The sequence below is a fragment of the Chenopodium quinoa genome, unplaced genomic scaffold, assembly GCF_001683475.1.
Source record: "Chenopodium quinoa cultivar QQ74 unplaced genomic scaffold, ASM168347v1, whole genome shotgun sequence".
NCBI lineage: Eukaryota > Viridiplantae > Streptophyta > Magnoliopsida > Caryophyllales > Amaranthaceae > Chenopodium > Chenopodium quinoa.
The window spans coordinates 3,001,357-3,145,535 of NW_018745413.1; the positions used below are offsets into that span (position 1 = coordinate 3,001,357).

General features: G+C 36.4%; 4 protein-coding genes across 4 annotated transcripts; 2 read left to right on the forward strand and 2 right to left on the reverse strand.

Annotated features, from left to right (window-relative positions):
- Positions 1-12,673: 12,673 nt before the first annotated feature.
- Positions 12,674-15,321, reverse strand: LOC110713419. Its single transcript, XM_021891871.1, has 7 exons — positions 15,285-15,321; positions 14,645-14,901; positions 14,351-14,545; positions 14,204-14,263; positions 13,911-14,117; positions 13,628-13,774; positions 12,674-13,411 (listed from the first exon to the last, which is right to left on the reverse strand). The coding sequence occupies exons 1-7, from the start codon at positions 15,319-15,321 to the stop codon at positions 12,674-12,676; spliced, it is 1,641 nt and encodes a 546-aa protein (XP_021747563.1).
- A 382-nt stretch (positions 15,322-15,703) lies between these two features.
- On the forward strand, positions 15,704-16,423 carry LOC110713420. The gene has a single exon (XM_021891872.1). The coding sequence runs from the start codon at positions 15,704-15,706 to the stop codon at positions 16,421-16,423; it is 720 nt and encodes a 239-aa protein (XP_021747564.1).
- Positions 16,424-24,679: 8,256 nt separating this feature from the next.
- LOC110713344 (DExH-box ATP-dependent RNA helicase DExH16, mitochondrial-like) lies at positions 24,680-67,394 on the reverse strand. Its single transcript, XM_021891801.1, has 16 exons — positions 67,210-67,394; positions 66,231-66,348; positions 58,908-59,029; positions 58,618-58,808; positions 55,330-55,470; positions 48,402-48,524; positions 43,230-43,307; positions 35,154-35,322; positions 32,958-33,070; positions 32,721-32,801; positions 31,879-31,944; positions 31,042-31,106; positions 27,359-27,404; positions 27,147-27,263; positions 25,387-25,478; positions 24,680-25,289 (listed from the first exon to the last, which is right to left on the reverse strand). The coding sequence occupies exons 1-16, from the start codon at positions 67,268-67,270 to the stop codon at positions 25,178-25,180; spliced, it is 1,695 nt and encodes a 564-aa protein (XP_021747493.1). The 5' UTR covers positions 67,271-67,394; the 3' UTR covers positions 24,680-25,177.
- A 53,131-nt stretch (positions 67,395-120,525) lies between these two features.
- LOC110713422 (basic-leucine zipper transcription factor A-like) lies at positions 120,526-121,599 on the forward strand. The gene is made up of 3 exons (XM_021891874.1): positions 120,526-120,911; positions 121,041-121,257; positions 121,321-121,599. The coding sequence occupies exons 1-3, from the start codon at positions 120,526-120,528 to the stop codon at positions 121,597-121,599; spliced, it is 882 nt and encodes a 293-aa protein (XP_021747566.1).
- The last annotated feature ends 22,580 nt before the right edge of the window (positions 121,600-144,179 follow it).

Sequence of the window (144,179 nt, forward strand, 5' to 3'; positions counted from 1 at the left end):
GTGAAGTATATTTTATATCTTCATTGATGAGCTCTTTGCTTAGGGACAAGCAAAGGTTTGGCTTGAAGGAGTTTGATATGTCCATTTTATATAGTGTTTTATCCCCGTCCCTTGGTCGTTATTAGTAGTGTTTTTGGCTCTTTCGGGCCACTTTTATTACTAATTTGTGTGTTCTAGTGTTTTCGTAGTTTTAGTTGTATTTTACAGGAAATTGCACTCTTGGAGCATTTTTCCGAGCTTTATGGATCGACTACGGAAGCTAGAAGGATACGACAACTCTTGAAGCCCAGGATCGGTGAGAGCCGGTGATTAAGGGCTCTGTATGTGATACCGGGATTATTGGATCGATTAATCAAGACCCGATGAGGAAACTTATATTGGGCCGAGGAATTGAGCCCAATCGAAATCCAAGCCTCAAAGAAGAAGATCGGGCCCGATCGGGCAAGCATACGCCCGATCGGGCGGCTGCGTGCATAAGGACCCTCAAGGAAGAGGCGCGCCCGATCAGGTGAGCGTAAGCTCGATCCGGCGCGGCACATCAGTAAAGGGTGTTATAAAAAGGCGGGCCCGATCGGGCGGCCCTTCGCCCGATCGGGCGCGTGTTTTCTTAGGACCTGATTAAGTTTAGTTTTAATTCTTGTTTTAGGGAGGGTTTAAATACGATTTGTACGGAATTCTTAGTTACCTTCTTTCTTAGACTTTCTCTCTCTACTTAGTATTTTTCTCTCTCTTAAATTCTCTCTAAACTTTTGTTGTTAATACTTCCTTTGATTCCAGATTTATTTTTGGTACAATTTCTTCCCTTTTTAATTTCAGCTATTTTAATTGTTTTCTTGATTATGCTTTTAATTATTTACTTGATTGGCTTAGTTATGATGATTAGTGAGTAGTTCCATTCTAGGGTTTATGGGGATCCATAATTAATATGAAGGGATAGTTTGTTATTATTGATTATTGATATTGCATGATAATTTCCTATTGAATTGTTTTAATTCTTTGCAATTAGATTATGAATCGAGCAGATGTAATTTGATTGTGAATGCTTAGCAATATTGAATTGATGAATCGAGCAGATGTTGATTTAATACTAAAGGCTAATTTTAATAGGAACTTAGGTCTAGTAAATTGCGAGAGCCTGTTAGATCTATGTTGATTAATAAATTGCGAGAGCCTGTTAATCATGATATATGTGCATTGTTAATTATTAATTACTTCGTTCTATCCCGAAATATTAATTATTGGTGAACCTGTGACCCTAGGTTTCCTTATTATTGATTCTTTTGTCCGTAAACTTATTCTTCGTAGTATAGAATTCATATCTAAATATATTGGTTACTTAGATAATTTAAATTATAATAATTAATTAGAATTAAAAAGACCTGTTTCCCTGTGGAGTTCGACCTTACTTCCCTATCTACTTTAGTTAGTGATTTAGGTAATTATTTTTGATTAGGGGATACGACTTTACCCTGTCAATTATCATAGGTCACTATGTTAAAATAAAGTCACTATATTATTTATAAGGTCTTTGTTTGGTGAAAAAAGGTCACTTCGTTTTCAATATTTTATAATGTCAAAATTAAGGACTATGTTTTAAATTAATGGTAATTATCGTAGCTCACTATATGTTAAAATAAAGCCACTATTTTATTAATAAGGTCACTATTCTAAATATAAAGGTAACTATGTCAAAATTGATTATAACTATGTTAATTAATGGTAAAAAACTGACAATACAAGGTATTAAAAATAAAGATCACTATATTATAAAAAAAGGTTACTATCAAGAAATGTATATCTCAAAATTAAAGTTTACTATGTCAATCATAAAAGATACTATATCATAATTGTAGGGAATATTTCAAGCGTAATCCCAAACTTGAACCCCACTGTGATCATACACTAAAGTACGGTGGCGTCCAAAGGGAGAAGATAGAGCAAAAGAGTCACCAACAAGTTTTAGGAACTTGTAAAACGTTCAGGAGGTGAAGGTTACAACCCTTAACGATCCAAGAGATTGTCAACTCCAATAGGTCTTGAACAATGACTTGTAGTTCGGGGATGAAGGTACAAATCAAACCTAAAAGAGATTGAACCTACCCTAATAATAGGCCTCTACTTTATTCTGATCGTATACATGTGCGCTTTCTGACTAACATGCAATTAATAGGATTAACCCTAAACCTGTTTATCTATGTTGGTTGAATATTAATGCACAAATAAATCTATTATTGGCGATCACTTGAATTATAATCATATTAACCATAAACAAGATTATTAATTATCTTATTAAGCGTGATTACAAGTACCAATTCCCTTTAAACATGCATAAAAGGCGTGATCAAGCAATAACAAAAAAATCAAGCAACAAGATAATAATAATATATAATCATGTTAAAGCATAATAATAATAGCAAGATCCTAGGCATGATACTAACAAGATTAATAACAAACCCTAGCATGTCACTAAACAATAAAAATCAAAGCTTTAACTCTAACATGATACTAACAATCATAAATATTAGGAAGAACATAAAAGGTATCATACTTTTAATCATACTTGGTATAAAAGTTACCCTAGACATGATACTAGCTGGGAATTATAAATAAAACCTAAGCATGATTTCTATATAATAACATCAATAAAAACCATTAAAGTACTTACTTGGATGCCTCGTATCTCTTTCTAATAATAAAATACACACGTTAGTAACTTCAAGGAAAATAATAAAATAAACAATTAAATTAAATAATAATTGAAAGAAAGATTTGGGACTAAACCCTCAGAAATTAAAACCTTTCACGTCTAGGGCGAAGGCAACTTCGAATTATGCTAGGTGTATCTAAGTCTTGCGAATACGGAATTTTGTATTTGAGAAAAGGCTAGTTTAGAAAAGAGAGAGAGAGAGAGAGTAAGAGTAATCAAGAAAATCTTGATGAGAGTTGGTGAATGAAATTGGAGTTTTTAGCACGTTATTTATAGAGAAAATCAGCCAAAAAGATAAAACATCAAAAACAGAGTTCTGACGCAAAAAACCAAGTTAGCGCCAAAAGCTGACCTCAGCGCCAGGAACTAAGGCTAGCGCCAGGCGCCACAGCTGGCGTTTGGCGCTGACTCAGACACTTTTTCTTGAAACCAGATAGAAATTGTCGTATAGGAGGATAAAGTCGTATTTTCCTCAAAAAAACGTTCTTTGATTCTGATTAAAACTCTAAAAAGTCAACAAAAGTCAATTTATCAATGCTAATCAAATTAGGAATGAAAAGAACCTTTTAGAAGAATTTAGAAGACTAAAACCATTCCTAATTGCATTAGGAATGATAAATCCATATTAGGCCCTCCTCTAGATCATTGGGCCGTATATAAGGCTCAAACCGGGCCCAGTTCAGTAATTTGGCCCTAACTTCCTCAATATTCATCAGAATTGGGCTTATAATATATTGTTGGAAAGCTCTTTTCAAGCCTATTTCAACTACACTATTACTGGACCCATATCTTGGACCAACCAAACTGGATTGGCTGTTTTCTTAAAACAGGTTTTCAAAAACAGAGAGAAGAGAAAAGAAATTAAAACTTTCCGCAACACTAAACTTTCCACACTTTCACTTCATTCGATTATGATTCGATGCAAAAGGTACTCATCACTGGGTTTGGTTTTGGGGAGACACAAATGGGTGTCTACATAAGCCCCCACTTTGACTGAGTTTGGAGAAATGCAAGTTTCGAAAACAAAAGTCAAAGTATCGATAGGGACGGAGAATGATTCAGAACTTTCTGCGATTCTAAATCAATATTGTAACGCCGATGCCTGCAAACTAGCATTAGTTAAACAGATACAAGAGTTAATAAACGCGTATCTTGCACCGTCGAGCACACGTCTCTTGAGGTAACCGATTTGTTGCTGCTTTACTGTTTTGATGACCTCCTTCCAAGAGAATGCCATCCCGCTTGAAAACCGCTACGCTTGTAACTACTTTCAATATTGAAGATTGCTTCACTTAAAACTATCCTCTTCCGCCTTGATAATATTTCACAAACCAGGGAACACTATCGAAGATTGCTTCGCTTGAAACAATCCTCTCCCGCTTTGTGACCATCTTCCACGTCTAAGGGAACATGATCGAAGACAACTTTGCTTGAAATCACCTTCAGTTGTTTGTGACAATTCTCCGCAATCAAGGGAACGTTATCTTGTTGTTTTGATGTTCACTCGTCTCTGAACAAAGAGCTTCTTTGAAATGTCCACGCACCTCTGAACAAAGAGCTTCTTTTTAATATGTCCACGTGTCTCTGAACAAAGAGATTCTGAATGATATTCCCATGCGTCTCTGAGCAAAAGAGCTTGAAAGGATTGTCCACGCGTCTCTGAATAAAAGAGCTTGAAAGGATTGTCCACGCGTCTCTGAATAAAAGAGCTTGAAAGGATTGTCCACGCGCCTCTGAACAAAAGAGCTTGAATGTTTATTGTGATAATATTCCAAAGAAAAATTTCCGAAGACCAACGCTTTTCGATCTCTAAAGCTCGCTTGAACTTTGCTTCTGCTATGCCCGTACGTCGACGGTTTGCTGCTTGTGAACCATTATGTCGGTGTCTCCGTGATGAGCCAATGCTTAGGAGCTCTAAGCTAAGTGAGACGATCTTTCGTCAGGTCGATCACTTATTGCGATTGTAATCAAACCGACTACTTAATCATGTCAAATTGCTTATAGGGGCTAACTGGCGTACCAAGGAACCCAAAATTGTTGTATGAGGTCAAAATCACCTTTCAGAGAGGCTTTGAGCTCTGTCGCTACTGAAATATCTCTGGTGCCAAGAATTGGCTCTGTCGCCAAACGCTGAGATCTAGTGCCAGGCGCTGAAATCTATTTCTAGATGCTAGATGTTGTCGTCTGGCGCTGGAGTGGGGTCTTCCCTATTCTGCTACACCTGTATTTATTTTTGACTATAGGACTTTGCTAATCTTTCTTTAGGGTTGACCTAAGGTATAATGTCGCTTGACTCATTGACTTGACATGATTCAAGGTATAAACTTGACTCGTTGTGATTGACTCGAGGTTGACTCGACTCAAAGTGTTTGACATATGTGTTAGACTAAAATCAAGGTGATATGACACGACATGACTTAATGTGTACATGACTCGTGTGTGCATTGTAATGTGATCGTGCGACTTGAAAATGCAAAAAAGCAAAAAATTTCCGTCATTTTCCGTCATTTTTGTGGAGGGTACCGACTTCCTCCCGAAAAAAAAAGACGCGAAAAAAGAATCGAAGTTTTTTTTAGGGTGCATGTTGAATGAGCTTAGTCAAATGTTGTTTCTCAGATTGTAACATCTTAGAATATCCTAGTTGACTTGATAATGAAAGTATTTAGGTAACTTAGGCGCGGAGGCTAAGCACTTCATACTTTGATGCAATGATGATTATGATTTGATATGAGTGATTTTGATATGACAATACATGCTTCAACGTTGTGTTAAGATTTCATGACAAAGGGTTCCTAAGGGAAAGTATATTTGGTCATGTATCTATGCAGTGTATGAAAGTGACACTAAAGTTAGGCCACAAGGGCTAAGTGTGTGGAAATATATTATTTTTTAAAAGAGTCGAATGGTGGTGACTCTTAGGTTAGGTAAGCTAATGATGTAAGGATCAAGCCCCCAAGTCTAGCTCTAAGTGAATAGGAATGAGCATAGGAGATCCCTTGATATGATCATGGTGTAAGTGTGTGAATTTGAATATGAATGCATTTTTATTACGATCGCACCTCGATGTGAGGTTGCCTACGTATCCGTTAAGAATCAGGCCAAACGTAGCTCTAGCCGAACCTCACACAAGTGTGTGTATACCTCAAAAAGGTCTTTTTAAGGGTTGTAACGTGATTAGGATAAAGGTTATAGAAGAAGGGGATAAAGGCTCAAGATCCTCGATAAGCCCCCAAGGTATGCAACCTTGCTTTTTAATCTTTATAATTTTATGCTTGAGGCTTTTAATTCTTTTTTTAGCTCTTTTTTTTGCTTTAGCATTTATTTTATTTTCATAAGTGTGGGCAATCCCGATCATGCGGTCTATCACTCACTTGCATTCATGTTTCTCAGGCACGGTACCGAGCACTCGATAAGAGACCCAATCTGAGACATGTTCATATCAAAGACATTGGAACACTTGCCCTGTTGTACACTTTTATTTATTATTTTTTTTGTTTTTTGCTATTTTAATATTTTGATGTCACTCAAGCTTTTTTTGAAAATTACATAAGTTGCACACAATCCCATTCCAAGGTTAGGTAGATGTAGGTTGAAGAAAGAAAGGTCTATCGTTAGACGAGGCTCAAAGTGGTTTATCAAGAAGAGATTGTATATTTGAAGGGTGAAAGGTGATATGATGTGGCTACAAGGGGTGCCTCAAATAATTGGTATACGTTGTGCTTAGTTTGAAAATGATTTTTTTATGCAATGTAATGTGATGATCATATGTAAGAGAATAAAATGCTCATTTTATTTAAGGAAAAGAAATAATCTACAAAATTAATCTAAAGAAAGGTGCCTATGCTAGACTTATTGAGGAGAGGAAAAAATGAAAAAAAATAGAAAAAATAGGTCATGAAATCTTGTCGTTGCAACTCGCCTCTTGCCTTGTGTTCATCATCACTTGGTGTTCTTACCGACTGGAGGTATTGGAAGCCTGTTATTGTCGATCAAATATTGGATTGCCTCCTTTAGCTTCCAACAGCTCTCGGTAGTATGACCCCTACCTTGATGGTACTTGCAGCGCACATTTGGATTCCAACTAGGCAATCTCTTCTCGAGTGGGGGATCTTGAAGAGGTCCAATAGGAGTAATGAGTCCCTTGGTATGGAGTCGATCGAAAGCATAATCGTAGCTAATTCCAATAGGGGTAAAATCCTTTTTTTGTTGCTTTCTAAATCCTCGATTATCCATGGCTAAGATCTCATTAAGGTCGAAAGTACCAACACCGTTACTAGAGTAGGTGTTTTCGGAAGAAGAAGGATAGTCGTTCTTCTTCCGTTTACAGCCACTATTACTATCGCTACTAATCTTGGCCTTCTTGTCGCGTGGGGGAACATGAAGGAGATTTGAATCAATGAAGTCTTGAACACGATCCTTGAGGGCGAGGCATTTTTCAGTAGTGTGACCGCAACCTCTATGGTATCGACAATAGGAATTTGGATCCCAATTGGGAAAACGTTTTTCAGTTGGAGGGTCTTGACTGGGACGAATGGAGTGAATATGACCTTGATCGTGAAGACAGTCAAAAGCTTCATTGTAAGTCGTTCCTATTGGTGTGTATTCTTCAATGGTCCGTTTTTCCCGTGGCTTAGGAGCATTGAGTTCTTCATTAAATCCTTGGCGAGAATTTTGTTCGATAGCCATCACCCGATTTGCTAGTCCTTCTACCACATTCAAGAGCATGGCAACGACATCTTGCAGCTTTCGAACATCCTCTGTTAGACTTGACGAGTCTTCCCTGGTATTATCTAAGAAAATACTTTCATCCTCCTCAATTATGGCCACTTCATCGAGAGAGGTTATATAAGCTGTCTCGATCATGGTCTCACCTACAGGTGTGATAAGAAGTGATGGATCGAAGGATGTTTGATCTTCTTCAATGGCTAGAACCTCGGAAGTTTTATTGTCATCGATCAGATCTTGAATAGCTTCTTTGAGTTTCCAACACTCCTCAGTGTCGTGACCCTTTCCTTGGTGATATTTGCAGTGCTTATTAGGGTCCCACTTGGGTGGCTTGGCTTCTGGAACTGGATCTTTGATGGGCCCTATGGGCATGACTAGTCCTTTGTGATGTAGCTTCTCGAAAGCTGTTTCATAACTCATACTAAGTGGAGTGAACACTCTTTTTGACCTTCGGATTCGCGATTTAGAGGCGTTCGTGGCATGTACCTCGTTAATGGGAGAGGAAGAAGAAGGATGGTCGTTCTTCTTTCCTCTCGCACTATTATCTTTCATAATGTCATCTTCAATATCAATGCCTATATTATAGACAGCCTTGAAAGTATTCAAATTGTGTTGGTATTTTAAGTGCTTTGAATACTTCCCTTAGAGATTCTTGATAAACATCCTCACAGATTCTTTTTCGGTAGGAACTTTAACCATGTTAGCGGAAGTTTCCCTCCATTTGTTGAAGAAAGAAGTGAACCCTTCATTTCCTTTTTGTTTTAACATCTCAAGTTGTCTGTGGTCTGTTTCGTCTTGGATGTTGCACTTATATCTATCTATGAAAGTGTTTGCTATGGACTCCCAGGTGGAGGTTTTTTCTTTCTCGAGAGAAAAGAACCATTGCTGGCAAACGGTCTCAAGAGATAGTGAGAACAGAGAGGGGAAAACCTTCTTATCGATACCCTTAATGCTCATTATAGTTTCAAAAGATCTTAGATGAAAGTAAAGGTTATATGTTGCCTTGAATTTAGGGATGTCAGTGGCGTTGAACTTATGCGGAAGAAGGTCCTTGTCCAGCGAGACCCCTTGTGAACTAATGCCCTGAAATTTATAGTCACTAGATAGCTTGCTCAAACTTTCTTGCATAAGGTTCATTTGTTGTTGTTTCACAAGGTCATCAATTTTGAGGGTTAAAGCCTTTAACACCTCAGTCACGTCATTCAATTGATTCCTAAGTTAATTGACCTCTTCTTGACTTGCCATTATCTTTTTAACTTTCCTCTTTGGGCGAATTGGTTTATGAAAAAGTGAGACCTGAACAAAGGTGTTGTCCTTGATTAATCGCCCTTCTCTACTCTACCAAGTACTGTGGAAAAGGAATTTGGGGAATTCCATTGTTAATTATTTGACTCGAACTTTATTCAACATGCAATGGATGGAGGAAGTGAAGAAAGATGGAATAGAATGTGAATAAAAATGATATAGATGGAGAGATATGAAGAATTAGGAATAGAATGTGCCCCCAACTCAAATGCGGAAAAAACCGAGTCATGCATGAACCTAAGACATGGTCATGGTGATATGTACTCAAGGTGTGTGCTAAGATCAGTGAGTGTAGGTGACATGTTAAGACTCGTGTCATGACCATGTGGCTAGACTATGTGACTAGACTCAATTAATGACTTAACAAGGTATTATTGACAGTAATATTTAACCGAATTAATTAGTAAACTGGTTAATTAGACACAAGGTGATGACTCGATCAATAATCCGATCTGTCGCCAAAACGACAGGACTGACGCCTCTCTTTGCAGTGTAGTGCCAGACGACAGAACTGTCGCCAGGCGCCATACTCCACAGGGTGGCACTACAGTTCAGGCTTTGGCGCCATTGCTGGAGCTTTAATTTGGAACTGTTTTCGGTGTTATTAATCAACAAGGGTATGCCTAAAGTCGTACTAAGTCGATTCTGATTAAAATATTAGACTTTATTTACTCAAATTAATTAATTAATTAATTAGGCAAAGTTCTTTAAGTCATTAACTTATTTAATCTCAACACAAGTCAAACAAACAGTTAAGAAAACATAGTATATAAACAACAAATAATGCACAATTAGTCAAGTACGCACAATATGATGCAATGAGTTTGCAACCTAACCATGGCTCTAGTTCTCTAAAGTTCGGGATATGGTTTAGTCAATAGAGGGTCCATGGTTAATTTTCCAGATGCACCGCGCGGAAGCCTAACTGTGAAGGGTTGGCGCGAGTGGATGGGACACCGCGAGTTTTAGAAAAAACTCGCTTCCATGGTTTGGTGAATTCAACAATATGTACCCTTTGTTGCTCAGAGCGTTCAATCAGGTATATGGAGCATGAATTCAATAGGATTATGTCCATATGTAGAACAAATATGGGTTTCAGAATAGTGAGAAAAACTCAATCAGGAAGTAGGATCGAGCAAACAATGCGAAAAACCGGTCAAAATTAGAACGCATATTTCTGGCTTGGTATTGGAAGAACTTGGCGCCAGCGAACAGAGGCCGGCGCCGCGATTTGGCTCTGGCGCCTGGCGACAAGAGTTGTCGCCTGACGCCAGAGTTAAATCTTCGGCGCTAGACTCTGTTTTCTGACGCTAGTTCCTACATGCCTCAGCAGCTTTCTGTGCTCGATAAAATTTTCCAGTTTCACGCAGCATTATTTCGATCCTAATTGTGAAAGATATTTTTCAAATTTCCTACGTGTAAAAATCCTATGTTTTTAACTCATTACGGATGGTCTTTCCAATGAGATCTTTTTTATGCATATGACAATAATGTTAATCAAAATTACGCACATGAAATACTTAGAACGTTTTGAGTCTCATTCACTCATTCTAAATCATTGACGAAACAAATTCAGGAATTAAAATAGAAATCCTCCCCAGTGGAGTCGCCAAAAACTGTAGGGAATATTTCAAGCGTTATCCCAAACTTGAACCCTACTGTGATCATACACTAAAGTACAGTGGCATCCGAAGGGAAAGAAGATAGAGCAAAAGAGTCACCAACAAGTTTTAGGAACTTGTAAACCGTTCACGAGGTGAAGGTTACAACCCTTAACGATCCAAGAGATCATCAACTCCAATAGGTCTTGAACCATGACTGGTAGTTTGGGGATGAAGGTACAAATCCAACCTAAAAGAGATTGAACCTGCCCTAATAATAGGCCTCTACTTTATTCTGATCGTATTCATGTGCGCTTTCTGACTAACATGCAATTAATAGGATTAACCCTAAACCTGTTTATCTATGTTGGTTGAATATTAATGCACAAATAAATCTATTATTGGCGATCACTTGAATTATAATCATATTAACCATAAACAAGATTATTAATTATCTTATTAAGCGTGATTACAAGTATCAATTCCCTTTAAACATGCATAAAAGGCGTGATCAAGCAATAATAAAAAAATCAAGCAACAAGATAATAATAATATATAATCATGTTAAAGCATAATAATAATAGCAAGATCCTAGGCATGATACTAACAAGATTAATAACAAACCCTAGCATGTCACTAAACAATAAAAATCAAAGCTTTAACCCTAACATGATACTAACAATCATAAATATTAGGAAGAACATAAAAGGCATCATACTTTTAATCATACTTGGTATTAAAGTTACCCTAAACATGATACTAGGAATCATAATAACAACCTAAGCATGACTTCTATATAATAACATCAATAAAAACCATTAAAGTACTTACTTGGATGTCTCGTATCTCTTTCTAATAATAAAATACACACGTTAGTAACTTCAAGGAAAATAATAAAATAAACAATTAAATTAAATAATAATTGAAAGAGAGATTTAAGACCAAACCCTCAAAAATTAAAACCTTTCACGTCTAGGGCGAAGGCAATTTCGAATTATGCTAGGTGTATCTAAGTCTTGCGAATGCGGAATTTCGTATTTGAGAAAAGGCTAGTTTAGAAAAGAGAGAGAGAGAGTAAGAGTTATCAAGAAAATCTTGATGAGAGTTGGTGAATGAAATCGGAGTTTTTAGCACGTTATTTATAGAGAAAATCAGCCAAAAAGATAAAACATCAAAAACAGAGTTCTAACGCAAAAAACCAAGTTAGCGCCAAACGCTGACCTTAGCGCCAGGCGCTACAGCTGGCGTTTGGCGCTGACTCAGAAATTCACGCGTTTTCTTAAAACCAGATAGAAATTGCCTTACAGGAGGATAAAATCGTATTTTCCTTAAAAAAACGTTCTTTGATTCTGATTAAAACTCTAAAAAGTCAACAAAAGTCAATTTATCAATGCTAATCGAATTAGGAATGAAAAGAACCTTCTAGAAGAATCTAGAAGACTAAAACCATTCCTAATTGCTTTAGGAATGATAAATCCATATTAGGCTCTCCTCTAGATCATTGGGCCGTATATAAGGCTCAAACCGGGCCCAGTTTAGTAATTTGGTCCTAACTTCCTCAATATTCATCGGAATTGGGCTTATAATATATCGTTGGAAAGCTCTTTTCAACCCCTTCCAACTAAACTATTATTGGACCCATATCATGGACCAACCAAACTATATTGGCTGTTTTCTTAAAATAGGTTTTCAAAAACAGAGAGAAGAGAAAAGAAATTAAAACTTTCCGCAACACTAAACTTTCCACACTTTCACTTCATTCGATTATGATTCGACGCGAAAGGTACTCATCACGGGTTTGGTTTTGGGGAGACACAAATGGGTGTCTAAAATAATAATTAGTAGTTAGTTATAAGATTTCAGCATTTCATTTTCTTGATTTCTTATCTGTTGATCATTGGAAACATTGAAACTAGAAAGCTTTAATAACTAAAAGAAGCCTTCGTTTAACATCTAAAAGGAGCCTTCTGTGCAGTAGAGCAAACTACCAATTCACAACAAGTTTAGAGAAGTAGGCTTTGGGTATAAGGTATTACAGTACTCATCTGCTTTATTCCTTGTTTGTTTGAAAAGGATTTAGTACACTTAAGATCAAATTAAAGGTTACTATGTCAATCATAATTAACACTATATCATAATAATCAGTATTTAAAAGATATAAAGTTTCCAAGAATGTAATTACAAATAAAAGGTAACCATGTAACAATGCAGGTTACTATGATAAAATATAGTGTTCTTAAGACTATCAGAGCATATACTTATTATTAAAATTTGGTGTTTTGGCACCAAATTCTCTATGCTTCCTTCTCTTCCCCTTTTTTATGTAGTCATAGCTTCATGGAATCCTTTTATTTGATTGGCTTCCTTTAGTTTTGGCACGAGCTGGGTTCAGTACTTGAACCACACTAGATGAAGTTTCTTCTGAATTCTCTTCTACACCTGTAGTGTTCTGAGTTAAGTTCATAGCAGAAATAATCTCATCAATTGCACTTAAATCTTTTGCAAAGCTTTCTTCTAAGAATTTCCTTGCTTGTTCAAACTTGTGGCTCTTAAGGATTAGACTATAATACTTCCTCACCATGTGTAGCCGCCAAGGTGTGAAGTTGTTTAATGTCCCCTTCATCCTTTGCTCTGCCTCCATACTTTCCCTAACTTTATCCTTAGCCATTTTAGTCCACCTGAAAGATATGTATTGCTCTGAGATTATTTTCACAACAGAATGCATGTGTAAGATTCTAATGCTATGGAAGCATAACCAACCCGATTCTTCAAAATTCTTGCATGGACATTGAATTGTTTGGTTAACTGGATCATAAGTTACTGCTTGAGTTGTGCCATCTTTGCCTTCAAGGTACACTTGGTAAACCATTTTTCCTCCATTAATGAATATCAGTTTAGTTTGAGATCCAATGGCTAGGTTGAATTCTTCTTCAAAGTCCCATAATAATGTATGTGTGTAAATCTCAGCAGCATGTTTTAGTAAGGTAGACATTGGATAGCTTGAAGTAGGAATTAATTTTGTGCTATTGAACTCATAAAAATCCTCATTCTTTCTCCAAGTCCTCACTGTCTTCTGAAATATGTTGTAGAATTCTATTAAACTTGTTTTCTTGTTTGCTTTGAATCCCACTGCATGATTTGTGCTCTAACTTCTCTGTGATGACAAGATTCCCGCGGAGAAAAAGTCCTTACCTAGAGTTGTTGACCACTTATGCTTTAGTGAGTATAACCTTTTGAACCAACTGTCATTTTTCAGCTTGTACTTTGTCGTCATTGAATCCCAACATACTTCAAACTGAGCTTCGGTAATACAACCACTCAAGCATTTCATGAAAGCAGCCTTGAATGTGTCATTACTCTTCAAAACTCCAAATCTTGTTACAACATTTTGAATCAAGTGCCATTGACATAGTCTATGTCTAGTATTTGGAAATAACTACATATTTTTATACAGTTACTATAGTTTCAAAAATGGTTGCTGCATTTAAAATAGAGGTAACTAAATATAATTTCAGTACAAACATATTTATATATAGTGGTATTCAAAAAGTTCCTTCAAAATTAGAAATTACCTTTGGTATTGCTGCTACCATGGCTGCATCTTGGTCTGTAAACAGTGAGACAGAACATTTACCACCCATTGCCTTTTTGAAGGTCTCAAATAGCCACATAAATGAATATGTGGTCTCATCACCAATAAAAGAACAAGCAACATAGTGTTCTTGCAGTGGTTGTTTATTCCTACAAAGGGTGCGCAAATGAGGTTGTAACGATTCGTCCTATATGTGGTGTCAAATACACTGACATCCCCATATATTTTATAATCTTCAAGCATCATGGAATCCCTCCAAAACAAGTTACAAACCCTTCCATATGCATCCAACCTTACTTTGAAAAAGAAGTTAGGGTCCTCAGAATAAGCTTCCTGTAATTTGTCACAAACTACTTAAGAATCTCCTCCTTCAATGGCCTTTATTTTCAGTTTATAACAATAATTCATGTGGTCTTTCACTATATGACCAATAGCATCTTCTCCTCCAGCTTTATTTGACATGTAATTAAAGGATTCCATAGGTTTTAGTCCAGATTCTTGCATGGCCTCAATCGCTTGCCCTTTAATTCCAGTCATTGCACTCTCTGAACGGTGGAAATGGTTCCATTGTGGTCTAGTGAGTGGATGATTGTGCACCAACACATGCTGAACTATCTAAAATTTCCCCTCCTTATTCAATTTAGCTATTATCAAAGCATTACAGTTTGTCCTTGTTATTGGAACTCTCCTACTTTGTCTTGTTTTTTTTTTTACCGAAGAACTTTCCTCTGTCAAGAGTTCTTCTGGAATTTTTTCCTTCTTTTTACCGGAATTTCTTAGTCCATCTGCAAAGCATACAAAGAACTTTTTGGTGATGATATCTTTAGTTTCGATTTTGCTTGTTTGTTTTGCTTTTCTAACACTAAAACCAACTGCAGCAACATGTTGACAATACAATTCATGTATTTCCGCAAGTGCTGCTCGAGTTTCTCCTACTAACCAACCATTAATATCATCAATATTATTTGCACCTGTTATTTATTTGCACCATCCATAATAATCATTTATACAAGTCAAATTGGAGATATCAGAATAGTTTTAACAAAAATAGATCACTATACTATCATTAAATATGTTACGTAAAATGTTTTGAGAGTATTCCAGTGATAAAAAAAATGTTTTCTCTCTCTAGATTTTTTACTCTCTCGCATGATCCATAAAGGAACTACCATCTTGTCTAGGCAAGGTGGACTTGGGAGTTCTTGTTAGGGATTAAGATAGCTTTCTTTCTCAAATTGTTTTCTTTTTACAGGTTTCAGCCTTCGAGGATTCCCCAAGCTCTATCCTGTTCTAGTTTCCTTTCCTTTCTTAAGCCTAGCTCTCTTTTTATATGTCTCAATGACATTACAATCACCTTCTATAACAACTGAAATTGACATGGTTGATTCCATTTGTAACAATCATGACAATAATGTTGAGAACAATCATGATAGTATTGTTACTCCTACTGACAAGTCATCAATCACGCAGCAAAAGGAAGTGCAAAATACTTCTTTGATATCAAATCGAGAAGTGGATATGACTATGTTAGATAGCAATGAGGTTGTTATTAGCCATAATAAAGTTAATAACCCGCCTATCTCCTACGATTCAAAAACAATCATTTAGAGAAGCAGTTCAACCATCCTCTCAATGGTTTGATGAAGCTCGTAAGATAGTTGTAACTTCTACTGAGTGGGAGGATGAAGCTTATACCCCCCTGGTCCTGCTAAGGCAGTCTCCTTCCCGAAAGATACTCTACAAAAGCTAAGACAACCACAGAAATGAACCTTGATGGGGAAATGTTTGGGTATTTCTGTAAGACCGTCTTTAATAACCCAAAGAGTGAGGGAAATGTGGAGGCCCCAAGGAACTCTAGAGGTCATTGATTTAGGTAAAGATGTCTATCTTTTTCGTTTCTCTATCCAAGATGATTATAAAAAGGCCTTACTAGGAGGACCATGGTTTATAATGGATCATTACTTAATGATCACCAAATGGAGGCCAAACTTTAGACCTTCAATGAATCCTTTTGATAGGATGACCGTTTGGATTCGATTCCCAGAATTACCCGTCGAGTATTATGATAAAGAGGCTCTTTTCGACATCGCCAAGCTAGCAGGGATTCCAATTCGAGTTAATTATGCAACTGATCATATCACTAGAGCAAGGTATGCAAGGGTATGCCTTGACATTGACCTTACTAGTCCTTTGATCTCTAAAGTTTGGGTGGGAAATAGTTGGCAAATAATTGAATATGAAAATATTCAATGCCTATGTTTCCTTTGTGGAAAAATTGGACACTCTAAGGAGCGTTGTTCTCTAAAAATTGTGGAAAATATTGTCCAACCTACTACTTCTACCTCAAAAGATGAGTTGAATTCCACTTCCAAACCATCTTCTTCAACTTCTACCCCTAATATGGGGGTCTTGGTTTCCCACCAAAATTCTGACTATGGACTATGGACTATGGTTTCCAATAAGAAAAAAAAATTACACCTCAAAGACTATTAAAAAAACCAACCAACCCACTTTCTCTAAAGCTTGTCAAGGCCCAAACCCGAACCCAAAAGTTCAACTAAATCCCAATCCAATTCCTAGCCTACCCACCACAAAACAGAATAACTTCCCCAAAAATACTTCTAAAATTTCACCTTCTAATCCTTCAGCTTCCAATTCCTTTGCTTTACTAGACACCACCAATGAAATCACTACCAATAATTTAATTAATAAAATAATAAATAACAATGATAGCCTCCACATTGAAAATACCAAATCAAATCCCCCAAATCTCTCTTCCCTACCCTCACACGCTTCCCCTCCATCCCCAATTTGCTTAAGCTCAGACATAGTTAGCCACTTGGCAACCATGGAATCAGCATCAACAATTGGCGATTCAAACCCCTACTACCACCAATTCTTGCCTTTTAAACTCCCCTATTCTCACTTCTATTTCACAGAACAAAAACATCCCAGAAAACAAAACCTTGCCTCTTACCAACAATGGAGAAAAACATATCGAAATTACCTCCGGTACGACCACCACGCCGATTGGCGAGGATAAACACGAGGAGCAGCACCCCACCTCCATGGATGCGACCTTTGTCAAGTCAATTAATCCCTCACTCTCGCCCTCTATAGGGCTCTCCAATCATCCAAGCTCAACCTCTGTTAATGAGACAACCTTTCAATCCATTTCCCTATCCATCACCACCACCACCTCATTTTTCTTTCAACCCTGCACTAACTCCGACCATGACCCCCTCCTAAATCCGAAATTTAGTGCAAAATCCACCAACACTCTCAATTCAGACTCCACCCATCTCGAATCCTCTATTTTGGTCCTTGATAGAAACCCCTCCGACTCCAGAGAAAATAGCTTTGATGTACAACACCGTCTTCCAAATTACCAAGTTCTTCTATTACTGACTTTGTAGGTGAGTGTTTTAATAAGGGAGCTATTCCTAGCAACATAAATGATTCTTATATTTCTCTTATACCCAAATGTGATAACCCCACCTCTATGAAGGATTTCCGTCCTATTGGGCTATGCAATATTATTTATAAGATTATTACCAAATGTATCTCTAATAGATTAAAGCCCTACATGAATGATCTTATTAGCCCTTTCTAATCTAGTTTTATTCCGTCTAGATCCATTGATGAAAACATTATTATTATTAAAGAGGTGGCTCATCACTTCAATAAAGTTTATAAAACGGCTAACTTAATGGCCCTAAAAATTGACCTTTCCAAAGCTTTCGATAGTTTAGAACGGTCCTTTATAAAAGATACTCTAATACATTTTAGCATCCCTCTTAAAATGATTAATCTAATTATGAGTTGTATTTGCACTCCTAATATTTCCCTTTTGTGGAATGGTGAAATTACTAACCATTTTCTTCCGGAAAAAGGCATTCGCCAAGGTGATCCTCTTTCTCCTTATATCTTTGTCCTTTGTTTAGATTGTCTTTCTTGCATGATCTAAGCCAAAGTTAATGAAGATATATGGAAACCTATGAAAATTGCTAAAGATATTAATATATCTCATTTATTTTACGCTGATGATGTGTTTTTGTTTGGCAAAGCTTCCTCCTCTAATATTCATGTTATGATGGAAGTTTTTAACCATTTTAAACAAATCTCTGATCTTTCTATTAATATTCAAAAATCTTCAGTCATTTTTCCTAGGAAAATGGATTATAATATCAGGAAATCTATCTGTGATATATGTAGCATAACCAATACTACTAATTTTGGAAAATATCTAGGTATTATTATTAGTCACAAATGTTTAAATCATCTAGACTATTTCCCTTTACTTGATAAAACTTGTGCTAAAATCTAAGGGTGGCAAGCTAAGCTTTTAAACATGGTTGGCAGGTGTACTCTCATTAAATCGGTTCTTAATTCTTACCCCGTTTATGCCATGCAAACTAATATTTTGCCTTCTAATGTCCTCCTTGAGCTTCAAAAGAAATGTAAGCAATTTCTTTGGAATAGGGTTAATAGATAGATACATTCCTAGAACCAATTGGAAAGTCATTTGTGATCCCATGTCTTAAGGGGGTCTAGGTATTAGAGATTTGAAAAGATGGAATCTTTCTTTTATGGTCAAGCTTGGTTGGAAAATTTTAACTCAACTTGATAAATTATGGGTAAAAATTCTAATCAATAAATACCTAAGATATAGTAATTTCATAGATTATAATCCCAAAAAAAACTGATTCTATAATTTGGAAAGATATCCTTGCTGGGAGAGAAATCCTAAAATATGGAAGTATAATTAATATTGGTGATGGGGAAGACACTTCCCTTTGGTTCCATCATTGGATTGGTGATTTTCCTTGTATCTTATTCCCAATATTAGAATTCCTAATTCTAGAGGTCATTGGAGGGTTACTAACATTATTAGAGACAACTGTTGGTATTTAGATAATATTAAGCATTTCATCCCTGATTCTATTTTTTCCCTTATTCTAGCACATCCTCTCCCTACCCTTGTCCATGTTAAAGATATACTAAGATGGACTCTAGACAAGAGTGGCTCTTTTACCATAAAATCAGCATACAACTCTACTCTCCCTCCTTGTAACCTAAATTCTTCTTCTCTTCCTAATCTTTATTGGAAAAACTTATGGAAAATAAAGGCTCCCTATAAATACAAAATGTTGCTTTGGAATTTAGAAAGGGATATCTTACCAACAGGAACTACTCTCAAGAAAAAAATTGTCTCTTTTGACCCTTTTTTGTATAAGATGTGAAGCTCCTTTAGAGGACTCCATCCATATCTTTAAGGACTGTCCAAATTCTACCTCCTTTTGGTTTCTCATTTTCAAGAATTATTACTCTCCTACTTTTGATTTAAACACTTTTTATAACTCAAACCTTGCTGAGTGGTTAGCTTTTAATTTAAAAGGTGATTCTTCTTGGAAAATTATTTTTGTGGTTTCTATTTGGCATTTATGGAAAACTAGAAATATGGCCATCTTTGATCAAAAAATGCTTTTCATCCAATCCACTTTTAAAAAGTTTCAAGTTGATTATCTTGGTTACTTAAAATTAAAGCGGGGAAATATGGACTCAGCTGCTTCTTCAAGCTCTTCTGCCAGCAGAATTTGGGCTCCTCCTCACAGGGGCTATTTTAAGCTCAACACGGATGGATCTTGGATGAACCTTGAGAATGCAGGAGGGGGAGGTGTAATTAGATGTCAAAAAGGTCTATGGCAGGATGGTTTTGCAGTCAATTTCAATGTTGCTAGTGCAACTTCTGCTAAACTCCTTGCTATTAGAGAAGGACTGCTCATTGCTTGGAAGAGAAAGATTGAAATTCTTGAACTAGAAACAGATGCAGATGCTTTGTCTAAGATGCTTAAAAACCCAGAAGCTTTCTTGGATAATGACCTTGGGAACATCATCAGGGATGTTGCTGCTCTTCTCAACAGGAATTGGAAAGTTACCATTTTTTTCATGCAAGAAGAACTTGCAACTTTGTTGCTGACAAATTAGCTACTATTGGAAGAACAAGAGTCAAGAAGGGTGAGAAAGAAAACTACTTCTTTCCTCCTCCAGAAGTTTTTGATTTGTATGCTTCTGAAATCCCAGAATATCAAGCCACTGATCAAGGAATTGCCTTGCCTGCTACTAGCTACTGCCCATGAATTTTCAACTGTTGTTTTAGTGCTGCCTAATAGGCCTTTTGCTAAGTACTTACCTAGTACTACAAACTATATTTACTGCTTTCTGCTCTTTATTTTCTGTTATCTTTTAAGCTTTACTCTACTATCCTGGTTGCAAAACATGCACCAGTCTCTGCTGCTTTTGATCAAGTGAAAGTTACCACTTTGATGTAATATATGGTTCCTCTTTTGCGTAAAAAAAAAAAAAAAAAAAAAAAAAAAAAAAGGTTTTTCTAAGCTATGCCCTCAACGTTGTTGAGTTTCTAAGAAGTGTCTATGCTTTTTCAAAATTACAAGTTGTGCCCTCCAACTTAAGTTGTTTGATCAACCGTACCCTCTAACGTAAACTCGACGTTGGAATTGTAAATAAATAGGAAGTAATAAGAAGCGGATGAGAAAAAAGAATAAGAAATACACCGAGATCTTGACATATCCATGGTTGCTTTTAGAAGAAAGAAGAAAAGGCAGATAAGAAAATTTGGAAAAAAATGTTAAATTTTAACCTACTTATATAACTCTCTCCAAAGTGTGGTAATGAACCGTTAACACAACTACTAACATTGGATTAATGTTATAGGGTACGGTTGAATAAACACCTTAAGTTGGAGGGTATATATTGTAATTTTAAGAAAGCATGAGCACACCTTAGAAACTCAATAACCTTGGGAGCATAGCTATAACTACTGTAAACCTATTTAATTTTCAATCCACATAAATTACGCACAACTAGTTTCAATAATACGAATTAATACCTAAATGCCTAATTTAATTTTCCAAACAAACAATTGCAATTGCATAATCGCTTAAATTCACATTATCAAATTCTAAAATCAAATTGCATAATCGTATAATACCTTGATCTTGCATTAGAGGTTGATTATTCTCATGAACTTCATTCTCATCCTCAGCTTCAATAATAGTTTGTTCTCCATCTTCAACAACTTCGTTCAGATTGAAATTGATGACATTAATATCAAAGTTTTCTGTAGTGTCCTGTATATTTTGATTTAGATCCAATTCAATTGATTGTATAGAAGAATTCTCCATGAATTTTGAAGAAATGGATTGATTAGGGATGAATTATAAACCTTAGAATTGATTTGAGAAAATTCGAGCTCTGGGAAATTTGAGAAAGAAAAAAATTCAAGCTCTGGAAATTTGTTAATGGCGTCGAAATAAAGCTTGGGAAAGAAGTTAGTATGTTGGGCTGGGAAAAAATAGATTCCAGTGGGCTTTCCTTTTTGCAGCTTGGTTAGTTTCGCACGTGAGACTTATAGTCCACACAAGAATTTTTGCCAAGCAAGCCCTTACTTCTGCACAAAAAGCTGATTCTGCAATCCCATAGTTTCCCCCTCCATCATACACTCTATCTCTGTTGTTTCCAGCAAAAATCCAACCAATCCCTATTTGCTTTGTATTCCTATCCCATGAGCCATCAATTTGGATCAGATAATCATACCCCCCTTACTTCTCTTTTCCCAGGTTAGGTTAGCTGCTGGGAAACCAGGAGGGAAAAGGGGGTCGCGGCTTCTAATACAATCTTAATCTGTTGTCTCAAACCATTGCAGTTGTTTCCTGCATTGCTGTTGGTTTCTTCTAACCGTAGCCACATTTCCTTTATCCTGTCTAAAGACTCTGTCATTCCTAAGCTAGTCACCCATAGACTCCACAAGGTTATAACTAGAGTCTTGATATGCTCACTAAACATGTTATCCTTGCTATATATTTGAATCCATTTCTTTAAAGTAGTATCATGATTAAAATTCACATTGGTTACCATATTACTACTACAAATCTCCGTGGCAATTCCACAAAATCTGAAAATATGTTGTGTCGTTTCGTCCTCCCCACAATAATCACAAGAGGTGTTTAAGTCCACTCCTCTAAGAGAAATTAACTTTTGCAGCTATTCCATCATGATAGACTTTCCATAAGAAATTTTTCTATTTTTGAGGGAGATTCAGGCGCCACAAAATTGAAGAAAAACGAGCCTGTTCTTCAGAAGTTATACTGTTTCCCTGCTCTTTATCTCCCAGGCATTTATAACCTGATTTAATCGTGAATTTACCTGTCAAGTTGTGCTTCCAATACAACTATCTTGTTCTTCTGAGTTTGGCAGCTCCATGGCTAAAATCTCTCTTGCATCTGATGCCTCAAACCACATTCAACATCTTCCCTCTTCCAAGTCATACTGTTGTGATCAATAAGTTATGACACTTTTAAGTTCCTTGCACTTACTAAAGTATGCTATGATCAATAAGAAAGTCTTAAGTTACGATTTAAATTTATAGTTTGAAGCTCTTAAATCGTTTGTTTACCTTTTCCAATCACTTTCTCAAAATATGTGTCAAAACTTGGCACTTCCTCCGTTCTAATTTAGTTGACGCGTTTAATTCAGACACATATATTAAGGAGATGAGAGGAAATGATAAAACATGTGGGGTACACTAGCAAATGCAAGGTACAAACGTGTCAACTAAAAATAAACTTCCTAAAAAGGAATACGTATCAACTAAAAAAACGGAGGTAAGTTTATAAATAGCCTAAAAGTCAAACGTGTTATTTATGAACGATGTAAATAATCTAGTTCATTTCAAAAACAAGTTTAAACCTTTTTTTTAAGGAAAACGTTAGACAATAATATTATTAAATAGAATCCGCTAACAGTTCAAGACTTTGCGGGAATCGACCCATACAAACGAATTCCAAACAACCATGAGTATCCCATCTTGCTATATGGTGGGCTACCATGTTACCTTCCCTTCTACCATGAGAGGAAATAAAAAGCATTAAAAACTTTGAAACATGCTAATATTATCATAAATTAACCATATTGGAGAGCAACCTCTGAAACCGTTGTTGATTGCCACACACAGAAGAAGAGTCACCTTCCAACCATACTTGCATCATGCCCAAGCGCTTAGCAGTCCCAAAATGCACTAAAATGCACTGTTGATGCCTTTGCACACTCCTCCCACACACCCACAACTTGTCTAACCGCTGGTCGGATGAGCTCCCCCTCCCCCAAATGGTTTCTTGCCACTAGGAAGTAGTTACATGAGCATCCACATTTACTTTAAATTAATAAACCTTCTGAAGGACATTGCCACATTGTGAATGAGAATTGCACCCCACACAAATCATCCCCTACTACATGCATACAAAAGAGTTTTTGCTTGACCGCAGCACTAGGGGTGTTCAAATTCGGGTACCCAGAGTTCCGGGTAATTGGTATTTCGTCCCATGTCCCGACCCGAATATCTCGGGTACCCGAATTATTCGAGTCGGGACATCGGGTACCCGGATATTCTCATTCTCTCATTCTCTAATTGGCATTCCCTCATTCTCAAAAAGCTCAAACACTCAAATACCAAGAAAAGCACGCATAATATAATCATAAACATCACCAATTCAAAAGCTAAGAATGAATTAATTAACCACAATCAAACAAATACTCAGTAAATTAATAATCTTTTAATAAAATTCAATTACAAGAATAAGAGAACAATAATGGAATCTTTCTCTTGAAAACTTCGTGGAGTTCGGCCCGTTGCTTCATCTTCTTCTACAAGACTGCCGCTGCTTCATCTTCATCTTCTTCGTGGCGATTCGGCTTCAAAACTTAGGGGTTAGCAGAAGTAGGGATAATTAATTAATTAGGCGTTGAAATTGGCGGATGAAAATGAAGGAAGGTTCAACAAAGGCGGAAGGAGAGAGAAGATGGAGGTAATGAGAGTGAAGTGAGACCAAATTCACCATTGTAAGGAAGCAGATCTATGAGGAGAGATAGAGAGAGAGAGAGAGGAAGAGAGAGAGCGACAGAGGGGGGTTTTTTCTTAAGGAATGAGAACCCTAATGGGCTGGGCTAAAGTTTGAGTTTTTTTTTTAAAAATTAATTTATTTTCGGGAATTCGGGTACCCGGGTAGTAAAAATTGCGACCCATGTCCCGAAAAAATAGTTTTTTTCCCCAAATTTCTCATCGGATATTTACCGGGTCATTGGGAAATCGGATCGGGTTTTTTTGAACACCCCTAAGCAGCACACCCCTTGCACATTCGCCACAAGAAGTGGCTAAGTTTTGGGAGGCCGCAAAACTTCCATATAATGCACCAAGCTTCCTACTCTTCATCCTCTGCCCCAACATCAACACCATTAATTTGACCTATTCTTCCAAGCCGGTACCTAGATTTTACATTATAAACACCATTTTTAGATGGCCTCCAAATCTACGAATCATTAGGCATAGATATAGATAGCGGTATCTGAGGAATGGAAGTACACTCATCCGACAAAAATAATTCTTGCAGACTCGCAGTGCCTTAGTGGTCCAACAAGCAGAAGGTGTATCAATCAACTGCGACACCTGCAAATCCGGATCATAAAGCGGACCATGTGTAGAAGGTTTTGCTGGTGTCTCAGGTAGCCATGCATCAAACCAAACGCGAGCACGAAGCATCTATTCCATTTTCAATTCTCTACCAGTAAGCTTATGAAACCCATTTGGGATCTGAGGATAAAAAATAATAATAATTCTAGTCTTTACAGTAATTTTTACTAAATATGTTTTAAAATTCCATTGGATTCCAGAAGTGTCCAAACAATTGAGCAAGACTGCAATAAGTTGAATAAAAAATCTGTACAATATGTGATTGTGATTACCCTATGTATTTAGCTCTCAACTGTTTATAATTTTTTTCATTGAATCAACAAAAACGTACACTAAAAACAAGGTATTAAATTAAGAGATTAACAAAGTATAATGTAAAGCTATTTACACTTAATTTTGTCCATTTAGAAGACAATTGTATTATTATAATGAGGTATACATGAGGAAAGCAACTTAAGTCCTGTTGATCATGTAATTTCTTCCAACAACTTCGAGTAATACTTTGCCTGTCGACTGAGTATATGATGAACTGTCATTGCCATGTCCATTGTAAATTCTATGAGACCAAACACTTCGGAAAAGCATGGAATCGCAATCACTTGAGGAGTACTGCACGCTTCACTTCCCACAGTACAGTTCTTGAAAAGACTGATAGGCTTGACGGAAATTGCAATAGTATCAGTATTACACCAAAGGGGAGACTACAGTTGTGGCCTTTTATACAGGGATAAAAGAGATGATTTTGAAAGGGTTAATTTTTTCTTGAACTGTGGCTGCTGCCAACCATATTGCTCTAGGAACTCCTCGATCAACCTGATAGATCACCGGGAAAAAAAATTAAAAAAATAAAATTAGAATAACACCAAAGGGATAGGCATACTAAAAACATCAATTGATCTCCAGTTATTACATGCTACAAATAGACTTCTGGGAAGCTGCCATTTCACGGTCAGGAAATGAATCGTCCAAGCGATAACTCAACCACACATAAAGCTCCAAGACCTTCATCAAAGAGATACTTATGTTAAATATGTTTAAGGAGCTGTAAGTTACAGTAAATTGAAAATAGATCTGTCAAAATAGGAATAATTCCATTTCTTCAAGGCCAAAATATTATATTTGAGATCTATCATGCATAATTTGCATCCTTGAGTTTCAATGACACTAAAGAGAAACGGAGAATAAAAGTTGACAAAATTTGTATGACAAAGATTAACAACATAATCCCTTAATTCTAACTTTATACACCCTCCGTATTTTAATACTTGCTACAATTTTCTTTTTGCGGCCATAATTTGTTACTTGCTCCATTTCCACTTTTGGAAACTTAAAACAATATTTACAATTTTTCTTCCCACTAATGGTCCCCTCATATCAAATTATAATATTTTTCATATTCTCTCTCTTCCCCACTTATACTCACTAGTAGATTTTATTTATTCTTCAACCAACCCCACTTCTATCACAAAACAATACTTTCTACTCCTTCCGTGTTTTAATAAGTGTTACAGTTTGACGGGCACATAGTTTTAGGCGATTTAACTAACTTAAATAAAATAAGAGGTAAGTGGGGTAGTTGGAGTATTAAAGAATTGTAAAAGAAAGATAGTTGAGTTAAAAGTTTATTAAAAAGTAATGAATGTGATAGGAAAGATATACTTAAAAAAAAAATAGTAGTGGATTTAGGTGGGGACCATGAGAGGAGAGAGATATAATATTTAAATGTAGTTTTTTGCCAAAAAAAGAAAGTATAACAGTTATTAAAGCATGGCCGCATTTGATAAGTGTAGCACTTATTAAAACACGGAGAGAGTATATAGATAACATAAAATTGAGAGAATCCAACAATGACAAGAACACCACCACCACCACCACTACCACCAGCAACTACTTTTTCAGCATCATGATGGTAATAAAATAGCCAACAATCCTCAAAAACAGCAACTCAACTAATTTCCAGTTAAAAAGAAAACACAAACTTCTTCAACTGTTTTAACACCTTCCTACATTTTCAAATTCAATTAAACAATACGGAGTAACAAAGCAACAGGCTTCCAAAGCATCAAATCAACTAAAACACAAGCTCCCTCAACTTTTTATGCACCTTTCTACATTTTCACATTCCGATTAGACTATAAATTAATACAGAGCAACAAAGCCAAACAAGCGCTTGTATCAAGCATTCCTAGGGATCTAATTTAAATCAATATTCTACTGTATAAGATAACTTCCATCTCTTCTTATTTGTAGAAAAATAAAAAATTCATTATTGATCCCATATTATTTTTCACCTAAATTGCCAATGCACTATAGTCATTTTGGGAAACAATACAATATACAATAAAGTGGACATTTAATTAATGCAAACCTCAGATACAGTGATAGCAAAAGGACTGGGCACAGACAGCACTTTTACACTATATCATAGGTCATCAATGTCATTCTTATTGCAACCAGAACGTGTGATATCTGAAACCAGGCAGAAATTGGATATATAATTGTTAAAGCAAATGCACCGAAGGTTCTTGCTTCGTAGGGGAATGGCCCATTTTCCTTATAAGGGTATCATGTTACATACCTTGCAGTTTATTTATTTGGGAGAGAAAAGAGGGAGGGGGGGGGGGGGTGAGGAGGTAATACATAAATTATAACTTCTATTAGGAGTCAAACCTTATGAATAGATTCCAGTTCTTGCATAGCAGCTGGTGTTTTAGGCACCTTAAGTGTCCCAGGTGTGAAAATCTCCCGTAAATTAACAATGCCTTTCTTGGCATATGTTTGTGCAAACTGTCCATATATATTTACAGAGTAAAATCAACTGTGAAAAAAAAATTACAGTAATACAAATTTATACATATAGCATGTGGATAAGATTTATTTACCTGCACAAGTCCTTGCGATGATATATCATCATCCACATCAACTGGACTGCACATAGAGACAGAATAAATGTTAAGACAATAGTGGTTTATGTACGACTCAACACAACATGGTTATTGCATTGCAAACTAATAGCATAAAATCAGTTACATACAAAAATAAAATAAGATAAAAAAAAATAAGATAATGATAAAATATTAAAGAAATGGAAAGTAAATTGTGCCATACCAGAGGTAGAATACACACACACACACACACACACAAAAAAAAAAAAAAAAAAAAAAATCATCCATACCATCATGTTTTGATACAATAAGGGCCAAAATTCAGCGATCATAATAAGAATACATAAAAGAGAAATGAAAGTAGATCTAAATAACGAATATCTGGTTTCAATAAAAGAAAAAAAAAAGCCAATATCTAAAAACGAATGCTTAGATTCTGTAGCCCAAGATGCCAAAGCTTAAAAATCTAGGAAGATCTGGGCAGTGCATATTTATCAGGCAGAGAGGAGGCACGAGGGAGCGCTACAGACATGTGAACCCAGCTTGAGTGTCTGAATTCATTTTTTCAAATATGGAAGTTTTTCATTGTTGTTTTGCAAGGACTGCCTACACAATATGCTCTCCTTGATACCAGAAATATCTATGAGCAAAGAGGCCAGAAAAAGAAACAAGATTAAAAAGGGACATTGCAGGAATAGAACAAATAGACTGCCGACCCTTCCCACATTGTATGGATATCTAGAAGTAAACATTGTTACCTCCAAAATTAATAAAACAATTATATGGCATAGACCACATAGTGGGTTTTCATTTGTGCATCTCTATCTTGGTGATAGGTGAGGAGACTCGTGAGAGCAACTTGTGTACGAATCTTAAGCCTTGCAATACCAACAACAATCAGTTCTAACAAATGATATAAAAGTAATTTCAACTTCTCAAATCAATATCATATCATATCAAATCCAACCATGCTGAGAAGAAATACAAATTCCCATCACCAATTGTTATTCTTTGCGACAGCAGGATACAAAATGTTCAAAAATTTCCAGTAGACTTTTTGGAAAGGCGATTCAAGACAGAAAGCTGGTAAGAATTATAAGAGGACTACCCCAAAGAGTGAATGATACTACAGAAATTTATCCATAGACAATGGCAATAATACATTCTAGAACAATATGGATTATGGATAAAGGATTACGCTTATGTCCAAACTCTCTCTATTATTTCTCTCTATACCTTTTCCTAACAATACTTTTTTCCAATCAATGGATAATGCCAAAAACATGCAGAGGCACAGAATTAACAATGTATTTGGGAGCCAAGTTGATTTGGAAAAAAATTGATTAAGACTAAATATTTGTAGAAAGTAAAACTACAAAAGTATGTGGAAATCTTTTATTTTCACTATTTCCATGTGTTATTATGGAAATACAAGAAAACAGGGTATTATCCTTTAAATTTATCATATTGATTTGCATAATTTTACACAGATATCCCCATCACTTCTAAGGGGAAAAAAGTATGAAAACAGCAAAATATAATTAAGGGATTTACCCATCATATTTACTCACTTTTTCTATTTTGTTATTTTCTGTTCAACAACCAAACATTGAAGAGCTATGAAATCTTATGTTACTTGGACATGGCTAAAATCGCGCAGTGTTTGTGTCAACACAACATGACACGGGATCCGTGTCCGACCCTTCACTATGCACTCGGACACTTCCATTAAAAGTGGAGAGGAAAAAAGAGGAGAAGCATGAAAGTAAACCATATCTTGTTTGAAGACCACCCATTGATATCAATCAATCAATCAAATCCTTAATCCCATAACGATGGGGTGGGCTAACATGAACCAAATTTGATTATTTCGTGTAATCATTGACATAAATCTTCTTCCTCCATCCCTTACAATCCAATACTTTATCATCATGCAAATCCATATATTTTATATTCTTCCTAACTTTTTCCAACCTGATCATTTTCGGTCTCTCTCCCTCGTTTAACCCCTCCATGGTCCCACTCTTCCACTCTTCGAACCGATGCACCCCGGGTCTCCGTCTTACATGCCCGAACCAACGCAGACGATTTTCCCTTAAATTATCTGCAATGCCTGCCACACCTAATTTCTTGCGAATAACCTCATTTTTGTATTTATCTCTTCAAGTGTTCCCACACATCCACCTCAACATGCGCATTTTCATAACCTCCATCTTTATAAAGTGCTCCTTAGAAGCCCAACATTCTATACCATAGAGCAACTGGTAATAGAGGGCAGTCCTGTAGAATTTGCCCTACAACTGTAAAGGAAACCACCATTGATATAGAGAAGATTTTTTTATTTTTTTTTATTTTTTTATAGGGATATAGAGAAGATGAAGAGAAGAAGATTGCCATTTATTAGAAGAATTTGTCGAGGAAAGAATTAAAATTACAAAAAAAATAGGGGTGGACTTAATGAAAAATTTAAAGCTTTTGTAATATATAATTTATATAAGTTTAAGTGACGTATTGACGTGTCCCCAAACCCATGTCCATATTTCGGTCAGAGTCCCCGTGTCCTAAAATTTTGGAACTTGTCGGATCGGACACTTGGACATGTGTCGTGTTCGACACCTATTCTCGAGTCCATGTAACATAGATGAAATCCTATTTATGCAATTTTACCCAATTTTTGTCACTGAAGCTTGATTCCGAAATCTCTACAAAATCAAGCTTTCAGTTTAAATCATGTGTTAAACAAAGTTGCCAGCATATATTATAATGAAAATTGGCTTGTTAGACATCAAACAATTTCCTCTTCATTCAATTTTTTCAAAATACTTCATTTGTCTTCTGCACCTGTTACAAACACTCAACATTCTAACAAGGGTATGGAAAACTTACACAAAAGGCTCAACCAAACTCTTCAACGATTCAATTATTTCAATCCACATAATTGTAGAAGAACATAAGAAAGAGAAGAATATGTGTGGATATGAGCTACAAATAAGCACGTCAATGATAACTAATAAGTAAGCCAAAAATATGTGTATGTATCTGTACATTTAGAACATGTTAAACAATCTTCTCATAATTTAGATATGTTCCATAGCCATGTTCCCACATCCAAGTACAATTTTTGGACATAGTCCACCTGTCTAACAATTGAAGTAAATCCCAAAGTGATTTGGGATCGGCTAACATGAACCTTGATAAAGAATCGTCCAAAACAGAACAGGAGTATAACAATATACATAGTAATTGATTGAATAAAAGTGTTTAAAAAAAATGTGTTAAGTGAGAAATAGAAAAATTATACAATTAAAAGTTAAGAGAGTTTGAAACAGTGGTAAGGTGATAAAAAGGGAGGAGAAACATGGGAGTAAAAACACAAAATTTTGAGAAAACTTTAGCGCAAGAAATAATTAAAATACGCAAAACACAGGTTGATGGTAAATAATAAAATACATTCTCAACATATCTGCTGTGATTCTCTTTCTATTTCAGAGAGGACAATTTGTCACAATTCTGTTTAGAGATCTATAATTTTAATCATCTTTCTTCATCTGATGAAATTCATTCTTTGACTAAAACTTAAAGATGGCAACACAGTGATTAATAATGAAAATCAGATAAAAGAAACAAGCAAGTGCACACAGAAAGGGCCAATCAAAGAAAACCTGCTAAAAGTCTAATACCTGATACAGAAGATATATTTCTCACGCAAACCAAGTGGAAGCTCATCGATAATGGCAGCTACTTTCTGTGTCAACTTCGGCTTGTTAGCATTTAAAATAACACCAAAAATATGTTTATGTGCTGCATAAGTGTTACAAGAAAGGAACAAAAATGCAAAGAAAAAACAATAAGAGAGGGGGTGGGGGTAAGTTTATCGACAACCACCTTGATGCCTTAAGTTTCTCTGACACAACCATATTTTATCCTACTAAAATAGCTTTATTAATATTTGTGTAACTGTCTATGGTAACCAATGACAAATCTGTTCTAACAAGATAGGTTTAAATTGACAATATCTTAAAAGAAGACCCAATGTACACTGAATTTTTTTTTTTTTTTGCACCTAAACTGTTAGATTTACACTAATATTATTGTACACCCAATGTACACTGAATTTTTTATTTTGCACCTAAGAGTGCAAACACATCCCCAAATTCCATTGACAGAACTCAAGGCAATGTGTCAACTAAATCTCCTGACTGTGAGTACAGTGGCATAATTTCAAGCCCTCTATTTATTAGGGATTTTTGCTACTTATGTGGGTTGTGTGACATCATAAAAATGGTACAATGAACATGCGGCATTTGAAGCGAGGGAAATACAGATGACCCTTTCTGGTGGTAAGCTTCTATGTTGGAGTTTGTTCAAAAAAAAAAAGTGAGCCGGTTGGGGGAAGGATTGGATAACTCTTTTTACATTTTTTTTAAATATATTACATTAGTTGGAATAAATAATTTTTCAGCATTATACCAAAGAATGTGATTGCAATGAGAATGATACATTTTGTTTTTACATACCAGCAATTCTTCACAATTGGACATGAAGTAATTTGATGCTAATTTAGAATTGATTGAAAAGTGTTCCTGCAAAATAAGAAACCAAATTAACGGCAACAGAGTTGACTAATGATCTAAATATATATGCTACCAAAATCAGCAAAGCCCTCTGATTCATTTATGTTAATTGCACCCACTGTAGCCTCAAAGACCAAAGTGCATTGATGAGAAAGTGTTGCATGACAAGATTGGAGAGAGGGAGTTGCATGTGGGGTTTCTAAGAAAAGTGTTGCATGTGGGTTTCCTGTAAGAAAAAGTAAGAGAGTGTTGCAAACGAGGTTTGTGTTAGAGAAAGTAGAAAAATATCCTCTCAACCCAGCAATAGCCTACAGAGATTGAGTTCATGTCTGCAATCATATTGCCAGATATAATCCGTATTTTATGTCCGCACCGGAGTTGGGTAGTATCGACATAGGTGCGGTAACCGGTAAGGCAATATGACAAGTCTGAGCATCACAACCTTCAGGTCACTGATAACCCCATCCCCCACCTTCCACAAGACAATGCTACCAGAATACATGCTAACAATTATTAAAATGGACTGGAGAGAATCCCTTAGCAACTTGAGAAAAGATGTTGAAGACCTCATGATTTAGAAGGGAGCCGAACAGAAATAGTGATTGAAACCCTCTCCCTCTCTTCCTCAATACAAACAGAGATGCCCTTATAATTTCAGAAAATATTGGTGTACACGATTTCTGTCAATACAAACAGAAGTCGAGACCCATAATACAGAAAATAAATGATACAGTAATAGCTATGTGATTTGTTGTTTCATGGGGGAGGATAGTGAGATAATTTACCAATATCTGGTACAATCCATTTTGTGGATTCGCTCTTGAATACATGAGCATAAGATCATAGCTCGGAAACAATCCCGCACACTGCAAAGAATATACATGATCAAAAATACAAAAAGGCAATAGACTTGTGACGTAAAAACCTATTTGCTTCATCTATAGAATGTTTCATAGGAAGCTATACAATAGAAACAATTCAAATGAAGTCCAATTACAGCTCCAGTAGTTTAACTTTTTCACCTCTAGGTCTGGAGATGGAGAGTTGAGTGATGAATGTAGTAGTGGTAGATCTTCCCCGTTTAGACATGTCACTTCACCAACTGGATACTTGGACCCAAATCTACCAGCTCTTCCTACAAGAACCATGGATCATCTCATAAAACAGTGATTAACGACAATTAAAGTCACATAACATGATATTTTACATATTCATCTTATTTCAAGAAACATGAATGTATTAGGGCTTGATTACTGTTACATCAAATAATCAAATTACCCATGTTTGCATTAATATTGCATCAACATATACCTATCACTGAAATTCAAAGATCACAGAAAGCAGAAATCTGCTGTAGGAGAAAAAAGAAAATGCAGGATGGAAGCACAAAACTCTATCTCCATAACACAGGAAAACTGAGCAGAAAAATTGCCTATGTATGGTACATGATATGTCCATTTTATATAGTGTTTTACCCCCGTCCCTTGGTTGTTATTAGTAGTGTTTTTGGCTCTTTCGGGCCACTTTTATTACTAATTTGTGTGTTCTAGTGTTTTCGTAGTTTTAATTGTTATTTTACAGGAAATTGCACTCTTGGAGCATTTTCCCGGGCTTTATGGATCAACTACGGAAGCTAGAAGGACACGACCACTTTCGGAGCCCAGGATCGGTGAGAGCCGGTGATTAAGGGCTCGGTAATTGGGATCCCGAGGCATTAGGACCAAGTAATCAAGACCCGAGGAGGAAATCCGGATTAGGCCGAGAAATCAAGCCCAATCGAAGTCCAAGCTCAAGGAGAATCAAGCGCCCGATCGGGCTACCTCTAGCACGATCGGGCGCGGCATGACCATTGTGCTAAGCGTGCTATAGCGCGCCCGGTCGTGCGAGCCTCTAGCACGATCGGGCGATGCTGCTTGGGAAGAACGCGAAGAAAAAGGCGCGCCCGATCAGGCGGCCCTTCGCCCGATCGGGCGCGCGTTTTTAGAAGACCTGATGATGTTTAGTTTTAATTCTTGTTTTAGAAAACGTTTAAATACGATTTTGTACGGAATTATTAGATTACGCTTTTCTTAGACTTTCTCTCTCTACTTAGTATTTTTCTCTCTCTTAAATTCTCTCTCAACTTTTGTTCTTAATTCTTCCTTTCATTCCACATTTATTTTTGGTAACAATTTCTTCCCTTTTAATTTCAGTTATTTTATTTGTTTTCTGGATTATGCTTTTATTTATTTACTTGATTGGCTTAGTTATGATGATGCGTGAGTAGTTTCATTCTAGGGTTTATGGGGATCCATAATTAATATGAAGGGATAGTTTGTTAATATTGATTATCGATATTGCATGATAATTTCTATTTGAATTGTTTTAATTCTTTGCAATTCAATTAGATTGTGAATGTTTAGCTATATCGAATTGATGAATCGAGCAGATGTTAATTTAATATTAAAGGCTATTTTCAATAAGAACTTAGATCTAGTAAATTGCGAGAGCCTGTTAGATCTATGTTGATTAATAAATTGCGAGAGCCTGTTAATCATGTTATCTGTGCATTGTTAATTATTAATTACTTTGTTCTATCCCGGAATATTAATTGTTGGTGAACCTGTGACCCTAGGCTTCCTTATTATTGTTTCTTTTCTCCATAAACTTATTCTTCGTAGTATAGAATTTATTCCCAAAAATATTGGTTACTTAGATAATTTATATTATAATAATTAATTAGAAGTAAAAAGACCTGTTTCCCTGTGGAGTTCGACCCTACTTCCCTATCTACTTTAGCTAGAGGACTTAGGTAATTATTTTTGATTAGGGGATACGACTTTACCAACTTATTACGAAACATCCTTCAAACATAAGGCCTAGGAAAAACTAAAAGCATACGATGTTTTACAGACGTCTGAACTCTGAAAACACTTGATCCAGAAAGATTTATCAATGCTATCATACAATTGGAAAAAAAAAAAAAAAAAAAAAGGAAATGAGGGAGGGAAGAAGAGAGAAAAAGAAAAAAATTGGTTTACATGTAACCTGTTGGTGAATATTCCAATGCAAAAATCCTAACCCCACCCCCCCCCCCCAGCGACCTCATGTTGTTAACATCATTCACTGTGTTGACAAGCGATGGAATTTTCATCATTTCATCGATGCATTTGCAGTTTTAAGAAAATCACGTCTCTTCTGTACAGTGGAGTTAATAAAAGTCACAGAATACAACAGACCTGCTATTTGCTTGATCTCTGGCACGGTCAGATCACGCATCTCTTGACCATCAAACTTTTGCAGCGTTGAAAATATGATTCTAGAAATATTTAAATTGAGACCCATTCCAATAGCATCACTAGCCACAAGAACATCAAACTCACTGGTAGCATCATTAAACATAGTTGCCTGCATTACTAAGCAAAAGATGATCTTAGTGAGTCTGATCAAACAGGTATCAGGGGCACAGAGAACAAAATATTAACCAAAAAGACTTGGAGTTATCACCAGGAGCAAGGAATGGAATAAGCATCAATTCAGTAAATATACTGTGCATAGACTGATTTAACACAAATTTTCAGCAACTTAGTATTATCTCTAATATTTAAGATGTGTAAAGATCTTATGAAAGCCCAAAGCATGTAGAAATGGAACGGTGGAAAATGTAAAGGTCAAATGCATCCGAAGGGAAGCATATATACATTGGAAAGGAAAAAATTCAATGTGACAAGAATATAAGCATGTTCAAAATATATTTCATAGAAGGGAGGCAAAAGAAAAGAAAAAGACAATGAAGAATAACAATAACAACAATAATTATGTCAAAAAAAAAAAAAAAAAAAAAAACAATAACAACAATAATAAAAAGAGAAATAAAGTAATAAATTTTTTGTTCCATGAAAGTTCAGGATTTAAAAAAATGAAATTAAAAAAATCTTCAACTGAATTGTAATCCCAAGGATCTTATTATGTTGCATGGAGAATAAATAAGAAATAGAGCTAGTACTTTTTTAATTGTCCAAAAAAAAAACTAAAGCTTTAGAAAGGGGCTTGTTAGGGTTCAAACTTTTTAAGTATTCTGGAATTAACTCCGCCAATAGTTATTACACCCATGTAACATCATGACTAACTAGAGATTATTTCAGTTATATGGCCAAATCTGGGATTGTTCATCTCCTAACAGTTATATGGCCCAATAACACTATTATTGACTAACTTTACAGTAGTAGGAGTTCTATCTGCCTTTCTGCTGAACTTTACACCAAAGATGTCCATTTTCTCATGGAGTTAATCCAAGACAAACCAAGAAGATAAGAAGCGTTTAGGCTGAATATTGTGAATATAATTGAAGCATTTAGGCTGAATATTGTGAAATATAATTGATGAATCTGATATCAATTTGATGTGTATTTTTACTCCTAATCAATTTAAGAAGCAAAGTCTGATTAATCCAAGTATAAGTATTCGACATTATTTGAAATTTGCTCATATTTATATTCAATTAAATTAAGGAAAGACGCAAGAACGTCCATAGAGGTTTACAGCTTGTCCAGGAAGTAAAGTCTGATTAAACCAAGTATAAGTATTATATGAAATTTGCTCAAATTTATATTCAATTAAATTAGCAAAAGACGCAAGAACGTCCACAGAGGTTTACAACTTGTTCTTCGGTATCTTTGTCTTCGTTTCTTGAGTTACTCTTTGTTCCGAATGCAAGTTAACACTTTTTTTTAGGGGAAGAAATCTTCACCGAATTCGTATAGGTGCCAATCGAATTTGAAGGGACCCATGCCATATTGAGGTTCCTTGACTTAGGGATTAAATCTGGTTCACTTGTACTTAAAGGTGTCAATTAAATTTAAAGGGACCTATGCCATATTGAGGTTCCTTGACTTATGGATTAAATCCAAAGAGGTTGCAATTTTTGTGTTATGGTGGCAAGTGGAAGACATACACCCCGTAAGTGTGAATGAGGGATTCATGGGGTTTTGATCTTCCTTGGTGCAAAGTTGAAGAAACTTTTTGTTAGTAGGGTTTTGGGATAGTAGGGATTCAAATGTGGTTGTAGGGGTCTCTATCACTTGGGGTTGAAATAGTAAGGGTTGGGTAGTAGAGGTTTTGGGTTGGGTAGTAGAGGTTTTGGGTTGGTAGTAGGGGTTCTAACAGTAGGGGTTTGGAAATAGTAGGGGTTCTTTTAGTAGGGGTTAGGGTTCTAACAGTAGGGGTTGGTTGTATGGGTTTGGAAATAGTAAGGGTTCTTTCAGTAGGGGTTGGGAAATACTAGGGATTCTATCTATCAGTACGGGATGGGGTAGTAGGGGTTGGGATAGTAAGGGTTCAAATGGGGTAGTTAGGGATGGGACCGAAATGGATCGAAACCCGGAATAAGCATTTTTTAAGGACCGGGGACCGCGCCGTATTCTGCCGGTCCGGTCACGATCTGGACCTATTTAATACGGTCCGTTCCGGTTTTGGACCGGTTGGGACCGACTTCATCCTTTTTTTTTTCCTGCATTTTAACAACATTGCTAATCTTCCCTGCTATATTTTTTAACCTGTTTGTTCTATTTTTTTAACCTGACTTCCGAGCCGGACTGACTTCCGGTGAGGGCCGTGAGGCGGCGACGACTGGAGTGATCGGAGTTGCAGGTTGCGGAAAACGAAGGAGTGTTTAAATTGATTTTAATCCCAACTACCCCTAGGAGTAGGTGCACCAAAAAGTTATTGTACGCAACACTTTTAGTAACATTTCGGATAAACGTTGCAAGACTGAATGAAAATATTGGCGGATATTTAAATTTTAAGTTGAAATTTTAACCTCAACCTTATTTCTCTCTCTTACCACATTTTCCTTCTTTTTTTTTCCGACCCTAAAATACACTCTAATCGTCTGTAAGGACTGTAACACTCTATCCAAGGAGCAACAGCGTCGAGCAGCAGCATCATCATGCCGGTTTCCGTCGCCCCTGTCAAAGGTCAGTTTTGCTCTTCAATTTTTTATCCTCAAATTTTGCATATATGCTCGAAATTGTCGAAGCTAGGGCTCGAATTGGGGCTTTTGATTTTTGCCCAAAATTTTCTCAAATTCTTGCTTGTTTGTGCTTATTTTTCTTGAGAATGATGTATTCTTGTAGTATTTTGTGTTTAAACTTGAATTCCAACTTGAATTGTTCGAAATTGTCAAAAACTTGAATTGCTCGAAATTGTCAAAGCTAGGGCTCGAATTGGGGCTTTAGATTTTCGCCAAAATTTTTCTCGAATTCTTGCTTGGTTGTGCTTAGTTTTTCTTGATAATGATGTATTCATATGTTTGAACTTCAATTCGAGTTTGAATTGCCCAAAATTGGCCTTTTTTGTCCCAACATATGCACGAATTTTTGGTTTGATTTTTAATCAAATTTGCTTGTTTAGATGCTTGATTATGCTTATGAATTAATGTGCCCAAATGTGGGATTTCTTGAATTGTTGGTTTGAGACTTGCACGATGTTAGTAGTGATGCTGGTTGAAATTCATTGTTGTGTATATGCTCTTGTTGAGTTTATGCTATACGATATTTCGGATCCATTTAAATTACTTTGTCAATTCATGTTTTTTATGTCAATTCATGTTGTGATGAATTCAAGTAAAATTGTATGTAAAATTCCCCTAATTTGATAGTGCTGTTATGGAAATGGACTCGTGCTAGTTTAATATTTTTCCTTTATTTGTAAGTTTAAATATTTTAATTAAGGTTAATTTAAGGTTTAATTAAGATTTAAGATTTGAGTTTACTGTGTTGCGTGTTATGTCTACTTGTACACTTCATGTTAGGTATAATTGTCTAATGTATTCATGTTTTTTGATAAGGTATAATTTGTCATCAACATGAGTGAACTTCCTCAGAGAGTGAAATGTGCTACTAGCCTAGGTAAAATTGTTAAACTATTTCAGGATTTGAGGGAAAAAAACAAAACAGACTTATTAAGTTCTTCCATTTTTAAGAAATTGATAAATCTAAAAAAACGACCGAAAGGCTAGTGGGCCTCTAGCACATGAGCTCTATAATGTGTTTGATGGGACACAGTTTGTCTTCAACCCATCTACGACAATGCAAATATGCAGCCATGAGGTGGCATCGGTCCTTGGTATTGCAGATACCGGGATCGTGATTGATCTCTCTAAGTTGAAACACTGTTTTATTTTTCCTTCTTACCTCTCCCTTTTAATAAGGGGGGAAATACCCCTGTTTGCCTCTGATCTTAGGGATAGTTATGTTAAAATGGAGATTGGAACAAAGGAGGATGAGGTAATCTTTCAAAAACGGTTTACCTTGTTTGTCAAGATCAAGTACCAAAAGGTTAATTCAAAATTGTTTGAATTAGCGGATGATTTAGAGAAGGTTAATTCTTTGAATTGGCCTGAAATTGAACTTGGTCATCTAAAAAAAGGTTTGATTGAGTCCGAAGCTGCTTTGGCTAAACCGGGAAAACAGCATGTTTGGCTGTTCACCCGGTTCGCCAAAGCAGCTTTGGACTCAAGCAAACCTTTTTTTAGATGACCAAGTACAATTTCAGGCCAATTCAAAGAATTAACCTTCTCTAAATCATCAGCTAATTCAAACAATTTTGAATTAACATTTTGGTACCTGGTCCCACGGCAAAGAAATTGGTCGATGACAAACACGGTAAAACGTTTTTGAAAGATCATCTCATCCAACTTTGTTCCAATCTCCATTTAAACGATACTATCCCTAAGATCAGAGGCAAATAGGGGGTTTTCCTCCCTTATTAAAGGGGAGAGGTAAGAAAGAAAAATATAACAGTGTTTCAACTTAGAGAGATCGATCACGATCCCGGTATCCGCAATACCAAGGATCGATGGCACCTCATGGCTGCATATTTGCATTGTCGTAGATGGGTTGAAGACAAACTGTGTCCCATTAAACACATTACAGAGCTCATGTGCTAGAGACCCACTAGCCTTTCGGTCGTTTTCTAGATTTATAAAGTTCTTAAAATGGAAGAACTTAATAAATCTATTGTTTTTTTCCCTCAAATCCTGAAATAGTTTAACAATTTTACCTAGGCTAGTAGCACATTTCACTCTCTGACGAAGTTCACTCATGTTGATGACGAATTATACCTAACAAAAAACATGAATACATTAGACAATTATACCTAACATGAAGTGTACAAGTAGACATAACACGTAACAGAGTAAACTCAAATCTTAAATCTTAATTAAACCTTAAATTAACCTTAATTAAAATATTTAAACTTAAAAAAAAAAAAAAAAATATTAAACTAGCACGAGTCCATTTCCATAATAGCACTATCAAATTAGGGGAATTTTACATACAATTTTACTTGAATTCATCCCAACATGAATTGACATAAAAAACATGAATTGACAAAGTAATTTAAATGGATCCGAAATATCGTATAGCATAAACTCAACAAGAGCATATACACAACAATGAATTTCAACCAGCATCACTACTAACATCGTGCAAGTCTCAAACCAACAATTCAAGAAATCCCACATTTGGGCACATTAATTCATAAGCATAATCAAGCATCTAAACAAGCAAATTTTATTAAAAATCCAACCAAAAATTCGTGTATATTTTTGGACAAAAAAGGTTGAAGTTCAAACATAAGAATACATCATTATCAAGAAAAACTAAGCACAACCAAGCAAGAATTTGAGAAAAATTTTGGCGAAAATCAAAAGCCCCAATTCGAGCCCTAGCTTTGAAAATTTCGAGCAATTCAAGTTTTCGATAATTTCGAGCAATTCAAGTTCGAATTCAAGTTTAAACACAAAATACTACAAGAATACATCATTCTAAAAAAAATTAAGCACAAACAAGCAAGAATTTGAGAAAATTTTGGGCAAATATCAAAAGCCCCAATTTGAGCCCTAGCTTCAACAATTTTGAGCATATATGCAAAATTCGAGGAAAAAATTGAAGAGCAAAACTGAACTTTGATAGGGGCGACAAAAATCAGCACGATGACGCTGCTGCTGCTCGACACTATTGCTCCTTGGATGGAGTGTTACAAACGATTGGAGTGTATTTTAGTGTCGTAAAAAAAAAGAAGAAAAATGTGGTAAAAGAGAAAATAAGGGTGAGGTTAAAATTTCAACTTAAAATTTAAATATCCGCCAATATTTTCATTCAGTCTTACAACGTTTATTCGAAATGTTGATAAAAGTGTTGCGTACAATAACTTTTTGGTGCACCTACACCTAGGGGCATTTGGTATTAAAATCAATTTAAACACTCCTCCGTTTGCCGCAACCTGCAGCTCCGATCACTCCAGCCTTGGCCGCCTCACGGCCCTCACTGGAAGTCAGTTCGGCTCGGAAGTTCGGTTCAAAAAAAAGAACAAACAGGTTAAAAAAATAGCAGGGAAGATTAGCAGTGTTGTTAAAATGCAGGAAAAAAAACGGATGAAGTCGGTCCCAACCGGTCCAAAAACGGAACGGACCGTATTAAACAGGTCCAGACCAGACTGGCAGAATACGGTCCGGTCCCCGGTCCTAAAAAAATGCTTATTTCGGGTTTCGATCCATTCCTGTCCAGCCCTAACTACCCCATTTGAACCCCTACTATCCCAACCCCTACTGAAAACCCCTACTATCCCAACCCCTACTGAAAACCCCTACTACCCCATCCCCCAACCTCCACTGATAGATAGAATCCCTACTATGTCCCAACCCCCTACTGAAAGAACCCCTACTATTTCCAAACCCCTACAACCAACCCCTACTGTTAGAACCCCTACTACCAACCCAAAACCTCTACTACCAAACCCCTACTATCTCAACCAGACCCCCTACAACCACATTTGAACCCCTACTATCCCAAAACCCAACTAACAAAAAGCTTCTTCAACTTTGCACCGAGGAAGATCAAAACCCCATGAATCCCTCATTCGCCCTTACGGGGTGTATGTCCTCTACTTGCCACCGTAACAAAAAAAACTGCAACCTCTTTGGATTTAATCCATAAGTCAAGGAACCTCAATATGGCATAGGTCCCTTTAAATTCAATTGACACCTTTAAGTCCAAGTGAACCAGATATAATCCCTAAGTCAAGGAACCTCAATATGGCATAGGTCCCTTCAAGTTCGATTGGCACCTATACGAATTCGGTGAAGATTTCTTCCCCTCAAAAAAAGTGTTAACTTGCGTTCGGAACAAAGAGTAGCTCAAGAAACGAAGACAAAGATACCGAAGAACAAGTTGTAAACCTCTGTGGACGTTCTTGCGTCTTTTGCTAATTTAATTGAATATAAATTTGAGCAAATTTCATATAATACTTATACTTGGATTAATCAGACTTCGCTTCCTGGACAAGCTGTAAACCTCTATGGACGTTCTTGCGTATTTCCTTAATTTAATTGAATATAAATATGAGCAAATTTCAAATAATGTCGAATACTTATACTTGGATTAATCAGACTTTGCTTCTTAAATTGATTAGGAGTAAAAATACACATCAAATTGATATCAGATTCATCAATTATATTTCACAATATTCAGCCTAAACGCTTCAATTATATTCACAATATTCAGCCTAAACGCTTCTTATCTTCTTGGTTTGTCTTGGATTAATTCCATGAGAAAATGGACATCTTTGGTGTAAAGTTCAGCAGAAAGGCAGATAGAACCCCTACTGTTATATCAATTTAAGTTGTGTGGCAGAAATCTGGGATATTCATCTTCATTCAATTATATGACTAACTTGGGATTACTTAAGTAACTTGGTTATATATTTAGGGATATAAATGCCCGCACACTATTCATAAAAGCTCAAAAAAAAAAAAAAAAAAAAAAAAAAAAGTAGTTAACAAACATTTTTAAGGATATAAACATTCATCAGAGTTTGCTTGAATTTTTAAAAGTTAGGGATATAGCCCAAAACACTGATATTCAACTTTCTGCCTTGGGTGTAACATCTAGAAACTTTCCAATCCCTTAAGATCTAACTCATAGTCTAACCTTATAGGATTAGAGAATATTTCATCGATTACTAAACGCAGAAAATATCCATTTTCTACATAGGTAATCAATTTTAAACAAAAGTAGGTCCTAAAAACACTACTGAACCTCCAATTCATGGCTTGGTTCTTTACATGAAAGTTTCACATCATCCATTGGGTTGCATATACCGAAATACTTTATCACATTTAAATATGAGACATGTTCAGCCATCCCAATAACCAGTTCAGTGAAATCTTCAATCTTTGCCTTGAACCCAACAGAACATAAAGGTTGCTGAAACTCATAATATGTAGAACGCATGAGAATATACAATGTCATTACCTGTCTAGTACGAGTTTCCGGGGGTAGTGAACCGTACACAACAGAGCAAAGATGATTTCCCTCATTTTCAATTTTTCTCTGAGAAATAGACGAGAAATCTGATTAGATATGACACTAACCAGCAGCATACATAAAATTACAATCTGGTTAGATGTGACACTACCAGCAGCATAAAATAAAATTACGAGTGCATTTCACAAACACTCAAACCTAACCAAGAAGCCAACAATACACAAAGACCCGCAAATAAAGTCATCATTAGACAAGAAACAAAGAAAAACATCAGTAGTGAATCTCAAAAGAGGGCCATACTCATCTATAAAACCATCATGATGGATTATATACTCATTTTTTTAGTGGATAGAGACAATTCTCTTTATAAACAAGAATCTCTTTTAGAGTGCAACAAAACCCAGCAAAAAGAACGTAACACAGTATAGAGTAGTAATACATTTTTTTATATAGTTAGGACAGATCGTGTATAAAAAATTCTGCATACCCAATAATATCAATCTAGCTAAAAAGCTAATATACAACCACCCGAACACCATGGAGATACTTAGAACAAATAAGTGAAGTATACAAAATCAAGCGAGTGACAAAAAACTATTTCAGATGAAAATACTCCCTCCATTTTCTTTAATTGCAACACTTTCTATAATCAGCCTTTTTTTAATCTCAACACTTCCTTAAATGGAAATACTCATCACTATTTTATTATATCCGTTTCCTCAAATGGTCCCCACTCCTACCCTGCTCACTCTTTTATAATGTTTCTCTTCTCTCACATCCCTTACTTTTACATAAATTATTCACCCACTATCACTTTCTTTTCATTTTTTAACTCCCAACAAACCCCAGTTACACAATATTATTACAAATTCAACTCAATCGCATAAAACTCTGTGATGGTCAAATTGTTGCAAGTAAAAATAGAGGGAGTAGAATGTAATATCTTCTTTTTACATTGACATGTCATTAAAGTAAGGAAATTTTGACAAATAACACCTTTTATAACCCTTTTGTTGTAAAAAACAACTTATAAATATTTTTTTGTTAAAACACACCTAAAACCAGAATTTTTTTTTCAAGAACACACCTTAGGGCGGTTTTAGGAGGATTGACTCGGTTTTACGACGTTGATCATCACGTGCCGACACCCTTCCTTTCTTTTTCCCCCTTTTTTCTCCAATTACTTTCTCTCTCCTCAAAACAACCGAGCCACAACCTAGACAACCCAGCCGTACACCACCACCCACCAACCTAGCCGCCATCACTAGCCACCTAAATCATTCGAAACCCACCACATACACCATACATCACCCTCCAAAACTACTAGACCCACCATGAAAACTACCCCAAAAAAAAACTTTAAGCATCTCCATAAACACCCCTAACCACCTCATAAGCAACCCCAAACATCGTGACAAAAACCCTAAACACAAACCAATAGAGAGAGAAGAGGGTTGGTAATGGGTTTTCCCCCTTTCATACCTCCAATTAAAACCCTAAACTAAGGTAAATAAAAAAATGACAAAATTAGCAATCAATTTCATTGATTTTAACAACTTACCTTCCTCAAAATTAGGTTAATTAAGGTTCTTTGTAGCAATTTGAGCAAAACAATGGAGTTAATTAATTGAGCAAAAACGAAGGTTTGTTGCTAGGAAGAACGGATGAGAAAGAAAGTCTAATTAGAGGGGAATAGGGGGAAAAAAAAGGAAGGGGTTTTTTCAAGAGGCTAATGATGGCGGCTAGGTTGGTGGGTGGTAGTGACGGCGGTTGGGTTGGCTAGGCGGTGGTGTCGGTGTCGACGGCTGGGTTGGTTAGGTTGTGGTTTGGTGGTTTTGAGGAGAGAGAAAATAATTGGAGTAAAAAGGGGGAAAAAGAAAGGAAAGGTGTCGTCACGTGACCTTCACGTGATGGTCACCGAAAACCGAGTCAATCCCTCTAAAACCGCCCTAAGGTGTGTTCTCGCAAAAAAAAAAAAAAAAAAAAAAAAAAAAAAAAAAAAAAAAAAAAACTGGTTTTAGGTGTGTTTTAACAAATAAATAAATAAAAATAAAATATAAGGTGCTTTTTCACAACTACAGGGTTATAAAAGGTGTTAAATTTTCCTTCAAGTAATTGAACTTCAAGTTGACAGTGTACAAGAACTTGTACATGATTGGCTAAATAATGGAGGAATATTTAAGAATACTTGCAAGTACTATAGAGCGCTAAGAACAGCAATTTCAGCCGTATAAATTAAACTTGAAGTAAGAAAATAATGTTTGTGTTTCCATCTTTAACGCCAGATACCGATCCAAATAAGCCTTTGTTCTGTCCTAATGAGCATCTTTGGGTGAATCCTAAAAAAATCTACTCCCTCCGTGTTTTAATAAGGGTTATATTTAATTGACTTAAATAAAATAAGAGGTAAGTGGGGTAGTTAGAGTATTGAAAAAATTGTAAAAGAAAGGTAGTGGGGTTAATAGTGTATTGAAAATTAATGGGAGGTGTCAATTTGGGTGTATTTCTAGAGAACATGCCACTTTGGGTTTAAACGTATTTTTCTCAGGTTGTGTTGGTTATTAACAGCTTAAGTAATTTTTCCATCATATTTTGCACAAATGTAGTCGAGAAATCCATAATGCATAGCTGTGCTATAACAGATACAAGAAAGAACAAATGTTGAATGCAAAATCAAACAAGAAAACACACGGAATTTACATGGTTCACCAACAATGTGTTAACACAGGCAAGAGTAATAATTTTATTAATCTTGAGGAATAACAGATTACAAATTTAGGAAACCAATAAATGGAAAAACAGAATGATCAATGGACAGAATGATCTTCTCTCGGATGCTATCTCTCGTAATCTCTTTAAGATCTCAGATGAAAGATACAACATAAAACTCTCAAATTTCTGAAGTACTTGGCTCCCTATACAGTGCTCCCTATAATAGCATATATAACCCATGTATAAGAAAATAAATCCCGCGTGAAAACCAGCCTAACAACCAGTGCCAACCCAAAATCTAACCCAGGAAAGTGAACATGAACTTAACCAAACATCCACCATTCGGCACGGACAGCGAACCCCTTGCAATTCTTCCCAAAATCCCCGACGAGGCACAGACGTGAGACATGCCTCCCTATGGCATGGCGTGTCTCCGTACTACTTCCTAGCCACAATTTAAGGCACATTTCTTTCAGTTATAAATATCTCATGTATAGCTAAACAATTTTGTGAGACAAAAGGGTTAAGGAACATAAACTTTTGATCTATTACACTGTTACACACATTTACAAGCTTCCTAAACATCAACAAAACATTGATACTTATTTTGTCAATAGGAGCTTTAGTAAGTTATGAAATTCGAGTCAAAGAAATGTGTTAAATAAGATCAAGTGAGCCATGGAAGCCGCTTTCGATGAATGAGAACTAGCAACGATTAGACACTCTTAAGAAAGGGTTTATAAATCACCAAAGAGCTCCTATAAAAGATGTATTTGTGTGGATATGTCTAGAATAGGCGTATCTAGAGAAGCCATGTATCTAGAACACTTGTTGCATGATATGAGAATAATCTAGAAATAAGGCTAAGATTCGAGGGGCATATAAATAGGCACAAAGGCATCATTTGTATATCATAAAGGGAATGCAAGCAGTCTTTTTCAAATATTTTCTCAAATTATTCTTCCTTTAACCTTCCCCCCACATCTCATAGACAAAGTAAGGGAGAGGAAAAATGGACACCAAGTGCGCATCAAAGAGTATACATACAAATAGCTAGCGAGACACACTTGTGTGCAAAACTTCCTACATCCAAGAAGTGTAACCTTGGTACCTAGACACAAGAGGTGTACTTGAATAAGGATGGTGCCAGCATTATATATCACCTCATATTATGTCATCGATATAGGAAGCCCCACTGCAACAAGTGCCAAGTGGCATACAGTATGTGATGTGCTTTGCAAACAACCAAAGTAATTAACACATGACAAAGAACCTAAATTCCTGTCTTCCTATCTTTACCAAGCCCCAGACTGCTCTCCCGCTCTCCTCTTTGCATTACCAAGCCCCCACACATTTTTCTCTTCCTCCCTAACCCCAAACCCCTATCTCCTCTTCCCAATAACCTAGCTCTGCACGTACTCTATATTCAACCACAAAAAGCTACAGCAATAGCTAGACAGGCTACGATAATTACCGGATGGCAATCCCAATAGGTAAGAGAAAGAGAGAGAAAGTTGTGAAGTAATCTTCTGAAAACAAATTATTCTGCCCTAAGTCTCCAACTTACTTAGCAACCTAACTTGCACCTTTCTAACCTTTAAGGGTGGAGTAGCAAACCATTATACACAACAAAGAACTCTACTAGGAAAAATAAAAATAAAAAAAATTCTCTCATCTTCCAACCCTTCATCGATAATAGTTGTAATAACAAAAGCAAATTGCAGTATCAAATCACCACTTACAAACAAAAAATAAACAAACAATTGACAATAAAAATAAAAATAAATAAAAATCAAAAATATAAAATATAAAAAAATCAAATTTAAGTGTCCTTTAATAATAAAATGAGTAAACAATTAACAATTTTAGTAGAGGTGTCAAAACCACACCTGACCCGATCCGATCTGAATAACCGACTCGAAAAATATCAGATTTCGACTCTCACATGGACACAATAAGTTAGCATGATTTAACTTTAAAACTTGACCCGACCGACCTCACCGAACCCGATCCGAACACCCGAAATGACACCTTTATTTTTTAGTGCAGCTCATAAAGTCTACAAAATTTGTAGAGTCGTACAATCCGATCCTAATAGCCCTCAAGTAGAATCTCAATCCTAATACTCCCTCTGTCCTTTTATTTTTGCCCCATTTGACTTTGTGTGGTCTCCTAGACACGTGTTAAGACGTTTATATCTTCATTTTCATAAGTGTAAAGTTGATATTAATTGACTTTACAATGAGACGAACCAAACAAAATCCCACATGACTATATTTCCTTTTGTAGAACGGAAATTTGTGGTCAAAGTTTGACCCACATTTTGGCAATGGAGCAAAAAATAGGGACGAAGGGGGTAACATTAAAGCTACTTGTACAGTCATAGAAATCCACACCCCATAAATAGAAATAATCAATAGAAATATGGGTAAAAAGTAGGCAGCTTACTTTAAAATTATATATTTGACGACGTGAAAAGGTAACTATGCAATCCCCCTTTTTTATATTCTTAAATGATCCAAGAGGCACCTTTGATGGTTCCAGAGGTGATAACCTATCATAATATTTTATCTGCATAACAAACAGGGATAAAGAAGTAAAAAAAAAAAAAAAACAAAGCAAGGAAAGAAACAACATATATTAGCTGATAAAGAAGCAACATTGGCTTTTGGCACAAGCTTTAAAGAAGAGATCAAGGAGAGTAAATGACAAATCACAATAATAAAGCAGCCAATACCCTTACACATCCCTCTTACTTGTGTTCAAATTATTTAAAAAATTTGTTCGTTTACCTTCTCTAATTAATTCCTCTAAAGTCTCTGCCATGAGGCAATATAGCTTGTCATAGTCTTTTGAGGCAATACATTTATAATAACTTCTTTTAGTCTTTTGAGAATCTTATCATTCTATATTATGATCTAATTCATATTAGTTAATTTTAAATTCATTTTTTTTTAGTTGACAATACCAAATTCATGAGACTCGAAGGGTTAATAAGATGTGATAGCGTTAACAAGGCTATATTCTTTCTAACAAAAAACCAGTTATCATACTTTACAATAGTTAATTCTATTACTTAGACGAGTTGATGCATTCTTTGAACTTATAATCTGAGTCCTCAAACATGAACAACGTTATTTATAATATGATAATGTACTCTTCTGGATAAATTTGATCCAGATACTAGTGATAGCACAATTACACCTGTAGAGCATTTGAATGATGCTATATAGCCATAAGGTGTGGCATTTTATAATCGTTCTAGGGTAGAATAACCTAATTTAATGCTCATCCGAATCACGGCAAGTGTATCAAATATTTAGTTCTTACAAGTGAAGTTTGCTAAGACTAGATTCAACTAATTTTCTTTTTTTTTTTTTTTTTTTTTGAAGCCACTAACTTTCTTAATTATTCATTTGCAAGAAAATGAATTGATCACAGCCATAATTTTGCATTTTAATTGCTAATATTATGCTTACCTACATGGACTTGAATGAAAGGGCTTATATTTGTCAAAATCTTTTATAATCCAACCCGTATTTTGGTGGCTTGTAAACATTAGTTGGTAATCTTGGTAATCATCATGACCTCAATTCCAAAATATTTGAGCCACAGAAGGTAGGGGTGGCAAAAACTGACCCGACCCGAAAACCCGACCCGAACCCAACCCGAAAATAGCGGGTTAGGGTTGAGAATTTCGACACGGAAACTTAAATGGGTTGACACGAACCCGACCCGAAATTAAATGGGTTAGGTTAAGGTTGAAAATTTCAACCCGAAAATAATTTTCGGGTCAAAATCAGGTCGGGTCAACCCGAACCCGACCTTATAACCCGAATAAAAAAGTCTTAAAAAAAAAAAATCATTTTAATGGCTAATGGCCCAAGCCCAATTTAAAGTTCTAAACCTAAAAAAACCCTAAATGTGACTAACCCCCACCAGCCGTTTTTGTCTCCTATTTTCTCATTTTGCCCTCTCTCTCTCTCTCTCTCTCTCTCTCTCTCTCTCTCTCTCTCTCTCTCTCTCTCTAAACTTCTCTGGTTCTCATTTTCTCAACAATCTCAAGTTCTCACAAGTTCTCAGACACTCCACACTCACTCTTTCCTTCTAGTTCTTTCTCACTCTTTCGTTCTCAAGTTCTCAACTTTTCCCTCTTCTCACTCGTTCTCACTCCTCAAACGCCTGAAGGTAATGGTTATTAATTGTTTTTTATTTCGTTTCGTTTTTGTTTTGAATTTCAAGTTCTGATTCTGAATTTTCCATTCTTGTTTTTTTTTTTTTTCAAATCTTCAAATCTTCATCTCCTTCAAGCCGTCAAACCTCAAACTCTCAAAGGTAATTCTTTTTTAATTTTTGTTGTTTTTGTTTCGATTTTTGTTGTTTTCGTTTCTGTTTTGTTGTTTTCGTTTCGGTTTTGTTCTTGATTTTTGATGTTTTTTTTTTTTGTTTCAATTTTTTTGTTTTCGTTTCGAGTTTGGTTGTTTTCGTTTTGGTTTTGTTGTTTTCGTTAGTTTTGTTCTTGATTTTTGTTGTTTTTGTTTCCGTTCCATTTTTGGTTGTTTTCGTTTCGAGTTTGGTTGTTTTCATTTCATTTTGGTTGTTTTCGTTTGGTTTGTTCTTGATTTTTGTTGTTTTTGTTTCTGTTTCAATACAGATTTGTATTTGATTATTGTTGTTGTTCTTGCATGATAATAGTATTAAGTTTATATAACGTATGATGGGTTGCTTTGTAAATTTCTAGCACAATAATCCAATTCCTGATCTAATTTACAGCAAGAATATATCTTTGACATGCATGTGATTTTTTTTTTTTAATTTTAGGTCTGATTTAGATTATATCTCTAGCTTGTTGTTGTTGACTTGTTGTTTATTTTATATTGTTGTTCTTGTCCAAATAATTTCTGATTTTTTGCGGTAATTATGGATGTTGATGTTTAGATTATATCTCTAGAAAGAATAGATCAGTTTTTGTCTCTTGTTTTAAAATAAATGTTTTATTTTGTTATAATTTTTGCAGTAATTATGGATGCCGATGTTCAGCAACTTTCTTCCGAGGAAGAGGAGATTGACTCGACAACACAAGACAAAGGAAATGGTAAAAACCAGAAAACTTCTCCTGGTAAACCTCGTGTGATTCTTACTGGTAAGAAACGTCAACGCCTGATGAAAATGGTAATCTAATTTGCAAATGTAAAAAGTGTGGTATACATTTTAATGCTGATAGTAAGAATGGAACTTGGAATCTTTATCGTCATTTGAAAAATTGCAAACAAAGGTCTTTTAGGGATGTTGGTCAAATGATATTAGAGAAAACATCCTCTGGTTTAGGAAATAGATTGCGTGAATTTGATGCTAATTATTTCCGTGAATTATTATCTCTTGCTATTGTGGAGCATGATATGCCATTTCAGTTTGTAGAGTTCAAGGGTTTTAGGAGATGTTTTAATTATTTGCATCCTGATTTCAAACCTGTCACTCGAAATACTATCAAATCTGATGTACTTAAGATGTATAAAAGAGGGAAAGAAAAATTAAAAGTTGTTTTGGGCTCAACTTGTAGTAGAATTGCATTGACTTCTGATTGTTGGACTTCTATAACCACTGATGGTTATATTTCATTGACAACTCATTATGTTGACAAGTCTTGGTGTTTGCAAAAAAAGATTTTGAACTTTTCTTACATTGGTCCTCCCCATACAGGAATTCATTTATGTGATCATGTGTATGGTTTGTTAAAAGAATGGGGTATTCAAAAAAATATTTTTTCAATTACATTAGATAATGCTTTTTCAAATGATGTTTTTGCTGAAAATCTAAAAGGGGAACTTGAGTTGATTTGTGGTGGGGAATTTTTTCATGTAAGGTGTTGTGCTCACATTCTTAATTTATTTGTTCAAGATGGTTTAAAAGAAATTGATGAGGCTGTGTATAAGATTAGAGAGAGTGCCAAATATTGTAAGAGTTCACAAGCTAGGAAACAAAGGTTTTTAAGTTGTGTATCACATGTTGAAATTCAATCTACTAGAATTTTACAACAAGATATTCCTACTAGATGGAATTCAACTTACATGATGCTTGATTGTGCTTTGTATTTTAAAAAAGCTTTAATTCACTTTCAAAAAGTTGATGCCAATTATGTACATTGTCCTTCTGTTGAAGAATGGGGTAGAATTGAAAAAATATGCAAGTTTTTGAAAGTTTTTCATGATGTCACACTTGCCTTTTCTGGGACCAAATATCCAACTTCCAATCTCTACTTTCATAGAGTCTTACAAGTTAGGTTGTTGTTACAAAATGAAATGAAAAGTTCAGATCTTTTTATGCAAAAAATGGCTTGTAAAATGTATGAGAAATTTGGAAAGTATTGGTCAGAATTTAGTACATTTATGGCTGTTGCTGTGGTGTTGGATCCACGATATAAGTTGCAATGTGTCAATTGGGGTTACATGAGGATATATGGTCAGCATAGTGTTGAATACGAGCTTGAGTTTTCTAAGGTTAAGGATGCTTTACGGAGGTTGTACGAGGCTTATGCATCCAATCATTCTTCATCAAGCAATGTTATTCCCACTGCTAATGCTTCCAATGCTAATGCTAATGAAGCTTCCAATGATTTTATGATGGTAAACAACTTTCTGAGTTTCTGTCTTTCTGATGCATTTACCTTTATTGCAAGTGAAAACATATCCTGATTTAATAATCTGATTTTTTATAATCTGATTTTATTATAATCTGATTTTATTATATCTGATTTATTATATTATAATCTGTGATTTATTGTACTATAATCTGATTTTTATTTTCTGATTTTTTGTGTCATGGCGTCATGCTACTCATATAATTTGATTTATTGTATTATAATCTGATTTATTGTATTATAATCTGATTTTCTTATAATCTGATTTATTATATTATAATCTGATTTTATTGTATGATAATCTGATTTTTATTTTTTGATTTTTTGTGACATGCTACTCATGTAATCTAATCTTGGTATATAGGATTTTGATAGTTTTTCTATGGAGCAATCAAATGTGGCAATCAAATCTGAAGTTGATATGTATTATGAGGAGCCACTTATCCCCCGAGGCACCAACCTTGATATTTTGTCTTATTGGAGAACTTGCTCGGTCCGGTATCCTATATCAGCTAAAATTGCTAGGGATGTTCTTGCTGTCCCCATATCAACTGTGGCCTCCGAATCAGCTTTTAGTACTGGAAGTCGAGTGCTTGATTGTTATAGAAGTGCTTTAAAATCAGAAACAGTGGAGGCTATAATTTGCTTAAGGGATTGGGATTGGGATTTTGGGGAAGGTAAAAAATGAGTTAGAACTATTATATTACTTGTAAATTATCTTTTATTTTTAGTACATGTGTTGATTTTAATTTGCTATCTTTTCTTGTAGATAATATGGATCCTCAAATGGCAATGCTATGTGGATCCGTTATGAAGCTTAAGGTGGGGGACAACGATGACGCACCACAAACCTCGCCGGAACTATCAGAATTTGATGAGAATGCTTCTTCGAATATTGTTTGAGTCACAAGGACTAAAGTTTATTAAAAGACATTTTTTTCTTTTTAATTATGGTTTGTAATTTGTTAAGACTATTTTGGTGTGTTAGTGACTTAGTGTGTAATAGTTAATTAGGCATTTTAGACTATTGAAAACATTGGGTAAAAAATTCAGGTTTTGTTAACTGTTTGAAAACACAAAATTTGGCTAAAAATCAGTTTATTCAGCTAAAAAAAAAATTAAAACAATTAACAAAAGTCAGGTCAAATCAGGTTGTTTTCAGGTTGACCTGAACCCGAAAATATCAGGTTCGGGTTGGGATTTTCAACCCGAAAACTTAAATGGATCAGGTTCAGGTTGGGGAGGATTCCCTGACCCGAAACACGAAAACCCGAACACGAACCCGACCTGATCTGTTTGCCACCCCTAACAGAAGGTGCCAAAAGGGCACTAAAACAGTAAAGATCTTGCTGCACTTAGGCGCACTTCGGTGCACCTTTTTTAAGTGAAGTGCACTATAAAATCATATAAAAAAAATTAAAAAAAATAAAAATTGACCAGAGTGCGCCTTAAGTGCCTCTTTGAATGCACCTTGCCTAGTTGCCTGAAAAAAAAAACTAATATAATTGCCTAATGCCATAGCGCTTAGGCGTACACTAGGGACAACATCAAATTCTAGGAGCCCATGGAATGAGGAGGGATAAAGAGTTAAAATGAAAAACTCATGTCATGAAAAGACTGATACAAAGAAGTCATAAGTCAAATAAAGTAATGTTACAATTCTTTTTAACTTTCCACAAAAAGAAAGTTTTACAACAGACTTTAAACGACAAAAGTAATTGAATTGGTACAACAGTGTCCATACTCCATAGTGACCTTATTTAGGTTTTTAGTGTCTTTAATGACATGCTAACACTTGAAAGCCACATAACTTATAAAATAGATTTTTAAAGAACAAAAGATTCAATACTAACCCAAATAATACTAAGGAGCTATTTGGTTAGACCCCCCAGTGCCCCCCCCCCCCGAACTTGAATACGCCTAAAACCCTCAAAGTCCTTCCACCACTACCACATACACCATTCTAATCCCAACATGGTAGATGACACCCAACTTTAACCCCATTGTTGGCACCGTTATCCTACAGCAAACATCACCATTCCACCCAATGCTCACCCATACACAACTACTTTACCACCACCAATAGCCACCACATCATCTTCAACCAACCCAAAATTCCTATTTGACTTCCATCTAGCCCTTAAGAACTCATAAAATAGTGATAAATGTTCCTTGACACTAAATGAGGTTCGTCCTCGTGGTTCAACTACACCATAGACATTTGACCGAGTGAAGTAAACAAACAAGCTCTATTTGCAAGGACTATGCAATCCTTGAAAAGCCCTGATCTAGCAACAAGCTTTCACTTCCTCACTAAGTTTTGTGAGCTAAAATTATGGGTAACTATGATATGAAATAAAGGGAGGGTGGGCGGTTGAGTAAACATGCTAGGAAGTTGCAGGGATTTGAATGCTTTTCCATTCCACTATCTTTCTTGTTTTCTTTCCTTTCTCCACCCACAAAAAAATATAATATAGTGCACTACCAATCAAAAACCAGAATTAGAAACATATGCACATGATTGAAGCATTCATAGGTAGCAATTTTTGAGAAGATTCAGAAGCTATGCATGATTCAATTATCAATTAGGTGACAATTAATAGCTGTGGGATATAATTAAAAATGAAAATATATTTATCCGAAAACTGCTGATAATGTAAATAAATAAAAAAATTTAAAAAAAAGAGTCTAATTTATGAAATACCTAACAATCTCTCAAACCGGGAAAAAAAAAATTACCTGTAAATTGTCACCGGTGACTTTCAAAATTTCCTTAATTAGAGGTACAGCGGCAGGGTCTCCACATAGGTGTAGTTCATCTGCAGCAAGTCCCAACAGAGCACGAGTAAAGGAAAAGCCCCTGGTCCTGCAACCCAGCATCTGATGTCGTAAAAAATACAAATTAATACAAGTGTATGAAAAACGGACAATAAATAAACACAATGGACCTCATCAATTGTGGTCCTTAATGCTAGAAAATTTTTACTAAAGTCAAGCAGCATACACCTCCTGCCTAGGAAACATATCAAGACAGCAAGAAACCAAGAAATGATGGGTTTTCCCAAGCCAAATCAAACATACAGAAAACTTTTCCTAAACTTGCATTATTTTGCAAGTGTTTGACTTGTTAATCAGCAAATGCTAAAACCCTTATGGTGAAGACTTTAAACTGTTAAATATTCTTAAAAGAGATGTAAAATCACACCTTAAAAGAGTTTTAGCACTAAAAATGGTAGTGATACCACCTCAAATTCTGCTCCATAATTAGAGATACATAGGATTTATATTTTAGTTCAAATTCAAAGAAATTGTCAAAGTACATGGTCATCTTATATTTAAACACAAGGACGCTCTAGCGATAAGCTAATTCTGTTTTGGAGTGCTTGAAAAGTTGAAATCATTGCATAATTTAAACAATAATAACGTTCTCAGCACAGTCATATGGAATGATATGGTACGTCCATAGTCTTGCCCTTCTCACTTTTCATGGTAGATTTTAACTTGCAATGAATTTCTCCCACTAGTATGTTTTGTATTCTCAATTTTATTCCTCCGTTTGATTTGAACATTATCCCATACATCAGTTTCCTTATCCAAAAAATAAGATGCAAGTAAAAATTCAAGGCAAAAGATCATTCTGAAGCTCAATCAGTTTGGTTTTGTGAAACTCTTTTACCTATAAAACAATAAAGGTAAGAGAGAAGCATAATATATAAGTTTCCAATTAATAGATTGCAGTGAACCCCTTTCCAAAGAAGCAATAGCTCAATGAGTTTTTGAGCTCAAGTTTGATGGAATAAGCTAATTAAGTACAATCACAAAGTAAGTCTTCATTACATTAAGATTGTGCCACATGTAAAATGCTTCAACTTGAAAAATGATTAAGTGTTAGCAAAGATAAGTTGAAAAGGTAATTTCAACCAAACAGAAGCCAAGAATGAATCGGTTTTCACAGAAGCCTATCCAAAAGAACAAGAACATAATAGTCCAAGTGAGCGAGGCAAAAGGTAGTCTACCACACCAATCCCTAAAAATAATGTCTAACACATTGAAAATTAATACGCATTAGAAAATCTGTTATATAAACATTTTTGGAAAACTTGAGTAATTCTCAAAGAAACCCTTGATATAAATATGTAAGCAATTCATTTAATACATGGAAATACAAATAGAGAAAATGGGAGATTGAGAATTATAACCCTTATTTATTCCTCCAATATATCTCCTTAACAAATATTTGAGTTAGCAATCTGCAACTCCTACATTTAGTATCAGAGACACGTTTTTCTATACCTCAAAAAATGTATACCAACTTTGCTCAACCACAAGTACCTCAATTATCTAAAGACCAATATGATGAATAGTGCATTAAAATGAAGGCACAATTTGGTTGTGGGAAGTTGTTAGTGACGGCTTAAAAAAAAAACATGTATGATGAGGCAAAAGTCTCATATACTAAAAAAGTCTCAAAAAAAAATAAAAAAAATAAACTAAAAAAAAAAACAAAGAGAAAAAAGATTGAAGGCCATTACTTTTGATATACGCAGGATTAATCAAGAAAAGTTTGTCAAAATTTTACAAATCCAAGCAAAGAAAGCTTGGGATGCTCTTGCAACAATATTCAAAAGAATTGAGAGAGAAAAAATATTACAAGCATTACGAGGTGAATATGACAAATAATGAGTCGAGTTCTAATTACTTTTCTAGTCTTCTTACAAATGTTAACCAACAGAAGCACAATAGAGAAAAGATCGAAGATTCTTAGACCATTGAGAAAGTACTTTGATCATGCAATAAGAAATTAAATCATTACTTGCAATAGAAAAATCTAAAGGCATTCATACATTATCAATAGAATTGCTTTTTGAATTGCTCCAAGTGAATAAACAAAGGATTTACAAGAATGATGGACCAAAAGTGATACGAGTAAGCACTTGGATTGAAGTTGTCAATAAATGAACAAAGAGGTGGAATCAATGAAGCGGTTTTTAGTGGCCGAGGTAGAGATCGTGGTAACTATCAATCTCGCAACCAAAGTAATGAGAAATTTGGACCATGGAAGAGGATCAATTAGAGGAGGGAAAGTTTAAATGAACATGGTATATCTAGCATAAGCATGCCTCCAACTAAGCATAATCAAGCATCCTCCTCTCGACTTAATCGACAATAAAGCACAGTATACATCACTACATAGTACAAAGTTATCAGAAGCACATCCTAATTCAAAAGGTTGTAGGGATCTTACACACACATGAGGTGTTTTAGCAAAAAAATTATTCAGGAAGTAGTTGATAAAAGAAACAAAACGATACCTTCACAATACAGCACTAAATATTACAAAGTTATCAGAGGCACATCCTAATTTAAAAGGTTGTAGGGACCTTACACCACACATAAGGTGTTTAACAAAAAATTATTCTGGAAGAAGTAGTAGATAAAAGAAACAAAATGGTGCCTCCACAATCCAAGAAGATGATTCTGATCATTAGTCTGGGATGCCACAGACCAAAGTCCCTCAGTCCTCTTCAAGGTAATAATGTTTGAAGTATTCTCAACTATAATCATCTCCATTTGGTTTTTAGAAATATTACACTTCAAGTAGGGTAAATAAGAAAGAAAGAAACAAAACAAGAAGTTAAAAGAACGTTTTGTACTTTTCAAAGAGGGAGTTAAAATTGAATAAATAACTTCATGGACCATATGTCTCAAGAGCAAGAAAGTCAGTATGAAAATATCAAGTCAAGGTTTTTTATTTGGCATCAGTCAATTTTGCTTGGAAAATTATTTCTACTACTTTTTCAATACTTAACACCTAAAAATCATTCTGATGGTTCGTAATGGACACTAAAAAGTTTAAGGTAAGTATTAGGTGAAGCCTAAGAAAAATGATTACGCATATGCTTTGACAGTCACATGTGTGCAGCAAATGAGTGCAAATCAAAGTACTTCAATCAAATAACAAAGAAAGCTTCTACCACCAACACAGTGAAAAATGTTCAGCAGAGTAAGCTGTAGCAAACTACATGCCTGAATTTCATCAATAATGGCACATTGGTAGTCAGATGTCACATCCGCCATCTCAACAGTTGCAGCCATGTGTTTTGCACCTTCAACTTCCTCCCGCTCTTGTCCAGTGATTAGATCACAAGGAACATTAGCTTTATTCAAACGTTTTGCAACTTCCCAAGCCAATAATCTTAAGGGTCCACAGTATACACCTGCAGAACACAACACATAAAAAGATTATGGATCTGATTACAAAATGCATATCCGCAAGAGTGCACCGCTGACTTACTGAGTAAGTACAGCTACTTTACCAGTTGAGCTACATTCCAACTGCTTCAAAGCCTGATATGTTTTACCACTGTTTGTGGGTCCCACATGAAGATAAACAGTTCTCTTCTTCTTTCGAGCAATTGGGTACCATGTATGAGGACGACTAGCAATAAAAACCCCAACAAGAAAGTAGTATTTTAGATTTCATCATTTGTGAGTTTCTAAAAGAATTGAACAGCAAATGAGACCAATAAGTCTAGAATACAGCTTCTACTAGTGTTCTAAAGAAAAACTTAAGTCTAGACAAAATTAAGGCATAAAAATTATAAAGCTCTACCCAAAATATCATAATTTTTGTGCAGATTGCAGTACTTATAAGATAACAGAAGATAGACCATGAAAATGCAAGATTTAAGTTTGGTCAGTTAAAAGTCTATAAATCTATGTTTATCAACATTTCTGAAGCTTTTGATCTTGTAGATTGTGGGTGTGCAATGCATCTCCCTTCTTCATTCGTCTCCAACACAAAGGAAAAATAAAAATATTTGAGGGGAGGGGAAATAGAAAATCATAATGAGGTCAAATCAACTTTGACTCTGGTAAGCAAATAAAATAGTGAATGAGATTAGAATTACAGATTCACACTGAGGTCTAACAAAAAAAAGATATTCATATTTTATTTTAGAATTACAAAATTCATTCGCCATGTAAACAAAATTAACGAATTAGATTTAAGATTTAAATTCAATTGTCACGTAGTTTAAAAACAACGAATACTCGAATAGTGATTAAGGATTTAAATAATTAAATAACTGATAAATATAATGTAAAAGGATTCATTTATTTTCCTTAAATTATTCAAGTGTCATCAACGAATGAAATTGCATTTTTTTTATTACATTAAAAATAACAATCATACATTTCTAATAAAAATATTATCCCAATATTATAGATATTTATATATTGGTAACGATAAAATATTACTATTCTATACTATTACTTTAATAATTAAAAAATCTTAGACTTTGAGTTTATTTACTCGAGATTTATGTAAAAAAAATTAGAATAGGAAAATAAATATTATAGAGATCAATAAATCAAAATAAATATTTATATATATATAAGAAAAATAAAAAATAAAAAAATAAAAAACGAACAAGCTTAAATCTAGTAAAAAATTATATACTACCTCCGTTAACTATTATGTGCAACAAAGGGGTATTATTTGTTAGACATAAAATATTCATTTGTTGCACATAATAATAAACGGAGGTAGTATATAATAAGGGTATATCTAAACCTCATTGAATGGAAAATATACCAGATAAATGGTCCCTTTACCTAAAATGTTTTGAGGCTCTGGGATAGGGGAATCGTTTAAGGGGAAATATTGGAAATATGAGTTAAATTGAAGAGGTTATGAATAAAGCTAAAATTTAGAGGAGGTTAATGTTTAGAGAAAAAGAAAAAGTTGGAGAAACAATAATCAACTACCCTCGTATAAGCATAATAATCACCCATCCAGCCACCCCACTACTAGAGTAATAGAATAAACCCACCCAAAGTAGGGGTGTTCATAAATCGGTCCGGACCGAAAAAATGAACCGGACCACCCCGGACCAGACCGGACCGAATTAATCGGTCCGGTCTTCGGATCTTGAAATTCATTTTCCCGGTCTTCGGTCCGGTCCGGTCCATAACCCTATAAAAACCGATTTTGGACCGGACCGATTTTTTTATTAAAAATATGTGTGAAACCTTAAATATTGGTTAAAATTATCCTTAATAAGCTTTGTAAACTTTAACTTTATAAGCTTTTTTGCACTAAACATACAAAAAAAAGACGTAAAAATGATGTTACAATATAGTTTTTTCAATATTTTTTTTGTGTTTTCCTTAACTTTATTAAAAATTTAGTATTCTTTTTCAAAAAATTCTTTATTCTTTTTAAAAAAATTCTTAAATCGGTCCAAAGCGGTCCGGTCCAGGTTTTTGACCGATTCTTTCGGTCCGGTCTTCGGTTCTTAAAATTCTAATTTTCAGTCTTCGGTCCAATCTGGGTCGGTCCGATCTTGGACCGATGAACAACCCTATAATGAAGTCAATAATTCCCCACCACTGCCTATGCATAACTACCACCTCGTTAAATTAAACTCTATCACCCCTCTAACAAATTCGCTCATTTCAAGCATGGCTAAAGAGCACTAAAAGTATAAAATACAAAAGAAAAGGAAAAAAAAAAAAAGAGCAATACTTAAATTGCACGCTCTCAAAGGGCAAAATGATTATAAGAAACTAGGGTGAATTTAACCATATGTAGAAAAGTTCGTATATGAGTGGGTATTAATTGAAAACGAAACACAAAGAGAAAAAGATAGTGAAACACTAAAACATGATAAAAATAAAATTAGAAAAAAGACACATGTAACAAAAATTCTACTTTTTAAAAAATGAAATAGGGAAATAGGGTTAAATCTTTAGAGTAGTTATATAGTTTTGTTATCAAAATTATTTGTAATAGTTAATAATGTTTGTTTTAGTGTATTTCATATACGTTTTTAAATTCTCTTTGTTATGTTAATGCTCCCCATTTACTTTATCACAGATTTCTTTCATGATGTATTTACTAATGTAATGACCTCTTTATATGTGCAAGGCTGCATTGGTAATGATATCGTATGTTTATTATAGTTTTTATGCCCATTTAATGATATTTAAATGCAGGAAATGGATATTATATACACACCATGTCGTTTTATTGCCCTTTCTATATTGAAAGTAAATGTGAGAGTGCGTTTATTACGGGTGGTGAATGAATATGCTACAGCTAGAGGTGCAAGTTACATCCATTGTTCATGGCAATATGGTATTTACTAACACAGAGGTTTATACTATAGTTTTACTAACATCTTAATTTGTTTTTCCAACATATTCATAAATATAGACACTTATGTATAATTTCTCACTTTCGAAATTCTAAGTCACATTATATAATGGTGATATTGATAAATATAAAGAAATCTTCAAACAAGAAAAAATTTATTCGATTGAAGGAGGAGCTTATGCCTCCAGATGCATCTTACAAGCCAATAACCAAATGAGGTTGAAATTTAGTAGCAAGAAAAATGATAACGGAAGTTCTCGATGATTGTGAATATATCCAAGGTACAATTTTACATTTATTGAATTTTGCTACATTCCACATTGCCTTCACATGATCAATTCTCCTCTCATCTTCACATGATCAATTCTCCTCTCATCTGGATGTGTCTTTCAGTAATTTAAACATACCTAATACAAACAGTTTTATATGGTAATTTTGATGATTTTTGGAATTTTTTTCCACGGTACCTTCACATGATCAATTTTAATGTTTCCATGATAACATTTTCATACGGTACCGGTAACGTAAAATATTAGTTGCAACTTTGGAATATTTTAAATCTCACAAATAATACCCCAAAGTTCCAACTAATATTTAACGGGGGGGTTCAAGGGGTTCATTGAACCCACAGATTTTTTGGAAAAAAATTATAAGTTTCAGTTTTTTTTTTTTTTAAAGGGTTAAAAGAAATTCTTGTGAGGAAGATAATCAAATGTGTAAGTTTGGTGCACTGAAGTGAATGATAGAGCAGCGCACCCCCCCTTAGAGTCTTAAGTTCGACTCCTACTTCCTTCTTTTTTTGTACTTTTTTTTTGTTTTTTTTTTTAACACCTTACATTCAAATTCAGAAATTAAAAACATCGACATTCTTATTTCCCCCAAATTCCAAAACTCTAACCTTTTGGCTTCAACGTTCAACCAAAAACCTAACCTTCACACCCTAGCCACGGCCGCCGCGGTGCCGCACCTATTGACTGACAGCCACCGAGACATCGATCGGCGATCGGCGACCGACGGGAGTTCTGAGTTCTTCGAGAATTGTGAGTCCTCTTAATTATACTCTTATAGTCTTATTCCTCTACTCCTCTTAATTCTTAATCTTTATTTGTTTGTTTTATTTTTTTTAATTGGTTTTGATATATTGTTGAATACAAAATACTTGAATACTTGAATTGTTGACAAATTGAATTGTAGAAACATAGAAGTTAGAATTATTTGACTAAGCTTATTGGGGGTATATTAGCTTATTTGGTAGTAAGCTTATTGGGGGTATATTAGTTTATTTATTGACTAGTCAAACAAGCTAATACAAGTGTTTGGTAGTAAGCTTATTGAAAGAGCTTATTCCACTAAATAAGCTCTGTTTGAAAAAGCTCACTTTAGGAGCTTTTTCAATTAGCTTATTCATTAATTATTGCGAAATGACACTTACAACCTCATTTAATTTAAAATCATATCTAAACTACCTACCCCACAATTAGCTTATTGGTCATTTTACATACTCAATCACCTTTAAGCTATCAGTTATTTACCAAGCACTTTTATATAATCACTTAATACAATAAGTTAGTCAAATCAATTAATAAAATCAGCTAGTCAAAATCAGCTAACTCAATCAGCTTCACCTTTCAGCTTTCTCCCAAACAGGGCCATGGTCTTTTAATTGATAATTAGAAGAAGTTTATATTGTCAAATTTGTGTTTATTGGGGACTTGGGATTTTAATTGATAATTAATTATTTATTTTGTGTATTATTGTAGATTGTAAAGCTTTTGTTACCAACTTACCATAAGTTTAGTGTCTTTTTGGAAACATGCCGAGAAGTCACAAAAGTCCACCACTTGTTTTTTTTTTATATATTTTTTTTAATTGTGTCCATCCATTTGTTATAAAAAATTTGAAATTATGTATTGAATATTTAATTTATATATGATCATCGTTTTTTTTTTAAGATTTCGAACCCCCACTTCGGAATTTCCGGAGACGCCACTCAACAGAAGTAGTATCAAGTTATTGGGTTAATTATTAATGTGCGTAAACCATATATTCTCATTACTCTCAAGTCTCGACACAAAGTAAGAGCATAATTAACAACTTACATTGTGTTTATATAACTATAAAAATTATTAAAAACTATGCAATGTTAAGTATTTTTTTTTTACCATATCACATATTTTATTATATATATACTTTTTAATGTATCTTAGTATTTTCTTTTATTATGTTACCACATTAGTGTTTTATGATCTGAATTAATTTCATTTGCTACAGTTTTCTCAAACCTCTATGTTTTTTACTCTAACATTTTAACCACCTCTTTCAAACTTTCTTGAATTTCATTTTTTGTTCTCTTTTAAAAGTCCCTTTATTTTTCTTGAATGCTCTTTCTTTCTCACTTTACTCTTTCGACTTAAGAACTTGTTATGTTCCTTTTTACATCATACGGTTCCTTATGACGATTCATTTTAGTTGACCCCAAATCATTTCGGGACTAAGGCCTGTTGCTGCTATTGTAATCAAATCCCATATTTTGATTTGTAGCATGCAAAATAATGAGGCTAACTTTATGGAAAAGGTTTGCTCATGAACTAGGTCGTTTCTTGTTCCATGAGCTTAACCAAGATCATGTGTTGGGTGCATCCATGGTATCAGTGTATACTTGGCACCTATTATGGTTTAATATTTTGTTTAAAAGTAGCTAACTATAAAAAGACTATGATGTCATTTACTTTATTATCATTGCTTTAAATACTTATAATGGCCTTCTAACAAGTGCATGGCTTCATTGATGAAACTGATGATCTACATGGATGGTAAGCCTTAAAGCATCATAATCAACGATGAAATTCTTTTGTTACATACTTGTGTATGTATATAACTCACATAGCCATATAAGTGTGTGGATGATGGATATAAGTCCAAAAACATATCAACAGATATTAGCCAATGGTATCTCTCAAATAGAAATGGTGCGTAATACCAAAAGGATTAAGTTAAATTAGTTTTCAGCATTGTATAATGTATTTGTATCAACTATTATTTAATTGATATTATCTTACACATAAGGTAATTAATATTTGGTGGAAATTCTACACTATAACCGAGTAACCCATGACCAAGTAACTCCTAATTGTTTTAACCCTCCCGATGAAGTAACCACGACCATTCTGATGAAATAACCACGACCATTCTTTAAGGAAATAAAAAATTAAAAAATAACCCTAGGCACACGCCACATATTAAACTTTGTCAATAAATTATTCAACTTTAAGTTAAAATTAAAATAAATTTTATCATTAATTCAAAACAATAATTATAGATTTTTTTATATATTAGATATTGTATCCAAATATCTACTAAATGATAAAAGAAATTTATAATTCATTATATAATAAAAAAAAAAATCAAAAGTTAATTTGACAACATATTTTATTTAATTTTAAATAACTACCAAGATGAAAATTGTTTTTTTTTTTCTACTGGGATTTTATCAAAAACTGAACAACCATTGAGGTTACGATAGTTTGACTCCGGTAACCCCATTGAGGCAGGCCACACCGTGTGGATCCAACCACATATTAAATCAGTGTTAAAAATTATGCTTAAATTAAAAAATAATAATAAATATATAAATAAAATCATGTATTGCACGGATTTTATTTAGTTATTGAAAAAGGTAAGTGGGTGTATGATAAAATAGAATAAAGTAAGTGAAAATGTAAAAAGATGAGTTTGTATAATAAGAAAATAAAAATAAAAAAGAAATAAACTTAAGTAAGAGAGTGTAAAAAGGTGTAATTACTGTGGGGTAGAACCTTAGAAGGGGTGGGTGGTAAAATTGATAGACTTAAACAGAATAAAGCAAATTGAGTAGAACAAAAAAAGACTAAAATGTGAAGTAGTAATACAAATTAAAATGGAAAGTGGGTAGAAGTAGAACACAAAAGAACGGATGGAGTACAGCACTAAAACATAATAGAAATTTTTCCCTTCAAAAGTTTCAAACACTATAAATATTACTAGTAGCAAGAAAAGGAAAAGATATTCTACTAAAAATAATATTTCCTCATACGCTTTTTTAATAACAACATTTAGACATCGCACTTGAAAATGCACAACACATACCAATAATACAATCAACTAGCTTTTAGTTAAAAAAAACATAAAAAGGAAATAAAATAAAATAAAAAATAAAAAAAAGGAAATACAAAGATCCCACATGACTTTTTTCTGGTATTTATAAATCGCAAAAAAAAAAAAAAAAATGGTCTAAGGAAAGTGTACAAATCGTGTAAAAGTCCATATGGTGCAATATAAAAGAACCAAGGAAGTATCAAAATCTACTACTCCGTATGAGGCAATGCTATATATCAACAAAGAAGGCTATACAAAGACAACAAACAAATGATATATATATATATATATATATATATACATACACATCAAATAACAATAGCAAGTGTAAAGAGATGATACTTACGTCAAGTCTGTAAAATCAAATCCAGTTGAAGAAACACAACTGCTGAACAGCCTCAAATAATTGCATTGACAAGCCAACAGTCCTAATTTAAACTCCAAAGGGAAACTCTCAAACTTATCTGAAAAATTGAAAGAACAATAATATGACAAGATGATCATGACATAAATTTAATCCACCGGGAAACCTATTCGTTTTAATTATTTTCCTCAACTTTCTGAATCAATAAACATTAAAATACGAGTTGCCGGATAACACTAAGTCACTAACTCAATGCAATCTCAAAAGTGAAATTGGTTTCTCCACACTTTTCACATCATCCAATTTGCAATTTCCTACTCTATTACATTCCCTAAATTACATTCCTCTTTCTCTCTATTATGTGAGGAATAAATGCTAGAAAGAGGAATGTAATTTAGGGATGGAGGGAGCACTCAAAATTGCTACTCGGTACATAATTGAAACCCAAACAATAGAATGCATCGAAAAAATTGAAATAGTTTTTACTTTTAAGCTTCTAATTCATTTTCCGTAGAGCAAAAATTAACAATTTTCTAGCAAATGATGCTCAAAAAACATATTTTAACATACAAAAAAAAAATGCATATTGAATTGTTAAAAACTAAAAAATAGATCCTAAATTGAATATATTTAATTAAAAATATTTAAGCTTGGATAGAAGCAATGTCCAGGTTTAATTACCAAACTCAGGTAATTGCTGAACAAATTGTTGTGCAAAATAAGCAATTTAATACAATCCCAATTCATAAATTTTAAATTAAATAAGTAATATACTGCACTTATTATTATGCTTGCCGCACAATAGAAACATCATATCAAAAGAGGAAAAGCATAAGGTTTAATTTATTGGCAAGAGAATATATGTAGGTTTCTATAATTTCTGTTAAATAAAGTCAGACACAAAAGAAAAAAAAAGATGTTATTACGACGACATTTGAAGATTAGAGCAAAAGAATCGAACCGTAAATATGACGAGAAACGCTGAAGTTTGAGAATCTCCGGCGAAGAAGCGAAGACGCCATTGTTTTTTAATTTTCCTACAATGAGGCCAATACTGAGTTTATAAATGGCCAATGCTCCCACTTTTTTTTCCACTCCCCGATACTCATCGGTGTTTTAAAAAGTGTTTTTTATTTTTTTTTTATTGTATAAATTTTTAAGTAATTTAATTGACTTATAAATCAAAATGATTAATTCTTACTTTAGGAATTCTTCAATAAGTAAAGCACTAGTTTTGTGCCCCGTGCTTTCTCAAAAAAAAAAGGTTTTGTGTCCGTGCGATGTCCGGGTTTTTTATTAAATTTTGAGATAAATTTTAATTTATATGTCAAATTTCAAAATATATCTGATCTCTAACTTTCTAATACAAAATTAGTTAGAAATTAATGTGCTTTTGTGACGATTTAAACTATATAGAAGTAGGCATGTAAATGACTAATAATAATATTGGTATTTTTTTAAAAGTTATAATCTAATATTTTTTTGAATAAAATTATAATTAAATTTATACCTATGAAATATTGGTATTTTATCGAAAATAAAACTCTCAATTAACAATTTTATCCTAAAATTCTATCCAAATTTGATTAAAAATAGAATTTTAAACTTTTTTTATCCTATGAAGTCTATATAAATATATCCAACGTGGCACGACACTTAGCGAAAATTTAGAACGTCAAGTGTCGCAATGTCGTGGTCTGTCTAAAAGTTTAGCTTTATAAATTAGTTATATGATTGTTCATTCAAAAAAAACTCCTTTGAAAGAAAGGGCATTCTCTCTCGAGAAAAAGGGCTATCTTTATCGTTCAGATAGCGATTCTACCGGAATCCGGTTGTTCTCCTCATCGGCAATCTGATGGCAGAGGACATAGTTAAGATGTATTCCCAACTCCAAATTCATGAGGAGGAAGGAGAAGTGATTGATCTTGGTGCGATTAACCCTAGCGATAATGATAACAATTTGGAATTAATGCTAGTGGGAAAAATTCTAACCGAGAGACCGTACAATGTTGAAGCTTTCCAAAAAACAATCACAACGTTTGGGCTCCCACTCATGGTTTGGCAATTAGGGTCCTTAGCCTTAATCTTTTCGCTTTCCAATTCTTCCATTACAAGGATTTGGGGAACGTTTTGAAGGGTCGACCATGGTGTTTCGATAATATGTTGGTGATTCTCAAGGAAATCGATGGCGATGAGCAGCTTGAGAAGGTTACTCTGACCCATTCTCCATTATGGGTTCGTATAAAGAATCTCCCTTTCAATTGCAGATCAGACACACACGTTAGAGAAGTAGTGCAATGGATGGGACAGATCTTGGAAATTGAAGAGGATGTGCTGGGTATAGGGAGCTATAGGAGGGTCAAACTGATGTTGGATACGACTCGTCCCCTTCGAAGATTTCAATTGATCAAGGATCGCAAGGGTAGAGAGTCGAGTGTGGATTTCGCCTATGAACATCTGTCATTCTTTTGTTGTGCTTGCGGGATTATGGGTCACTCAGAAAAAGACTGTCACTTGGCGCCTGAAGAAGAGAGACGGTTAAAGCTTGGGTGGAGCACTGCCATTGAAGCGACGCCTTAGAAGGGGAGACTCAAAGAAGTCGAAGAAATAGAATCGCTTAAGGCGAAGCAAAAACTCCAATTTGTGACCAGGTATGATGATAAGAGCAATGAGGAGAAGAGCATTGACAGTCCAAAATCATCTTCAAGCGCCCTTCAATAGCAAGCTACTAATGTGCTGATCGAACCTAAGCAAACAGACGGCAACAAAGATTTTGTTCCAATTCTTTCTAAAATTGAATGTGCTAATAAGAGTACAAAGCATGATAGTGATAAAAGTTTAGAGCGCGTGGAGAGTGGGCCTCTGACCATCACTAGCAGTACTTTCCAGAATGGTGTCTCTTCTGAGAAAACCAAAATTAAAACTGTGAAGCGCATGATGAAAGTTCCTTCATCCAGCAAGACAATGATCAGTAACTTGAATTCCCTTAAACGTGACTTTGATGTGGCAAAGATGGACATTAAGGAGGCTGGTGGTATTAGTAAATGTAGTAGACTTGATGAAGTAGATGTAATATATGCAAATTTGGCGACGGAGGTTGGCATGGACCAACCCCGCCTCTCGCAATGAGTGTTCTGTGTTGGAATTGTCGGGGATTGAGCAACTCCCGTGCAGTTCAACAACTCCGAAAGTGGAGTAATAGACTTGCCCCCGACATGGTTTTTGTGTCGGAAACGATGATCAATACGTTGGAGGTAGAGGGAATTAAAAATCAGACTGGATTTTTTAAATCTTTTGGTGTAGCTTGTAGAGGAAGGTCGGGTGGTTTGGTTTTGTATTGGAGGGAGGAGGTGGATTTTCAACTTGTTTCCTATTCTTAAAACCATATATGTGGGGATGTGACTAGTAGGGTAGGGGTTTGGAGGTTTGTGGGTATTTATGGGTGGCCTAGAGAAGAGGAAAAGTACAAAACATGGGACCTAATTTGTAAGTTATGCAGTGAGACTTCTCATCCTATTTTGCTAGGGGGGATTTCAATGAGATATGAAGAGAAGGAGGGAGGTGCGGATAGAATGAGGAGGGAGATTGGTCCTTTTCGAGAAGTGGCTAATGACTTCCAACTTCGAGACCTTGGGTTCGAAGGTAGTTGGTACACGTGGGAGAAAGGTAATTCCGTGGAAACTAGGGTCCGGGAACGTTTTGATCGTTTTCTTGCCTCGCACTCATGGACTTCCATGTTCCCGAGGAGTAGAGTCAAACACCTCGTCAGAGTAAGATTTGACCACACTGCTATTTTCCTTAAGCAATAGTGCAATGCAAAAAAGAAGAAAAAGAAGAAACTGGGATTTAGATTTAAGACAAGTTGGTTGCTAGATGAGACTTGTGAACAAGCTGTGAAAGCAGCGTGGGATTGTAGGGAAATATAGGTACTACGCAGCGGAAATAATCATGAATCATATTCATATAGCACCTAACCAAGGATCTCATGCATAACACATAAAGAGTAAGAATAATACCTTTGAAGCATGATTCCACAAGTGATCGAGCAAGAACAATAAGGAGAACAAGAACCTCACGTGTGATTCCTCTACTTAGTCCACGAGCACGGATTAAACCTCAACTAATGCTAGTTAGTTGTGACTGAACGCTTCAATCAACCTTCAACGGAGATCCGAGCCACGAACACACCACACCACCACCCACGTACCACCACACGCGCCGCCCACAAGGGAGAGCCGTACGGACAGGGAGGAGAGAGAGAGGGGGGGCTGAGCAGAGAGAGAGAATTAGGGTTTTGGGATACTTGGTTGCTTGTGTGACAATTTACTGTATGTCAATTGTTATGTCATGCAACCCTAGGCATGGTTTATATTTATAGATCATATCTAGAAATAAAACCATGTCAAGTCCAAAACCTATTAGACTCTTCTAACTATCCAAGCCCAATCATCAACATGGTATGCCGTGAACTCATGAGGCCCAATAATGGGCCTCTAACTTGTTTAACCCAATACTCTTATGTGTGACCTTGTAGGATCCATTCTATAAGGTTTTGGGCCATTAAGCTAGCCCAAAGATCAATTGTCATATCTAGCACCAAACATTGACGACCCTATAGAATGAACTTATTATCTCCATAATAGTGATCCTTGATATATCTAGTAATTGCACTTGTCCAAGACATAACTCCTTCAGGGATGACTCTAGGGGTGGGTCCACTTGATTGAACTTTTCACCGAAGATCCCTCATCATTATGAGTGAGCTTGACAATGTCAAAACCATCATGGAATGAGAACAAAATAATATCATGAGCAGAGTCATCATCGGTCGGTTTCCCAAGGACATCCATTCACTAGTAGAAAAAAAGAATAAGGCACCCCCATAAAGGCACCGGTTCAGGCCAAACCGGTGCTCTAAACCGGCCCAAATTTGGGCGCACTTTTACAAAATATATAAGGCACCGGTTCAAACCAAACCGGTGCCAAAAATAAAAGGGCACCGGTTTGAACCGGCGCCTTAATTTAAAAAAAACCGCTTAAACTTTCTTTCTTCTTCCTTCTCTCTTTCGTGCTCATTCACTGTTTCATTCAAATTCCAGCCACCACCATTCATTTGTTCTCTCTCTTCGCCCCTTCTCCTTCCTCGGTATTCTAGTCTCCAGGTCCGGCGACCGGCGACGCCGCGACGGCTAGTCAGTAGTCACCCTAACCCCTCTTCAATTCGCCTCTTTGTTGAAGCTTGAAGTTCCTCTTTTTGCTTAGTTACGATCTCACACCTCACCCATTCACGACCCAATTTCTTCTCGGCGGCAAGTCAGCCTCCAAGGCAGCAAGGCTCCAACTCCTCCAACGCTTCACAGCCTCCAACCGTAGGTCCCCTTCTTTCCTTTCTCTTTTAATTTGTTTCAAACTTTCAATAAGGTTATGTTTTTTGTTTAGAATTTGAGATTTAGAGTATGAAATTATGAATTAAATTATGAATTGAAATATTGAATAATTGAATTCAATATTAGTATATAGTCTCTTTCTCTAAAATTGGAACAAAATTGAATTGAATGCCATCAAAGGAATTAATTAATAAGTCAGTGGAAATTAAAAAAAAATAGATGAAAATAGAAAGTGAGTAGAACCTAGGAAAATTGAGGAGTGTATGTTCTTGATACTCGATTGTTTGACATTATGTGGCTTTTAATCTTTCTTGCATTGCCTCTAAATGTTATTTGGTTCAACCAGAAATTCTTATGAAATATAGTGTAAATGATTAATGAACCCTTAACAAAGAAAAAAAAAAGATGATCTAATTTGAAGTTTTGGGTGAATTTTTTGCTATATTTGATCACTAAGTTATCAAAATCAGTGGCTGCTTGCTAATTTTATTTTGAAAAATACTTTTTATGATGCGTATATGATTGGACTAAGTGAGTAAAGTGACTAACATCGAGTATTAACTTTTAGAGGTGAATTGATCTGAATAGTTCCAGGTTTCACCCATCTTAGTGTAGAATTTTATTTGTGAATGGTGGGGCTGTTGTGATGATGGTTATAAGTGATTGAGATTGATGGAAGGTTGAATATAATGGTGGGGTTTTCCGCGGGAAAATTTTGTGGGTTGTGCAGGCCAATGGCACTGGGTGGTGTGGTTCACTGGTGGTTTGGCTGAGGCTAGTGGGGTGAATGGTCGTGGCAATGATAATTGTTGGGAGTAAGGTGTTGGTAGAAGGGGAATAGGGTGATGCAGTTTTGGGGATTAACTTGCATTAATTCCTTATGACGATTCATGTTAGCGGAGCCCAAATCATTTTGAGACTAAGGCCTTGTTGTTATCTCAAAATTTTGATCTTAATCTTGCATTTTTACTCCTTGTGGAAAAAATGATACACTTGTTATATGTAGCTATTAAATATTAGTAACCTTGTTAGTTTAGCAATTGTTAGTTCAATGAATGATGTGTTTTAGCTTATAAATAAATTTGTGAGTTGACATGTTATGAGAAAGAAATAGTACATACCTTATATTTAACCTAATTTTTGTATATTGTTTTTTTTTAACAGATTTGTGAATTGAAGCACGAGTTTAATTAGCTTGAGGACTACATATTGAGCTCAAGTGGGTAGTTGTTATATTGGTATGACTTATAAACTTTACTTAGCTATATTTCTTTCTATTTATCCATTTAATAAAAGGTGATTCATGAAATTGCAACTTGTGTATTGTTTAATTGCAAATAAATACAACAATATATAGAATACTTGCATCATCATATGCCTAGATACCCGTTCAAGGCTTTCTCATTAGGAGAAAGTCTTGAATAGTCCCCGGTTGGGACTGTTCTTGAATGTGTACTCTCACTTAGGTGGTGAATGTATGTTTTCTTTTCGATTTTAAGAAACATCTTGGCTTACCATTTCTTCACTATGCTCTCTGGGTACATATGTGGGTAATTAATTATCTACATCGTGTACTTGGAGAACTAGGGGGAAATGCTGCCGGATTTTCCTTAAAATTGGAAAGTTGACATACATTCACTAGTAAGAGTAGACATTCAAGGATGGGTTAGGTTGGAGTGATAAGAACCCTTTGGAAACATGCATTTTTTCACTATATGAATGGTATATTCACGTTTTGTACTTGAATTTGATTTACATAAAATATGTAGCACTTACACATTATAAATTATATGTTGCTATATATGTTTATAGACAATTTACTAAATGGAGAAGGATCGTAGTTGGATGTATGGTAGACGTGATACATTGGAATTTTGGAATGGGGTTCAAGAGTTTTGCGAGAGGGCTTTAGCTTATCAACGCAAACTGGGAGGCAAATTCCTTTATTGTCCTTGTGTTGATTGTAATTGTGTGAATGTGGTCGATAGTGTTGAAATCATTAGAGATCATGTATTATGTCGTGGGTTTAGGCAATTATACCATGTGTGGATTTGTCACGGAGAAAGTGGAGAGTACAGTGGGGATCTTGATCGGAATGATGTGCGTGTTAGAAGCACTGAGATTCATGTGGACGAGGAACACGAGAATGATGAGTATATTGTTGATAATGGTGAGGATGGAGCCGATGAAGATCAGGCGGATGAGGTCGAGGATGAACAAGTGGATGAGATGTTGCAAGGTGTTGAAGGTGAAGTGTTTGAATTATTATCGGAGGCTTCCAAAAATCCTTTGTATCCCGGGTGCAAAAAATACTCCAAACTATTGGCCGCGCTAACGCTTTTCAACATTAAGTCGAAGCATGGGTGGACGGACATCAGTTTTACTTCTTTGTTGACCGCATTAAGTGATATGTTGCCTGATGGGAATGAAATTCCTAAGTCTTATTATTACGCAAAGAAGCTCATGTGTCCCTTTGGTTTGGAGTATAAGAAGATACATGCATGTCCTGATGACTGTATTTTGTATCGAAATGAGTATGAAAAACTGCAGGAGTGTCCACGATGCAAGCGGTCGCGGTACAAGCGCATGAGTTGCAATCCTGGCACGGAGGGACCTCCTGCTAAGGTGTTGTGGTATCTTCCCATTATTCCAAGGTTTAAGCGTTTGTTCTCAATACCAAAAGACGCTAAAAACTTGAGGTGGCATGCAGAGGGAAGAAAGAAAAACAGAATGCTGAAGCATCCAGCTGACTCTCCACAGTGGAAGAACATTGATTTGAAGTTTGAGGAATTTGGTAATGAAGTCAGAAATTTAAGGCTTGGGTTGTGCACGGACGGGATGAATCCATTTGGCACTCTTAGTACCCAACACAGCACATGGCCGGTACTTTTAGTGATTTATAATTTTCCTCCTTGGCTGTGCATGAAACGTAAGTATGTAATGCTTTCATTGCTAATAACTGGTCCTAAGCAACCTGGAAACGACATAGATGTTTACCTTGCGCCGCTTATTGACGACTTGAGAAAGATGTGGGACGAAGGGGTTTCCGTTTTCAATGCTCATCAGAACGAGATGTTCACATTGCGTGCAGCCCTTATGTGGACCATGAATGACTTCCCTGCATATGGCAACTTGTGTGGGTACAAGGTCAAAGGGAAAAAAGCATGCCCCATATGTATTGATGACACATCAAGCGTATACCTGACTCATTCTCACAAAGATGTCTACCTACGGACTCGAAGGTTCCTTAGGCGTGATCACCCGTACCGTAGGCAGAAAAAGGCTTTCGATGGAACCGTGGAAGAGGATACTGCGCCTAGACCATTGACTGGTGCTGAGATTAGTGCTCGGGTGAAAGGGATACGAACGGTGTTTGGAAAATCAGAAAAAATTGTGGTCTCAGCTGCTCTGTTTAAGAAAGAATCAATCTTTTGGAAGCTGCCGTACTGGAGAGAACATGACGTTAGGCATTGTCTTGATGTGATGCATATAGAGAAGAATGTGTGTGATGCTCTTTTGGGGACGCTTATGAATATCCCAGGCAAAACAAAGGACGGAAAGGGTGCACGGTTAGATTTGAAAGAGATGGGGATTCGTCCAGAATTGTGGCCTCAAGAAAAGGTTAGAAAGGGGAAGGAGCCAAGAATAGAAGATGAAAATGTTTCCAAAAAAGAGAAGGAGAAGAGCAAGGGAAAGGGAAAGGCCAAAGATGCGTCAAAGAAGAAAGTTAATGGTAAAGGGAAGGATGAAAAGAATTATTTACCCCCGGCTTGCTATACATTGTCAAGGGTAGAGAAACATATGTTTTGTGCATGTTTGTACGGCATTAAGGTTCCATCAGGGTACTCATCTAACATGAAAAGATTTGTAACCTTAAATGGAGAATTGAAGCTGACAAGTATGAAATCCCATGATTGTCACATTATGATGCAAGTATTCCTACCGATTGCAATCCGTGGTATTCTACCGAAACACGTGAGGGAAGCGATTACAAGACTTTTTTTCTTTTTTCAGTACAATTTGTAGCAAAGTTCTTGATCCTTGTACACTAGATGCTTTGCAAGTAGATGTGGTTGTGACTTAGTGCAAATTTGAGATGTATTTCCCACCCTCATTTTTTGACATAATGGTTCATCTGGTTCTTCATTTGGTGCGTGAGACTAAGTTGTGCGGTCCAGTGTTCATGAGGTGGTGCTACCCTTTTGAAAGACACATGGGTACATTACAAGATAAAGTACGGAACCGAGCTCACCCTGAAGGAAGTATAATGCAGGGGACAGTGGGTGAGGAGATAGGTAACTTTGTGGCGGACTACATAGCCCTTGCTCAACCTATTGGTCTTCCTACTTATCGACATGAAGGTAGACTTGATGGTCATGACACAATTAGGTCGAAACGAATGTCACCAGACCGAGATCAGTTCTTACAAGCACACCTTTATGTGTTGCACCATGTTTCAGATGTGCACCCATATTTAGACAAGCACATGGTTTGTTTGCGTGCCGAATTTCCATCCAAAGGTGAAAGGGCACTTATGCAGTTGCATAATAAGAAATTTGTTGATTGGTTTCATGAACGAGTAATGAGTGGATTGAATGATACTAATGTGACCGATACAGTACGGTGGCTTGCGTACGGTCCTAGGGATGATGTCCGTTCATTTGAGGGATATGACATCAATGGGTACACTTTTTGGACCGAGGCTCGTGATTTGAAATCTTCCTCCACCCAAAACAGTGGTGTAACTCTTGTGGCATCGTCAAGGGAGTTTGCAAGTTCTAAGGATAAATCACCTGTCGATGCAGAGTTGTCATACTATGGTCGAATTCAAGAAATATGGGAGCTTGATTATTGTTACTTTACGGTTGCTCTTTTCAAGTGTAAGTGGGTTGATAATATCAGGCGTAACGTCAAACACGAGGAATTTACTCTTGTAGATCTTGGCCACTTGAATGATAGTGCAGAACCATTTATCCTTGCATCTCAAGCTAAGCAAGTGTTCTACGTAACTGACCCAATGGATTCAAAATGGTCTATAGTGCTAGCTGGCAAAAGAAGAATCCTAGGCATTGGAGATGTTGAGGATGAGGAAGAATATGATGCGTTTGATGATTCAGCACCTTTCACTGTTCCTAGACCTGGAGTACTAAATGACATAGACAACGAAGCAGGTTATATGCGATCAGACCACAACGAAGGAATTTCAGAGTGAGGTAGTTTGATTAAAAGTTAGTAATGGTTTCATTGCAAATATAGTTTAGTTATCATGTATATAGGAGCATAAGTAGGCGAAAATGATATATTAGTAGTTTGAAATTGCCTAAGTGTACTCATTATCATGCATATACAAGGTTATAGGACCATAAGTAGGTGAAACTGGCATAAATAGCTTCTATTTAACCCAACTCCTTTGTTTTGTGTATGAACTAACATTTATTCATTCTAACAACCTATTTTCCATATGTAAATTGAAATTGGCATTTTGTACTCATTATCATGCATATACAAGGTTATAGGACCATAATAAGTAGGTGAAAATGGCTTAAATAGCTTCTACATAACCATAATAACTATCATGCATATACTTTACTATACACTAATATTGTTTTATGATTGCTTTGAGAGGTGCTTATATCTCATGGCGGACGATCATGATCCTCCTTTGGTAGAGGACATTGATGATGATGAGTATGAGGACGAGTACGAGGATGACGACTCCGATGATAGTGATGTGCCTTATGATGTGAATAAGGAGGATGACTTAGGTGAGCCAGAAGATCAGGCTCAAGATGAGTTCGAGCGTAGGCTTAACGATTATGAAATTTCAGCTGAACGTGCACCGACCATTGTAAATACAACACGTGAGATTGTTGGTGAGAACCCGACTCCTGAAAGTCAAGTCCAAGGACAAGATGAAAACAACACAGGTGGTGGAGGGGGGGAAAAGGCACCGACTGAAAGAAAAAGAAGGGGTCCGACGAGAAGCTTTAAGAAACCGGACGGTCCCATGGTCTTGAAGTATGACAACAAAGGCCAACCCGGGCCTAAATGGCGTCGAAAATATTCTAATCAAGTTGGCATATGTTCGCGGAAAATCCCCATTACACTTGTAATGCGGCAACTACCTCTGGGTTCGATTCAAGCATTTTGGGATGATACAAGGGTAAGTGTGTTTTTGGCACATGTTAAGATACCTTAACCTTATGGTTGTTACTAAATAGAAACTAATAATCGGTTTTAATTTGTGCTTGCAGAGGCAGTTTTCTATTCCTAATGATCCCGAGAAGAAAAGGGTGTTTGTCTCTTTATTAGCGGAAAGATTCAGAGGCTTTAAGACCAAGTTGACTAATCGGTGGATCCACAAGAAGAAGAAGGTGCAAACAAAGAAGAAGAATGCCAAAGAGGATGACCGTCTCCCGTGGAAAATATGGCCGACCGTGTCAAAAGATGATTGGGAAGAGTTCGTTAGAATGAAGAGTCAAAAGAAAGCCATTGTAAGTTTGTGTAAATCTGATCTCAATTGAATAATAGCTTGACACTTTTTGTATTAATGAGACTAACATTTTTTGTTTTGTAGGAACTTCGAGAGCAAAATCAAGCGAATGCAGAAAAGAAGGAATACGTCCATCGTATGGGTCCTAAGACTTTTGGTGAAAAGAGACCTGAGTGGGTCGCTTCGGGTTTATACCCTAAAGCGCTTCTAGTGGCATCGAAGGAACCCTCGAGTTCCACGATCACTACATTGGTGAGTCGTGCCGATGATTTCTTTTGTTCTCTCCATTCGTTTGATAAGAAAACCGGAAAATGGTTCATCAAGGGTCCGGAAGCCAAAAAACTGGCAGATAAGCTTGTAAGTTACCTATGAATTGTTGAAATTAAGTCACTTTTGCATCTAATAACTGTACAAACCATTAACTGTTTTACTGACCTCATTTTTCCTTATGCTATAGCTTGAGCACACTCAAGAGATGGTGGAGGGCAAATTTGAACCAAGTGTGGAGAATGACCCTTTCACCATGGCTTTGGGAAGGCCATACCATCCAGGACGAGTAGTAGGTTCGGGAGGGTCATTGCTTGGATGGAATAAGGTGATGGGTCCCGAATACACAAAATCGGGTAGATCTCGAGCCAGTGTTAACTCACCGGGGGAGTTGGATGCCAAGGTGGCATCAATTAAGGAACAAGTACGCAACGAGTTAGTTGGTGAATTGAATGCTTGGGCGAAGCTGATGAACTTACCGACTTTTCCGTTCCTCACTAGTACCCCGGTCGACTCATGTTCTGAACCAAAAGGACAAGGAGAAGGTGATAGACATGGAGGAGATGAGATACGTGGTGAAGATGTGCCACCTGAGGTAAAATCAATTGGGTTATTAAAAGTTTTAAAATATCGAGTTAATTGAGATTTGAGGTGCAATGAATGATGTACTGTTGCAGGTTCCTACTCCTACACATGCAGACTCGAGGGAGCTTGAAAATCCAACACCGCATGAATTTCCAGAGTTATAGGTGATTTGTAACCCTCTACCTTAATGAATTTTGTTATATCTATGCTGTTGTAAAAGTCCTATTTAACTATCTTCTTTTTATATATATACTTGTGTAGGAAGAAACCCGGTGTGCACTTCTAGCCCCGGGGCATGCAAATAGTACCGCGTTGAGTTTGGTGGCGTATGGTAGTGCCCAACCGACGACGGGTGCTACGGCGGGGCCACATCATTACTCGGTTGGGATCAATTCAGTTGTTCCGGGGTTTGAAGACATCCCACTACCCGTACCGATAGAGGAGGTTGAGATAACAATCGCTCTCTACTGACATGACCTTTCTTCACAACCATGCTTGTCATTTGGTCGATCCCATGGAAGTTGCACTTCCTAAGGCAATGTTCCACTATGATGAGGATGCAATTGCATGGATCAGCAAAGAAGATGTGAAGGAATTTCTACGTGGTGCAAAGCTTGACATTTCCCTCATTCAAACATTCATGAGGTACTTCAATGCCCACATAATCTATACTTTTTTCAAGTTATTCAAATTGATGGTGATTATCCTACATCTGATAAATTATTCAACGTTCATGCACGCAGAGCACTACAGGAGCACTTAACTGACACTGATTCTCCTTGTAAAGTTGGGTGGTTATGCCCCGAGCAGTTATCCACTACTAAAATCATAGGCAACCCCCATGACGTGTTGTACTATGTTGAACAGAGTATAAGGGAATCAGCGCGTGCGGGAGACAAGTTCATATTCGCCCCATGTTATACAGAGTAAGTCTAACCATGTCAAATTCAATCGATTTGGCCTCATTATATGTTGACTCCTAAATATTAATTACCTTGTCTATTGTGAACTTATGTAGGGAGCATTGGAGCCTCATGGTGATTTGTAATTCCACTAACACAATTTATCACCTCGATTCAGCTCGATCATCGGAGAAGAGGCTCGTGAAGTCTATATTGCAAAAGTAAATATATATAGCAACCTAGTGATGATTATTGCTAATAATAACTAATTTAGTAATCATACGATTAATCAAATTTGAATGTACTTTTTTATACAACAGTGTTATGAAGAAGCTACATTGTCGTGCTCCAAAGGGTCCAACATGGAAGACACCGTTGGTAATTTACATGATATTGTGATTATCTTGAAAATCTATGGTAGTAAATATTTGCTCATTTCCTTTGCATGTTTCACTGATGTGATTTGTTTGTCATATGCTAGTGCGCACAACAAGAGAATGGACTTGATTGTGCTTTGTATGTGATGAGATTCATGCTTGACATTGTGACTCATTGTACGGACACTCAACAGCTTGATGAGGTAAGTCCTAAAACTTATTGAAATACTATATTGATGTGATTTCACTCCTTAGACACCTAATATTACCCAACAATGGCATGTTATGAGAAACAAAAAAGCTATTTCACAAGAAAGGTAGAAAATGGGCTGAATAGAAGTCATATGGGCCATATTAGGGCCATTTTGTGTTAATATGCTCTTTTGATGTGATTTCTTTCCTTATAAATATATAACTAGATAATATTGACATGTTATGAGATAAATAAAGTTCATTTAATAAGAAATGTAGGAAATGGGCAAAGTAAGGTCATATAGGCCATATTCGGGCCATTTTGAGTAAAAAGCGTCATAAATCTTAATAAAATGCTCTCCTATACAATTTTAGGGCTTACACACATACAAATACCCAACATTTACATGTTATGAGAAAGAAATAGTTCATTTGATAAGTAATGTAGAAAATGGGCTACATAGAAGTCATATCAGCCCTATTTGGGCCATGTTGAGTAAAATGCGTTGTTAATCTTCTTGAAATGATATATTGATGTGATTTCTAGCCTTAGACACCTAATATTATCCAACAATGACATGTTATGAGAAACAAAAAGGCTATTTCACAAGAAAGGTAGAAAATGGGTTGAATAGAAGTCATATGGCCCATATTAGGGCCATTTTGTGTTAATATGCTCTTTTGATGTGATTTCTTTCCTTATACACCTATAAATAGATAATATTGACATGTTATGAGATAAATAAATTTCATTTAATAAGAAATGTAGGAAATGGGCAAAGTAAGGTCATATAGGCCATATTCGGGCCATTTTGAGTAAAAAAGCGTCATAAACCTTAATAAAATGCTCTCCTATACAATTTTAGTGCTTACACACATACAACTACCCAACATTGACATGTTATGAGAAAGAAATAGTTCATTTGATAAGTAATGTAGAAAATGGGCTACATAGAAGTCATATAAGCCCTATTTGGGCCATGTTGAGTAAAATGCGTTGTTAAACTTCTTGAAATGATATATTGATGTGATTTCTAGCCTTAGACACCTAATATTATCCAAAAATGACATGTTATGAGAAACAAAAAGGCTATTTCACAAGAAAGGTAGAAAATGGGCTGAATAGAAGTCATATGGGCCATATTGGGACTATTTTGTGTTAATATGCTCTTTTGATGTGATTTCTTTCCTTATACACCTATAACTAGATAATATTGACATGTTATGAGATAAATAAAGTTCATTTAATAAGAAATGTAGGAAATGGGCAAAGTAAGGTCATATAGGCCATATTCGGGCCATTTTGAGTAAAAAGCCTCATAAACCTTAATAAAATGCTCTCCTATACAATTTTAGGGCTTACACACATACAACTATCCAATATTGACATGTTATGAGAAAGAAATAGTTCATTTGATAAGTAATGTAGGAAATGGGTTATATAGAAGTCATATAGGTAATATTTGATAAAATACATATTGTTTGCCTAATTAATTATTTTTAAAATAATGTTTTTGTATTTCAAGTTTTGCAAGGTCTTAAAGGATGGTCCGTTGACAATCAAGGAGCTTAATGAAGTTCGTGACATGTTGGCGTCTTTTATCACCTTCAACATGTAAATGGCATTGTAATTGTAAATTATTTATGTTAACTTTTGAATTATATAACTTATTATTCATTATATATGTACTTACTATTATTTCTATATGTAAGCAATTTTTTTTTGTATTGCGTTTGGGAATATTTATATCTATATATATATAATTGAATTCTTGTTTTTAATATTATTTTTGTATCTTATTGTAATAATTAATAATATTATTATTATTAGTTATTATAATAATAATATTATTAATTATTATATTTAATATAATTGGTGGAATTACAGGTTATTATTATTGCTGGAAATAGGTTTTTTTTTTAAATATTATTGCACGATGGAAAAAAAACACGAAAAAAAAATTTGGTGAATAGGCACCGGTTATGCAGCAACCGGTGCCTAAAATATCTACCACAAAAAAAAATATTGCGGGAGAGCAGTTTTAGGCACCGGTTAACCGGTGCCTATTTCACCCTATGGCACCGGTTAACCGGTGTCTATTCCACCCTATGGCACCAGTTTTGAACCGGTGCCAAAAACCAAGTTTTTGGCACCCCTCACATAGGCAGCGGTTCAAACCGGTGCCTTAGACCGGGTTTGAACCGCTGCCAAATGCCTTTTTTCACCTAGTGATTTGATTGAACATTTCAATCAATTCCTTTACATGTTCCCTTACTGACTGACCAGGCATGAGTCTTTTAGCCATTATCTTACAATGAACATTGTAAGCCTCATACCTGACACTGTCAGTCCAGGAATAGTAAATCTGAGGGATCGAGTTATCGACCTCTCTTACATTTTTATCATTTATGCCTCCACTTCCTAATGCTCTAATGCCACCTCGACAGATGGCACGAAGACATTTGTACAAGATGGTTAGCTCATAGTGCTTGAAACTTCTTTTCCAACAAGTTAGAATAGATTCTAAAATGAGCTCTCTGATTTTCTGTGCAGCTGAAACAATTTCAGCATGCCTTTCAGGTCCATACTTTTCTGTGTATTTGCTCTCAACAGGAATGTATAAACGAGATTCAAGCCCATGGCTTGTGAGAACATTTCTCAACTCCTTTTCCCATTCCCTGAAGTTTATGAGATTCAGCCTTAAGTTAAGTTTCATTGGTAAAATTGTGTTGTCGTATAAGTTATTCATTTACAAACAAAAAACAAAACGAGGCAAAATTCAATAATTATGTTTAATAAACTTTTAAATTACCATAAGCGATTATAAAACTGGTAACTTTAAAACATTCATTCAATTTAATTGATCCCTATTGAATAGAATGATTCCAAGATCCTTTATTTGTGCAATAATTGACCGGACTTTGGCCCTACCATCAACTATTACATTTTCAAGGTGAGTAAACTCTTTACTGATTACAACTCTTTTTAATTCTTGGTTGAATAATTAACCATACCATGTTTAATTATTACCCTTAGCTTCAAGGTTCTAAACTCTTTAGGTAACCTTGTTGAGTATAACCAATCAAAAATGTAAAATTTGTTTTACCCCCACTCCCCTAAGATATAATATGACACCCTGATTTGGCATGACCCATCATAAATATCAAAGGTTTCACCGGGTTTTTGATTGGAAAGCAACCTCAATATTACTGGGACCTAGATTCATTATGTTGTGATTATTTAGTGAACTCTAGCGCATCGTCAAACAACATAAATAAAATCTAACATGCATAATCTACTAATGCATAAATAAAACATGACGTAGTATGGCCCCTTAATCCTAAGAAAACTAATAAAGCAAAAGCTCCCACTTGAACCTTCATGGATCTCATCCATCTTGCTCCTTTGGGCCTCCACTCCATGGATTCTTGGATTAACTGCAACCTGTAATACTATTCTATTCTATCTACTTCTTAAATAAAATAAAATAAATTACAAAAATACTTAACGGTACGCAGACCGTATTTAGATTACAAAAATACGAAACGATGCGCAGATCGTATTTAGAATCTATGGGCCATACTAGTCTATATAACAATATATATAACATCATATATTATAAAATGCCATATAATAAATCACTCATCATGCTTTCCTAAACTACAACATCGAATGTTCACAGTAAAGGAAACATGGCTCTAAAATATCTCATATTTTAATTAATTACTGTAATTAGATAATATCATATATTATTCATAACCAATTATAAAATATCATATATTTTAATTTAGGTATGAGATAGAATCAAATCTTATTTTAATTATGGAAGATAAATAATTTTTATTTTCCATGATTATCCTAACTTTTAGGAGATTCTATCCTAATTACTTGCCAATCACATATTTTAAATCAATTAATATCCTAAAATAATTATGGGATAATCACATTATTAAATCAATTATTATCCAAATAGAATCTTTTGCTCCATAATGATCCTATCTTAACAAAATTAACAACTTTAACTTTGTTAATTATCTTTTCAAAATCAAAACTTATCTTTTAATTTTTAATTTTGAAAACTGATTTTATTCAAAATAAAATAAAATAATTTTTTTTTTTGAAAAAGCCGCGTCAGTCACCGTGGTGTGGCCAGACGAAGCCGGCCACGGTGGCCGCACACCTTGCGGTGTGCGCTGCCCCTGCAGCGACGCGCGGATAGCAACAGCAGCACACACATCGGGGTGGTGCACTGATGCGCTGCCCCTGTCTGACCCCTGCCCAGCCCACCCTCCCTCCTGGACCATCGCCGGTGCGACAATCGCCGTGGCTGCGCCACCCAGCCGCGGCTGCCGCACCTCAATCCCATCCTTTTTTTTATTGATATTTAATTTAAAACAAAATATTTTTATTAAAATTAAAATTAATGTGGTCCATCTAATTTTAATTTAAAATAAAATATATTCATTTTTAAAATTAGGGTTCTTCATGAATTTAATTCCAATTTAATTTAACTTTTAAATTAAATAGGTTGATCATGAAAAATTCATAATTTATCATGAAATCAATTAGATTAAATTCTTTAATCATAAAATTTTCGAATTAAATCAAAATCAAAAACGCAAATTTCATAAATTGGGGTTAATGATTTCGAAAATTTCGAAATATTAAGGGGAGGGGTTCAAATTTATCGAATATTATAGGGCTATTTTCGGATCAATTTAGGGCTAATATAGAGCAAATTAAAGAACTTTAATGATTTTATATTGTTAAATCACATTTAATATAATAATTGCCCCATAATTAAATTATTCTCCCTCCTAATTGAATTAAAATTGTGGATTAACAAAGGTTTAATACTCAAATATATGTAATTGCAAGAGGCTAACTGTAGGGAATAATTTCAAGCCTTTAAAAATCCCACTAGCTTGAACCCCACTGTGATCATACACTAAAGTTCGGTGGCGTCCAAAAGGGAAGAAGATAGAGCAAAAGAGTCGCCAACAAGTTTTTAAAGAACTTGTAAACCGTTCATAAGATGAAGGTTACACCCCTTAACGATCCAAGAGATCGTCAACTCCATAAGGTCATGAACCAAATAAGGGTTCGGGGATGATGGTACAAATCCAACCTAAAAGAGATTGAACCTGCCCTAATAATAGGCCTCTACTTTATTCTGCTCGTATTCATGTGCGCTTTCTGACTAACATGCAATCAATAGGATTAACCCTAAACCTGTTTAATCTATGTTGGTTGAATTTAATGCACAAATAAACTATTATTGGTGATCACTTGAATTATAATCACAATTAACCTAACAAGATTATTAATTATCTTATTAAGCGTGATTACAAGTACCAATTCCCTTTAAACATGCATAAAGGTGATCAAGCAATAAAGAATATAAAATAATATGCATATCAAGCAACATAATAAATAATCAACAATAATCAATCATAATCATGATCATAAATATTAGGAAGAACATAGGAAGCATCATACTTTTAATCATACTTAATATTAAAGATACCCTAGACATGATACTAGGAATCATAAATAACAATCTAAGCATGATATCTACATCATGAAATCAATTAAACCATCAAAGTACTTATTTGGATGCCTCGTACCTCTTTCTAATTACAAAATACACACGTTAGTAACTTCAAGGAAAATAATAATCAAAACAATTAAATTAAATAATTGAAAGAGAGATTTGGGACCAAACCCTCAGAAATTAAAACCTTTCACGTCTAGGGTGAAGGCAACTTCGAATATGGCTAGGTGTTTCTAGATCTTGTGAATGCGGAATTTTGTGTGAAAAAGTAAAGTTTAGAGCAGAATGCTAAAAGATTAATGTTATTGAAAATTGATGAATGAATGAATGAAGAGAGTTGATGAATAATTTTGTGAATGAAGAGAGTTGATGAATAAAGAGAATTGATTATTGGTAATTCATAAAGTGATTGCTGATCCCCGAAAACGGAGTTTTTGATACGATATTTATAGAGAAAATCATCCAAAATAGATAATTTATCAAAACAGAGTCTGAAGACCGCAAAACCACATTGGCGCCAGCCCTGGCTCATTGGCGCCAGGACCAGTGGCTAGCGCCAGGCGCCAATGCTGGCGTCTGGCGCCAATCCTGATTCCAGGCGCCAAGGCCTGGGGTTGGATGCTAATTCGGAATTCAACGCGTTTTCGAAAATCTGATAATTTTACCGTACTGGAAGATAAAATAATATAATTTCAGTCGAAAATGTTATTTGATCTAATTAAAACTCTGAAGAGTCCTAATTGAATTAAGAATGATAAGACCTTCTAGAATGTTCTAGAAGACCAAAACCATTCCTAATTACATTAGGAATGATAAATCATATTAGTCCCTCCCCTAGATCATTGGGCCGTACTTAAAGCTCAAACCGGGCCCAGTTTAGTAAATTGGCCATAACTTCCTCAATATTCATCGGAATTGGGCTTATAATATATCGTTGGAAAGGTCTTTGCAAGCCCCATCCAACTACACCACTATTGGACCCATATCATGGACCAACTAAACTGGATTGGCTGTTTTCTTAAAATAAAGTTTTCAAAAACAGAGAGAAGAGAAAAGAAAAGAAATAAAACTTTCCGCAACACCAGACCTTTCCACACTTTCGTTTCTTTCGATTATGATTCGACGTGAAAGGCACTCATCACCGGGTTTGGTTTTGGGGAGACACAAATGGGTGTCTACAGAAGCCCCCACTTTGACTGAGTTTGGAGAAACGCAAGTTTCGAAAACGAAAGTCAAAGTATCGATAGGGACGAAGAATGATTCAGAACGTTCTGCAATCCAAAATCAATCTTGTAACGCCGATACCTGCAAAACAATGTTAGTTAAATAGATAGAAGAGTTAAGAAACGCGTATCTTTCACCGTCGAGCACACGTCTCTAAAAGTAACCAATTGTTGCTGCTTTATTGTTTTTGATGACCTCTTGCAAGCTAGAGAATGCCATCCCGCTTGAAAACCGCTACGCTCGTAACTGCTTCCAAATTAGAAGATTGCTTCGCTCGAAACTATCCCCCTCCGCATTGATAATATTCCACGTCCAAGGGAATACCATCAAAGATTATTTCTCTTGAAATAATCCTCAGTTTTTTTGTGACAACCCTCCACAATCTAGGGAACGCCATCTTGCTGCTTGTTTTGACGATCTTCCACAATCTAGGGAATGCCGTCGATCAATGTTGCTACATCTTGAGCCTTTTCTTGAATCATAGTGACAACCTTTCCAATCATAGCAAAAGTCGTCGAAGACTGCCCATCTCGTGCTATCTTCTCAAATCTTGGGTGACAACCTCCAAAATCTTAGCGAATGCCATCGAAGACCGCCCATCTCGTGCTATCTTCTCAAATCATTGGTGACAACCTCCACAATCTTAGCGAATGCCGTCGAAGATCGCCCATCTCGTGCTATCTTCTCAAATCTTTGGTGACAACTTCCACAATCTTAGCGAACGCTGTCGAAGACCGCCCATCTCGTGCCATCTTCTCAAATCTTTGGTGACAACTTCCACAATCTTAGCGAACGCTATCGAAGATAACTTTACTTGAAGTCATCCTCATTTGATGCGATAATTTTCCCAAAGGAAAAATACCGAAGACCCACGCCTGTCGATCTTTAAAAGTTTGCCTGAACTTTTCTTTTGTTTATGCCTGTATGTCGGCGCTCTTTGCTCTTGAACCTGTATGTCGGTGCCTTTTCTGCTTTTGAGCCAATGCCTAGGCGCTTTAAGCTAAGTGAGACGATTTTTCATCAGGTCGATCACTTTACGTAATCAAGCCGATTACTTAATCATGTCAAATTTCTTAGAGGGGCTAACTGGCGTACCAATGAACCCAAAATACGTTGCAGAAAGCTAGCACAACCCCAACAGGTGGCTGGATGCTTTGGCGTCGCTGAAAATCAATCAGCGCCAAACATATGGCATTAGCGCCAGGCGCTGGAATTGGCGTCTGGCGCCAAGAACAAAAAGTGACGCCAATGCCTAGGGACTGGCGCCAGCACGGATTCTTCTTTAAATTCAATTTTCCGTTTTATTTCTTACGATCGCTGCGATAGGGTCTTCCCTGTTCTGCTGCACCTGTATTTATTTTGACTATAGAACTTTGCTAATCTTTTTAATCATCTTAGGGTTGACCTAAGGTTTAACGTTGCTTGACCCATTGACTTGACACGACTCAAGGCATAAACTTGATTCATGTGATTGACTGACTCGAGGTTGACTCGACTCGAAGTGTAATGACACATGTGTTAGACTCAAATCAAAGTGATATGGCACGACATGACTCAATGTGTACATGACTTGTGTGTGCATTGTGTTGACTCGAAAATGCAGAAAAGCAAAAATTTTCCGTCATTTTTGTGGAGGGTACCGACTTTCTCCCTAAAGAAAGACGCGAAAAAGAAAATCAAAAGTTTAAATATGCATGTCGAATGAGCTTAGTCAAATGTCATTTGATACTATCTCTCAAGGTTCAAGGATTAACCCATCCTAGGCTATCTTAATTGTTGACTCCATGATGAAAGTATTTGGGTAACTTAGGCACGGAGGCTAAGCATTTCATACTTCGATGCTATGTTGATTATGATCGATGAGTGATGTTGACAAGGCATGTTTCAACGTTATGATTTCATGACAAAGGGTTCCTAAGGGAAGTATATTTGGTCATGTATGCGTGATGTGTGTGATAGTGACACTAAAGTTAGGCCGCAAGAGCTAAGTATGAGGGAAAATATATTATTGAAAACAGTCAAATGGTGGTGACTCTTAGGCTAGGTAAGCTAATGATGTAGGGATCAAGCCCCCAAGTCTAGCTCTAAATGAAAAGGGATGAGCATTGGAGATTCCTTGATATGATCATGGTGCAAGTGTGTGAATGTGAATATGAATGCATGTTTATTACGGCCGCACCTCGATGGGAGGTTGCCTACGTATTCGTTAGGAATCAGGCCGAACGTAGCTCTAGCCAAACCTCGCACAAGTGTGAGTATACCTCAAAAAGGTCTGTTCAAGGGTTGTAACGTGGTTAGGCTAAAGGTTTGAAGAAGAAGGGGATAAAGGCTCAAGACCCTAGATAAGCCCCCAAGGTGTGCAACCTTGCTTTTGAATCTTCGTATTTATGCTTGAGTTTCTACTCTTTTTTAGCTCTTTTTTTTGTTTTAGAATCTATTTTATTTTTATAAGTGTGGACAATCCTGATCATGCAGTCTATCACTCACTTGGCATTCATGTTTCTCAGGCACGGTACCGAGCACTCGATAAGAGACGCAATATGAGACGTGTTCTTATCGAAGATATTTTCATATCAAAGACATTGGAACGCTTGCCCTTTTTTTACACTTGTTTTGTTTTGTTTTTTTTTTTTTTTTTTTTTTTTGCTTTTGCTTATTTATGCTATTTTGATTTTCTGAAATCACTCAAGCTTTGTTTTTTGAAAATGTTATAAGTTGCACACCATCCCATCCCAAGGTTAGATAGATGTAGGTTGAAAAAAGAAAGGTCCATCATTAGACGAGGCACAAAATGGTTTATGAAGAAAGGATGTGTAAATTGAAAGGCGAAAGGAGATATGATGTGGCTACAAGGGGTGCCTCAAATCATTGGTATACCTTGTGCTTGATTCGACATGGTTTTTTTTTTTTTTTTTTTTGAATGCAATGTAATGAAATGATCATATGCAAGGAATTAAATGCTCATTTTATTAAAAAGGGAAAAAGGAAAAATCTACAAAATTAATCTAAAGGAAAAGAAAAGGTGCCTATGCTAGACTTATTGGGGAAAGAAAAGATGAAAAAAGAAATAGAAAAAGAGGCCATGAAATCTTGTCGTAGCAGCTCGCCTCTTATCTTGTGTTGTTTCCTTTATCATCACTCGCTCTTCTTGTTAACTGGAAGCATGGGAAGCTCGTTATTATCAATCAAATGTTGGATAGCCTCCTTTAGCTTCCAACAGCTCTCAGTAGTATGACCTCTACCTTGATGGTACTTGCAGTGTTCGTCTGGATTCCAACTAGGCAATCTCTTTTCAGGTGCGGGATCTTGAATAGGTCCAATGGGAGTAATGAGTCCTTTGGAATGGATTCGATCGAAGGCAGTATCGTAGCTCATCCTAATGGGGGTGAAGTCTTTCCTTAGTTGCTTCTTAGATCCTTGGTTATCTATGGCTAAAACTTCACTGAGATCAAAGGTACTAACATTGTTACTAGAGTGGGCGTTTTCGGAAGAAGAAGGATTGTCGTTCTTCTTTCCTTTCCAACCACCGTGGTTACTATTGTTAGTAGATTTTTGCTTTGCCAGGTCATCTTCGATTTCAATTCTGATGTCATAAACGGCCTTGAAAGTATTCAAATTGTGTTGATATTTTAGGTGCTTCGAATACTTTTCTTGGAGATTCTTGATAAACATCCTCACAGATTCCTTTTCGGTGGGGACTTCAATCATCTTAGCGGAAGTTTCCCTCCACTTATTAATGAAAGAAGTAAAGCCTTCATTTCCTTTTTGTCTTAGCATCTCAAGTTGTCTATGATCGGTTTCAACTTGGATATTGCACTTGTACCTATCAACGAAAGCGTTTGCTATCGATTCCCAGGTAGAGGTTTTCTCCTTGTCAAGGGAGAAGAACCATTGTTGGCAAACGGTTTCAAGAGATAGTGGGAACAGAGAGGGGAAAACCTTCTTAACGATACCCTTAATGGTCATTATAGTTTCAAAAGCTCTTAAATGGAAGTAAGGGTTATCTGTTGCCTTGAATTTAGGGATGTCAGTGGCGTTGAACTTATGCGGAAGAAGTTCTTTATCCAGCGAGACCCCTTGCGAACTCATGCCCTGAAATTTATAGTCACTAGATAGCTTGCTTAGACTCTCTTGCATGAGATCCATCCATTGTTGCTTCACGGAATCATCGACCTTAAGTGTGAGGAGCTTTAGTGTTTCAGTCATGGTAACCAATTGGTTCCTAAGCTCATTGACTTCTTCTTGAGTTACCATTATCTTCTTAGCCTTCCTCTTTTGACGAATCGGTTTATCAAAAAGCGAGACTTGAATAAAGAGGTTGTCCTTGATTAATCGCCCTTCTCTCCTCGACCAAGTACCGTGAAAAGGAATTTGGGGATACTTATTGTTAATTATTTGACTCAAACTTTATTCAACATGCAACGGATGGAGGAAGTGAAGAAAAATTGGAATAGAATGTGAAAGAAGAATGATGGAGGGATATGAAGAATTAGGAGTAGAATGTACCCCCTCAACTCAAATGACGGAAGAGACAGACTCATGCATGAACCTAAGACATGGCCAAGGTGGTGTGTACTCAAAGTGTGTGCTAAGACTAGTGAGTGTAGGTGACATGTTAAGACTCGTGTCATGACCAGGTGGCTAGAATATGTGACCAAGACTCGATTAATGATCTGACAAGGTGTTATTGACAGCGGAAATTAACCGAATTAATTAGCAAACTGGTTAATTAGACCCTAGGTGATGACTTGACAAATAATCCGAACTGTCGGCCAAGCGACAGGACTGGCGTCGCATTATGGTGGTTGGCGCCAGACAATTTAGTTAATGTCTGGCGCTACACACTGTAATGTGGCGCTACAGCTCAGACTTTGGCGCCAACATTGGAGCTTCGGTCTGGGACTGTTTTCGGTATTATTAGTCAACTGGGGTATGCCTAAAGTCGTACTAGGTCAATTCCGATTAAAAAAACTTTATTGACTCAAATTAATTGATTAATTAATTAATTAGGCAAAGTTCTTTAAGTCATTAATTTTAGTCTCAACACAAATCAACAAACGGTTAGGAGGAGCATAGATTATATATGCACAACAAATAATGCACAATTAGGCAAGTAAGCACAATATGATGCAATGAGTTCGCAACCTAACCATGGGTCTAGTTCTCTAAAGTTCGGGATATGGTTTAGTCAAATAGGGTCCATGGTTAATTGTCTAGATGCACCGCATAGAAGCCTAACCGTAAAGGGTTAACGCGTGTGGATAGAACACCGCGAGTTTTTAGAAAAAACTCGCTTCCATGGTTTGGTGAATTCAACCTCTCAGATGTACCCTTTGTTGCCAGGAGCGTTCAATCGGGTAGTGTAGGGAACAATTTCAAGCCTTTAAAAATCCCACTAGCTTGAACCCCACTGTGATCATACACTAAAGTACGGTGGCGTCCAAAAGGGAAGAAGATAGAGCAAAAGAGTCGCCAACAAGTTTTTAAGGAACTTGTAAACCGTTCATAGGATGAAGGTTACACCCCTTAACGATCCAAGAGATCGTCAACTCCATAAGGTCATGAACCAAATAAGGGTTCGGGGATGAAGGTACAAATCCAACCTAAAAGAGATTGAACCTGCCCTAATAATAGGCCTCTACTTTATTCTGATCGTATTCATGTGCGCTTTCTGACTAACATACAATCAAGAGGATTAACCCTAAACCTGTTTAATCTATGTTGGTTGAATTTAATGCACAAATAAACCTATTATAGGCGATCACTTGAAGTGTAATCACAATTAACCCTAACAAGATTATTAATTATCTTATTAAGTGTGGTTGCAAATATCAATTCCCTTTAACCTGCAATAAAGGTGATCAAGCAATAACAATAATAATATGCATATCAAGCAACATAATAATAATCAATAATCAATCATGTTAAAGCATAGCAAGATCCTAGGCATGATACTAACAAGATTAATAACAAATCCTAGCATGTCACTAAGCAATAAAAATCAAATCTTTAACCCTAACATGATACTAACATGAATTAATATTAGGAAGAAAATAAAAGGCATCATAACAATCATATTTGATATTAAAATTACCCTATTTATGATACTAGGAATATCATAATAACAATGTAAACATGATATCTACATCATAATATCAATTAATCAATTAAAGTACTTACTTTGATTCCTCGTACCTCTTTCTAATAACAAAATACACACGTTAGTAACTTCAAGGGAAATAATAATCAAAACAATTAAATTAAATAATTGAAATAGAGATTTGGGACCAAACCCTCAGAAATTAAAACCTTTCACGTCTAGGGAGAAGGCAACTTCGAATATGGCTAGGTGTTTCTAGATCTTGTGAATGCGGAATTTTGTGTGAAAAAAAGTAAAGTTTAGAAAAGAGAGAACGAATGCTAATGAAAGTTGAATGAATGTTGATAATTGGTGAATGAAGAGAATTGATGATCGGTGATGCTTGAATGATGAAGATAGTTGGTGAACGATAAATGTATATGATGATTGAAAACAGAGAGAAGAGAAAAGGAAAGAAATAAAACTTTCCGCAACACTAGACCTTTCCACACTTTCGTTTCATTCGATAATGATTCAACGTGAAAGACACTCATCACTGGGTTTGGTTTTGGGGAGACACAAATGGGTGTCTACAGAAGCCCCCACTTTGACTGAGTTTGGAGAAACGCAAGTTTTGAAAACGAAAGTCAAAGTATCGATAGGGACAGAGAATGATTCAGAATGTTCTGCGATCCTAAATCAATCTTATAACGGCGATACGTGCAAAACTAGCATTAGTTAAACAGATAGAAGAGTTAAGAAACGCGTATCTTGCACCGTCGAGCACACGTCTCTGAAAGTAACCGATTGCTGCTGTTGATGTTGCTTTGATGACCTTCTACAAGCTAGAGAATGCCATCCCGCCTGAAAACCGCTACGCCTTGTAACTGCTTCCAATTAGAAGATTGCTTCGCCTGAAACTACCTTCTCCGCTATGATAATATTCCACATCCAAGGGAATACTATCGAAGATTGATTCTCTTGAAACAAATCTCAGTTGTTTGTGACAACTCTCCACAATCTAGGGAACGCCATCTTGCTGTTTGTTTTGACGATCTTCCACAATCTAGGGAACGCCGTCGATCAATGTTGCTACATCTTGAGCCTTTTCTTGAATCATAGTGACAACCTTTCCAATCACAGCAAAAGTCGTTGAAGACTGCCCATCTCGTGCTATCTTCTCAAATCTCGGGTGACAACCTCCACAATCTTAGCGAATACCGTCGAAGACCGCCCATCTCGTGCTATCTTCTCAAATCTTTGGTGACAACCTCCACAATCTTAGCGAATGCTGTCGAAGACCGCCCATCTCGTGCTATCTTCTCAAATCTTTGGTGACAACCTCCACAATCTTAGCGAATGCCGTCGAAGACCGCCCATCTCGTGCTATCTTCTCAAATCTCGAGTGACAACCTCCACAATCTTAGCGAATGTTGTCGAAGACCGCCCATCTCGTGCTATCTTCTCAAATCTTTGGTGACAACCTCCACAATCTTAGCAAATGCTGTCGAAAATAACTTTACTTGAAGTCATCCTCAGTTGTTGTGATAATATTCCAAAGAAAATTACCAAAGACCAACACTTGTCGATCTTTAAAGCTCGCTCAAACTTTGTTTCCGCTATGCCTGTACGTCGGCGCTTTCGTTGCTTTGAACCTATATGTCGGTGCCTTTTCTGCTTTTGAGCCAATGCCTAGGCTCTTTAAGCTAAGTGAGACGATCTTTCATCAGGTCGATCACTTATTGCAATTGTAATCAAACTGACTACTTAATCATGTCAAATTGCTTATAGGGGCTAAAAGGCGTACCAAGGAACCCGAAATTGTTGTATGAAGTCGAAATCACCTTTCTGGGAGGCTTTGAGCTCTGTCGTTGCTGAGATATTTCTTGCGCCAAGAATTGACTCTGTCGCCGAACGCTGTGATAGGGTCTTCCCTGTTCTGCTGCACCTGTATTTATTTTGACCATAGAACTTTGCCAATCTCTTTAATCATCTTAGGGTTGACCTAAGGCTTAACGTTGATTGACTCAACTCATTGACTTGACACGACTCAAGGTATAAACTTGATTCATGTGATTGACTGACTCGAGGTTGACTCGACTCAAAGTGTAATGACACATGTGTTAGACTCAAATCAAAGTGATATGGCACGACATGACTCAATGTGTACATGACTCGTGTGTGCTTTGTAATGTGATCGTGCGACTCGAAAATGCAAAAAAGCAAAAATTGCAAAAATTTTCCGTCATTTTTGTGGAGGGTACCGACTTTCTCCCGAAAAAGAAAGACGCAGAAAAGAATCGAAAGTGAAGATGCATGTTGAATGAGCTTAGTCAAATGTTGTTCGATACTATCTCTCAAGGTTCAAGGATTAATCCATCCTAGGCTATCTCAATGGTTGACTCAATGATGAAAGTATTTGGGTGACTTAGGCACAAAGGCTAAGCACTTTATACTTCGTGATGCAATGATGATTATGAGTGATGTTGATATGATATGACAAAGCATGCTTCAACATTATAATTTTATGACTAAGGGTTCCGAAGGGAAGTATATTTGGTCATGTATCTGTGCAGTGTGTGATAGTGACACTAAAGCTAGGCCACAAAAGCTAAGTGTGTGGAAAAATATATTAAAAAGAGTCAAATGGTGGTGACTCTTAGGCTAGGCAAGCTAATGATATAAGGATCAAGCCCCCAAGTCTAGCTCTAAATGAATAGGGATGAGCATTGGAGATCCCTTGATATGATCATGGTGCAAGTGTGTGAATGTGAATATGAACGCATTTTTATTATGGCCGCACCTCGATGTGAGGTTGCCTACGTATCCGTTAGGAATCAGGCCGAACGTAGCTCTAGCCAAACCTCGCACAAGTGTGTATACCTCAAAAAGGTCTCTTTAAGAGTTGTAACGTGGTTAGGCTAAAGGCTGAAGAAGAAGGGGATAAAGGCTCAAGACCCTAGATAAGCCCCCAAGGTGTGCAACCTCGCTTATGAATCTTTGTATTTTCATGCTTGAGTTTCTACTCTTTTTTAGCTCTTTTTGCTTTAGCATTTATTTTATTTTTATAAGTGTGGGCAATCCCGATCATGCGGTCTATCACTCACTTGGCATTCATGTTTCTTAGGCTCGGTACCGAGCACTCGATAAGAGACGCAATCTGAGACGTGTTCTTATTGAACATATTTACATATCAAAGACATTGGAACACTTGCCCTTTTGTACACTTGTTTTCGTTTTTTATTATTGCTTATTTTTTTTGCTACTGCTTTCTTTTGAATTTGTTCAAGATTTCTTTAGAATTGCATAAGTTGCACGCCATCCAATCCCAAGGTTAGGTAGATGTAGGTTGAAAAAAGAAGGGTCTATTGTTAGACGAGGCTCAAAGTGGTTTATGAAGAAAGGATGTGTAAATTGAAAGGCGAAAGGAGATATGATGTGGCTACAAGGGGTTCCTCAAATCATTGGTATACCTTGTGCTTGATTCGACATGGTTTTTTTTTTTTTTTTTTTTTGAATGCAATGTAATGAAATGATCATATGCAAGGAATTAAATGCTCATTTTATTAGAAAGGGAAAAAGGAAAAATCTACAAAATTAATCTAAAGGAAAAGAAAAGGTGCCTATGCTAGACTTATTGGGGAAAGAAAAGATGAAAAAAGAAACAGAAAAAGAGGCCATGAAATCTTGTCGTAGCAGCTCGCCTCTTGTCTTGTGTTGTTTCCTTTATCATCACTCGCTCTTTTTGTTAACTGGAAGCATGGGAAGCTCGTTATTATCAATCAAATGTTGGATAGCCTCCTTTAGCTTCCAACAGCTCTCAGTAGTATGACCCCTACCTTGATGGTACTTGCAGTGTTCGTCTGGATTCCAACTAGGCAATCTCTTTTCAGGTGCGGGATCTTGAATAGGTCCAATGGGAGTAATGAGTCCTTTGGAATGGAGTCGATCGAAGGCGGTATCGTAGCTCATCCCAATGGGGGTGAAGTCTTTCCTTAGTTGCTTCTTAGATCCTTGGTTATCTATGGCTAAAACTTCACTGAGATCAAAGGTACTAACATTGTTACTAGAGTGGGCGTTTTCGGAAGAAGAAGGATTGTCGTTCTTCTTTCCTTTCCAACCACCGTGGTTACTATTGTTAGTAGATTTTTTCTTTGCCAGGTCATCTTCGATTTCAATTCCGATGTCATAAACGGCCTTGAAAGTATTCAAATTGTGTTGATATTTTAGGTGCTTCGAATACTTTTCTTGGAGATTCTTGATAAACATCCTCACAGATTCCTTTTCGGTGGGAACTTCAATCATCTTAGCGGAAGTTTCCCTCCACTTATTAAAGAAAAAAGTAAAGCCTTCATTTTCTTTTTGTCTTAGTATCTCAAGTTGTCTATGATCGGTTTCAACTTGAATATTGCACTTGTACCTATCAACGAAAGCGTTTGCTATCGATTCCCAGGTAGAGGTTTTCTCCTTGTCAAGGGAGAAGAACCATTGTTGGCAAACGGTTTCAAGAGATAGTGAGAACAGAGAGGGGAAAACCTTCTTATCGATACCCTTAATGGTCATTATAGTTTCAAAAGCTCTTAGATGGAAGTAAGGGTTATCTGTTGCTAATCCTGGGCACCGTGCCGTGCCGGGCCGCCGCGGGCCGTGCCTGGCGGGCCACGGGCTGGTTCGTGCCGTGCCGGTCGTGCCGGCGGGCCCAGGATTTCGTGTCGTGCCGTGCCGGCCATTTTCACAGGCCAGCCCACGGCACGGCACGGCCCTCGTGCCTGGCGGGCTCGTGCCGGCCTGCGGGCTGGTGCAATTTTCAAATAATTTTTTTTTTTTTTTTTTTTTTTTATGACAACATTATAAATTAATAAGTTTATAATGTATATAAGTTATAAAATTATAATTATAAGTTTTATAAGGTTATAACTTATAAGTTTATAACTTATAAGTTTATAACTTATAAGTTATAAGTTATTAAGTTATGAATTTTATAATTATAAGTTGAATATTTATGTTTTATAATTTGTATATTCAATATTTATATTTATATATTTACTTTATACTATTACTTTAAAATTTAATGTTTATGATTTATTAGTAATTGGTATAATTTTATTTTTTTTAATATGAATTTACAAATTGTAACAAAACGGGGAAAAAAGGCAAATTGGACTTTGGATGTGAATAATGCGTACTTTATATTATTATTACTTGAGTTGAGAAAATTATACAATGATAACAATGATAAAAATCATACAATGATGGTATTAAACAAAAATTGGAAAATGATAAAATTGATATTTTTAAAATCGTACAATATACAATAATTGTGTATTCTTCTTCTCCTTCTTCTTGCTCGTCTTCGTCTTCGTCTTCGTCTTCGCCTTTGCCTTCGCCTTCGCCTTCAAGGTCATCGGCTAGTTGCATAAATTGGGAACTAGCCGAACCCGAACCGGAAGCGTAGGTTCCTTCTTCGTTGTCGTTGTGGTCGTAAGAACGGTCTTGTGAGCGATTTTCCGCATCCAACCAATCTTTGAAACACACGCACATTTCTAGTGTTTCGGGTTTTAGACTTGTTCTTCTATCGTCTAAAACCCTTCCGGATGCGCTGAAAGCTCGTTCGGAGGCGACGGAGGAAACTTGGATAGCAAGAATGTCTCGTGCCATTGCCGCCAAAGTTGGATGCTTCGAGCTTTGTTGTTTCCACCATGCAAGGAGGTCGAGGCTGTTTATCTCATCGTCGTCCATGCCTTTGGGGAAGTCGTAACTCAGGTACATCTGCAACTCCGAGACGTCGCTTTGCGTTCTCCTGATTGATGAATCACCTGAAAACCTTGAAATCAAGTTAGTAGCTTGTGAAAATAAATGTTTGGCCTTCTTACTTACGTTTTTGGATGGTTGGGAAGGCCCTGAGCGAGGAACGGTGCCATATTTGGCTTCATAGACTCTATATAAAGCAAAAAACTGATCCTTCACATTAGTCTTATAGTTTTCTACATCATCGTCAAGAAACATGCATTGAAAGTAAATGTCAACTAACATAAATGTGTTTTCATACTTTTGCCTAGGATCTAATATGGAAGCAAAAATATAAATCAAAGGAATCTCACTATAATATTTACGCCACTTTTTTTCCATTGCTGGAAGATACTGATCATAATCACTTTGATGGCGATGATCAGCGAAAAGTTGGGCGAGTAAGCATGCATTAGAAAGAAAGTTTTGAGCACAAGGATTGTAAACAGTAGAAAAACAATACGTCATGTTATATAATAACAGTAAAAATTGCATATATCTTTCACAGTTTTTCCAATCATCATCATACAAAGCATTTTGTGGAAATTTTTGGTTGTAAAATAATGTTAACGGGCCCTTGTACTCAATTGCCTTTGTTAACATGTCATAGGTGGAATTCCACCTAGTTGGGCAATCGGTTCTAATTTTTATTACCCTTATCTTTTGTTGTTTTAGAAAACTCTTCCATTCTTGGTATCTCATGTTAGAGCTATTAATAGACATAATAGCATCTCTGATTTTGCTGTAGTATGGGCCAATTGCCCGAACTCCATCCTGTACACATAAGTTAAGTACATGGCAAACACATCTAGTATGAAGAGCTTCACCGTCTAATAGTACATCGATTAAGTTTTGTTTGATAAGATTAGCTGTGTATGTCATAGAGGTTGCATTATCAAAAGTCATAGACATCATTTTATCTCGAAGGTTGTATTCGTCTATTGCTTGCATTGAATGGTGAGCAATGTTAATGCCGGTGTGCGGGTATTCCAGCATTTTGAAATGTATTATTCTTTTTTGTAACATCCATTGATCATCTACTCAATGGAAAGTGACACATAAATAGTGATATTTATAACCACTATCCCAAGAATCGGCTGTTAAAGATACTCTACAGTTAAGGTTACTCAATTCGGCTTGTAACCGGACTTTGTACTCTAGGAAATTTTTCATTGCGGCGGAACGAACGGTTTTCCTAGAGATTCTTTTATGTTGGGGTTGTAGTGCTTTGTTAATGTAGGTGTTGAATGCGTCACTTTCCGAGAAAAGAAAAGGTTGTTCGGCGTGTACTATCATTTTTCCTAGTTCATCCCTATCCCTCTCATAGTTGTATGTAAAGCCGTATGGATGGAATTGAGAAATTTTGGGCTGGGTTGGATCACTAGCTGGTTTTGCACAAGCTTTCATGTGTCTAGATAAGTGTCCCGTCCTGTTTTTGGTAACTGCCGTGAATACACTATTACATGTTTTACATTTTGCCCATTGTTCACCATCTTTACTTAGGACAAAATAACGCCATACCTCACTCCTTCGGTTTTTCAAAAGTAGCATCTCAGTTTCGGTTAACCATTCATGATGTGTGTGATGGTTAGTAGTGAGACTAGTGGGAGTGGCAGTAGAAGGGGTAGAACCGGAGGGAATTCGGGTACTTTCTTGGCTACCTTGGCTAGAACAATAGTTTTGTTGATCACCGATATAATTAGGTGGAAATTGGTATGGTGGTAGTGGAAATTGGTTTAGTGGTGGTGCTGGAAATCCCGACGTATTATATGGCTCATAGCCCGGGGGGAAGTAAATGGGGTCATTGGTTTGACTCGTAATTTGGGGGCTCGTTGTATTTGGTGGTTCCCTAGAACTACTACTTCGGATAAGTCGGCCTTTCCCCCTAGACCTAGATGATGGGTTGTTCGATGCCATAATTAACAATTAATTTTTTAATAAAAAGTGGTTAACTATAATAATAATAATTAATAACAACAATTTTAACAATAAAAATATCAATAATATTAATTAATAACAACAACTATAACAATAACAATAACAACAAAAATAAATAATAACAACAATTGTAACAATAATAATAATTAATAACAACAATTATAACAACAACAATAACAATTAACAACAATAATAATTAAACAAGATTATTCTAATAATAACAATAAAAAAATAATAAATTTAAGATTAGTTTAGATCTTACAACCGTGCTTCAACGCTCCACTAATTACGATTACGAACTTTTTAATTTTTTCCGATATTAGGAAAATAATTAGAGAATTTAAGAGAATAATTAGAGAATTTAAGAAAATAAGGATTATTAGAGATTTAGAGAATATAAGAGATAAGAAGAAGAGATTGTGATTTTGTGATTTGGGAATGAAATGGAGGTGAGTATTTATAGAATTTTTGGGGAGCAAATTGGCAAAAAACTAGCTGTTTTATAGCCGTTTTTTTGGCTTATTAGAGCTAGATGAAACGGTAACATTACCGTTGGCCCGCGGGCCGTGCTACGGGCCGTGCCTGCGGGCCAGCACGGCGGGCCATGCCCGTGCTCGTGCCGGGCCGTGCCTGGGAATTCTCAACCCTGTCCGTGGCACGGCCCGTGGCACGGGAGTTGAACTTCGTGTCGTGCCGTGCTTGACTTCGGGCCGTGCCGGGCTGCGCCGAACGGCGGGCCGTGCCGGGCGGCACGCGGGCCAACCCGGCCCGTGCCCAGGTTTATCTGTTGCCTTGAATTTAGGGATGTCAGTGGCGTTGAACTTATGCGGAAGAAGTTCTTTGTCCAGCGAGACCCCTTGCGAACTCATGCCCTGAAATTTATAGTCACTAGATAGCTTGCTTAGACTCTCTTGCATGAGATCCATCCGTTGTTGCTTCACGGGATCATCGACCTTAAGTGTGAGGAGCTTCAGTGTTTCAGTCATGGTAACCAATTGGTTCCTAAGCTCATTGACTTCTTCTTGAGTTGCCATTATCTTCTTAGCCTTCCTCTTTTGACGAATTGGTTTATCAAAAAGCGAGACTTGAATAAAGAGGTTATCCTTGATTAATCGCCCTTCTCTCCTCGACCAAGTACTGTGGAAAAAGGAATTTGGGGATACTTATTGTTAATTATTTGACTCAAACTTTATTCAACATGCAATGGATGGAGGAGGTGAAGAAAAATGGAAGAATGTGAAGAAAGATTTAGATGGAGGTGGAGGGATATGAAGAATTAGGAGTATAATGCACCCCAACTCAAATGACGGAAAAGACCGACTTATGCATGAACCTTAGACATGGTCCTGGTGATGTGTACTCAAAGTGTGTGCTAAGACTAGTGAGTGTAGGTGACATGTTACGACTCGTGTCATGATCATGTGGCTAGACTATGTGACCAAGACTCGATTAATGACCTGACAAGGTGTTATTGACAGCGGAAATAACCGAATTAATTAGCAAACTGGTTAATTAGACCCTAGGTGATGACTGTCGGCCAAGCGACAGGACTGGCGTCACAATATGGCGATTGGGGCCAGACTTTTTAGTAAATGTCTGGCGCTACACACCATACAGTGTTGCTACAGCTCAAATTTTGGCACCAATATTGGAGCCTCGGTCTGGGACTGTTTTCGATATTATTAGTCAACTGGGGTATGCCTAAAGTTGTACTAGGTCAATTCCGATTAAAAGAAGAAAAAACTCTATTGACTCAAATCAATAAATTAATTAATTAATTAGGCAAAGTTATTTAAGTCATTAAATTCAGTCTCAACACATATCAACAAACGGTTAAGAGGAACATAGAATATATATGCACAACAATTAATGCACAATTAGTCAAGTAGGCACAATATGATGCAATGATTTCGCAACCTAACCATGGCTCTAGTTCTCTAAAGTTCGGGATATGGTTTAGTCAAATAGGGTCCATGGTTAATTGTCCAGATGCACCGCGTAGAAGCCTAACCGTGAAGGGTTAACGCGTGTGGATAGAACACTGCGAGTTTTTAGAAGGAAAAACTCGCTTGCATGGTTTGGTGAATTCAACCTCTGAGATGTACCCTTTGTTGCCAGGAGCGTTCAATCGGGTAGATAGAGCATGAATTCCCAGAGGGTTACGTCCATATGTAGAACACATATGGGTTTTAGAAAAGTGAGAAAAAATTCAATCAGGAAGTAGGATCGAGAAAACAATACGAAAAACCGGTCGAATTAGAACGCATATTTCTGGCTCGGTATTGGGGGAAATTAGCGCCAGCAAACAGAGACTGGCGCCAACTTTTAACTGTAGCGCCTGGCGCCAATACTGGCGTCTGGCGCTACGGCAAAAAGTGTGGCACCAAGCTCTGGCCCCTGACGCTACTTCCCACATGCCTCAGCAGCTTTCTGTGCTCAATAAAATCATCCAGTTTCGCGCGGTGTTATTTCAATCCTAGTTGTGAAAGACATTTCTCAAATTTCCTACGTGTAAAATCCTATGTTTTTTACTCATTACGGATGGTCTTTCCAATGGTAACCTTTTTATGCATATGACAATTATGTTAATCAAAATTACGCACGTGAAATACTTAGAACTTTTCGAGTCTCATCCACTCATTCTAAATCATTGCCGAAACAAATTCAGGAATTAAAATAGAAATCCTCCCCAGTGGAGTCGCCAAAAACTGTAGGGGATAATTTCAAGCCTTTAACAATCCCACTAGCTTGAACCCCACTGTGATCATACACTAAAGTACTGTGGCGTCCAAAAGGGAAAAAGATAGAGCAAAAGAGTCGCTAACAAGTTTTTAAGGAACATGTAAACCGTTCATAGGATGAAGGTTACACCCCTTAACGATCCAAGAGATCGTCAACTCCATAAGGTCATGAACCAAATAAGGGTTCGGGGATGATGGTAAAAATCCAACCTAAAAGAGATTGAACCTGCCCTAATAATAGTCCTCTACTTTATTCTGCTCGTATTCATGTGCGCTTTCTGAATAACATGCAATCAATAGGATTAACCCTAAACCTGTTTAATCTATGTTGGTTGAATTTAATGCACAAATAAACTATTATTGGTGATCACTTGAATTATAATCACAATTAACCTAACAAGATTATTAATTATCTTATTAAGCGTGATTACAAGTACCAATTCCCTTTAAACATGCATAAAGGTGATCAAGCAATAAAGAATATAAAATAATATGCATATCAAGCAACATAATAAATAATCAACAATAATCAATCATAATCATAATCATAAATATTAGGAAGAACATATTAAGCATCATACTTTTAATCATACTTAATACTAAAGATACCCTAGACATGATACTAGGAATCATAAATAACAATCTAAGCATGATATCTACATCATGAAATCAATTAAACCATCAAAGTACTTATTTGGATGCCTCGTACCTCTTTCTAATTACAAAATACATACGTTAGTAACTTCAAGGAAAATAATAATCAAAACAATTAAATTAAATAATTGAAAGAGAGATTTGGGACCAAACCCTCAGAAATTAAAACCTTTCACGTCTAGGGCGAAGGCAACTTCGAATATGGCTAGGTGTTTCTAGATCTTGTGAATGCGGAATTTTGTGTGAAAAAATAAAGTTTAGAGCAGAATGCTAAAAGATTAATGTTATTGAAAATTGATGAATGAATGATGAATGAATGAAGAGAGTTGATGAATAATTTTGTGAATGAAGAGAGTTGATGAATAAAGAGAATTGATTATTGGTAATTCATAAAGTGATTGCTGATCCCCGAAAACGGAGTTTTTGATACGATATTTATAGAGAAAATCATCCAAAAAAGATAATTTATCAATATAGAGTCTGAAGACCGCAAAACCACCTTGGCGCTAGCCCTGGCTCATTGGCGCCAGGACCAGTGGCTAGCGCCAGGCGCCAATGCTGGCGTCTGGCGCCAATCCTGATTCCAGGCGCCAAGGCCTGGGGTTGGACGCCAATTCAGAATTCAACGCGTTTTCGAAAATCTGATAATTGTACCGTACTGGAAGATAAAATAATATAATTTCAGTCGAAAATGTTATTTGATCTAATTAAAACTCTAAAGAGTCCTAATTGAATTAAGACTGATAAGACCTTCTAGAATGTTCTAGAAGACCAAAACCATTCCTAATTACATTAGGAATGATAAATCATATTAGTCCCTCCCCTAGATCATTGAGTCGTACTTAAAGCTCAAACCGGGCCCAGTTTAGTAAATTGGCCATAACTTCCTCAATATTCATCGGAATTGGGCTTATAATATATCGTTGGAAAGGTCTTTGCAAGCCCCATCCAACTACACCACTATTGGACCCATATCATGGACTAACCAAACTAGATTGGCAGTTTTCTTAAAATAAAGTTTTCAAAAACAGAGAGAAGAGAAAAGAAAAGAAATAAAACTTTCCGCAACACCAGACCTTTCCACACTTTCGTTTCATTCGATTATGATTCGACGTGAAAGGCACTCATCACCGGGTTTGGTTTTGGGGAGACACAAATGGGTGTCTACACTAAGTGATACCACTGTAGGGAAATATAGGTACTACGCAGCGGAAATAATCATGAATCATTTTTATATAACACCTAACCAAGGATCTCATGCATAACACATAAAGAGTAACAATAATACCTTTGAAGCGTGATTCCACAAGTGATCGAGCAATAACAATAAGGAGAACAAGAACCTCACGTGTGATTCCTCTACTTAGTCCATGAGCACGGATTAAACCTCCACTAATGCTAGTTAGTTGTGATTGAACGCTTCAATCAACCTTCAACGGAGATCTGAGCCACGAACACACCACACCACCACCCACGCGCCACCACACACGCCGCCCACAAGGGAGATCCGTACGGACAGGGAGGAGAGGGAGAGAGACGGCCGAGTAGAGAGAGAGAGAATTATGGTTTAGGGATACTTTGTTGCTTATGTGACAATTTACTATATGTCAATTGTTATGTCATGCAACCCTAGGCATGGTTTATATTTATAGATCATATCTAGAAATAAAACCATGCCAAGTCCAAAACCTATTAGACTCTTCTAACTATCCAAGCCCAATCATCAACATGGTATGCCATGAACTCATGAGGCCCAATAATGGGCCTCTAACTTGTTTAACCCAATACTCTTATGTGTGACCTTGTAGGATCCATTCTATAAGGTTTTGGGCCATTAAGCTAGCTCAAAGATCAATTGTCATATCTAGCACCAAACATTGACGACCCTATAAAATGAACTTATTATCTCCATAATAGTGATCCTTGATATATCTAGTAATTGCACTTATCAAAGACATTACTCCTTCAGGGATGACTCTAGGGGTGGGTCCACTATGGAGAGAATTGCAATAGTTGCTAGGAGCCTCAAAATGTGGAGTGGTGATAAATTTAATAAGCTGGGAGTGCAAATTTCTTAGGAAGAGGAGAACCTGCGTACTGCTCAAATGCAAGATACATCGGTGGAAAGTGTTTCAGAGTGCGCCAAGTTAGAAAAGAAACTTGAAGAATTGAATGAAATATTAGAGGCATATTGGTACATTCGAAGTCGTGTTTAAGAGGTTCGTGATGGAGATAGGAACACCAAGTACTTCCACCATAAAGATTCCCAAAGAAGAAATAGAAACTCAATTTTGGGAATTTTTGATGAGAATGGTCGATGGCAGGAAGAGGAAGACAAAATTGAAGCGGTTGTTTCTAGGAACTTTAATGCTATTTTCACCACCTCTAACCCCACCGAGGCCATGATGGATGATGTTCTCCAAAACTTGGAGCCTTTGATCACCTCAGATTTTAATGCTGATCTTATGAAGACTTTTTCGAAGGAGGAAATTCTTTCAGCTCTGAAACAGATGCATCCTTGCAAAGCTCCCAGTCTTGACGGAATGCATGTTATTTTTTATCAACGGTTTTGGCACATTGTTGGCGACGAGGTAACCTCTTTTGTTAGTAACATTTTACATGGTGGCTCTCTTCCTCATCATGTAAACAACACTAACATTGTTTTGATCCCTAAAGTTAAAAATCCGACGTCGACAGCTGAATTTAGGCCTATTGCTCTTTGTAATGTTCTTTATTAACTTGTCTCTAAGTGCATTGTTATAAGGCTTAAAAATGTGCTGCCTAACATTGTTATCGAGAACCAAAGTGCTTTTTTTCCTGGACGTCTCATTACTGATAATGCCTTGATTGCTCTCGAATTGTTCCACACTATGAAGAAAAAGGAGTAAAGGGAGAAAAGGCACAATGGCCTTGAAACTCGACATGAGTAAGGCCTATGATAGGGTGGAATGGAGTTTTTTTCCGAAAAATGCTGCTCACTATGGGGTTTGATGGAAGATGGGTCAACCTAGTAATGGACTGTGTTACTTCTGTTTCGTACTCCTTCATTGTTAATGGAGGAGTTAGTGGGTCGGTTACCCCGACTAGGGGGATCCACTGTCTCCCTACCTGTTTATTTTGGTTGCTGATGTGTTCTCTCGAATGTTGCAGAATAAAGTGGAAAAAAGGATGTTACATGGGACTAAGGTCAACCGCAATGGACCTGAAATATCCCACCTTCTCTTTGCGGATGACAGCTTACTCTTTAACAGAGCTAAGAAACAGGAATGCAAAGTTGTAGTTGATATTCTCAACCAGTATGAAAAAGCATCCGGTTAGAAAATTAATTATGAAAAGTCGGAAGTTTCTTTCAGTAAGGGAGTGAGCCTTGAGAAAAAAGAAGGTCTGATGGAAATCTTAGGAATGCGGCAAGTGGATAAGTATGAAAAGTATCTCGGAATACCTATAATTGTGGGAAGGTCGAAAAAGATTGTGTTTGAAGCACTCCTTGACCGAATCTGGAAAAAGCACCAAGGTTGGAAGGAAAAATCACTTTCAAGGGCCGTGAAGGAAATTCTTTTGAAATCTGTGATCCAAGCTATTCCTACCTACCTTATGGGAGTCTACAAGATTCTGGGGTTAATAATCCAGAAAATTCACGCAGCTATGGCCCGATTTTGGTAGGGTTCGGATGGGACAAAGAAGAAAACTCACTTAAAGATCTAGGACTCTTTATGCACTCTATAATGCCTTGGTGGTATGGGGTTTAGGGATTTGGCGGTTTTCAATGACGCCCTTCTCGGGAGGCAAGCTTGGAGGCTTGTAAAGCATCCAAATTCATTTCTAGCCCGAGTTTTCAAAACAAAATACTACCCAAATTATGATTTTCTTAATGCTCGTTTGGGGCTTGGGGGTAGCTACTCATGGCGTAATATTTGGTCCTGAAAGGCACTTATCAATGAGGGCATCATTTGGAGAGTTAGTGATGGTACAAGGATTTTTATCTAGAACGACGACCCTTGGGTGGTGGATGAGAATAGGCGTTTTATTCTGAGTGAGGCAGTCCCTGATTAGAATAATGTTGTTGATATTATAGATGGAGGCAATGGGGAGTGGAATAATGAAGTGATCGAAGGAAATTTCAATGAGCGTGATGGGAAGTGCATTCAAGCTATCCCATTGAGTGAAAGTGGGCAGTAGGATGAACTAATATGGGCTTTCTCAAAGAGTGGGGATTACATTGTCAAGTCCTCTTACATGTTAGGGAAGGGATGTGAACTAGATGACTTTCATAGAGCATGGCTTGTAATTTGGAAAGCTGAAGTTTCTCCTAAAGTTTGTCACTTTTTTTGGAGACTTTGCACAGGCACCTTACCTGTTCGAACTTTGCTTATGAAGCATCAAATGATTGATCATGCTAATTGCCCCTGGTGTCAATTTGAAGAGGAATTAGTGCAACATGCCTTAGTGGACTGCATTCGTGTGAAAGACCTATGAGAAGATTGTGAGTGTGGTATTTTGATGAAGTGGGACGAGCACAACTCTCTGTGTGACATGGTTGCTCACTGGAATTCACTAGACAAAAGGGTAGTGCAGCGTCGTATGTTTTTAGCTTGGAGAATTTAGAATGAAAGGAACCTAAAGGTAGGGCTGGAAAAAGTTGACCCGACCCAAAAACCCGACATGAACCCGACATAAAAATAGCGGGTTAGGGTTGAGATTTTTGACCCGAAAAGTTAAATGGGTTGACACTAACCCGACCTGATAAATAAATGGGTTAGGTTAAGGTTGAAAATTCCAACCCGAAAATGATCCACTTAACCCGAAATTTTTTTTTTATCATGATAATCGAACCTTGATAAGTAATTATTTTTTTTTTAAAAAAAAAAACTGAAAGAAATGGTCTACCAATGCCTCTTAACATTTGTGGTGGTAGTATTGCAGGCATATCAATCTCTGGCCAGTGCTCAAAATCTGGCACAGAGTTTATAGAGGTGGCAGAAGCTTGCTTATAGGTTTGGACTGAGAACCATGTACTACAGAACTGGTATGGGATCAATCCAGCAGCCAATATTGCTCTAATTGCATGTTTACAAGGCAAACCTGAAATTTGCCATAAACCATATATACAAGTCTTCTTGTTCAGTGACACATGAAGCATAGACTTTCCATCCCTCAATTCATATTCACCCTCCTTAGACTGATAAGCTTTGCAAGTCCTTAATTCAAAGGTTAACACCCTTAATATCTTTACTATGTTTGGGCAAGGTTCATCCTCATTCCAGCTGTTGCACTTTTGTCTTTTTGTTGAAAGTCTCACCATGCACATTCTTCTTTACCTATGCAAATATGTTAGGACATGTTAGCATCAATATGAAGATGCCAATCACCATTACAGAAGTTTATAAAAGAACAGTTATACCTTCTAAAAGTGTTAATACAGGCCTGCATCTATCCACACCCAAAATTGCCTTGAAACTCTCTACAAAGTTGTTCTTGTTTTCATCACTACATATTTTGGGATCAAATTTGTGCCTTGTCCACCTTGACTGCTTCCCCAAATCAGCCAACCATTCACAAGTCTTATGTAACACCCAAGAAATTTCTTCCTTTTAAAATACCTATTTTTTCCTGTTTAAAACTTTAAATCGAAACATCTAACATATTACCGCCACCGTGAAAATGGCTAAGGCAACTATCAAAGACACACAGCGGAAGACTCTCCTTTAAAACGACCCAACTTTAAAAATCAACTCACGGAAGTAAAGTCAAACCTACAACTTGGAACCATTGTAGGCCCTTAACCAAATCAATTCAACTTACAAACTTTTACGTTAGTCTCGAAATAGAAATATAATAATATAAATAAAGCAATAACACATCATATACTTATGGAAAATAGCATGATTCGCTCTTCACTCATGCCCATCATGAATATGCTTCATCACCCGAAAAGCTTCTCTCTACTTGTTTCCACTACTCTCCATTAATGGGTCATCATAGGGCCAGGTAAAAACAAGGCCAACAAACACACAAAACACACAATCAGCAAAGCTGAGTACATAACTGTATTTAACACACTAACATGCATTTACCTATCAACACACAACTTACCTTGTTACACCTGTTTTTCAAGCACACAACATTTAACAAAACTTCTCAACTAGACAAATACATAATTTTTTTAACGTTGATTACGCATCGAACGGGTTTCCCAACTAACCTCCCCCAATAAATGAGGTTACTGACACGGGAGCTAACCGTGTCAACATCAATAACCACTCGTAAGTGGCGGAATTCCTGCACATAATAATAATAATAAAAGGAATGTACAGCGTCCTATACTCCAGTAGAAGTTATTGTTAAAAATAAAACCCCATAACTGCCCCCATATGTTCATACTCAATGTATATACGTTCCAAGAGTTTTGGTGCGTAATCTCTTTCACTTTACGTTATTTACATATTATTTAACTTGGTGATGACTCTCAAACCATAATCATTCAATCACCAATAATTATTCCAACAATCAAATATACCAATTTAATTATTGAATAATTAGTGACCACATAATATTTAATGTTGAACCCTTTTTAAATCTACATCGGTGTCAAGGACACCTTAAACCCATAAAGAGCCACAAATCCTATCCCTCGGTGTTAAAAACACCTTAAGTGTCGTAAGGCACCAACATATAATTTATTCCTCGTGTACATAGACACTTATATAGCTCCTTTCTCATGCTTAAAGTATCAATAAAAATTATATGAACCATAATAAAATTCTCTTTTAATACCCCAAACCAAATTAAACATTTAGTTTAATTAAACATGCTTTCTATCATGCCATAAATAAAAGTGTGGCTCATATACAACATTCCAAACTCTTATTTTCTAACTATTAATCCATCACAAATAAATCATGCTTTATAATTCAATCACCAATAACAACAAAATCATAATAAATCTAGCATAATACTACTTGTAATCAATTAAGCACATTTAGCATGCTACTACATCAATAAAATTTTGCTAAGTACGCGAACGTACATTGTATACGATCTTAAAATCGCCACGACTAGTAGAAATCACTCACATCGAAGTCTCCTATAATTTAAAATCATAGAAATGTATTAAAATCCTCTCTACGCAAATTTCTAGCAATATATACTGCTTAGGCAAAAATCTGCTTGCTAGATTCGACCAGGTTCAATATGACAACATCTAGATTAATAAGGATATGAATGATAGTGTAGGTTCAAAGAATAGGGGTGAATTAACTACGAAAGATGAACAAAGGGGAAAGGGAAGAAGAGACACAAGATGATGACGTAGAAAGTCCCAGGAATAAGGGCAAAATCTGCGGGTGGCGTTGAGTCCACCAATCTACTAGTTTGATGATAAATTACAGGTACAATACAGGTTGTTTTGTGATCAAGAACGAACCTGTTATTTAGTGCTAATTGTTAACTGCTATAAAATATAATGCCTAGGGCTCGTATCTTTTTTTTTTTACAATGGTATTCCATCCTATTTATAATAGGGGAGTCTTTTGAAGTCTTGTAACAGCTTCTTTTATGATTCCTTGAAAGTAGGAGTTAGCTGCCAGGTTCAGCTCCGAGATTCATGCCTTGTGTAGACATCTACTTTTGGCCTCCTATCCCGAAAGAAAGTGCAATGACGATAAATAAAGCCATCTTCGTGTTGGTTCAAAGTAAAGAATACTTATGGATAACTGGTTAAGCCACAAAACACAAAAGACTAGCCCAAATAAAAGAACAAGGCCAATACAAGGTCCAATTAACTAAACCCGATCATAGTTAAGCTTAAGCCCGTGCTTAAAGCCCAATTATGACGGATTTAGGAGCGTCTAGGTTAAAATTTAAGCAGCCACGGAAAATGTCGCGCACATCTCACAAAGTTGCGCTCAGCTGGTGCGCGCAACTTATTCAGTTGCGCGCAGAACTCCGCGCAACTTCTGGAGATGCGCTCGCGAAAGATTCAGAATATCAAAATATTTGAAAATCGAGTCTTACCATAGAGCTGCGCGCAAGACAAATAACTGCGCACATCATCCGCGCGCGACTTATTCACTCGCGCGTGACAGCCGCACGCAACTCATTTAGTTGCGCGCGACACCTGCTGCGGCAAAATGCTCTTAACCCTAAACTTAATCATTCCCTATAAATAGGACCGTAACCCGAGGCTTAAACACACAGAAAATAACCTAAAACGCTGGCAAAATACTTGTGAACTTGTGCTTCCTAATCCTCTTGTCCTAAACACACATCCCTTTGATACTTTGTTACTATGGTGGAGGTTCCCCAACAAGAAGGAATCCATAAGTGTTCTAAACGGAGATCTAGCAAAGAGAAGTGGTAAATTCCCAAGCACTTAGTTAAATCACGTTTATTTTCTTGTTTAAAAGAACCTTAATTAATTAATTAGTGTTGTTTAATCACCTTTAAATAATTAATTAATCAATTCCACATAGCATCTTTCTTTAAATAAAGATTAGAATTGAATAAAAATAATTGTTGGTTGATCATTTAAGCAAAGGAGAATATTGTTTATTTTCTTGTTCTTTTCACGAATTTAATTAAATAAGAATAACGACCTTACGATGTAATTCCTACGTGAATTGATGTGTGTAAATAAAATCAACTAACTTAGTTTTAGGTATCACGTTGCATATATTATTTGGTGATGAAATTGTGCAAAAGGAAGAGCTAGTAGAGGTCGCACTAGGGCTAGGATCGTGATTCCCCTCTAAAGGGAACATTATCATAGTACCCTCGCTCCCTAACTCATTTCTGGTTTATGTAGACCAATTTGGGCATGGGTATACTTATGATTCATGCTAAATATCCCTTGAACTCTACTTCGGAGAAAGGCATGAACGAGGTTTATGGGTTTTCCTAAAACTCATTGGCAACTCCTACTTGCTCCTTACAAAAAAGCGTGTATGATAGAATCATTTCTAATTCAAGGTCCCCCAAACAGTTAAGAATTCAAATCCTAATACACCCTAACAAGTGTAAAGTCCTAGGCTTTTAAAGGGCCATGAGCATTTAAGGAGAGTACCCCTTAGACGGGATCACCCTCCTTACACCAAGTTCTCTTTGTGTTTATCCTTTGCCTTTTGACTTGTTCTTTGCTGCTGGTTAGTCGGAGAATGGTGGGAGTGTCCTCCATGAAAATAGGAGAAGTAGTTTCACTCCTTGATTTGGTCTTCAATGAATGTGGATTGATTTGTGGTGCAGATATAATTAACATTTCCAATTGACTTATTCCTGGTGGGAAATATCTCCTCCTTGATCATAGGAGAGCTTATAACAACTTTGACTTTGTTCAAACTTGGATTTTCTTAGAATATTCCTTGGAAATATCTTTGTTTTATTAAGTTTAATACATGAAACTAGGTAGTTGATCACGTAGCAATCTATAACCTGCAATCTAGCACCTGTGACCTGTGACATTTGAAACTGTAGTAAAATTTTAGGCACAACATATACTATTATTAAACCCCTCATAATTTAATTAAAATAAGCAGAACTTATATTTAAAACACCATACTTTAATCCCAATTAATGGGTAATTTAATGTACTACCAAAAATTCCAGCATTATATTTTAATGAAAACTTGTTGTAATTAAGCCTTAAAACACTTAAATCAAAGGTTTAAACCATCCTATATCATAATCCTTCAATAATTAATAAATTATGAATCTAGGGTTTCAAAATTGGGGCTTTTCAATTAAAATTAAAATATGAAAATTAAATTACATGATACTCATAATCAAACATCATAATCTAATCACAAAACTCATAATTAATAGTTAGATTTATGATTAAATTGGTTTTTAAAACAAAAGAACAATTTTTTTTTTGTTCGAAATTCCGGGCAGTCGACAGCAGGTCGGCGCCACTGCCGGCTGATGGCGGCCGATGTTGCTGGCGGCCGGTGGTGGTGGTGGCCGGCGGTGGTGAGGCCGAAAGAAAGGGGAAGGGGAAAAAGAAAGAAAAAGAAAAATAAGTAGAAGGGAGAGAAAGTTTACCTTGGGTTTTCTCCACTCTGGGCAAAGTTTAATTTGCCTCAAGTGTTGAATATTTATACCCTTTCTCTAGAACCCCTTCTTCCTAAAATTTCCCTTTTTAATCTTTCCTAATCCCTTCCTTAATAAAACTTTACTAAAATATAACTTTCTTAAATTAAACCCCAACTTAAATAAAATAATTAATTAAATAAACTTTCCTTTTTATAAAATATTTCTAAACTTATTAAAATGAATAATTAAAATACTATAAATAAAACATTTTAATTTATTTAAATACTTATTTTAAATAAAATATGTATAAAAATACGGGGTATTACACCTTAGGATTCACCTTCTTAATCCTATCCATAGCCTTTTTAAAAGTGAAAGTACATGTGGCACAACAGGCTAACCAAAAGAGTGAATGCATCAAAGGGCCAGGAAATGCTCCTTTCCAATTTGAAACTAAGTTTTTACAACAATACCCTTGTCCACTTCAGGCCATATCTCAGTCAAGGCTGGCTCTATTCCCTGTACACAAAAAAACAAAAATAAGATCAGTAATTTATGAAAAAATCATAAAATTAAAGTGTGAATGCCATAGCAAATTTACTTTTTGTCTATCTGAATTAATACACCAGCCATTACCCCTCTCAGAATCTGATGGAATATTCTTCAGATGCTAGAAAAAGTACTTCCAAATGTTAGAATTTTCCTTTGGAACTATAGCCCAAGCAAAGGGGAACAACTCATTGTTTTCATCTAAAGCCACAGCAGACAAAAGGACCCCACCAAAATGACCTTTCAAATGAGCTCCATCAACCCCCACTAAACTCCTACATCATGAAATAACACCATCTATGGAAGACTTGAAAGATATGAATATAGAAGAGAAAATGAGGGCTGGATTAGGTGGATCAAGTTGCTTCCATACACAATGAGCTGCAGATCCTGGGTTGGTTGCTTTCACCATCTCATCTTATAAAGGATACTGGTTGTCATATGCACTCCATATCTACTAAATAAGAGCTCATTCAGTTTCTTCCCATAAATGTCATTATTAGCCCTTATATCTTTCATTAGTTTTTTGGCAGCTCATTTCACAATCACTACAGGATTCCTTTCATCTAAACCTCTAAAAGTGTGCTCAGAATTCTTTATGCTCTTTATTTCCCAAGTAACTCCATCTAGTAACCTACTTGAATGAATTCTCCAACCACAATGTAGATCAAGACAGGATGTAGTGAATCTCCTTGGACTACTCCTATCAACCACTATAGCAAAACCACATTGTATACAATAATCTCTGATCATAGACATGAAATGCTCTTTATCATTGTGTATCATCCAAGACTTCAACACTATACTACCAAACTCAACATCAGACACAAATTCACCATTTTTATACATCCTACTAATATAAGTGTCATACATATCTAGATCTCTTTGCCAACAATCTAATATGTATGGGTGTAGACACCCATTTACGTATACCAAAAACAAACCCGGTGATGAGTACCTTTCACGTCAAATCATAATCGAATGAAGTGAAAGTGTGGAAAGTCTAGTTGCGGTTAGTTTTTAATTCTTTTCTTTCTCTCTGTTTTTGAAAATCTATTTTAAAAATACAGCCAATCCAATTTGGTTTGGTCCATGACAAGGGTCCAATAATAGTGTAGTTGGGTCGGGTTCTAAAAGACCTTTCCAACGATATATTATAAGCCCAATTCCGATGAATAATGAGGAAGTTATGGCCAAATTACTAAACTAGGCCCGGTTTGACCTTTATATGCGGCCCAATGATCTAGAAGAGGGCCTAATATTGATTTATCATTCCTAATGCAATTAGAATTGGTTATAGTCTTCTAGATTCTTCTAGAAGGTTCTTTTCATTCCTTTTAATTAGCATTGATAAATTGACTTTGGTTGACTTCTTAGAGTTTTAATCAGAATAAAAGAAGTGTTTTTAAGGAAAATACGATTTTGCCCTTCTGTACGACTAAATTTTATCAAAATTAAGAAAACGCGTTAAACTGGTTTCTAGCGCCTGACTACAGGATTAGCGCCTGGCGCTAACCGTAGCGTCTGACGCTAGCCTTAGCGTCTGACGCTAGCCTTAGCGTCTGACGCTAGCCTTAGCGTCTGACGCTAGCCTTAGCGTCTGGCGCTAATGTCTAGCATCTGGCACTAAGTCGTTTTATTCTCTTCGAAACTCTGATTCATTTTTTTATCCATCCGGCTGATTTTCTCTATAAATAGCCTCCTAAAGCCTCTGTTTTCAATCATCAATTCTCTAATTCTCTTTCTCACCAACTCTCATCAAGAATTTGTTGATTCTCTCTCTCTCTTTTCAAGCCTTTTTACAAACACAATTCCTCATACATTAGCACTAGACATACCTAGCATTGTTCAAAGTTGCCTTCGCCCTAGACGTGAAAGGTTTTAATTTCTGAGGGTTTGGTCCCAAATCTCTATTTCAATTATTTAATTTAAGGCATGTTCTCATTAACTGAACTCAGCTGAACTGAACTGAACGGAATTGAACTGAACTGAGCTGAACTAAACCGAATTGAACTGAACTGAACTCAACTGAGTTGAACTGAACTGAACTGAACTGAACTGAAATGAATATTTTATAAGAGAAGGAAATTAGGAGCTGAACTGAACTGAACTGAAATGAAATGAGCTGAGCTGAACCGAACTGAACTGAACTGAGCAAAGCTGAGCTGAGATGAACTAAATTGAACTGAACTTCAACGTAAGAGAACAGGCCCTTAATTGTTTTGTTTTATATTTTCCTTGAAGTTACTAACGTGTGTATTTTGTTATTCGAAAGAGATACGAGGCATCCAAGTAGGCACTTTAATTGATTTATTGTTATTATGATATAGAAATCATGTCTAGGTTGTTATTTTGATTCCTAGTATCATGTTAGGATGTTTTTCTTAGTATGATATTTAGGGTGATTTGCTTATATCAATCATGATTCCTGTGATGATTCCTATTTTCTTTCCTAATATGCATGTTAGTATCATGTTAGGGTTAAAGCTTTGATTTTTATTGTTTAGTGACATGCTAGGTTTTGTTATTAATCTTGTTAGTACCATGCCTAGGATCTTGCTATTATTATGCTTTAACATTATGATTATTAGTTATAATGATTATTATTATGATGATTATTATTTTTATTATCATGTTGCTTGATACATTATTTATTGTTATTGCTTGATTACTCCTTTTATGCATAAAGGGAATTGGTACTTGTAATCACGCTTAATAAATTAATTAATAATCTTTTTAGGGTTAATTTGATTATAATTCAAGTGATCGCCAATAATAGTTTTGTTTGTGCATTAATATTCAACCAACATAGATTAAACAGGTTTAGGGTAAACCTATTGATTGCATGTTAGTCAGAAAGCGCACATGAATACGATCAGAATAAAGTAGAGGTCTATTATTAGGGCAGGTTCAATCTCTTTTAGGTTGGATTTGTACCTTCATCCCCGAACTACCAGTCATGGTTCCAGACCTATTGGAGTTAATGATCTCCTGGATCGTTAAGGGGTGTAACCTTCACCCTGTGAGCGGTTTACAAGTTCCTAAAACTTGTTGGCGACTCTTTTGCTCTATCTTCTTTCCTTTTGGACGCCACTGTACTTTAGTGTATGATCACAGTGGGGTTCAAGTTTGGGGTAATACTTGAAATATTCCCTACAATGGGTCATATGTGTCACGAACATTCCCAATTTCTTCACCTCTTCATATTCACCATCCATATCATCTTCCTACCCAGCCCCTCCATCCAGTTCATCTTCCTACTAACTTAGTTCATCTTGCTGCCCAGTCCCTGCATCCTGTTCATCATTCTGTTCAACCCCTTCATCCTTTTCACCATCTATCATAGCTCTGCTACTTTGACTACTACCATATTATTTCACAACCCAAGGTTCCTTAGCCTACCTACTTTGAACTGCTGCATTAAATCCATTCTCACTCACCACCATTGTTTCAACCACTGTTTTAGTGTTCTGAGAACCCTTCTTCCTAACAGCTATATTCTTTGGAATTTTGTGTAGGACAAAAGCACAGGGTGTTGGCAAGGAAAATTTTGGTGTTTGGTGAACTATAGGGGCCTTTGAGAAATTTTGTTGTGTGGGCATGGTTTCTTGTTCACTGGCTACTTGCAGCTTTCTCTTGGCTGGTAGTTTCTTAGGTTTCACAGCTTTAGGTGCACTATTTCTTTTCCCCTTTTGTTTTCTCTCCTTTTCTCTTATCTCCTTTTCATTATGTAATCCCCCATATTTTTAAATATATTATAAATGAAATTATATATTATTTATAATATTTATTTGTATTTTTCCGAAATTCAATTTCAAAAGTTTTAATTTTTAATTTTGGGTCGAAAATTATTTTAGTACAAATTTTTATACATACCTTCATTCTATAATTCATGTCCAAACAAACAAAGTCAAACTCATCTTATTTACTTAATTGGCCCATTAATTTTATGAGGCCCAATCTTACTACTTACCTTACAACACTGTCTCCTATAAATACCCCAAAATTTTCCCCACACAATAAGGTTAGTAAACTCTCTTCTCTTTATTTTATTTCTTTATTTTTTTCCCTTATTTTTTTTCTTTCCTTTTCTTTTCCCTTTTTCTTTTCTTTTTCTTCTTTCTTTTCTTTCTTCACGTGAGCATAGCTCATTGCTTCCCCTGCTGTCGCCTGCTGCCCACCACCGTCGGTCGCCGGTCACCGCCCACCACCGCCGGCGACCTACCAAGCGGCCCAACTATGGCCCACCGTGGCTGCCCCTCTTTCCTCCACCTTTTATTTTTGTTCTACTATCTTGTTTATTATTAAATTATTTTGGGTTTTGATTTTGTAGTATAAAGATTATATTTTTAGTATCAAAATCATGTTTGTGATGTTTTAAACTAATTATTTCAGATTTTAATTATGTTATAAATTTTCAGATTTTATGAATTATAAACTAAGGGTTTTAATTTATTGAAATTGGGATTTCGTAAGCCTTAACACTCGACAGGTTGTTGAGTGTGGCGGTAATACCTCCGATTTAAGTGTATGCTTCCGTAGTTTTATTTAAAGGTTGTCTACTTTTCCTTTATTTCTTATTTATTATTAGTTAGTAAATCAGGGGTGTTACAAAGTGGTATCTGGGAGCTTAGGTTAGATTTAATTACCACTAAAGCCAATTTTAAAGTTTTTAGGTGCCTAACGTTTTAAATCTATTGAGTTTCGTTTTATCTACTAATTTAAAGTTTAATCTAATTTTTTTAATTATTTGATTTGGCATTTATAAATTAAAAAAAAAATTGTTTATTTTATCTTATTTTCGAATTATTTATTTATTTTGAAATAAAATTAATTAATTAATTAATGTTATTTTCTTAACTTCCTTGCTTGTTTCATTTTATCGGTGAGATTTGGGTAGCTTTAGAAAGGGCTTATAGGATAGATTATTTCTTTCTATATGCATTGTAATTAATTATTTTGTCTTTTTATTATTGTATGAAGTGATTATGCAAGTTATTTAATTGTGTTTGTTTTATCTAAAGGTGCTACTTGATTGTGATCACCTAGTATCATGTTTAAGGTTCAAAGCACGTAACATGGAACTATATGTGATGATTTGTGCTATATGATATGTGTAAATTAACTTTACGTGAAGCATGTAATTATGTGATTATTATAATGTGTTTATTTAATTATATTATTTACTTAATGCTTGGATTTTGGAAGGGATTTAATCAAGGGAATTATTTTATTTATTTTCTTATCCGTAGGAATGATTAAAATTTAATAATCATTTCCTTTAAAAGTGACTTATTAGGGGCGATTGTGTGGCCTTTCCTACCTTTCTACCTTAATATATTTTCAGAATGTGGTGTGTTGTGTAAGTAGAGTTCTTTTGTGTCGATATCAGCCTAAGAGTGTGTTACACTTCCAGGCAGAGAAGGAGGATGGCTAACAACGATGCTCTAGATGATGCTATTAGGCTCCTAGCTGAGAACTTGAACCAATACCGCAATGAAAATCCTGATCCTGCTGGTAGATGTTTAAGAAGCTTGAACAAGTCCAACCACCATACTTTGAGGGAGGTGTAGACCCAACTTTTCTGGAGAATTGGATTAGGGAGTTCGATAATATCTTTACTACTTTGAATTGTCCTGTGAATATGAGAGTGGATCAAGCTTCCATGTATTTGAAGGAAGAGGCAGATATTTGGTGGAGGGATAATGGAAACGTACTTCGTGCTGAGGCTAATTTTGGTTGGGAGACTTTCAAAACCAAACTTAGGGAGAAGTTCTATCCACCATTCTTAAGGAAACAAAAGGCTCAAGAGTTTATCAATCTGCAAATGAACAATATGTCGATTACTGAGTACTATAACAAGTTTATGAACTTGTCAAGGTTTACTCCTGAAGTTGTGCCTACTGAGTAATTGAAAGCTCAAAGATTTGAGAAAGGTTTGACTAAGCAGTTACAAAAGGACTTGGCTGGAAAGACTTTTAAGACTCTTGATAAGGTGTATGGGAGAGCAGCGCACCTATACATCTTGAATGTCAGGAGTGCACTTGAGAGTGGGAGTGTTGGAGAAAAGCGTAAGGATTTTGGGAATTCGAGTGACCAAGGTAACTTTAAGAAGCCAAGGAACGAAAATTTCCAGAATAGGAATGTTCAAAACAATGGAGGATCTTCTAGACCTGATGGCCAAGCTGAAAGGCATTACAACTGCAAGAGATGTGGCAAGGATCATCCTGGAAAAGATTATGATGGGAACTTGGTTCTGTGTAGGTTCTGTAACAAGAAAGGCCATAGGAAGTTTTAGTGTTTCTCCAAATTGAAGCAACAAGGGAATGGGAACAAGTTTACTCCAACAAGCAATCAAGGAGAGAATTCGAATGGTTATAATGGGAATGGAAAGAACGGAAATGTTGGCAACAACTCCGGGAATCAAGGAAAGAATGTCACTACAGGTCGTTTTTCTGTGATGAACAAGAAGGAAGCTAAAAGGTCTTCTGATGTTGTCACTGGTAACTTTTCTGTTCATTCTATTTCTATTAAAGCTTTATTTGATTCTGGAGCCACCTATTCTTTTATTTATAGTTCTGTTGTAAAACAATAAGGACTAGTTGAACCGAATCCGATTGACTTGCCTATTAGTTTGCCTACTGGTGAAGTTGTGAGGTGCACCAAGATACATAAGGGATAACCATTGAGGATTAGAGAGACTGATTTTCCATTTGATCTTATAGAATTTGAGTTGGCCTGATGACAGGGTAAAGTCGTATCCCCTAATCAAAAGTAATTCCTAAAACCACTAACTGAAATAGATAGGGAAGTAGGGTCGAATCCACAGGGAAACAAGTCTTTTTATTCCTAACTAATTAATATAATCTAGATTATAGAGTAAAAAATTATTATTATTGAAGGGAAACTAAACTACAAAGAGTAAAAGTGGGAAAGAATAAAAGTAGGAGGAGAAACAATGAATAAAAAGGCCTAGGGCATAGGTTCACCAATAAATAATATTCCAGGGTAAAACATAATAATCAATCATCAATGCATACATTAGTCAGATCATAAAGGGATTTCGCTACGTATTACAATCACACAATTAATTTACCGGTATTAAATCTCATCTCTCGAATCTCGACTTAACCATTTATAAATTAACCTGCCTATTGAAATTAGACCTAAACATCAATTCTCATCTATCGAATCCCGAATCAATATTGTCAAACTCATGCATAAAAGATCAGGCCTAATCTAGTCACAGAGCATTAAATCAATCAATAGGAAATTAATTAAGCATTGACAATCAACAACAATAAATTACCCCTTCATATTATTTATGGATCCCCACAAACCCTAGAAAGAAAACTACTCACACATAATTAAATCTAAACTAAACAAAGCAATTAAACAAGACATGATCAAGGAAAGAGATTAAATAAAGGATGGAATTAAACCAAGAGTTGTAGAGAGAGAAACAAAAGAGAAAGAAATACTAAGAGTTTAATTAAGAGGAGAGAGAGAGAAAGAGTAAAGAAGACTAAATTAAAAACTAAAACTAATTAATAAGAAAACTACCTAAAACTAAAGCTTGGAGAACCTTACCCCCCACGTACTACTACTCCTTTTATAAGGAAAAGTCAACTAGAAACTTTTAGTTTCCTATTCCTAATAAAACTCAAACTACAAAGAAACTAATACTCAGAAACCGCCTCTCGTCCGCAATAACAAAAGTATGGGCCCAAAACTATAGCAGCTAGCAAGCCTACTTAAATGCTTGACCCAAAATAATTACACCAACAATTGAACAATTGCAAGCAGCGGCAATACATTAATGGCAATACATCTACGCCCGATCGGGCCGAATCCCAATCGACCGGGCCCGTCAGCAGACCTCTTGTGATATTATTGGGGCTTCTTTCTTGGGCCTTCTTGTTTACTCTTGGACCTTTGTTTTTTGTCTTATGTTTTGTGGCCTCATTACTTGGTCCGTAATAGTAGCTTATAATTGGACTTCTTTATTAATTGAGCCCTTAATCACCGAATTAAATTCCTTTAACTCGATCTTGGGCTTTAAATATACGGTCATAAAATACGATCAAACTCTAACATCTTTGTAGTGGCTCAATAAGCTCGGGAATTGTCATAAATCTGCAAATTCCTACTAAATAATACAAACTCTACAAAAACACTAGAAAACGTATATTAGTAATAAAAATAGCTCTGTAGAGCTCAAATAAGCACAAATATGACCGTGGGACGGGGAATAAAATATATATAAAATAGACTGATCAGGTGACCTTGATGTCATTTTGGGAATAGATTGGTTGACCAACGCACCTGCAATCTTTATAGACTTGATGAATCGAGTACTCCATGAGTAAGTTTGTAGTTGTTTTTATTGATGATATTTTGGTATACTCGAATTTTGAGGAAAAACATAAGCCCTTGAGAGGCCGAGGATTATATGAGATAGAGAAATCCTGAGTTATTTAATGAGGTGAGTTACGAGTGCGTAACTCTTGTTCTTTAAGGGGGATAGAATGCGTATAATTCCGCGCTTTTTGCCCTATTTTATGTTATTTTATGGTGTTTCCATGCTTTTCATAGCTATTTATTGTTTACGTATCTAGTGAAGTGCGTAAATTGGGATGGTGATAAGATATTAAAGTCAATATTATAACACAATTGGAATTCCAACAACATAATTTTGAAATTTTTGAAATGATTTTATGCAAATATTTTTGCAATTTAAGGGATTTTGTGCTAAGTTTCGGGACGAAACTTCTTTTAAGAGGGGTAGATTGTAATCCCCCATATTTTTAAATATATTATAAATGAAATTATATATTATTTATAATATTTATTTGTATTTTTCCGGAATTTAATTTCAAAAGTTTCAATTTTTAATTTTGGGTCGAAAATTATTTTGGTACAAATTTTTGTACATACCTTCATTCTATAATTCATGTCCAAACAAACAAAGTCAAACTCATCTTATTTACTTAATTGGCTCATTACTTTTATGAGGCCCAATCTTACTACTTACCCTACAACTCTCTCTCCTATAAATGCCCCATACATCCCCAAATTTTTCCCCACACAAAAAGGTTAGTAAACTCTCTTCTCTTTATATTTTTTTCCCCTTATTTTTTTCTTTCCTTTTCTTTTCCCTTTTTCTTTTCTTTTTCTTTCTTTCTTTTCTTTCTTCACGTGAGCATAGCTCACTGCTTCCCCTGCAACCGCCTGCTGCCCACCGTCGCCGGTCACCGCCCACCACCGCCGGCGACCCACCAAGCGGCCCAGCCGTGGCCCACCGTGGCTGCCCCTCTTTCCTCCTCCTTTTATTTTTGTTCTACTATCTTGTTTATTATTAAATTATTTTGGGTTTTGATTTTGTAGTATAAAGATTATATTTTTAGTATCAAAATCATGTTTTGATGTTTTAAACTAATAATTTCAAATTTTAATTATGTTATAAATTTTCAGATTTTATGAATTATAAACCAAGGGTTTTAATTTATTGAAATTGGGATTTTGTAAGCCTTAACACTTGACAGGTTGTTAAGTGTGGCGGTAATACCTCCGATTTAAGTGTATGCTTCCGCGGTTTTATTTAAAGGTTGTCTATTTTTCCTTTATTTCTTATTTATTATTAGTTAGTAAATCGGGGGTGTTACAACAAAAGCACAGGGTGTTGGCAAGGAAAATTTTGGTGTTTGGTGAACTATAGGGGCCTTTGAGAAATTTTGTTGTGTGGGCATGGTTTCTTGTTCACTGGCTACTTGCAGCTTTCTCTTGGCTGGTAGTTTCTTAGGTTTCACAGCTTTTGGTGCACTATTTCTTTTCCCCTTTTGTTTTCTCTCCTTTTCTCTTATCTCCTTTTCATTATCCTCTCTATCATCATCTGGTAAATTATGCTCTATTTCCATGTCTACCCTGATATCATTCCAGTAATCCTCACCTTCATGACATATTTCATTCCCTCCTGGTTCAATCTGATCTAATCCCCCCACCCTCTAGCTCAATGTGTTCCTTCTCTAGAGTCTTATTTTGCTTAGGTGGGCTAGCACCAAAATGTACATTAGGGTTGTTTTGTTTTAGTGATTCTGCAAGCTTTATAGCAGCAATTACCTTGTCAGTAGGTTTATCCCCAAAACCAATCCAAATAGTAATCTCTTCTCAATCACTTAAACTATCAAACATAGCCATTAAATCACAGTCGGAATTATCTTAACATCTTTCATTTTATAGCAATAGTGAAAGTTAGGAATTTAGGGAAGTCATAGTTGTTTTTCCTAAACCCTTCTTCAGACTCAATTATCAAATCTATCCACATGACTTTTTCAACATCTTCAACAAAAACCTCAATTATATTACCCATACACGCAAACTTTAGCATAACTTTATCCATTCTGCAACATAACAAGCATAATTTTAACATCAAACATGTACTAGCAAGCATAAAGATATCATCTTTGATCAACATATACTCGGACAACCAAAAACAGAGCATCTAACTTCTGCAAGTATAAAAACAACATCAACAAACTCAATATTTAAGGACGTACCTTGCTTAAGATCTATATACCAATTCAGCAACTAGTAGAAGCTCCCTGATTGTGCGAATTTCGTCAGAATTTCAACCAAAAACCCTAGATTTTGCTTATCCAAATTCACCAAATATCAAACTATTCCAAAACGTTAATTGATAACAATTGCTCAATAATTTCGCAAAAAAATTTATCACGCAATTTTGTTTAATTTTTAATCAATTTGAGAAATCATGATTTGATGAAGGTTGAACAATGATGAAATAATTATGAGAATTTTGGGTTTAATGTCGAGCAAATAGTGATGAAGTTGGCATTTATGAATTTGGGGTGGGAATAAATTAATTAAGGGGTAGGTTAGTCTTTTAGTGTAATTTAGGAAGGGAATGAATTAATTAGTTAGAAAATGAGTCATTTAGTACTTGGTTAGCCCATTTAATGACAATTAGGCCACTTAAACCAGATTAGTGAAATTTGGGTGCTACTTAAGAGAATAAAAAAAAAACATTGTCTTCCATGTAGAAAAATTACAAGTATGAGGCCACCATGTAGAATTTTCCTTTATTTTTCCCTATTTTTATGAGATTTTGATTCTCATCAATGGATGTGAATTTTATTTTTAGGGTTTTAATAATAATTGAGAAGGTGATTTGGATTAATATTGCTTTAGGGTTTGTCATCAACAAATCAACTCTACAATAAAAACATCAGTGCAGATTGCGAAAGTCTAGCTCTACTTAAAAAGATGCAAAGACATCGAAAATCATTGCTCGCGTCAAGTTTGAAGCAGTGGAGTGTGAGCTATGCCTAATATGCAAAATAGCTATGATTTTGATTGTAAAACTTATGTTATTTTTTCTAGAGGTTTACCAATCTTTATTATTATAATTGTAGGTGTTGTGTGACTATTTATTAGAAATAATATTCTTCTTCCTAGTTAAAAAAAAAAAAAAAGTAGTAGGATATTTGGAGTATTAAAAATCATACTTCCTCCGTTTTTTTAGTTGCATCACTTTGTAAATTGCAAACTCTCACACAATTTTTGGAGATGAGAGAGATAGAGAAAATAAAAAAGACTCTAAATGCAGGTAGCATTTTACCTAAATACAATATAAGATAAAATTTTTAAAAATATTATGTACCTATTTTACCCATATTTTATTTTACTCCTAACTATATAATCATCTCTTTTCCCTTCCATCTAATCTGCAAACAACTCATAACGTATTTAACTTTTTACCCTGTTTGATTTTATATATATATATAGATTTATGGACAATGATGAATTACATTACAACAATTTTTTAAAGTATGTATATCAATAAATTTATACTTAAGGCGAATATTAAATGACACATGTCACTATGTTATAAAAAAATTCCTGCCTTTTTTTTTTCTTTCCAGATTCTTCTTCTATTATAATTGTTACACTACATCTAAATATATCTAATTCACTATAATATTTTGTTTCCTACTTTACCAATATATATATACATTCAAGTTAATTACTATTCCAAATCTCCCATATATTTTATATAGCGTAACATTTCCCTCCCAAATTCAATAATAAAACATTTTGCAACAACTTATAGAAAATTTAAGCAAAATATTATTATTAAAATAATATGCATAATATTTGATATAAATTTGTACAAAGTTTATATATATCTTACAGGTATATATACAACCTAAAGTTTATAACGAAGTATTTTTTAAAAAAACAATATTAACCTTTGTCATACTTTTATAAAGAGTAAAAATCATTAAAAAAAAATTGTTGAAAAACATGAAATAAAATTGTCTTAATTATAAAATTTGGTAAATATGTGCATTGCACGAGACCATAAACTGGTTTTGTGTTATAGATGAACAGTCGAACAATTAAAATTTATAAAGTTACGAGACTTTTATAGGGGTTAATATAATGTAACGGTTCGAATTTTCGAGCACTGATGCAATATACCAATTCAAAATTCCGAGGATAAATGCATTGCACTAGCGTAGAATTCTAGGGCCTAAATAGTTGGTACCAGATAGAATTTTCAGGGCCTGATGCTTGGTATCGGCTAGCATTTCCGAGGGCCTATAGAGGGTATCACTTTTAATTTCCGGGACCTAATTAAGGGTATTGTAGACACCTAAACATGTCTCCCCAAAACCAAACCCGATGATGAAAAACCTTTCACCGCTATTATTAGTCGGGTTCAGTATTTAATCCCGAGAGTGTTTAAAAAATCGTATTTGATTAAATTCAATTTTTGAATAGTCCATGGATTAGTCTTGATGTTTGCTCAAAGCATAGTTTTAATTTCAGCCCAAACTTATTATTTAATTTTAGCCCAAACCTTTTTTTTATTTTACTATTTTATAATTTATTTTGGCCCAAACTTTTTATTTATTTTAGCCCAATTAATAATAAAATCAGAAAATAGCCCGAAATTATCAATCAGCTCTTAAAATGCTGAATGAAATTAGGGTTAAAAATGAATTTATACGGAAAAGCGGACTGAAAATTCACGCGTCACGGCAACAGTCCACCGTGTCACGGGAAACTTTCCCGTATGACGGTGGGGTTCCCCGTGACACGGGATACCTGCTGTGACAAGGGAATTTCCGTGTCCTTTCCGCGTAAACCCTTAACGCGTTTTCTCCCCCGTTCACTAAATATTTTCCGCGTCACACAAAATGTGCACCGTGTCACGGGAATGTTTCCCGTCTGACGGTGGGATTTCCCGTGTCACGGTACACTTTTCCGTGTCGCGGGATACTTTTTTAGGGTTTTTATCATTTTAGGGTTCCGTGTGTTCCCTCAACACATTTTTTTCTATAAATACCCCCTCATTTCTGATGTATGGGGCATCAATTAATTCTCTAGTTTTTTCTTTCTTCTATGCTCTAGCCTAAACACTAGTCTACCCTTATTCTTTCAAAATTCCTTCTTCAAGCACTCCCAAGAGTCCATACTTTACTCGTGGTTCTGTCCTTAAGCCAAGGCATGAAAGGTAGAACTGTTTGAGGGTTTGGTCCTAAATCAACTCTACTTTATTTAATTTAATTTAATTATTGTTCTATTATTATTTCCTTGAACTTACTAACTCATTTATTATTTTGTAGTTGCAAGCAAACAGAATCAAAATAAGAATTATGTTCCTTTTATTTCTATTATTTTTCTAACGATTTTGTATTGTTGGAATTATTGTTAAATTGCTTCTAATATTGATGTTATTCTATTGTTTTTAATGATCACCATATTGCATGTTTAAAGGGAATATGTAATTTAAAACCACGCCTAATAAGATAATTTGGACAACCGGTTTAGGTTCCTTTTTAATCTTGTTGCTTAATTCAAGTGATCACAAATATTTTAGAATTATGTGTTGCATTAATATTCAACCAATTTAGCTTAATAATAGTTTGGAGCAAATTGAATCTCTGTTTGTATGCCTTTGAGATAGCAGGAATCACTTTTCACTATAAGAATCGAGTAGAGGCCAATACGGGCGAATGTGACTCCGTGACTCACTTCGTACCATCATCCCCGATCCTCCTTTCGTGGTTCCGAACCATATGGAGTTAGTAATCTCATAGATTATGAATGGGGTGTAACCTTCACGGGTCAATCGTTGTTGCCTATCGTTGTCCCTTAATCGTGGTTGTCTTTTTATGATCCGTGAACGGTTTACAAGTTCCTTAAAAACTTGTTGGCGGCTCCCTACTTTCCTTGTCCCTAATCGCATACGTCAATTCCCAATTCCTATGAGTGCCAAGCACATTCACCACATGCTTTAATGTAGGCGCACTTCGAGCGACACCTACAGGTACCGATTCAAAATTCCGGGGCTTACCACAAGACACCGGTTCAAAATTTTGGGGTCTAACACAAGGCACCAAATTGGAGTTTCGAGGCCCGATGCAAGGTACCAAAATATATATTCGGGCCTGATGGATGTTACCGGATTGATTTTTCGAGGCTTGACACATGATTACATGGTATTGGATTAGACTAAATAGTTATCCTTGAACATTGTTATAATTGATAAGTATGTTATTTTATTAAACGATACTCCTTCCGTTTCACTTTATTAGTCCTGTATATCATAGTATACTATTTTGGGTGTTACAAAATGATGTACCCATATATAATATTTTCTAATATTATTATAGGGTGATGAATAATTTTCATAATTCATAAATAGTTAATCTAATTAGGTAGGTGTTTAAAGAGAGAAATAATTTTCATTGGTTAATATATGTGCTAGTGGATTGCTGACATGGAAAATCTTCCAATCAATATTTATTATAGGTGATTTAATTATAGTCAATTCCCATAAATAAAACAAGAAAAGACAAAACATTAATTACAAAGTTGCAATCAAATTCCAAGTTATTAGGATTCCTCCTTTTTTTATTTTAAGTGATTGATTCCAAAGGGGACTAACAAAGTAAAATGGAGGGAGTATTACTTGTTAGTTTTATTTATTGTTAAGATTTATATATATATATATATATATATATATATATATATATATATATATATTTGTCAAAATTATGGTCAGGATTACTATTTTACACTATATGAAAACGTTCATAACTATCCTGATGTTGGCTATCTTTTCGTGATGGACACATAATTTAGTGATAGACAAAATTCTTGCCTTTTCGAAGAAGGAATGAATTGGAGCATGGTCAAGTTTATATTGAATGTGAAAGAAGTGGACCTTATAGGTATAATTTTCCTTCACCAGACAAAAAGAATTCGAAGTTAGAGACAACAGTGACAATACTAGAGTACAAAAAGGTATTGTTGTCCTTTCAACTTCTGGGGGTTGAACAAGTTAGGGGTAAATGGAAGTTATTGGTTGATGTGAATAAAAGTAAACATAACTACACATTAGGGGAATATAAGCAATGGCATAAACCGACTGCAAAATTGAGTACAGAAGAGCTTGAGAAGGTTGCTCATTTTAAACAAAGTAACATGAAGCCGAAACAAATATTAAAATAAATACCATTAGAAAACCCAGAAATTGTAACTGAAAGGGGATACATCGACAATGCATTGTAAAAAAATCAAAAGAAAACAAATGGGTGACTTATCTCTTATGCAATATCTTTTCAAATTATTGAAAGATCATAATATTATCAATGCCTCAATGGCACAGGAAAGAGGACACAACTAATGCTCTTGAGGATGTCTTATACTACCTCCGTTAAATGTTTTCTGCAACTTTTGTCATTTCGGGATGATCAGGGTTATGTGCAACTTACTGTTTTATTTCTATTTTTAGTATACAAAAAACCTAGAATTTACAATTTTACCCTTACTTAACTTTTTTCCCATTAATTTCATCCTTACTTTACTTTAATCCTAATTACTAACACGTAATCTAAAATCAGTAAACTAACTACTCCCTCCATATTAAATCAGAACCCCCCCCCCCCCCCACCAACTCCCCTCATTTATTACTCATCCCAATCACCCAAAATTAATTGGGATGGTTGGATTTCTCTATTTCATCTATAGAATTCTCCGGAAGAACCCTTGTTCTTATTTTTCTACACTCTCTCTCTTCCTGTTCATTCGTCTTCTGCACTTTTTCTCTCTAGATCTGTCCATTTTCTCTCCATTCTCTGAGAATTCGAGTCCCCCCAAACATGGTGAACTTGGACCCCCTTCACGATGCTTTCATGCTAACTACTGATGAAGCTGAAAGGAAATTGATCCTCTCCCTGATTCAATCCATAGAGACAAGCTCACCTTTTCCTCGTCGCTTTTATGAATCCAGTTTTTCAGGCCCCTACTGCACTAATTACACCTATAAAGCTCTTGGTAAAGTACTTGAAAGTGTTGAGGAAGAGGAACGTCTGAAGTGGGAGGGTCAGGAGTCGCTTGATTTTACTGAGATTGATGTAGATCTCAAGGAGGAAAGTGGTGAAGGGAGTTTCGAACCCACAAAAAGGGCTAGATCTAAGAGGCCTCGACCTCCAACAAAACTCTGGGCATATAGAAAAGAAGCGGCAAGGGCACTCAACAGGATTCGTGGGTTGCTTGACCATGAGCTGATCCTTCTGTCTTTTGATGAGGAATGTGAGAAAGAGGAGGACGGTACTCCTTCTTCCAAGAGATCTGTCCTCAGTGCTCCTCCCATGTCCAAATCTGAACACCCACGCCATGGTCAGCGCTCTGTGAGGCGGATGAACCCTAGGGTTCAACCCTCTGAGTGATCCCTTGCGTAACGATCACTAACCCTTCTCTTTTCTCTGATTTTATTCCATTTTTGTTTAATTTATTCATCAGTCCCTTTTCTTGGATTATTATGCATTTGGTCTTCGATTACGTTCTTCTTTGATGGATTAGTTGAAATATGTTGCTCTGTGATAGGATGGATGTCTTGGATTATTATGCTATGGTTGGATTACTTTTACTGATATTGGATTATGTTGGATTTGATGGTTGATTATGGATAGCTACTGTTGTATTATGTTGCCCTATGGTAGTTGTAGACACCTAAAAATGTCTCCCCAAAACCAAACCCGGTGATGGACAACCTTTCACCGCCATTATTGGTCGGGTTGAGTATTTAATTTTTGGAGTGCTTAAATCCATATTCAAATCCATATTTTCATTTCATAAACCAACCCAATTCCTAGCCCATTTCCCCAAACCGTAACTTATTTTCCTCTTCTCGTGCCTTTAAACCCAAAATAATTCATTTCGTTTCCTTTAAAATCATTCATTTCGTGTCCTTTATATAAAAACGTTTAATACAGTTTATTTTAGTCCATAATATGGGTCTAATGATTTAATAATTGGATGTTTCTTTAAAAGAGCTTTCCAACGATATATTATAAGCCCAAATCCGAGTTATAACGAATAAGTTATGGCCAAAATATTAAACTAAGCCCAAACCTAACCTAAGCCCACCTTACCTACGACCCAATGATCATGTGGAGGTCCAAATGATTTAATCTAATTCCTAAACCAATTAGGATTAATTAGAAACTTCTATAAGTTTCTAAAAGATCCTAATTATCCTTTTTGAAGAGATAAGATTAAAGAGTTTGAAATTGAATAAAACTCCTTTTTTTTAAAGTCCTAATTTTATCCGAATTGAAAGACATTCAAAGATAGACAGATATTATTTTCGTGCCTCATAGTTTTTATCCAAATTTTATATGGTTGGATATCCCTTGAAATTATCTTTCCAATGATATATCATAATATCAATTCCGAGCTATAACGGAAAAGATATGAATAAAATGTCAAACTCTATCCAAAACTGACATCGTCTCACTATTTCGGCCATATCTTTTATTCTATAAAATATTTTAATCTGATTCTAATTGGGTTGGAAATTATACTTCAATAGCTTTCCAACAATATCTTATTCATCTTATTCTGATTTCTGGATCAAAAGATATGATAAAAACAAAAACCGCAAAAACTGCTGTCTATCGCAAGAGTTTTAATCCGATTCGAACTTTATCTTTTCTTGATTCTTCGACCCTTCTTTTTTTTCTCTATAAATAGGGGTCATATATCCCCTTTTTCAAGGATTAAAAAGCTTGATGATCAAATCCTTCTCTATTTCTCTCTTTGACACCAAAAACCATTCTTCTTCTCACTCTCTCATATTCTAAGCCTTAAACCTATATTCCTAATTACATCATTCTTCCCTTAAGCACTCCAAGGAGTCCATACAATACTCGAAGTTCTATACTTAAACCAAGGCGTGAAAGGTATAATTAACTGAGGGTTTGGACCAAATTAACTCTACTTTTATTTAGTTTAATTTAATTTTCATTTGATTTAAATTTTTATTGAAGTTACTAACAATTTATTCATGATGTAGCAATTTAAAGGAACGCGCGGAATGTGAGTAATTAATTAATTTAATTACTCTTATTTTATTTTCTTATTGCTAGTATCATGATTAAGGTTATTTTATATTTGATTTTACTAACGTTATTATTGTTAAATTGCTTCCAATATTAATGTGTATTCTATTATATTATTATGATCACCATATTGCATGATTAAAGGGAATATGTAATTGAAAATCACGCCTAATAAGATAATTTGGACAACCGGTTTAGGTTCCTTTTTAATCTTGTTGTTAATTGAAGTGATCACGATATTTTAGAATTATGTGTTGAATTAATATTAAACCAATTTAGCTTAATAATAGTTTGGAGCAAATTGAATTTTATTTGTATGCCTTTGAGATCGCAGGAATCATTTTTCACTAAAATAATCGTGTAGAAGCCAATACGAGCGAATGTGACTCCATGACTCACTTCGTACCATCATCCCCGATCCTCCTTTCGTGGTTCCGAACTATATGGAGTTAGTAATCTCATGGATTATGAATGGGGTGTAACCTTCACGAGTCAATCGTTGTTGCCTATTGTTGTCCCTTATCGTGGTTGCCTTTTCATGATCTATGAACGGTTTACAAGTTCCTTAAAAACTTGTTGGCGGCTCCCTAATTTCCTTGTCCCTAATCGTATATGTCAATTCCCACTTCCTAAGAGTGTCAAGCATATTCATCACATGCTTTAACGTAGGCGCACTTCGAGCGACGCCTACAGTAGTGTTGTATTATTATGCTTTTGTGGGATTACTTTTAATGATATTGGTTTATGTTGGATTTCTTGGATGATTATGGATTATTATTGTTCTGTGATGGATTAGTTGGATTATGGGGTTGGACTGGTTTGATTGTGGTTGTGGACCTATATGCATTTGCTATTGAATTATGATATTGGTGATATTGTTGGTTATAGTTGACTGGTTTGGTAGATTATTGATTATTATGATATTGTGGACTCCCTTTGACATTGTTGTTGGTGATGGATATGGTATGTTATTTTGATGATGGATATATGTTGGAATGTTGGTGGATATAAGTTGGATACTGTAGGTGTAGGGAATATTTCAAGCGTTATCCCAGGCATGAACCCCACTGTGATCATACACTAAAGTACGGTGGCGTCCAAAGGGAAAGAAGATAGAGCAAAAGAGTCGCCAACAAGTTTTAGGAACTTGTAAACCGCTCACAGGGTGAAGGTTACACCCCTTAACGTCCAGGAGATCGTCAACTCCAATAGGTCTGGAACCATGACTGGTAGTTCGGGGATGAAGGTACAAATCCAACCTAAAAGAGATTGAACAGGCCTCTACTTTATTCTGATCGTATTCATGTGCGTTTTCTGACTAACATGTAATCAATAAGGTGTGATCAAGCAATAACAATAAATATCAAGCAACATAATAATAATCAAAATAATAATCATAATTAATATAATCATGTTCATGTTAAAGCATAATAATAGCAAGATCCTAGGCATGATACTAACAAGATTAAAAACGAACCCTAGCATGTCACCAAACATCAAATATCAAAGCTTTAGCCCCTAACATGATATTAGGAAGAAAATAGGAAACAACGCAGGAAACACAATTGTCATATTTGATAATAGAAATTATAATTGTTACCCTAAACATGATACTAGGAAGATCAAAACACCCTAACATAACACTAGGAATCATAATAACAACCTAGACATGATTTCTATATCATAATATCAATAAAATCAATTAAAGCACTTACTTGGATGTCTCGTATCTCTTTCTAATAACAAAATACACGCGTTAGTAACTTCAAGGAAAATAATTAAAACAATTAAATTAAATAATTGAAATAGGGATTCGGGACCAAACCCTAAGAAATATCAAACCTTTCACGTCTAGGGTGAAGACAACTTCGAACTTGGCTAGGTGTGTCTAATGCTAATGTATGAGGAATTGTGTTTGTAAAAATCTAGGCTTAGAAAGAGGGAGAGAATCAAGAAATTCTTAATGAGAGTTGGTGATTAAAAAAAGGGAGATATGACCTCTATTTATAGAGAAAAAAGAGGGTCGAAGAATAAGAAAAGAATCCGAATTCGAATCGAAATAAAACTCGATGGACATTAGTTTTTGCGGATTTTGATTTTATCATATCTTTTGATCTAGAAGTCCAAATAAGACATATAATATGTCGTTGGAAAGATCTTGAATTCTAATTTCCGACACAATTAAAATCAGATTAAAATAATTTGTATTTAAAAAAGATATGGACGAAATAGTAGGACGGTGTTAGTTTTGGATAGAGTTTCATATCTCATTCATATCTTTTATGTTATAGCTCAGATTTAATATTATAATGTATCATCGAAAAGATAATTTCAAGATCTATCCAACCCTATAAAATTTGGATAAAGATTATGAGGCGCGAAAATAATATCTGATTGTCTTTAAACATCTTTAAATTCAAATAGAATTAGGATTTAAGAAAAGGAAAGTTTTTATTTAACTCAATTCTTTGATCTTATCTTTTCAAAAAAGATAATTAAGATCTTTTATAAACTTATAGAAGCTTCTTATTAATCCTAATTAGTTTAGGAATAAGATTAAACCTTTGGACCCTCCACATGATCATTGGGTCGTAGGTAAAATCCGGTTTGGGCCCAGTTTAGTATTTTGGCCATAACTTCCTCATTATTCATCGGAATTGGGCTTATAATGTATCGTTGGAAAAGTCTTTTTAAGCCCCATCCAACTAAACCATTATTGGACCCATATCATGGACCAAAATAAAGTGGAATGCACGTATTTCAAAAATAGGGTAAGAAAAGAAATATTTTCAAAAACAGAAAGAAGAGATATTTTAATAAAAATACCCTCATCATTAGAATTTTCACACTTTCTCTTTGTTCGATAATCAAATGACATGAAAGGTATCCATCACTGGGTTTGGTTTTGGGGAGACACAAATGGATGTCTACAGTAGGGAATATTTCAAGCATTATCCCTAGCTTGAACCCCACTATGATCATACACTAAAGTACGGTGGCGTCCAAAGGGAAAGAAGATAGAGAAAAAGAGTCGCCAACAAGTTTTAGGAACTTGTAAACCGTTCACAGGGTGAAGGTTACACCCCTTAACGATCCAGGAGATCGTTAACTCCAATAGGTCTGGAACCATGACTGTTAGTTCGAGGATGAATGTACAAATCCAACCTAAAAGAGATTGAACATGCCCTAATAATAGACCTCTACTTTATTCTGATCGTATTCATGTGCGCTTTCTGACTAACATGCAATCAATAAGATTAACCCTAAACCTGTTTATCTATGTTGGTTGAATATTAATGCACAAACAAAACTATTATTGGCGATCAATTGAACTATAATTGTTTCGGGGTTTTCTGATGTCCTGCGGGAGAGTTACAATTCCGAGACTGGAACCGGACGCCTGTACCTGCAAAATAACGGAGACTCCTGAGAGCTCCGCCTCCAACGGTCAAGTTAGTACCTGATTAAGGAGTAATTAATACGGAAATTAAAGTAATAAGATCTCTCTAGGTGAGAGTGTTTAATGTTGGTAATCTGCTTTGTTAGCGAGATTAGCCGGTTATTAGTGTTCCGTAATGTTTCTGTTCTGTTCTTCAGGTGAGATTAATTGCTTGATCAATTGCTCTCTCAATTGCTTGATGTTCTCTTGATTTCTTGATCCCTTTTAATGAGGATTAATTAAGTATTTATAGTCTTGAGAAGCGTGCCACTCTCTAGGTTTAGGGTAAACCTAGGGCTGACCGGGCCTCTAGACAGGATTGGGCCTTGTTGGCCGGTTTTCCCATTTGGCATGGGTGGACACGTGGCGTGCCTCGATTGGTCCGTAGAGGACGTATCTGTGATTGACACGTGGCAGGCTCCTATTGGCCTACGTGAAGGACACGTGGCGGAACCTGGTTGGTCCACTTGTCAGACGGTGATTGGTGGATAAAAATCCCCTAATCATTTGCCCCTCACAGGTGGCACGTGACTGGTCACGTGTCGCCTGTGACAGGTGTCGCACGGTGACAGGCGACGACCTGCTACAGGTGTCACCTTGCAAACGGCCGAGAGATTTTCCCGCCCAAATTTTGAATTTGGAAGCGACCCTTCGCCTTCTCACTTTGCCTATATAAGGAAGTGTTGACTTCGGTCATTTTAACATTTGAGAACTTTGCGAGAACATTCGGACCCCTGAACTTGCTCTGACATTTCGGACCTTTTCTGCCTACCGCCTGTTCTGACAAGCCGACTGCACCGGATTTCCAGAACTTCATCAACCGTCACTCGTTCAGGTAACTCAGTTCTCTTACTCTTAATTTTCTTTTTATTTTTTGAAATGGCACCACGGAAGCACACGACACGACCTAAGTTAGTGATCAGCCGGTCACCGGGGACGGCTGAATCTAGGACTAGGAGTGCCGCCTGCCCTTTTCTGGACCCATCTTTGCCCTTTATACAAAGTCCGACTGTATTTGTGTCTATGCAGAACGTGATGGCCAGAACAAAAAAGACTGCTATGATATCAAACTCAGACGGCTCCTCCCAAAGGGTGCTCATTAGTGAAACATCTGACCAGGCGCCAGATGTAGAATTGAAACGAGGCGGCTGCCAAGCCGACAGTTCTGAGAGAGGGGCCAAGGTGGTCCCTTCCCATCTTACCGTTGATATGTCTAATTTTCCTCCTGCTCCTTCTAAGGGAGAGGAGGCGGGCCCCTCTGGGAGAGGGGAGGAGTCGTCCTCTTTGGACTCGTCAGAGGACGAGTCCGAGTCCAGCTCTTCTGGCCACAGTTCTCCAGGCTCAGAAGAAAGACATAGCCGCCTACAAGAGGCGAGACTTTCTCATGCAGTTGAGAAGGGGGACAATTGGGCGGAGCCGTCCGCCTCTTACAGAGAGGAAAACGCCCCCTACTACTGCATGGTACCCCGTGGCCGGATCGCAACCATGCAAGACAAAGTGGAGAGCTTTATTGCTAACCACAGAATGGGCCCGGAATTTTTACTGTTCGTGCCGGATCCAGAAGACACTGTCGTCTGGCCGGCTGGTACCAGCTATGATGACGGCTGCTTTGGCTGCTATGTGGCGGCCATCAAAGCTGGACTGCGCTTCCCATTACATCCGGCTGTTCAGCGGATTTTAGATGGGTATGATTTGGGGTTATGGCAGTTAGCCCCCAACTCTTGGGTAAACGTACTCGGCTATGTGGCCGGGTGCGAAATGTACGGGGTGGAGCCAAGCTTTGAGGCTTTCGCCCACATGAACTATCTCAGCCGGACCCCTAAGTCGGGAGGTACCGGCTGGTATCAATTAACAAGCCATAGGGGTTACCTCATGACGAGAGGTAAGGCGAACAAATGGAAGGATTGGCGGAACACCTTCCTTATCATTGAGGGTTCAGACACGGAGCTGAACCAACGTTTTAACAAGTGGAATAGGGATCCGCCTCTTCTCGCAGGCGGCCGCAGCATGCCGCCTGTTCCCCCAAAGGCTAAAAGAGAGATCCTAGACAAAGGACTCTTCAAAGTAGAGACTAGGGTAAACTCTACTTCAGGGGTACGAGAGCAAGTACCCCTAAACTGCGTCCCGAGCTTCAAGTGGCTCTATGACGAGTACTTTTTGGCCGCCTGTGGCCTCAGCAGTCGGTGCTCTAGAGGTAGCCGGCCTGACAAATACTCTGTTTTTTTCACGCCTTGTTTACTTGGGATCTTTACTAACTTTGCTGTTTATTTTTTGCAGCTGACGCCATGAGTAAAATAACAGCATCCAAGACTGCGGCGGCCATGTTGCGGGCCTCTCTCATGCAACAGTCTTGTGCCGACTCCCCCAACAAGGGGGCACCCTTGGTAGGCTTCGAAAACTCTTCCTCTTTTAGGAGTTGTCTTATGCATGTACTAACTCTTTTTATTTTCAGTCTGGCACTCCAAGAGCTTCTTCCTCGCAACAGCCGGACCCCAAGGCCCGGAGGACGACTGTTGCAAGCTCTCCTGGGTCTTCCAGGAAAACATTGGCGGCTGAGAAGCAGCCGGCCACTTCTTCTAAAACCCCGGCGGGGCCGCCTAGAAGTATGGACAATCACTTGTAAAAACTTTCACACTTGCTTCCTTCTTGACTAGGTCTAACTTGCTTTTTTTATGCTTGATGCAGCCGGCCCTCAGGGGCTTGACTTGGTTGAGGTAGCCAAGTCCATGATCAAAGTAGTTCCTCCATCTGAAAGGGAGGCGGTCAGGGGTGCCGGCACCCTTGACCTTGATGGGATTGTAGGGGTCCTTGCTGAGGTATACTTTTTTGAGTATTTGAATTCCAGGACGCCTGTTATCTTTTTTGTTTGGAAACTGACGCCTGTTTTCTTTTTGTACTTAGGCCCTGCTCCGAGTTAACAGCCTTCGTAAGCCGATTGATCGGAAAAACAAAGAGGTAAAGGCCGCAAAAGCTATGGCCGCCTCCAACTGTGATAAGGCAATGTTTCAAATTGCCCAAAATGAAGTACTGACCATTGATATTCTTTATTATCAGGCGCAGGCTACCGCCGCTGTTCGGGCTCAGTTAGAGGCGGCCCAGAAGAAGAATGACGAGCTGGAGGCGACCGTCACAAATCTTAAGGCCGAGCTGAAACCTCTTCGCCAAAAAATGCACTCTTACGAAGCCATGGAGAAATCTTTGGCCAACGTAAAAGAACGCCTGGTGAGCCAAGAGAAGAGTCTTACCCAAGAGCTCTCGGAAAAGGCCGAGCAAGAGAAGAAAGAGCTCGTCCGGGAGATGGTGGAAGACTCCGCTCAAATCCAGCGCATGACCTGGGGCCGCCTGTTCCCCAATGCCGACTTTGCCTCATGGGAAAGAACGTACCGCCAGTGTTCGGAAACATATAATCAAGAGATCCTGGCGGCTGCTGAAGAAGAGGCGTTGGGAGATACGTTGGAGGAGGAGGAAGAGCCGGTTGTGGCGCTTGTGCCACTTGGGGGTAAGGCATCAAAAGAGGGTGCAGCTGAAGCCGAGTCCAGCAAGAAGAGTGCTGACCAGGCGGCAGCTGCTAATTCTGAACTGCCCCCTTCTTAAGCTTAATGTATTTTTTCCACGGCCTGCGTGCCGTTTGCTTTGTATTTACCCGGCTAGGGGGGCGGGGCTTTGAATATTTTGCTGGTCCTTAATGACCGGCTTATTTTTAATCAAATTTTTGTTTTGATTCAAATTTGTCTAAGTATTCCATATCTAATATCCCATTGTTCACTAGACCGACTGTGGTACATGGCCGAACGTTGCAGACAGGTACAAATAGTAAGTACGCCGCCTATGCCCCTGGACGACTGGTTGTCTGTTTCCAGGATAGACGATCAGTCGGCCATTTATTCAATCGGTATTCGAACTATTTATTCAATCGGTCTGACCAAGTAAATAGTATTACCTAGTCGCCAAGGAATTAAAAAAGTAGGATAACAAGCGGCGGGTACCGGTTGTTTCCCTTTATTGCCAATGTTGGCTTTTAACTCGTAATTTGTTAACCTAGCAAGAGTAGTGGTTGAGAGTCCCTGATTGTTAAAAACAGGCGGACGACTCATACCTTTTAGGCTCCATACTAAGTTTAAGTGACTATTAAGTTAACATAGGAGTTACTTAGTCTTCGTCACACTTTAGATTGAATAGTAGAGGTACCAGGCGGAGGCCGGCTGATCCTCTTGATTTGTCAATATTTGTTGGCTATTAACTCAATAGGTTACCTAGTAGGAATAGGGGTTTGAGTGCCCTTGTTTGTTTAAAACAGGCGGACGACTCAAACCTTTTAGGTTCCATACCAAATTTGAAGGAGTGACTATGAGTTAACGTTGGAGTTACTCAGTCGCCGTCACTTTTGTTTGAGAAGTAGAGGTACCAGGCGGCATAGGCCGGCTAGACCCCTTGATTCGCCAATGTTTGTTGGCTATTAACTCAATAGGTACCCCCTGCATTTATCCCAAGTAATACAGGCGGTCATCTGACTCAGATGTCAACTGCTACCACTGGTTTGGTTAGTGATAGAGTTATCCTTGTCTCAAAAACGGCTACGTGGTTGCCCTTGGGGACAGTCGTATAGGTGCCGTGTAATTAGTTTATAGAACAATGTTCCACCCAAAAGGGAGCTGCTCTCTGCGACGAATTTCATCCGGAGGGATGCCGTCGGACGCCTGCTATGATGTTGGGACAGGTCGTATTAGTTTTGTAGATTTGATCAGGTGGCTTGGCGCCTGGTCTGATCATTCGGCCGGTGGCCTTGGTAAGTTCTTGGTGAACGTAGGTGCTAAGTAAAAGAAGGGTAGCCGCCTGTTAGGCACAGGGTCGGCCAGGCCCTAATCTTTTTAGCTAAGTATTGTGAGTAAAATACTCAATGGAGAGTAGCCGACTGTAAAGGTACAGACGGCATGCCCCTCAGAAGATAGAGTGAAAAACTCAATGGAGAGTAGCCGACTGTAAAGTTACAGACGGCATGCCCCTCTGAAGATAGAGTGAAAAAGCTCAATGGAGAGTAGCCGACTGTAAAGGTACAGACGGCATGCCCCTCGTAATACAAAATTGAATAGTAAGTGCAAACTTTATTAAGTAGCTCTTTACTTTACATCATTCAGAAGAAATATTTTTTAAGGTTATCTACATTCCAAGTTCGAGGCAACGGTTGTCCGTCTGGTGTTTCCAGACGGTAGGTACCGTCCCTGACTTCCTCATAGATTCGGTAGGGTCCTTCCCAGTTGGGAGTTAGTTTGCCAGACTCATTAGTCCTACCAACTGCTTCCATTTTTCTAAGTACAAAGTCCCCTACTTTGAGTGGACGCTTGTGTACTTTTTTGTTGTATGATCTAGTCATTCTCAGACGATAGATCTCATGGCGCAAAACAGCATTGCCCCTCTTTTCAGGAAGTGAGTCTAATGCCAGGCGCTTGGCTTCCCAGTTTGCCTCTTCGTCATATAGCATTACTCGAAGAGTCGGCTCGTAGTGTTCTATTGGAAGAACAGCTTCCGCACCATAAGTTAGGAGGAATGGAGTTTCTCCAGTTGCCCCTTTTTCAGTCGTCCTAATGGCCCAGAGAACATGTGGTAGTTCATCCGCCCATAGGCCGCCTGCTCGTTCAATCTTTTTCTTGAGACCGTCTGAGATGATTTTATTAAAGGCTTCTACCTGGCCGTTTGCTTGTGGACGGCCGACAGATGCAAAGTAGTGTGCAATTCCTTGGTCTCCCAACCACCTTTTGAGAACAGGCGTCTCAAATTGGGGACCATTATCAAAAACCATAGACATGGGAACCCCGAACCGAGTGATGACGTTTTTCCAAATGAATGAAATTACATCTTTTGTCTTGATTCCCTTTACAGCCTCCGCCTCTACCCATTTAGTGAAGTAGTCAACGGCAACAAGTATATACCTTCTGCCGCCTGTAGCAGGCGTATATGGACCCAGAATGTCCATGCCCCACTTAGCAAACGGTAGTGGGCTGTGAATGGTAGTGAGGTCAGTAGCCGGACGGTGAATTAATTTGCCAAACCTTTGGCACTTGTCACATTTTTTCACCATCTCCATTGCATCTGCTTCCAAAGTAGGCCAAAAGTAGCCCTGCCGCCTTGCCCTTTGAGCAAGCATCCTACCACCTATATGAGAAGCACAGTAACCAGAGTGAAGATCATCTAGTATCTCTCGTCCCTTTTCAGGAGTAACACACTTTAAGAAGGGTTGAAGGTACCCCCTCTTGTGAAGTTCTCCCTGTATCATTTCAAAACAGGAGGCTCGTTTTTTCAGTGCTGCCGCCTGTTGAGGATCATCCGGCAGTGTACCGTTTGTCAGATATGCCCTGATTGAATCCATCCAGGTTGAGCTTCTGTCTAGGATTCCAATAGGGTTTTCCTCGATGCTTCTCTTCTCCATTACTTCCCAAAAAACAGTTCGAGGAGTATCGGAGGAGGCGGATGATGCTAATTTTGACAGTGCATCTGCCTGGTTGTTTTCTGATCTCGACACTTGGATCAGATGGAAATCCTCAAGGGAGCCGACTGCTTGTCGGACCGCCTGTAAATACTTGATCATGGCCGGATGGGTTGCTTCGTATTCGCCATTGTACTGACTCACTATCAATTGTGAATCAGAACAGGCGTCTATTTTTCTTGCCCCTGCCGCCTTGCACATGCGGATCCCGGCTAGTAAAACTTCATATTCTGCCTCATTGTTTGAAGCCTGAAAACTGAAGCGTAGAGCATACTCGAACCTGTCGCCCTCTGGAGATTGACATACGACGCCTGCTCCACAACCATTTGAAGTAGAGCTTCCGTCCACATATACCTTCCATACTTGGTCTGGAACTTGAGAGTCAGGAGGACGAGTCATCTCTACAATAAAGTCAGCAAAGGCTTGCCCCTTCACTGCTTTTCTAGGCTCGAAAGTAACTTCGAGGCTCTGTATTTCTATGGCCCATTTGATCATTCGTCCTGACGACTCCATGATGGTAAGGGGCCGCTTGATTGGTTGGTCTGTATACACGACGACTGCATGTGCCAAAAAGTAGGGCTTCAATTTTTTAACAGCCATGAAGAGTGCAAGACCAAATTTCTCCACTAGGGGATACCTCAACTCGGCATTTTTCAGTACGTGACTGACAAAGTAGACCGAGAGCTGACAGCCGTCCCTTTCAGCAAGGAGCACAGCGCAGAGATGGCCAGGTACATGTAGAGATCCTCTTTGGGCAAAGGGCTGACCAGCCTCGGCAAGGAATGCAAGTGAACTTTTAATTTCTAGAAGGCGGCCTC

Coding starts and splice junctions, on each gene's coding strand:
- LOC110713422 (XM_021891874.1), top strand. CDS start 120,526: ATGTTTAAGAAGCTTGAACAAGTCCAACCACCATACTTTGAGGGAGGT. Junction 120,912..121,040: donor CCTGAAGTTGTGCCTACTGA/GTAATTGAAAGC, acceptor CTTGAATGTCAG/GAGTGCACTTGAGAGTGGGA. Junction 121,258..121,320: donor AAGATTATGATGGGAACTTG/GTTCTGTGTAGG, acceptor TCCAAATTGAAG/CAACAAGGGAATGGGAACAA.
- LOC110713420 (XM_021891872.1), top strand. CDS start 15,704: ATGGGGAAATGTTTGGGTATTTCTGTAAGACCGTCTTTAATAACCCAA.
- LOC110713419 (XM_021891871.1), bottom strand. CDS start 15,321: ATGGAATCAACCATGTCAATTTCAGTTGTTATAGAAG. Junction 14,264..14,350: donor AAGATGCTATTGGTCATATA/GTGAAAGACCAC, acceptor GACAAATTACAG/GAAGCTTATTCTGAGGACCC. Junction 13,412..13,627: donor TTACCGAAGCTCAGTTTGAA/GTATGTTGGGAT, acceptor AACATATTTCAG/AAGACAGTGAGGACTTGGAG.
- LOC110713344 (XM_021891801.1), bottom strand. CDS start 67,270: ATGGCGTCTTCGCTTCTTCGCCGGAGATTCTCAAACTTCAGCGTTTCT. Junction 59,030..66,230: donor TTTGATTTTACAGACTTGAC/GTAAGTATCATC, acceptor TTTTATTGCTAG/TCGTCCTCATACATGGTACC. Junction 31,107..31,878: donor CCAATTGTGAAGAATTGCTG/GTATGTAAAAAC, acceptor AAGTTGACACAG/AAAGTAGCTGCCATTATCGA.